At 38.9% G+C, this 117138-nt stretch overlaps 1 protein-coding gene across 2 annotated transcripts; it reads right to left on the bottom strand.

The window, feature by feature from the left end:
- Positions 1-7093: 7093 nt before the first annotated feature.
- kif2c (kinesin family member 2C) lies at positions 7094-82948 on the bottom strand. 2 transcript variants are annotated; one of them, XM_073062885.1, is made up of 21 exons: positions 82800-82948; positions 58299-58393; positions 49069-49152; positions 46769-46823; positions 42812-42919; positions 41698-41795; positions 41294-41392; positions 40873-40927; positions 38764-38926; positions 36517-36607; positions 32877-32940; positions 32708-32799; positions 30519-30661; positions 26636-26840; positions 23259-23369; positions 21978-22045; positions 21060-21180; positions 19639-19701; positions 11579-11674; positions 9752-9887; positions 7094-8313 (listed from the first exon to the last, which is right to left on the bottom strand). In XM_073062885.1, exons 1-21 carry the CDS (start codon positions 82858-82860, stop codon positions 8249-8251), a joined length of 2073 nt encoding a protein of 690 aa, XP_072918986.1. In that variant the 5' UTR covers positions 82861-82948; the 3' UTR covers positions 7094-8248. The 2 variants fall into 2 exon arrangements, with proteins under 2 accessions (XP_072918986.1, XP_072918987.1); XM_073062886.1 differs by lacking the exon at positions 19639-19701.
- Between the last annotated feature and the right edge of the window lie 34190 nt (positions 82949-117138).

The raw sequence follows: 117138 nt of genomic DNA, 5'->3' as shown, positions 1-117138 counted from the left end.
GTAGTCTAGTGTAGTCTTCTCTGTGTTGTTTTTTTTATGTAGTTCAGTCTAGTTTTTGTACTGTGTCATGTAACACCATGGTCCTGAAAAATGTTGTCTCATTTTTACTATGCACTGTACTAGCAGTTATGGTTGAAATGACAATAAAAGTGACTTGAATTGACATACTGTAGGCAGGAGGGATTTCATTTTTTGGGTTTTTAAAATTTACTCTTTAGCTGGTTTGGCACAACATTGTGGGCTGAAGGGCCTGTTCTTGTGCTGCACTGTTCTGTTTATTTGGTCATTTTGTGGAAGTTGTGAGTGAAAATTTTGGATTGCCTTTGGATTTACAGAGTTACAATGCTAATGTAGGCCCTTCATCAGCTGTAAAGCATTTTGGGATGTTCTGAAGTTGTGAATTTAGAAGTTTTACAGGACAAACCAAGCCAGAATGCAAATCAGACCCAGAACTAGATTGTTTGCAAGCCCCATCTGCCAATTACTTCAAAAACACAATTCTATTGCCGGAGTTTAAATTCATTGTTTTCTCCAGTTGCTAGAAGGAAGAAAGGGAGGATTAGACATACTATCCTTCATTTTACATTTTTTAAATGGGATGTTATTAACAAAGGCAGGACTAAAAAACTCTAAAGGTTTGTGGAGGTGGTGTTTGTATTGAAGTAGGGATTGGGCAGAGAACCATGGGCTACTTGGAGGGAATTTCAATGCAAATTTCAAAGTACATTTGAAATCAAACTATGTATACAATATACAACCTTGAGATTCTTCTTCCTGCAGGCAGCCGCAGAACAAAGAAACCCAAAAGAACCCATAAAAAAGACCACCAAACACCCAATATACAGAGACAAATAAAAAAAAACAAATCGTGCAAACAATGAAATTAAGCAAATACCACTGAGAACAAAAGTGAATCCATAGACATGAAGCTCGGAGTTGACAGAGCAGTCTACAGCCTTGGCTTCAGTTCAGCGCAGAGCCAAGTGAACATCATTTAGCTTTCAGACGCGGAGCCTGGAGAAGCTGAACCAGGCCACGGCCTCAACCTCAGTTTAGCGCAGGACTGAGTAAATGGAGAAAAACTACTCTTGAAGTCTGTTGACTGAGAGACAATGCTTGTGGGGCAGTAGATGTTACAAAGCATTGATTGCTAAGTTCAGTGAACTCCTAAACATTTATATCCTCTTTCATCCTCCCAACAGCATCTGCTACTCTAGCTTGACTGATTGACTGAATCTGTCCAAGTCCTAAATTCCCTTCCAAACCAAGGCTGGAAACAAGTTTTTGCACTATTTAGCACATCACAACTGCATCAGATCCTGTTTTAACTTCATGACCTCCTCTAAACTGCATTTTGACGTTTTTTTTCCCTTGCCCTTCTAGCAGTACTTGGCTGCAGATTACATGTGGTTGTTTTGTTAACTGAACTTCATTAAATAATTGTGTCTGATAATAGACTAGAGCTGCAGGATGACTGAAAATGCATGCATGTACGTGTTGTAGAAATGTTCTTGTAGTACCAACATAGTATTTTTGTCTGCAGCAAAATGGAACTTGTATTGTACCAGAACACTTTGCTAAGATTGTTTGTGCAACATTGTGCGGATGGAGCTTGAATATATGACAAACTGCAGAAAGGCAAGCAGATGCATTACGGGAAGATTGCCAAGAACAGTAATTAAGCAGATATATAGAATGTACTTGAATTGGATCTAGCATTTGGGTATGAAGGAGTGATTATGTGGTTTGGTTTTTCAAAGCTATCACCGGCTCTTGTGCAGTAGGAGCCTTCCCTTGCAGCACATAAAATAAATATGCTTATGATTGATCCTCTCTGTGTTATTGTTGTTTGTTATAAGATGTAGCGAAAAGCTGCTTGTCAGAATTTGGAGGTCCCACTGAGATCTCGTGTTCAGGTGTGGGAGCAGATACAGGGATCCTGGTGACTTCCTGCTCCCAGGGATATTCCAGCAGAGGAGTGATCAACAAAAAGTAAATTTGCTTTTTTGTCTTCATGGCCTTTCCGGGTGAACAGCAAACACTGGGTTCTGCCCCGCTCCTGTTCCATACACTGCGATCTATGCTACTATCTATTGAGTGGATCAGTTTCTCTCTCCATGATTCCGAAGCGTTTGGCATGGCAAACAGAAACATATGGGTATCAAGTGATTAGATTCAAACAGTAAGAGCGTCAGGAATACGTATGGCGTCAGAGACGCCCCAAATTTGACCAGTACATGTGACAGGAACATTTATGGCATCAGGGATGCACGAAGTTTGAACATTAAGATTGTTTGGACACCTAAGATCTGGTGTCAGGGATGCACCGGTACGGGTAAAAAGGGTGAGTAAAAGTGGGATTTGTGTAAACTGAGCTCATAAATTTAATCCTTACAGGATGCTTTAGTGAACAAAAGAAAAAGAAAATATGGTAAATAGAATGAGAGACTAGACTTTTCTTGTTTCGTGGGTGTCTGTGAAGAGCAAAAATTTCAGGTTCTATACTGTAAACAGTCTCTGATATTAAATGGAGCCATTGAACCATTGAAATTAGTAATGATGAGACAAGGGCAGACCTTTCCTGTCTCAAATAAGGGGGCACCAGCATGGAATGTTTAATAATTATGGGAAGGGATCAGTGGAAGAATAACAGGTGGGGGATCAAGGGGTATATCAATCTTAGGGGGCAGAATTATGGGCCCTGGTAGAAGAACTTTCTGACCCAGAGAAAGGTTTGGAAAAGCTATTCGGAAGCTTAAAACTATAGGTTGGTTTCATAGTATTATAAATTTGGGAACCTCAATGAGGACATGGTTAGCCCCCAGATTCGAATTTTATGAGGTTAAATTTCAGTGGTTTCAAGACCATTAACAGTGCCAGACCATAACCTGCTGTCACACCAAATTAAGATTTTAATAAAAATATGTACAATGCATTGAATGCTGCCTTTCCTAAAAAGGCTAATTGGTCTAAGATTATGGAGACAACAATGTAGTGGTGTTTGTTGGAAAATATATACAGAAGATAGTACAGAAAATGGAACAATATTCAGGATTACCAAAAGAGCAGCCTATTGGTCCTACATATTACTGAAAATGGTCTGTTGCCCAAATTACATTGTTTCTCAAACAGATGTCAGCTTATTAATGTCCCAAAATCAGACTTGATGGAGATTAGCATAGGAGGCCAGAATTTATATTATACCTTTCTACTTTCTCTGGATATGCCTGTAAACTTATGCAGAAGAGATCTATCGTGTAAAATGTGAACAATTCTTACCTGCACACCCGAGGGACTTAATTTTCTTTAGCAGGAAGCTATTGTAGACTATACTATTTCAGTAGTAGTTAACCTATTTTGTATAAATGGCAGTTACTCACTATCCGCTTATAAAAGAGTTTGGAATATTTTTATGTAAGTGCCTAGAAAGCCTCCAGAGATTTTTCTAGATTCTGCTTAGATCTACAACACTGTAATCTTTATTGAACAGCTTATTTTAACTTGGCTGGAAATCTTTCCCTGGAGACTGAAGAGGGGATTGACAGGTCATATAAATCCAAACTAGCATGCCCCTGATTTATCAAAAGCTGAAAATGAAGTTTGGGAACAATATAGGAGATGTATTTTATAAAATCCAGGGAAACTATTCAAGGTGGAAGGATCTCATGCACTACCCTCTGATGGACCATTTGTGCATTTACAAATGATTTTTAGAGAATTACCTTCACGTGAAGGATATAAATATGTATTGGTCATTATTAATATTTTTCACTATAAGCTGAATCATTTCCTTGTAGAAAGAATGACTGTTATAGTAGCTAACTTCTCCTAGATGTTGGGGTGCAGATATATCTCTACAAAAGGAAGTGTAAGGCACTTCTTCCCTCTGCTAGCCTGCAGGTCACCCTTGGGCAAGATGCAGCACCTGATCGATCGTGTGAAGCCATGAGAACAGGTGGTGGGTGGTCATATGATTAGCTGGTGCATATCACAAATCCTGGTTATGTGACCACAGACGCCAGGTGACATTACGGTGACTGGTGCCCCTCCCGCTTTTCTTTCTTCTAGCCTTCTGTCCTCTCCTATTGGGTTCCCCCTTCTCCAGCCCTTTATCTTTTTCACCAATCGACCACCCAGCTCTTGACTTCCTGGTTTTCCTTGTATTTCTTCCTCCCCTCCCCCAACCGTCTCAACTTTTTTCCCCAGTCCTGATGAAGGGTCTTGGCTCAAAACCTCAACTGTTTACTCTTTTCCATAGATGCTGCTTGGCCTGCTGAGTTCCTCCAGCATTTGTGTGTGTGTTACTTAGATTTCCAGCATCTGCAGATTTTCTTGTGAAGGTGACATGCATTAAGAATCCCCAAAACAGCTGGACAATTCCCCTGTATGTCAAAGAGAAACGGACGATAGCAGTCTTAATTCAAGAACATGGAGACTGAAAGCATCCTGTTGGCTATTACCATGCCAAAGATTTTATTCTATATGACAGAGGGATTCAAATGGTTGTTTCTGGAACCTAAGTGCTGGCATTAGAGTATATGTATGGAACTGACAAATTTCAGTCCTCCCTGTGTGCTGAACAGCAGTCATTGGTTATATTGTTATACATGGGACATGCCTGGCAGCCAGGGATATGAGGGGACGTGGAGAGAGCTGTAGCCCTGGAAGGGCTGCTGGTGTTGTCTTGCTTACGTAGTGCCCCACATGCGACACGTGGCATTACTATCTTACCACCCTCTGGTGACAGTACCAGAGGTCCATAATAGACGTTGAGAGATTCTGGAAGATTGCCTTTCCAGGATGAGATTGTATCAACTTTGGAGAAAATAGCAAATGAAACCACAATAAGAATTTTCTCTATTTTGGCATAAATAACCTAAAATGTGATCAGATCTTCATGTAAGTTCTAAAACTAGATAAAGGGAACCCAATTAAATAACACAAAAACCATTTTACTTGTTCCTATACTTAGAGAAAAATGATCCAATACTACATGTATTTGTTGGAAAAATTATGTGAACCTCTGGGGTAATTGGAGTCAAAGCTATTTGGAAACAAGTGTTCCAACCAATAAGATGAGATTGGAGATGTGGGTTGGAGAGATGCCATGCCGTCCTATAAACAACCCCACAAAAACCAGGTTACTGACAGAGCCTGCTCTTCTCAAGAAAGATCTGTTTATGTGCACCATGCCTCGATCAAAACAACTTTCAGATGACCTTAGAAGAACTGTAGAGATGTGTGAAGCTGGAAAAGGCTACAAAAACATTTTCAAAGACCCAAATGTTCACCAGTCCACAGTATGAGAAATTGTTTACAAATGGAGGAAATTCAGTACTGTTGCTACTCTCCGTAGGAGTGGGCATCCTCCAAAGATCACACCAAGGGCACAACATGCAATGCTGAAAGAGGTGAAAAAGAACCCAAAGATAACAGCAAAAGACCTGCAGAGAACTCCAGAACTTGCTAAAGTCACTGTTCAAATGTCCACTATAAGAAAAATACTAAACAAGAATGGTGTTCATGGAAGGACAACACAGAAGAAACTACTGTTCTCAAAAAAAAATTGCTGCACATCTTAAGTTTGCAAAAGACCATCTAGACGTTCTACAATGCTTCTGGCACAATGTTCTGTGGACAGATGAGCTGACAGTCGAACTTTTTGGCAGAAATGCATGTTGCTGTGTTTGTAGGAAAAAGGACACTGCACACTAACACCAAAACCTCATACCAACCATGCTTGGTTGAAGTTATTGCTGTACAAGGGGGTCACACCAGTGACTGAAAGCAAAAGTTCACATACTTTTTCCAACAAATACATGTATTATTGAATAATTTTTCCTCAATAAATGAACAAATTTAAAAAATGTTATTTATTTAATTGGGTTCTCTTTATCTAGTTTCAGGACTTGCGTGAAGATCTGATCACATTTTAGGTTATTATTATGCAGAAACAGAAAATTCTACAGGGTTCAAAAATTTTCTAACACCACAGTACACCTTTGATCAAACCCAACAAGCATTAACCAAGTTGTTGGCAGAACTGATGGCTGTTCATACAGTAGCATTACAAATCAGAATGGCTTTAAATATCATTCTGTCAGAAAAAGGGGGGTACTTGTGTTGCTGTTATTCTTTTTCGATTTTTGTGTGAAATAACTGCACAAAGGAGAGGATATTAAGGAAAGGAATGGGTACTTGAAATGGACAGATGAAAAGGGAATTTTGGGTTAGTCTTTGAAATTGCACCTTTGCTTTATATATACATACATATTTCAATTACTATTTTTGATGAAACACTGCGTTGTCATGAAATGACACAAAGGAGGGAATATAATGTATTTACTTGTTGTAACAAAATGGAACCTGAATTGTACCAGATTGCTTTGCTAATAGTGTTTGTGCAACATTATGCCAAAACATCGACTGTTTATTCATTTCCACGGATACTGCCTGACCTGCTGAGTTCTTCTAGCATTTTGTGTGTGTTGCTGATATCAGTTGATTAGAATTGGTAGAACATAAAATAACTTTTGACAAATACTTGTTGCCACACTGGCAACACAAGAGTAACTAATTGTAATACAAATCATAGCATCTTACAGATCTTTGTGGTGTTTTATTACTGCCAAGTGACCCAGGGCACCCATTTGCAATCCTGTGTGCTCACACTTGTAAACTGCAGAGCCTGTATACTACTTGCATTAGAACGCTTAACATAGCTTTTCAATATCCCTAGAGTTGGAGTAGGTGATGAAGGGATAATAGGAATAATATTCACAGTAGAGGACTTTATAACTAAATTTATATGTTATGCAGCATTGCTCAGGATCTTATTTTTAAAATCAGAGAATGTGTCTAATTAATGGAAACCAGATAAAGGCAAAATGGTTAAAAGAAAAGGGCTTCACCCTGTTTCCTCCAAAGCAGTTCAAATAATATTTGAACAAACAAATATTAGTGGAAATTTGCAGTAGTATGCTACTTCTAAATCTATATGCAATTTTCCTTTAAACTATTAATCAGTTCACTACATTCAAGTGCAGCATGTGATAGATATTTAAATGGTCCAGTGCTGTACATCAGCTTGTATGGTAATTAATTTCTTTATTAAATATGTCAAAGGACATTACAGTATAATGATTCCTCAATTCAATAAATTCCAATGGACTATGTAATCTGGATTAGACACAAACCAGAGAATAGTTCACATTTGACTTTTCCATCAGTACACCAATCATTTAAGGGTAGACTAAGAAAACCTAAATTCAGTGCTTTGCCAGGCAGTTATTCATAAAAACACATCTGGGTTACTTCAGTATTTGGAAGTCAATTGATTTCTCTTCTCCTATTCCAGTGCAAAAATTAGTATAGAAAATTGTCTTAAGTTATGAATTGGGGTCACTTATGGTTTGCTTTGTCCTCCAGTTGAACAGCTTTAGATAAAATTGATTGCAGTGCTTCACTTTGGCTCTTCTAGACTCCTATTGTATTGATGAGCATCATACAATTTGAGAAGAATCAAAATGTTTTGTAGCTGCTTTATATTTTGTTAACCAAAAAAGTTAAAAAAAAAACCCAAGACCATTTTAGCAATCTAATAGAGTGATATAATTCTGTTCTTGGAAAAACTCTGTAGTGTTTCACTGGTACACAATTGACTTGATTGTAAACATGCTGGAGGATACCAATGTCAGTCACTATTTATTAAATCCAAATACCAAGCATTCGGCAGGTTATTCTACTGGAACTATAAAACTAATGAGTTATGAAATATTTAGCAAGTCAATATGTATTACAGTTTCACAACTCCAGCATATTAAAATATTAGTTTGCCACCATAAAACATTTGTTATATTTTGGGGCAGGGAATGAAAACAAAGACATAGCAATTCCACTCCCTAACAAGTTCACTTTCTAATTTGTAACAATGGAATAGATTAGAGAGATCAATATATTCTGACAAACTTAAGAACCATAACTGCATCACTATGTATGCAAACTTTCGTTTATAATATGCTTGAACTGACTGTGACATGTAAGAGTGAGATATAAATCTGTACATTTTCCAAAGAAAATATCTGAGAGAGACATATAGACAAACGTTTTAGAAATAAGGTTGTAAAGACATAAACAAAGGGGAACATGTTTGAAATTTCACAGCCTCTGGTTGAATGAGAGATGAATAGTGGCCACAAAAGTTACAATCCCAATGCTTGCACAGATGTTCAAACTGCAGGTCGTGGCTTCAACCGAGAAATTTAGCAGCTTGCTCCTCCTTCTGCAAAGCTTGTCGCAAGGCTTTCACGATTTCTGCAGTTAGAAAGACAAGTATTTAATATATTATATTTCAGTTTAAATTTCAGATGAACAAAACAGATCACTCAAACTTTACAATATGAATAAACTATTAATAAAATTTATGAAAATGCTTAAACAATTTTGGGTTTGATTTCTGAACCTACCAATATAGTTTTCCTCATTATATTCATTCATGGATTTGAGTACTTTACTAAATTGATTACTTATCGTTTCAGGACTGGACATCTTTTGCCCTCGTTCTTTGAGTCTTAATGTTTACATGACTACACTTGTTAATGATGAACATGAAAATTAAGTGACTGGGATAAATACAGATTTTTAAACATCAGATACCTTCTCCAACATTTGGCTCATTAAGTTTATGCTGGTTCTCTGAGCAATTCCCTTGCTTATTTCCCTGTAACCTATTCTTTGGTACGCCCATCAACTCCACCTGGCTATCCTGTCATGCACCAACATTAGGTGTAACAATTATCACTTAATCTATAATTGAACTCATCCATGAGATATACTAGGTTAATGTTTTCACCTGTGAATTAGAATTCTGAATAATTCAGAGGGGAGTCCTTAACTAACATTTTCGCAATGATCTGAAAATCATTGCCACTACCCTTCCTCAGAATACATGACAACATTGTCTTATATCATGGGATCAAATTGACACTAGGGCATGTTTCCTCTTTTTTGAAAAACATTTAAATCCATTTGATTGTTCAAAATCAGGCAAAAACTTGCTTCAATTTTTCTTTAGATACACCCAGAGATATGAAGATTTAACGGTACATTTTTTGGGATGTTGTAGAGTGGAATACACACATTGACCAAAAAGTATTCTCACACAGCAACACATACAAAATGCTGGAGGAACTCAGCAGGCCAGGCAGCATCTATGGAAAAGAGTAAATAGTTGACGTTTCAATCCCGATGAAGGGTCTTGGCCCGAAACATCGACTGTTTATTCTTTTCCATAGATGCTGCCTGGTCTGCTGAGTTCCTCCAGCATTTTGTGTGTGTTGTTTTGGATTTTGAGCATCTGCAAATTTTCTCTTGTTTATCTTCTCACATACAAGCTTGCAGGTTAAAGGGCATTGACCTCACACACCAATGGTGAGAAAGGGAAGTGTAGGAATATGCAGTGGTACAAAATAGACAATACAAAATTTATTGCCATTTGTTTTAAATTGGATATCTCACTGATAGGAAATAACTGAAGGTTGCCACTTATTGCCCATAACCAATTTCAAACCTTTCCTTTCATGTATAGTCAAATCTCCAGCTCCTTTAGTAAAGCAAGACAACTTTGATGAGAAGTGAAAAGCAACAGGGCTGCATTATGAATTACAACAAAAATATTCAATTCTCCCCTTGTTTTTACATAGAGATTAACACTCCTTAATTCAATATAAGCGTATAAATCTGAAAACTGTACTGTCAAATTCTTGAAATGTTTCCTTCCTCTCATCGATGTACGACTGTAATATGTTGACATAGTTTTCAACATTATAGTCTGGTAGTTGAGTCATCTTCAAGAGTTTATTATCTGCATCACTCCACTGTAGTAATTTCTGATGAAAAAGATAAATCATTACTTTCCATATGAAAGTATGGAATTAAATGTTCATTGTTCATGTTCATATATTCATTAAATGTCTGCTCCCTCAAGGGAAGGAAAATTATATTTGGCATGGCTCAGATTAGATTAAGTAACTACCCTACTTAGCTGCAGCCAGCTAAATTTGAAATTTTGCTAAATTTCTCCACGAGTTCACTTTGCAGGAGCCTAGTGATAATTTTTTTTTAAAAACCGTCAGCTCGGCAAAACATGCTATCCACATTCTAGCAGGGAAAGAATAAGGTTTCCATTGATTCAAAGGGAACTAGTAGGGCAGAACCTCAGCCAATCATTGAGTACAGAGATTTGCGACCGCTTCACAGAATTCACCAACAAACTAAACATATTATCTACTGCACTCCAATGGAAAAGTGAATTTAGTGGGGACGCGTTCTCCTGGATAAACCACATCTTGTTTAATTGTTTCAAAAGGTAACACTATATACACACATGCTCTCATTTGCCTTGTAAAATCAAAATATTCCGGGAATCGGAAACTTGCATTTAATTTACTTACTTCACTATTGCTCAAATTAACAATGTATAATCAACAATCTAACAGCGGCAGCACAATTCTAATGACATTAAAATAAACTTCCAGGCTCCTTCTTGAACCTCATATGGTGCCAAACAAAATTAAACACAGGAACATCCTGGGGTTTGGAAACTGCATACTTATCGATAGAGTGAAATGGAAAATGTTTCTTGATTCAGGTGTTGTCCTGCAAGGTACTGCTAGCAGACCGTAGCAGGCAGTTGTATCAAAATTTAGTAAATAATTTGTATCCTTATCAACGAGTTTATTTCAAAGATTCAAAGTACATTTATTATCAATCCCACAGGCCACCTCGAAATAAAGAAACACCGTGAAACCTGCTCAAGAAAACATCAATTTATTTTGTGTATTTAAACTATTAAACACCCAAGCATTTGAACTAAATTAAGAACCCCATCAAAATCTTTAATGGAATGGCAGTAAATTATGAACAGAATTTTGTAAGAGAGACCTGACCGAATAAAAATGGCCTACAGCAACAAGATGGGAGAGTGGGAGGAAAGAGAAAGAAGGGCAGATATCCTTCAGGATGCCTCAAAAAACAGTCAGCTCAGCAAAACATTGTTCTCCGCACCACTCTCTGCAGAGTCCAGTGCATCTGTAGATGTGAACTTTCCACTATTCAGGGCATTTACAAAGACAGCTGTGTAAAAAGGGCCCAAAGGATCATTGGAGACAAGAGTCACCCCAAACACAAGCTGTTCCAGCTGCCACCATCCGGGAAATGGTACCACAGCATAAAAGCCAGGACCAACAGACTCTGGGGCAGCTTCTTCCACCAGGCCATCAGACTGATTAATTTATGCTGACACTGCTGTATTTCTATATTATATTGACTGTCCTGTTGTACATATTATAAATTACTATAATTGCACATTTGAACTGAGACATAATGTAAACATTTTTACCTGAGTATTTTAAGGATATTAAGTAATAAAGTCAATTCAATTCCCAATTGTAGCACTGACAGTCATCCTGATCATAATTAGCTGAGACAAACTAGGAATCCTGCTGGTGTAAATGGCCCTTATTCAAAGCCACTAACCAAAATTATGAATTTATTTTGCAAATGGAATTCCTTTTCTTACCTGCTGAATTTCTCGATGTTCATCCACCACCTGTTCTTCCAATTCAAGAATTCGAGAGACATCTACATGCAAGTCACAAATCTGTGATGGTTCCTCCTTAAAATGAAAAATAATATACTTAAGCAAGTTTTATACCTAGTATTTAAGTAGCTTAATTCAGACCAAGGTCAATGGCACTTACTGAAATGTTCAAAAGGTTTTGCAACTTATCTTAGTAAGTGACAAATATCTGCATGAGAGACTGGTCTACAAATGTGGGGAATTAGAAGATTATGCAGCTGAATGTGGTGCCATGGTAGCACAGCAATTAGCATGACACTTTTACAGCTCAGGGTGGAGTTCAGAGTTCAATTCCAGCATCCTCTGTAAGCAAGTTTGAAGTTCAAACCCATGTACACATGGGTTTCCTTCCACAGTCAAAAGACATACCAGTTAGTAGGTTAATTGGTCATTGTAAACTGCCCTGTGATTAGGCAGTGTTAAATAGGTGGGTTGCTGTGTGGCGTGGTTCGTTGGGCCAGAAGGGCCTGTTCTGTGCTGTATCTCGAAATAAAACAAACCACCATGACTCGATCATGTTCAATATTCAGTGTTTGCCCATCATCTAAAAATAGGCTTTTGAAGCAAATCATACTTCCACGTAATGATTGATCCTGCTATCCCTACCTTCTACACTATAGACAATTAAACTTTAAAAATAATTTCATGTTCATAACTAACAAATTAGAAAAGATCTTTGACTAAGACAAATAAAGAACACAGAATTGTTATGTTCTTGATTATATGCAGATGAAAGTTAAAGGTTTCTTAAAATTTGCTAGATTGAAATTAGTTGCAAATAACTGCCAACAAACATTGTCTGTAAATTGAACAAACTTTGTATGGCTGACATTTTGTATTGACTTTGATTTAACATGTGACAACAATCCCAAATGATGATTTGATATAGAGATGCCCAGAAAAGTACTGTGTTACGCCTGTGCCCAACTCTGAGGGGCCGAAGGGAACAGAGTCGCCCCCTCCTTTTTGAGAATCGCAAGATCGCTATTAATTCGGGTCTGGGACCCAGGAAATGAGAGAAAGACGTCCAGAATACACAGGGTTAGGAATGTGTCCTGTCCTCAGCAAGACGGAACCACTGATAACAGCTATTGGAGACGGAATTGTGTATTGAGTACTGTACTATTCATTGAAGCCCTCAGGAGATGACCAGAGTGAGCTGGTTGAGGGATTGCATCATCCCAACCTGATTGACATCTGAGACCCCGTGAGTAAGGATAAAAGAAGGTCTGGGGAACAACCCCTTCAGACGCACCAGGAGAAACGCTAGAAATCCCGTGACAGCATTTAATAGCGACAGCCGGTGGGGGCCCGCGTGTGTCCTTTTCCCTTGCCTAGGAATTGGCGGGCTTACCACGGAAGAACGGCTTAGCTAAAGAAGAGGCCACCCCAACGAAATACCGAAGGATTGAAATCATAAAAAGGAAAGCCGGCAAGTTTTCTAAAAATCTCTCTTGACTCCAACCAAAGGCTGCAGCCCGAATGAACTGAATGACTTTTATATTTCCATCGGACAATACATTATCCCCTAGACAACGATAGAGCTATTTCTTACTGATTATTTTTATACCCACACTTTTAGATTTAGTATTGACGACGTATATTACCTGTATGTTTGCATTGATATTATTTTTGTGTATTTTTACTAATAAATACTGTTAAAAATAGTACCATCAGACTTCAACTGACCTCTCTATCTTTGCTGGTAAGTGACCCAGTTACGGGGTTCGTAACAACTGAAAAATGTAATTAGCGAAATAAAATGTTTCTTTTACACACCATCAAAAACTATAAATGAAAATTTTAGATAAAAAGGGGCAGAAATAAAAAGAAATGAGATCTGAAGATCAGGATTAGCATTCAATCTATTGTGGAATGTAGGAAAGGGGAAAGCTAGTCTTGTAAAATAATCTAAGGGCTACATTTCTGAGAATAGCTTTCAGTTAAACAAAGCTAAGCCAATATAACAAACTTTAAGCAAATACTGAACATCAAAAGTCTACAAGATCTTAAAAATAAAAGCCCCCAACCCTGAATATTCTGAATCCGGATACTTGCAGCATTTTGCTTTTACTTAAATGCATACAATGTTTAAACACAGCTTATTAGAATGGATAAGAAAGATTAGGAAGTTAAGTTGGAGCAGTTTCATTTAGGTAAGATGGGGAGTAGAAAATAAGAGAAGATATGCAAACAGTTGCATCTGAGAATTATATCTTTATTATTTTGATTCAGAGATCTATTTTAATTATTTCCCTGCATTAACAACCTTAATCAGGGCTGTTTCAGATACACATGGAGGTCATTTGAAATTCTTAAATAGGCTCCCCATCTACAAGTCTCAACTAAATAGAATTATCAGCAAATTGTGTTTTGTGCATGCACAGATCTTTACTGATGTCTCGGTAACTCATTCAGCATAGTTCATCATATATTCCAATAGACACTTGATAAGAAAATGTTTGTTTCAAAAGATAGGTTAGCCTTGATCAGACCACTGGAATAACGTGTACCAAAATGCAACAAGCTGAACTTCAAACTACGTATGCATGCTTCAAAAGATAACATATTATTCACAATGAGACAAACATCTACTTCCACTGTTATATTTTAATATCCTGCACTGTGGCCTCCTGAAAACAGTACAAATATAATGTGATTCAAGTGGTGAAAGGAGACAATTTAGCATCTGTTATAATGAAATAATGTTTACAAATTTGGAATTTTTTCAACATATAGAACTGAAAGCACACAGTTTGAACATAATTCTCCAATATACACTCCCATTGTCTCTACTACAACACGAGACTCTTCTAATAGAAAAAAATCCCAAATGTCAGAGTACCAAAATCTACTGCTCCTTCACCAGTCATTGTCAGATTGACTCACAAGCAAATACCTATTACATACTGCTAAGAATTGCTGTTCTCCTGTAATTTTGTTCTAAAAATACAATCTTCCTATAGGGATATGGCTCAGTTGAAAGCACAGAATATAGAAGCATGCTATATTCAGGTAGCTCTATTTCCAGTTTAATATTTTTGAATAGAATGTTAAAACTAGACAATCCATTCAGTGAAGAAACACTGAATGGTAAATTGGTTTTAAAATTTTTTTTTCTTAATTGGTAAATCCTTCCTCTTGAGGCTTTGAACATTCAACATTGACACTCTAGACTGAAGGAACAGCTTGACAATGTTGACAGGTAGATGTTGCTAAACTGTTTTAGGCCATCCTGTGAGCTCACTACCAATTTCAAACTTCAGAGAATAGGTCCAAGAATCCTCACAGGATTTCCACAAACCATTTTTACTGACTGACCATTTGTTTTCTTAATTGTTGCTGCTGTATAGTTATAGTAGGGTGCTACTGGAATGCAAGTCTTCATAAAGTTGAAACTGACATTAGTACAAATGCTTAATGGTCATGCTTTATCAACATAACCAACTTTGAAGAGCAATAAATCACATCAACAACATTATTTGACAATGTTTACTTTTAGGTGTCAGGTTGATAGCTTGATAAACTTACTACCATCCCAATTTTGAACAATTTGTATTATATTCCGGAAAACAGAACCCCGTAAGTCTTTCTGAAACTCAACATAAACCATATTATAAAATACAGTTTCAGACTAACTCTGATCATTGGGTAATTGAATTATGGCACCATTACTTAAGATATTGATGAATATTTCCACTCTTTGCAACTTCAAACAGAGATGACAGATGTCAATATAGACATCTACAAAAAAAAAAACAAATGCAGATGCAGGAAATCTGAAATGAAAACCAAAAGAAATAGCTAAAAATCTTCAAAGAGCATCTATGTAAAGAAAAACAGTTAATATTTCAGATCATAAATGCTTCTTTGGAACCAGAAGTGAGAAAAACATTTACATCCAGATGCATTGTGTCCACTTGCTTGCGAGCATTAGGAATCTCTGACATTAATTTGCTAGCATTTCACAGAGCCTATTTATGACTTTAGCACCTTGGCAAATTAAAACTTGTGAGTACCCAAGTTGATTACTGATGATTAAGAATAGATGAACCGAGTCCAAAGTAGTTGCCTTTGGCATCAAGGCAGCATTTGATCAAATGTGACATTAAGCAGCACTGAAGAAACTGAAGTTAATGAAAAACAATGCTAGGGAGTTGTGCCTAACGAAATGGAAGATTGTTTTTGATTCCACCACCTCCTCTGGCAGCGAGTTCTGGAAATAAAAGTACTACTGCATAGAAACTGGGACTTCTGCCCAACTAGTCTAGACCAAACTGATCTTCTGCCTAGCTGCATCTACTTACAAACCCGACTGCATCCCTCTCATCCATTAACCTGTCCAAATTTCTCTTAAACCATTAAACTTGAACCAGCACCTCCACTTCGAATGGCAGCTTGTTCCACTCACAGCAACCTCTGAATGAAGAAGATTTCACTTCAATATTTCACCTTTCACCCTAAACCTATGAGCTCTAAATCTAGTCTCACCCAACTGAGGGGGAAAAAGCCAGTAAGATTTCACCCTATCGGCAGATGGTTGCAATTATTTGAGGACAAACATCCCTTGTTCCAGGATATCAGAGTTACAGTCAAACCTTCTTTCCCATGGCTTATTACCAGTAAAGGAAGCAATACATGTCTGTAAACAAAAAAATCCAAATAATATACAGGAGCAGCCTGTGTCAAGTCAAATAATACTTATACCATAAAAAACACAACAATTTCTAACGTGGGTCAGTCAAAAAGTCAAAGTCAAATTAATTATCAGAGTGCATACATGCCACCACATACAACACTGAGATTAATGTTCCTGCACACGTACTTGGCAAATCTATAGAATCGTAACTGTAAACAGGATCAATGAATAACAAAGGCATTGGTGCTTCAATACCAGGTTGTAATGCAACCAGTCAATACACTTTCCACCACGCATCTACAGAAGTTTGTCAAGGTTTTTGATGACATATCGAATCTCCGCAGACTCCCAAGGAAGTAAAGGTGCTGTTCTGCTTTCTGTGCTATTACATTTATACACGTCCAGGACAGGTCCTCTGAGATAGTGACACCCAGGAAGTTACTGACCCTCTCCACATCTGATGTGTACTGACTCACAGACCTCTGGTTTCCCTCTCCTGAAATCTCCAATCATTTCCTTAGTCTTGCTGACATTGAGTGAGAGATTGTTATTACACCACTCAGCCAAGTTTTCAATCTCCCTCCTGTATGCTGCTTCATCACCACCTTGGATTCAGGAACAGTTCCTGCTGATTGGAGGGTGGCTAATGTTGTCCCACTTTTCAAGAAAGGAGGGAGAGAGAAAACAGGGAATTATAGACCGGTTAGCCTGACGTCAGTGGTGGGAAAGATGCTGGAGTCAATTATAAAAGAGGAAATTACAACACATTTGGATAGCAGTAGAAGGATCAGTCCAAGTCAGCATGGATTTATGAAGGGAAAATCATGCTTGACTAATCTTCTGGAGTTTTTTTGAGGATGTAACTATGAAAATGGACAAGGGAGAGCCAGTGGATGTAGTGTACCTGGACTTTCAGAAAGCCTTTGATAAAGTCCCACATAGGAGATTAGTGGGCAAAATTAGGGCACATGGTATTGGGGGCAGAGTACTGACATGGATTGAAAAATGGCTGGCTGACAGGAAACAAAGAGTAGCGATTAACGGGTCCCTTTCGGAATGGCAGGCTGTGACCAATGGGGTACTGAAAGGTTCGGTGCTGGGATTGCAGCTGTTTACAATATACATTAATGATTTAGATGAAGGGATTAAAAGTAACATTAGCAAATTTGCCGATGACACAAAGCTGGGTGGCAGTGTGAAATGTCAGGAGGATGTTATGAGAATGCAGGGTGACTTGGATAGGTTGGGTGAGTGGGCAAATGTATGGCAGATGCAGTTTAATGTGGATAAATGTGAGGTGATCCACTTTGGTGGCAAGAACAGGAAGGCAGATTACTATCTAAATGGAGTCAAGTTAGGAAAAGGAGAAGTATAACGAGATCTAAGTGGTTCTTGTCCATCAGTCAATGAAAGCAAGCATGCAGGTACAGCAGGCAGTGAAGAAAGCTAATGGCATGCTGGCCTTTATAACAAGAGGAATTGACTATAGGAGTAAAGAGGTCCTTCTGCAGTTGTACAGGGCCTTGGTGAGACCCCACCTGGAGTATTGTGTGCAGTTTTGGTCATATTTGAGGAAGGACATTCTTGCTATTGAGGGAGTGCAGCGTAGGTTCACAAGGTTAATTCCCGGAATGGCGGGACTGTCATATGCTGAAAGATTGGAGCGACTGGGCTTGTATACACTGGAATTTAGAAGAATGAGAGGGGATCTGATTGAAACATATAAGATTATTAAGGGATTGGACATGCTGGAGGCAGGAAGCATGTTCCCACTGGGGCGAATCCAGAACTAGAGGCCATAGTTTAAGAATAAGGGATAGGCCATTTAGAACAGAGATGCGGAAAAACTTTTTCACCCAGAAAGTGGTGGATATGTGGAATGCTCTGCCCCAGAAGGCAGTGGAGGCCAAATCTCTGGATGCTTTCAAGAGAGAGTTAGATAGAGCTCTTATAGATAGTGGAGTCAAGGGATATGGGGAGAGGGCAGGAACGAGGTACTGATTCTGTATGATCAGCCATGATCACATTGAATGGCGGTGCTGGCTAGAAGGGCCAAATGGCCTACTCCTGCACTTATCGTCTATTGATACAACCCACAACAGTGATGTCATCAGCAAACTTGTATATGGTGCTGGAGCTGTACTTAGCCACACAGTCATAGGTGTAAAGCGAGTATAGAGCAGGGTCTAACACACATCCCTGCAGTGTACCTGTGCTGGTGCTGATTGTGGAGATGCTTTTGCCAATCTGAACTGACCGGGGTCTGCAAGTGAGGAAATCCAGGATCCAATTGCACAAGGGGGTATTGAGGCCGAGGTCTTGGAGTCTGCTGATTAGTTTTGACCCATATCACCAACATCCTGTGGTGGTTTGGAGGGTAGGAGTGTCACTACTGACTTGAAATTCAGCTGAAATAGCCATATTATGTGGCTAAAAGTAAGACAGAAACACAGTATCCTTTGTTAATTGACTTGCTTCCTAACAACTCAACTTCTTCCATCACCCACAAGGGTCAAATCAATAGTACAATGGACAAAAGAGCCCACTAGATTGGCACCTCATCTACCAGCCTGGATTATTCCTGCACCATGGTTGGATTGTGTACAACCTGCAAAATGCCCCATTGTCAGCCACATAGGCATTCCAGTAATATCCATGAACTGTAATGTAGAGGAAAAGATTGCGATTTCTTCACTGGATGCCTGAAGGCACTGTGGGAAGGATAACAGGGGTTCAAAGGCAGCTCGATATTGTTAAGCAATTAGATTGGCAACAAATGCAAGTCAAGTTAGCAACATACCGTACATCCTCAAGCAAAAAAAAACAACAGACCAACAGTGACCAGTCTGGAAAGAAAACTTACAAAAGATCTTAAGCTTTAAAAAAATCAGCAGGGTGTGCTTCCACTGCACTGTTAAGTGCAAAAACCTGGGTAAACTGAATGTTGGAAGACCTACTATTTACAAATGATTTTTGCACGCACAAAAATTCTGTCAAATTTAAAGCATGCCAAATCCATAAGAAATAACTGTGTATATAATTTAATCATAAATCTAGACCATCCCACCAAGTTCATATATTACAAAAATATCTGGATACCAAAATATTATATTGATAAGCCCTGATGAAAAGTCTCAACCTGAAACATCGACTGCTTAGTCCCCTCCATAGATGCTGCCTGACCTTTTGAGTTCCCTCGGCAATTTGTGTGCTATATTGGATGGTTATTTATAAAGAATGCCCGCTCTTAGAAAATTAAGGAATATAAATTTTAATAGTGCAGATTTTAAGTACTGCCCTGAATAAAATCTGAAACAGCCCTGAAATTTGGGAAAGCTCTTAAAAAAACTATTAGCCTAACCTGAGATACGTCCAAACCACCTTGCGCTGTAACCTTCTCACTTAGAACTTCATTTTTGCTGGGCTTAAAGACAACATCAGATGGGAGAGTGAGAAAGACAGTGTGGTCTACAGGAATTACTATAAACAGAGGTTAGACGACATTTGGTAGCAAGGAAAACTAAACATCGGGAGCATTGTTTCCAGTTCTCTTGGGCAATATTAATAGATAATTCCTTTTATAAAATTCAATATTTGAACAAATTTAGTCAAATTATTCCACCAAGCAAGATCTGTAAACAATAAAAACAGCAGATATTGTTTAAATGCATGCATCAACTATGAATGCAATACAGTAGATACTGAGCACCAGATGTTAAAAAAATGCAGTGTTAATTTCTGCAATGAAGATCTTTTCATGTGCTTAAAGTCAAAAGTTGTACACTGATCTGTTTTACACTAAAGCTGCATCAATTTCTTAAGATCACATTATGTTAGCAATTGATGTCATTATAGTCAATATTAATACTTGAGATGCTTTCAATGAATAAATTCAGTAGGCTGAATAAATTATGACTTATTGGGACAGTAGATTATATCCTTTGAATCAAAGAGTTTTGTTATTTCTACCGTCATACATCACAGACACCTTTGGATTTTGCTCCCACAAAACTTAACGTCCTTATCCCCAAAACCCTCTTCTTTCTCTATTGGAACTGGAGCTTGCCCATGTTTTGGCCAGGTAGACAAAAGAAAAAGATTGAATGGACAGTGAAGCTGTTAACCAAACATATACAGAATCCTTATTCTTCAAAGTAAACCCTATAAAAATTTAACATACAGAATATTGTTCCCTTCCTGAATGAAATGAACATCAGACGTGGCAGCTGGAAAAAGATGCAAAAACAATGAATATGTACCCTAAATTCCTGGTACATTGAACCCAGCACTGAACTTAAGAACCAAACATTAAAAGATTCTCATTACTTCAAACTCTTGTTTCAGAATAGAAAGGATGAGAATGTTTGTCAACAAAAATAAAGGAGTCATTCCTGTGTAAACAGTAGTAGTAGGTATTAGTAGAGCTAATAGGACTTGATGTTTCACTTCCAATGCATTATCCATTGGTTGGAATTGGGTTAACCAGGACTGCAACCCACGCCAGCCAAACACCACTCTTCATTTAAACTCACCTGGTTCACTGGAAAAATACCATTGTGTAACATCTAAATAAAAAGGGCAATTTAAAAGTACCCTTTAAATTTATTAATAAGAGTTACACTCAATAGTCTAAAAAAAATCTGCTAGTTCAGAGTTTGCCAGATTATCAGTGTTTTACTGCAGATAGTATTCTGCTTGGGCAACATTATTAGTATCATTTCAAAACATTCACTACTGACTCTCAGAAGTTAGTTCAAAACAGCAGTTCAAAACTATACTTACAATTTTCTCACACAGCAACTGAATATCAGACTCTTCCAAGGATTCATTGAATTTTTTATCTTTAGAGTATGTGGAGCATTCTGGCTCATTGGGAGTTTCTTCAACACCAAGCTCTTTTACCCTTGAACAGATTTGAGTACAATTCAACATTTCTGTAATTACCAAACAGGCAACAAAGTTTAAGAAGCCACACATGCTTTTATGATTCTGCCCTTTCCAGTTTCACCCCATCAAGATCTCTCAGAAGCTTGTTCTTTTCACTTAATTACCTCCAACAGGTACATTATGTTTAATTCACATCATAACTGTTAATGAAATATTACTTCAGATCCTTATATTAAGTGTCAAGGCTAATTTGACCAGGATTCTTCAGCTCTGGAACAAAACTAGAGTGTTCATATTTATGATACCTTTATAATTTAGGTAATACACACAAATGCTAGAGGAACTCAGCTGGCTAGGAAGCATCAATGGAAAAAGAGTAAATGGTCAACATTTTGGACCAAAACCCTTCATCAGTTCTGCTGAAGGACCTTGGCCGAAAAATGTCAACTGTTTACTCTTTTCCATAGATGCTGTCTGGCCTGCTGAGTTCCTCCAGCATTTTGTGTGAATTACTTTGATTTCCAGCATCTGCAGATTTTCTCTTGTTTGTGGACTTTTATGACTTAAAGTTTTGGTTAACTATCTTTTCCTGAAAAGTGATTCCTTTGTAAATTGAGGAATACCTATACTTCTGAATAACTGAGTTAATATAACAACTAAGAAACAAAAACTTTCCCCGTACACTTTTAAGTATTTGAATGAAAGAAATTAATACTTGATGTGAGTAACTTGCAGAGCACCTTGAATCAGTTGAATACAGTTGCTTGCTCATACTACAATCTGGGAATTCAACTGTAAAGCTTGAATTGTTACCTGTCTGCATATCTTAATGTGTTTAGAGTGTGTTCACAGGAACTTAAACCCGGTGAAATCATTGCAATCTAAAAAAGAAAGAAAGCATTACCTGATGATATTGACAAAAGGCTCCCCATGGATCTATACAAGGGTAACATTGGACACCTTTTCCCTCACACAAATCTAAATATACTTTAGAAGTTTGTGCATGTTTCCACACATCCCACAGTGAAGTCATAAATACTCCTGTAAACAGTGTTGAATAATAAATCTTTCACTTTCTTTTGAATAATCTCCTATGCAGAACAAAAGACATGCCCATTGCCCACTACAGGTAGTCATTAAAACAGTGTAAAATTTGTGCCACTTGGCAAAGTCTGCTCACCATTTCCTTGTGGCCTTGAAGCTTGAAATAAAAGTTAGTTGCTATGCTATGCATGCACTTGAGCTGTGGCTAGATACATGTTCGGTTGATAATTTGATATAGAATTCAGTTCATATGCACTGTATGCATCACATACAGTGGTGCATACAGGAAATCAAAAATAGTCAATTACTTCCCAGCAACTGCTGTTGGAAACTAAAATCGGAGAACTTGGATACTGACGTTCTTGCATCAGTAACCACAAGTACATAATATGCAGTATGGCTACTGAAGAGCTGATGTTACCTGTAGAACCATACCCAAACATAAAACAGTTAAGTTGTATTATAAACACACCTCATTGTTAATATTGATGCCCATTTGAAACACTGAAGAACCTTAATCTTGGATATTGAAGTGTCAGATAGAACCATAGAACATTACAGCACAGAAACGTGCCTTTTGGCCCATCTTGGCTGTGCCAAACCATTTTTCTGCCTCGTCCCACTGACCTGCACCTGGACCACATCCCTCCATACACCATCCACGTACCTGTCCAAGTTTTTCTTAAATGTTAAAAGTGAGCCCGCATTTACCACTTCATCTGGCAGCTCATTCCACACTCCCACCACTCTGTGTGAAGAACCCCCCCCAATGTTCTCTTTAAACTTTTCCCCCTTCACCCTTAACCCATGTCCTCTGTTTTTTTTTTCTCCCCTAGCCTCAGTGGAAAAAGTCTGCTTGCATTCACTCTATCTATACCCAACATAATTTTATATACCTCTATCATTAAATTAATGCTTTTGGGGAAAAAAAATTCCACAATACCACATGTCACTCTTAAATTATACAACTGTAAGAGCATTCAATTACTAGCTTCAAAACAAAATCACAAATTGCAAGAAGCAAATCTTCATCAAAGAAGGAAACCATACCATGCAGGTCCTTGAGTTTTCACCAATAAATGAATCTCTTAGCACCAAGGTCAGTTTGCTTGCTCGAAAAGGTGTATAGATACTATTCTGGCCCAATGATCGAATGCACTCCTAAAAGAAAATAAAGAATTACTGCAAAACATATTTATAAACTGCTCAATTGTACCTTTAAAGGCTTCTAAGGTACCATTTCAGTAAAGCTGTACAACAAATTAGACAAATTTCAGTTAACCTTGTGCTGAGTTAGAAGTATCATTTCAGTAGAAAGAAATCTATAAGACCATAAGATATAAGAGCAGAATTAGGCCATTTGGCCTATCAAATCTGCTCCGCCATTCAATCATGACTGATCCTTCCCCCACCCTGAGAAGACAGGGAGTCTTCTCCCTGTAACCCTTGATGCCGTGGCCAATCAAGAACCCTATCAAGTCCTGCCTTAAGTACACCCAACAACCTGGCCTCCACAGCTGCCTGAGGTAATAAATTCCACAAATTCTTTACTCTTGGCAAAAGAAATTTCTCCACGTTTTAAGTGGATGCCCCTCTATACTGCGGCCATGCCTTCTTGCCCTAGACTTCCCCACCATGGGAAACATTCTTTCCACATCTATTCCATATTTCCCTTTCAACATTTGAAAGGTTTCAATGAGATCGCCCCTCATCCTTCTAAATTCCAGAGCTATCAAATGTTCCTTGTATGATAACCCTTTCATTCTTGTGAACTTCCTCTGAACCCTCTTCAATGTCAGCACATCTTTTCTTAGATGAGCCCAAAACTGTTCACAATACTCAAGGTGAGGCCTCACCAGTGCCTCATAAAGCCTCAGTATCACATCCCTGTTTTTGCATTATGTATCATGGCACACAAAGTACAACCTAACTCATCACCTGAAATTCTCCTGCATCCTCTGATAGGATCTTGTCTCATATCTCAATGACCGTTCAGCCAAAAAATCCCATACATTGACAACATCCACACAATGCACAAACTCAATTCCCCATTTTCGTTCCCTCAATCCTTATGCCTTCCTCTAATCCAGCATACTGCTTTGTTAACCAGAGTGCATCTCCACATGGAGATAAAGGATCTCCAAGAAGATATCTTGGAAAACCTCTATAGATGTGTGGTGGGAAGTGCACTGACTGGCTGCATTGTAGCCTGGAATGGAAACACCAATGCCTTTGGGTGGAATATCCTACAAAAGGTAGTGGATTCAGCCCAGTATATCAGGGGTAAAATCCTTCCAGCCATTGAGCACATCTACATGAAACATTGCCGTAAAAAAGGTGCATCTATCATCAAAAATCCTTACCACCCAGGTCATGCTCTTTTTTGGCTGCTGCCATCAAGTAGAAGATACAAGTGCCTCAGGACATGTACCACCAGGTTACTACCCCTCAACCATCAGGCTCTTGAACAAAAGGGTGTTCCCACAACCAATGGTCTCACTTTAAGGACACTTTATCTGGTCATTTCATGCTTGTTACTTATTGCTATTTATTTATATTTGCATTTGCACAGTTTGTTGTCCATTGATCCCGTTTACAGTTACTGCTCTATGGATTTGCTAAGAATGCCCACAGAAAAAGAACCTCAGGGTTGTATGTGGTGACATGTATGTACTTGGATAATAAATTTTACTTTGAACTTTGATAAAGAAAAAAAATTAAGAACATTTCTTTAAAAAATGGTTTAGATGGGCAACAATCAAGATGCTGATGCTCCTCCATTATTCTAGCAATTATCAATTGCTATCAGTGATCCTATATCTGACCTTCCAATTCAATCGTATAATAATTTCAAATAGTGACATCTCAGAATACAGTGGATTCCAGTTAATTCCTGTTAATCAGGGCACCCGCTTATTTGGGACAACTCTTAAAGAACAGAAACAAATAGAGAAAACTGCAGGGATTCTCTTAGTTTAGGGACATTAAACTGCTTAACTGGGACAGGACACCGTTGCCAAGCAGTTCTAATTAGTGTCACATGCTCTTATCTGGCCATTATACACCATGCTTAAGAACAAACAGTCTTTAAATAGAATCATTTGCATGTGTTTGTGTTTAAAAAGCACCAATTTTTGACACTTATAGTTGGTGAGAAATATGCAGTAAGACAATTCAGAACTGTTTTGTTCACTGCAGTTTCAAGCATTCAGGCTTGGAGATGTCAAAAACGGCTGGGAGTAAAACTATTTCTCTACTTTAACAAGTTATGAATGACATGGAATTTGAAGGCATTTACAATCATCTACAATGTTGCAATGAACATGAAGATCTGGAGGATGTAATCATCGACAGCCTTGTATCAAGACAGTTCATCACCTGCACTAGCTGTCTACGCTGATTTTGTTCATTGTGTACACTAGACGAATTCCTCTGTCAGTAACTATTAGAAACTAATTCACAGCTTATAGTACTGTAGAACATTGGTAGTGTTTAAATATACAACTTTCTAATCATTTCAATTAAATTTCAGCTAATTGGGGCAGCCTCTTAATTGGGCCAAAATATACTGGTCCTGATATGTCCTAATTAATTGGAATCCACTATATTAGTTACAGCACATTTGGATTATAAGTAACATACAAAATAATCAAATCATTTATACTATTCAAAAGAGACCCTAATTATGCATAATGATGTCTGATTAAATTGTTTACTTCTAGCATTTTAGAGAACATGTATTATGGAGTGACATGCCAAAGCCACCACTTTCCTGCAAGCTCTGGGTGTTATTCAGAGTATACTAATGATCCTAATTGTCATGCACTTCACCTGCTTGTTGTGATTATTGTATAAATATTTACTTTTGAAATATTAGGAAATATTGTCTCCCATCTACATTTACTTCTTTTGGAAAACCACTTAGATTCTTGAAACTCTGTAGAGCTCATAATAATCCAGCACAACCCTGTTGCAAAATTAAACATAACTATCATCTTCACATGGTGTCACTATTAACAAGTTTTTTTTAAAGTTATGTTTCAATAACTACAACTAAAAGCTGTGTCATTAAACAGAAAAAAGGGGCAAGGTTATTGAAAGGGCAGAAAAAATAAATTCCAATGCTATTTACAGAAAGGATTTGATAGGTACTTCACAGCAAAGCAATCCAAGAAAATGGAAGAGTTTGGTCAATTAGCCAGTAATTGTTTTAAAATAACCAGCACTGACATGATAAGCCAAAGTCATCTTATTATTCTGATACTATTGTTCATGTTAATGCAATAAGCTTTTTTATTGGGTTATTTTCCTTTCTTCTTGGTGGCATCAACTTTTCTGGGATATAATGTTCATTAACAATTATACATTGAACAAAAGCACAAAATTTTTTAATGCATTTATTTATATATTCAGGTGATAAATACTACCTTCAATGCAAGTAGACTCTTATTAATTTCTGCACCTTCCATTCGTGTTTGTCTGTCTGCACTGCTGGTATCAGCACCGCGCTCATTTCCAGCCAGATCAATGAAGGAAAACTGGCCATAAAGCTTATCATTCCTTCGCAGAATAATTTGAAAGATCGCATGAGACCTGGAAGAGTTATTATTTGCAGAAGTCTGCCCCGAGGTCCTATTAAAAAAAGCAACATTATCTTTTAGAAACAATCTTGTAGTCTCAAGCTGGATACAAAAATACAACTAATTTCCCGTAAGGACTTTGAAATGCATGTGTGAATGAACTCTGAAGTGCTTCCATTGATTTTCAAATAACACTGCACAGCAAAGATTTTGGCCTGCTGATCATGAAAATTACCATGAAATTTCCCCATCACACACCATTTAAAAAAATCAGCTATATTTGTCATTTCCATTTATAAATCAATTAAAATGTAGACCACAATGTAATCTGTAAAGTTTTCTATCTTGTCTATTCTATGTATTGTGTTTACGCATTATATCAATTTGTGCAAGCTCTACATGCTTAGCATATTGTGTATACTCATTAAACTAAAGTGTGCCAGCTGGTGGCGTAGTGGCATCAGTGCTGGACTTTGGGGCAACAGGTCTCGAGTTCAAATCTAGCTGGCTCCGTGCTGGATTGAGCATCGAGCTAGCAATTTGATCTCGTTAAAGAAATGCCACATGATAATTAATCACCAAAAAAGATCGGTGCAAAAAGCTCGTCATGATGGCGCCCCAATAACTCCACCAGGAGTTCTTCATTATAATAAAGTATTTGTAAAAGCAAAATATGATATTTTCTGTTATATTTGTGGCTAGTATACGCTTAAATCTCAAAGGTGGTGCATGACTCCTCTTATTAAGAAAGCCTTTGAGCCTAGGCTCTTCACATTTGTTGTGCAACATGTACAGTCGATCTTAGAGCTTGGCTCAGTGGTACCTCGGAAGCGATCCTAATGAAATGGTGAGGACAAATGGACCATGTGACAGACTGCTACTTCTGCCTGACCTGTATTTGGTTTCTCTGCTAAAAGCAAGAAATCTATTGAATACCCTAATCTTCCTTCAGCCATGAGACCTATGCTGCATGACAACAGTCTTCCAGTACCAAAGTCACCAGAGACATGGTCTCTGACATGGAGTCTAGAGGAAGCAGCCAAAGATGCCATGATGTATAAGCCAGGAATGGAAAACAGCACTGATACTGATTTTGAACCCTTTATGGTGAGTGAGCATCATCTAATAGCTCAATCGGAATTAAATGACCTGGTCAGAAACTTGGGTTTGTCAAAGGCAAAAACAAAATTACTGGTTTCAGGACTGCAAGGATGGAATCTGCTGTCACCAAGTACAAACATTTCCATGAAGGATTTCGACATCTGTGACAAATGTTGCCCAGAATAACTAATAGCAAGATTGAGAGGCAATTTTGTTGGTTTACAAATCAAACAAGTTGCCAATGACAGACAATTCAAAGAACTTATAGTGGCACCAAAGAAAGTTGCATGGAAGGCGTTCAAAGTTGTTGAACATTTTCTTGGCAACTACAGAACACCAAACCACATGCAGCTGGCTGACAACATGCTTCAATCATACAAAATGCAACATGTCACTAAAGATTTATTTTTTACATTCCCATTTAGACTTCTTCCCTGCAAATCTTGGTACTGTCAGTGATGAGCAGTTTCACCAGGACATTGCAGTCATGGAGAAACTGTATCATGGCAAGTGGAATTCATCAGTGCTGGTTGTTGTTGGACACTTCAGCAAGAAGTCTCAGACACAGAGTACAAACAAAAATTACAACAAAACATTTTTAGCTTAGTTGAACTATTGCAAAACATCAGCACCATGATGCAATTCAACACATTATTTTCAATAAAAGTTTATTTTTTTATTTTTCCAAATTCCTATGATAAAAGTAGCCTGAAATTATATTTGTGCTCAGCTTCATGCGGTCTATCATAAGCAAAATAAATTTGAGGAAACAAAACTTCCAAAAAAAAAAAAAAAAAAAAAAAAATTGCTGTCCAGTGGATGCGATGAGCCACAGGTACTTTCTGATCATCTTTCCACTAAGCTCCCTTGCCAAGTGCAAGGCTCTGGTGAGAACTTTCTTGCAGAAACTGCAGAGCCTCATTAGCAAGCATTGTTTGGAGGTAAACCCCATCACTGCGTGGAACAAATGCACATCCAAAATGGTGTTGAAAAATCAAATTGACTAGCAGCTCACCCAACCATAACTTATATGAAAAATACAAAATAAAATTTCACTTGCTTCATTAACTTAAGTACTCTTATTTACATAAACATAATTGAGAATTACATTACATTAAATGACCCAGCTCTTCACAGCCTTTCCTCTCCTCTGAAATGAACAGAGCCATTATTTTCAAAGTCCAGGTTTAAGAAATAGACTCCTCAGTTTAAATTATCAGCAACTGCAGGAAATTGTGTTTTACACTGCAGTCCAGCAGAGGTACTTATTAAAATACTCACACAACTTGCCAAAAGCTTATGATCTCCAAGAAGTAGGCAGAAGTTCAAATTTACTGACACTAACAAGGAAATAGTAGGGAAGGAATTGCTAGAATTTGCTTGCAGAATGACTATGACTAATTGCTGCCCTTCCTCCACCCCTGGAAAAGCCTGGCCAATAATAAAAGGAACATATGAATTTGGAGATATCAAATTCTGGTAACGGGCTGCTTCCGAGATTTAAACTATCAAAACTTTAACACTCTATTCAGCTCATCTAAGCCAGGACCAATAGGTTCCAGGACAGCTTTTCCCACCAGGCCATCAGACTGATTAATTCATGCTGCTTTGAGTGTATTTCTGTTATATTGACTGTTCTATTTATTATAAATTACTATGACTGCGCATTGCACATTTAGATGGAGACGTAATGTAAAGATTTTTACTCATGTATGTGAAGGATGTAAGAAATAAAGTCAATTCAATTCAGTTCTAATGTTCATGGGGCAAACCAGTGAATGCAGTTTCACTGCATTTTGCTGATTTCACCAGTGTGCTATAAGTTAGGTGCTGGGATCTCAGTATTTTACATGGAAGGCAGTAAAGGATGTTAAAAATCTGATGATGGTACAAACAGAGACCAAAGTTTCCAAATATTTGTTATATCAGTACAAATTAAATCTTGTTTGAAAGGATTTAGATTGATTTGCATCTACTGAAGAGTTACTGGTCAATCAAGAAGGAAAAGTGTTTACACAACAACTTATTTCATGATTCTCAAAATAAACAATGTCCCACAATTGGAACATAGCTTATTAAGAAACAAAGATAATTCTATTTACTTCTCTGTCATGAATGCCAGATAAACTGTGTCATTACAGTAGAAAAATGTAATGGTTTACTTTGGGAAAGAGGAGGTCAGTGGTGCTGGTGGGGAGGGGAACTTGATATAGTCATCCACAAGTTATGAGAGGCATGAATAGCATAGATAATGGGAATACAGCAGAGGTGTCCTAGACCGTGAGGTTTAAGTTGAGGACAAAAGATTTTACAGAAATCTGAAACACACTGCCTTAGATATTGGATACACATACTCTCAACTTTTAAAAATCTGGATGAGCATTTGAATTACCAAGGCATAGTAGGTTCAAAATGCTGGTAAACGTAGTGTAAATAGATCTTTGAGGATCAGCATGGGCACGGTGAGCTGAAGAGCCCATTTCTGAGCCATATAACTTTTCCACTCCAAGTTTTGTTTTAACCACAGAATTTCTTCTGAGACAAAACAAGGACTGAGGAGAGTAAAGCAAGGTTTTACCATTTGTCCATAAAGAACATAGAAAAATTGGGGGTGAGTGAAGGTAGTTACCTGTAATTATTCCCCATGTCAATATTTAGAATTACATCATCTACACAGAAGACATCCTGCTCCAGCAGCCCAACTATTTGCACCTGTTGCTTATTGTCTTCCATCATACGCAACTTTGTTTTCTTGTTCAGGAGATCAAATACCTTTATAAGAATTTTCAAAATGAGAGCCAGATAAATAGCCAACAACGGAAGCAATATTTACTTTGAAAGTACAATACTAAGTACATGTTCACTTGTTCTGCTTCAAAGATTAAATGTATACAAAATACAACTGAGATTTGCTTGCAAATTGGTTACTATAAAAGATGAACTTTAAAAAAAAATCCAGATCAAGTTTAGTTATCACTCAAACCATACATGGATAAGTCAAATGAGACAACATTCCTGTCTCACACAAAATTATGGTTTTATTGAGGCCAGGAATCACGGTAAACTCTGCTAATTTTATTTTGAACAGCAAATTTGTGATTATTTTCTGAATAAGCCTCCTTAATTGAAAACATTTGGAAAAACCACTTGGAACGATCCTGCGCTTTTCTATTGCTAGTGAGGACTTAGAAAAGCAGTCAGTCTGCACTTCCATTTGACTAATTATAATTAGTCACTTCTTTTCTTCAGCGGTGATACTTAAACAGTTAAACACCAGCTCTGACAGGTTGCAAATTTAAAGATTTAACAAGGAATTATAGTTGAATCAACGCTTTCCTGAAACAGCTTTTGATATACCAAATGGATATGGTAACCTTTACATAGTTCCGCTCTTTCTTCAAAATCTGTTCACCTTGCAGCTTTAGCACTAATTTGATCTGCATTTTCACCTCTATTATCATTCAAAAACCGGGGTAACCAATTTGTGGATATACCATAGCCAGTAAAAGCTAGCAAAGTTAACCGATGAAACTGCAGAATTAATGCATGTAGATGATTCTTACTATAAAATTGACTTCCAGGTTTGACACAGGTTATCAGAAACAATTTACAAACAATCTACAAATGTCTGGTGAGACCTCATTTAGAATATTCTGTTCAGTTCTGGTCACCTCAGATGTGGAAGCTATGGAGAGTGTGCAGAGGAGATTTACCAGGATGTTGCCTGGATTGGAAAACAAGTCTTATGAGGAAAGGTCAGCAGAGCTGGGACTTTTCTCTTTGGAGTGTAGAAGGATGGGAGGGAACTTGATAGAGTTCTACAAGATTATGAGAGGCATAGATAGGGCGAATATCCAGTACCTGTTTCCCAGGGCACAAATAGCAAACACCAGAGGGCATATGTACAAAATTAAGGGAGGGAAGTTTAGGGGAGACATCAGGGGTAAGTTGTTTTTTAAAAAAAAACAGAGTTGTGAGTGCCTGGAATGACTTGCCAGGGAAGGTGGTGGAGGCTAAAACATTAGGGGTATTTAAGAGCCTCTTAGACAGGCACATGGATGAAAGAAAAATAGAGGGTTACGGGGTAGTGTGGGTTTAGTACTTCTTAAGGAATATATGGATCGGCAACGCTTCAAGGGCCGAAGGGCCTGTACTGTGCTGTAGTATTCTAATGTCTAGTGTCTAGAAATAGGAGCAGGAGTAGGCCATCCGGCCCATCAAGCCTGCCCCGCCATTTAATAAGATCATGGCTGATCTGTCTGTAAACTCAGCTCCAACTACCTGCCTTTCCCCCATAACCCATAATTCCCCTACTATGTAAAAACTTATCTGTTTCTTAAATATGTTTAGTGAAAAAGCCTCAACTGCTTCCCTGGGCAGAGAATTTCACAGATTCACCACTCTCTGGGAAAAACAGTTTCTCCTCATCTCCGTCCTAAATCTTCTCCCCTGAATCTTGAGGCAATGTCCCCTAGTTCTATTCTCACCTACCAATGGAAACAACATCCCCACTCATTCGCCCCATGACCGAATTATTCCTACTAAACTGGACTCACTTTCAAGGACTCTTCATTTTATGTTCTCAATTATAAAAAATAAATAAAATTTTATCCCCTCTCCTTTTTTGCATTTGCAGTTTTTTTGGCACATTGCTTCCTTCTCTGCCCTGTTGGGTGTGCTCTTACATTGATTCTATTGTTTTTTTTGTATTTATTGTGATTGTCTGCATGAAAATTAATCTCAGAGTTGTATAAGGTGACATATATGTATTTCAATAAAAAATTTCTTTAAATGTTGATTTACAAAGTGTAAACTCACCTTACCACTATAGATTTCAAAAAAGCTTACAAATACTTTCAGATTAAGATCCTTGTATCGGGGTTGTTCAAGCAGCAAAAATACATCTTGACCTGAAGAAGAAAAGTTGAACTTTATAATTTGACGATTAAACAATTACATTTTACAATAATTTTTGTCTATTTCTTACTTGCAAGAGCATAGATTCCTTTGGAGCAGTCTTGATTTTTTCCAGAGAAGTTACCTCCCATTGTCTACATAAAAAGGATGGAAATGTTGAAACATTTTGTTTTGTTTTCACTGAATAATTGCTAAATTAGCTGAAGAATCAAGGCTTGCTGTTCCAATTCATTACAACACCTACATAAAAGCATACAAGTGACAACCCCTTGTTTTCTCCATCATCACCCTATTTTTATATACAATTGGTTGGGGCTCACCATTTAATAGGATTCCATTCTAATGGAATTTATTATCTAGTTAAATAACAGAATTAGGATCAGAGCAAGGTTTAATATCACTGGCACATATCATGAAAAATTGTTGTTGCAATGCATTAAAAAGCTACAAATTACAACAAGTATATATAAAATGTAAATTAAATAAGAGAAAAATAGTGAGGTAGTGATTGTGAACTCATTTTCCATTCAGAAATCGGATGGTAGAGGGAAAGAAGTTGTTCCAGAGACATTGAGTGTGTGTCTTCAGGCGTCTCTACCCCCTTACTTGATAGCAATGAGAAGAGGGCATATCCTGGGTGATGGGGTTGCTTGATGATGGATGCCCCTTGTTGAGGCATCACCTTTTGAAGGTGTTCTTGATTCTATGGAGGCCAATATCCATTTTAGAGCTGGCTGAATTTACAGTTCTCTGCAGTTTTTCCACCATCATGTGTAGTAGCCCCTCCACACCAGATGGTGATGCAACCAGTTAAAATACTCTCTACAGGACATCTGTAGAAATTTGAGAGAATCTTTGGTGACATACAAACTCTCCTCAGACTCCTAATGAAATATAGCCATTGAATGCCTTCTTTGTAAATGCATCATTGTGTTAAGTCCAGGATAGGCCATCACTGATGTTGACACCAGGAACCTGAAACTGTTTACCTCTTCCACTCGATGAGGACTGATGTGCGTTCCCTCACTTTCCCTTCCTAAAGTCCACAATCGATTCCTTAGTCTCAATGGCATTGATTACAATGGTGTTATGATACCACTCAATCAGTTGATCTAGCTCACTCATGTATGCCTGCTTGTCACCATCTGAAATTATGCCACCAACAGTTGTGCCATTAGCAATTTTATAGATGGCATTTGAGCTGTGCCCAGCCACACAGTCATGCATGCAGAGAGCAGAGCAGTGAGCTACGCATGCATCTTTGAGGTGTACTCGTGTTGATTGTCAGTGAGGATGAGATGTTTTGAGAAGTTTAGGAACTTGTTGATTAGAATTGAGGGTATGATGGTGCTGAATGCTGAGTTGTATTCAATAAACAACAGCCTGATATAGGTATTGCTATTGTCCAGGTGATCAAAGGCCCAGAGGAGAACCAGTGAAATTGCACTTGTTGCCGAGCTATCATGGCAATAGACAAATTGCAGCGGGTCCAGGTCTTAAGAGTTGATTCTGGCCATGACCAACCTGCCAAAGCACTTCATCACAGTAGATGTGAGTGCAAATGCACGATAGTCATAGAGGCAGCTCACCCTGGGCACTGGTATAATTGCTGCCCTTTTGAAACAGGTGGGAAACCTCTGACTGCAGCAGTAAGAGTTTGAAGATATCCTTGAACAGTCCCATCACTTGGTTGGCACAGGTTTTCAGTGTCCTATCAGGTACACCATCAGGGCCTGAAACCTTGGGAGGGTTCACCCTCTTGAGATGTTCTGAGTCAGAGATCCCAGGGTCACCAGATGCTGCAGGGATTTGCACAAATGTACGTTTATTCTCTCTTTCAAAGCATGTACAAAAGGTGTTGAGCTTAACTGGAAGTGAAGCATCACAGCCATCCATGTTACTAGGTTTCACCTTGTAGGACGTAATGGTCTGCAAACCCTGCCTCAGCTGATTCTGTCTCTAACTTCAATCAAAATTGTTTTTTCACTCTTCTGTAGCTCATACTTGGACTTCTTGCTTAGTTTTGGTTCACTGGTTTTGAATACCACATATTTGTTTATTTAATGAGATACAGTGTGGAATAGGCCCTCTGAGCCACACCGCCCAGAAATCTGCCTACTTAATCCTAGCCTAACCATGGGACAATTTACAGTGACCAATTAACATACCAACCAGTATGTCTTTGGACTGTGGGATGAAACTGGAGCACCTGGAGGAAACCCATGTGGTCATGGGCTGAATGTCCAAACTCCTTACAGGCAGTGGTGGGAATTGATCCGGGGTCGCCTGTACTGTAAAGCGCTGTGCTAATTACTACGCTACCATGCCGCCCTCAGCAAACTATGAATCTTTTGGTTCATCCGCAGCTCTTAGTTTGAGTATGTCCAGTATGTTCTAGAAGGTGCACACATTATCACCAGTCTCAGTGACAACTGGTGTATTCATTCAGATTTGAAGAGAAATCCCTGAATATTGTCCAGTCTACTGACTCAAAGCAGTGCTGTAAAGTGGTCCTCTGTCACCCTTGACCCTCTTGGTCCTCACCACTGGTGCTGCATTTTTTAAAGAAATTGAGCTTGAATCACTTTAGGCTATTTTGCAAATATCAGAAGCTTGCATAAATATTTTAATTATTTAGATAATTTTAATAGCTGGCAGTCAGATCATATATGGAATATAAAGGAACTGGCTTTGGCAACTGTCTCTGCCAGCACCTGAGACAACTGTGTAAAGAATGTACCTGACACTCCCCTCCCCCCACATGCTTTCCTCCAATCACCTTAAACTTATGCCCTCTGGTATTATCCATTTTTGCCTGGGGGGGGGGGGGGGGGGTAAAGTATCTGGCTATACACTCAATCTATGCCTTCCGTCATCTTGTACATCACTAACAAGTCACCTCTAATTCTTCATTTAAGCCTTGAAGCAGGTCAGAGAGAAACATCCTTAGGTCAGTTAAGGTCTAACTAGTGCTCCTCTCTCCAGAATCTCTAACACCACTGTTTTGTGGAAGTGCACCTCCTGCTCTGCTGCTGGAAATACATATTCAGAGTAATGATTGCCAGACTTACTGGAAAATCTAAGCAAAAGCAAACAGTTTTCTTTTGCTTCCTTTTTAATATATATTTGAACTGCCTTAAAGTCTCCAATTATTACAAAATGTAAAAAAAAGGCCACAAGGGTGACCAGGGCATTTTTGTTTGGGTGGGTGAGAATCTTGGTATCTGCTGCTCAAGGTTTAATATTTTTGTGAAACACTTAAATGAGATGGCAGTAGCAAAGGAGAGTTTGGGGTGGGGTAGGGTAAGAGTCAAATCTAGCACGATCCAGGCCAGAAGCTGCACAACCTTGTGTTTTCAGGCTCATGCTCCAATTTCCAATCTTCTAAATTACTTCCTTTAAAATGTTTAGTGCTCAGACCCAGCTTTCCAACATCGTTCCAAATGCAGATCAGAAGTAACTGTGCAGTGAAAACAACAGACAATGCTCCAAGGTGGATTTAACCTATTTTCCACAAAAGGGCAAACGAAGCAGCTGCAGAGAAGACTCCCATCTCTAATCATTAACTGGTGGCATTTCTAACTGAGGGGTGGCAACATCCGGAGGCATGTCTACAGTCCAGCAACTCCATGCAAGTCTACAGTAAAATTAAAAAGGCAAATGACGGAAAGGATTCCATGTTAGAGTAGACGACATGCATAGTATCTTACATGAGTTTTGCCACTTCCAGTCTGCCCATATGCAAAGCAGGTAGCCATTCCTCTCTCAAAGATGGTTTGTACTAAAGGCTTTGCTGTGAACCTGTGATTAAAAATAATTAAAATTAAAACAGTGCATTTTATTAGCATACACAACTTAGTCCAAATTCAAGGGGCTATTTGAATAGGATGAAAAACTTGAAGACCTTATTGCAGAATCAAACTACAGTGGATTCTGGTTAATTGGGCCATCAGTTAATCAGAGCAGCTGCTTATTTGGGACAAATATTAAAGAAAAACTAATTGAGAAAATAGCTGTGATTTCCTTTGTTTATTTGGGACTGCTGCTGAACAGTTTCTAACTAGCGTCAGTCACATGTGTTTGTGTGACCATTACGCATTTCACTGTGCTTCGAGTGAACAGTTTTTAATTAGCATCAGTTGCCTGTGTTTGTGTTCAAAAAGCAGTGATTTTTGTCACTAAGTTGGCAGCAAATAAGCAGTAACACAATTATGAATGGTTTTGCTCACTGTGGTTTCAAGCATTTAGTCTTGCAGATGTCAGAAATAGCTGGGAGTGAAAATGAAATGAGTTCACTACTTCATGTCAGAAATTAAGAAGAATGTGAAGGTTTCAACAATCACCTTGAATGTTGCAATGAAAATGAAGTTTGGAGAATGCAATCAACAGCATTGTCTGAAGGCAGTTCATTATATACACAAGGTGTCTGCACTGATTTTGTTCATTTACAGTCAAAAGAAACGACGCAGATGAATTCGTCTGGTTAGTATTAGGAACTAATACAGTGTTATAGTACTGCAGTATTATTGGTAGAGTTTCAATTTGTTCTGTAATTCATTTAAATACATAATTTGTCAGTTTATTATTTTTATACCTTTTTAACCATTTCCATGAAACTTGTTAATTGGGGCCACCACTTAAACGGGTCAAAACCAAAGCCTGTCTACCCACCCCCAAACCCGATAGACCTGATATATTGGGATTCAGACACAGGCAGTTCAGTACTTATATACAGCTTCATATGCAAGCAGACCACTATGGCTACATCATTTCAAGTATAACCCAGATTTTCTTAAAACAACTAATGCTAAAATAAACTTTCCCAAACCTGACAGGTAGATCAAGAACCAAATAGATTGTAGTACCCAAATATTGCATTACAGAACAGCCATTAAACTCTACCAATTTATATGACAACATAAGACCCAAATAACTGCAATACATTTCATAGCAAGCTAATATCAACAACTTCCTATTGGATTCTTTTCTATACATATCACTCTTAAATGTATGTATTCTGATCTTTACCATTCTAAGGAATATCAAGATCCACATCACAACACTTAAATTTGTTAAATTTCAGCTGTACTATATTTTTAAATACCGCCTAATGAACATGACATACAAACAACTAGTTTTAGTTCAAGAATTTAGCCCTACTGCATTCTTTGACTTTATAAATCTGTAGTTCTTGAGTTAATAATTTGTACACATAGATTCCATAGTGCCTCTTAACTCATACTCCACAGATTACACTTTAGCCTACCCTTTTCTTCCTAATGAAAGTGCACAAACTCAATATTCCCCATTTATTTCGGTCCCGAACAAATTTTGTTCCTCTGCTAACAGTATTCATCATTTAAAAACGCTGCAATTGCATTCAATCGGAAACAATTATGTAGTGGTTCTTTCTTTGATTAAATTGCACATTTTGGTTTGTCAGATTACTTTCAATAATGGTTAGAGTAGCAAAAGAACAAAGTAAATAATTTGATAAAAGAGGAAAGTCTCAACGCATTTGAAATAAGCATCTGGAATAAGTGCTCAGTTTATGCAAAATTAAAAGTTTCAGCACCATATGCCATAACGTCAAACCAGCAAATCTTTTAAAAACTTTAAATACTTTTATATCAATCACATTTTAATTTGAAGAATTATGCAAAATTACCATAGTAGAAGGGAAAGTTTAGCAATATAGCTACAAAACCTAGGTTCAAATCACATTTAAAATAGTGATACAAAATTTAAAGAAATTATAATTGAAGGGGGGGCAGATGGGAGGTCATAAGATAAAGACCTTCATGGTTCAAGACTCACTTCTACCACAGTATAGTCAGTATCTTATTCATTTTACACACACCCCATCAGTGAAAATATCTTCAATGATCACCCATTCACTGAAAGGGTGGTATAAGTATTGTTCAAAATGAGCAACTTCAAAACAAAATTTAGACTACCTGTAAACTTCTTCGTTTGTTACTGATTCATCAAAGGCATAGTCAAATCTGAAGGGCTGGTTATCCAAGTACTTGGTGAGATCAACTTTCATCTTTGTCTCATGCACAAGGACAACATTTTTACTTGAAACTGTGATAACATCAATCTCTTTTTTCAATTTTTCTGTGGAAGTAAACAAAAATCAAGTCAAACCTTAAAAAGATAATTAAATAAAGGTTAGTTAAACTCTGCAAGGTCAAGTTATTTTCTCTTGTACAAATGTAAGCATAACCTAATATGATTAACTTGAAATCTCTTCTTGCACAATGTCTTGATCAAATACTTTGCTGTTAAACAAAAACAATATTGTTACTTTTTGAACAGAATTCAATGGAAGAAAAACGATACGGCTTATAAAATTCCATGTAGTTTGAGATAACTGTACCCTAGTTTAAAACATTAGCTTAATAGCATGACTATTTTGACAAAGTGGTACATCTGCCTAAATATCACTTATAGAAAATAACTCCAAACAACAACAACAATGATGTTCACCCTTCACCTGGACCATTAAACTAGACAAGCGTTAAATTAGACAAAGTTTGAATGATAATTAAGATCACAATCACAATCACCTACCATACCCGCCTCACTGGCCAGGAAGTAATATGCTTTATATTAAATGGATACTCAAACTAAGTTTTAATTCCAACTTTCTAATCTACAGCATGTGTGATGTTAAGTTGAATACAGTTTAAAAAAAAATAGTGCCATCTGTCTGAGGCAAGAGGTAATGCAGCAGGAATAAAAGTAAATTCAGAAAATATTCAATGAGGTGCATCTCTATTTTCTCTAAAAAATGCTATGTGCTGAGAATGGCCTTTTGTTCCCCACCACCCCCTAATGAATCATTAATTAATAGCTGTCAGAAACTAGATCCATGGGTGATTAAGAATACAAGACAAAACTAAAGACACAGAAGCAGCAGTGAGTGGACCAGATAACTCTTCAAGTTGCTTCTGCCCATTGACAAGATTTATTATTATATCATTGATTTTCCACTTTGAATTTTTTTGGGAGAAAGGGAATACATTGGCCTTTATTCTCTGAACTAATCAGATTTAAGCACTGATCAAACATAGCTCTGTGGGATAGAAAATGCTGAAGATTCAAAACCCAAATGAAGAAAACTCTCAACCCTAAAGTGTCTTGATACCTTATGCTCAGATCATACAAATGTCTTCTCATCAGTTATAGAAATAATGTTCCTGCATTTGTCCTGTTGCTCATTACCTCTTGTCCTTCCATACCTCAACATCACTTTGATTCTAATGGATGAGAATAAAGATCTGCTCTATCCACACTCAGAATCTACCTAGTCCTGATGAAGGGTCTCAGCCCTATACGCTGACTGTTTATTCATTTTTATAAATGTTGCCTGACCTACTGAGTTCCTCCAGCATTTTGTGTGTGTTGCTCTGGATTTCCAGCATCTGCAGATCTCCTGTGCTGTTGGTCTGCTGCTCTACTCAGTGATAGTTCTTTAGTCTAGGAATCAACCCAAGGAATCTCAGATGCATTGTCACAAGGCAAGGGGACCAGAACTGTATTAAAAATTTCACTTGAAGCAGGACTTCTTTACTCCTGTACTTCAACTGCCTTCTTACAAAAGCCAATTGGTATTTATTTCCATAGCTGCTGTATTTGCACAGTACTTTTCAGATTCAGCTGAAAGGTCATCCACATTTTCTGAATTTCTATTTTCTATTCTTACTACCAAAATAAATAATCACTACATTTGTCCACGTTATACTCTATCTATGCATATGCACTTAATTAGACTAAAGTCATTTATGTCTTTCTCATAGCTTCCTGGAATCCAAATCGCAATAAAGTGCAAGATTAGTATTGGGCAATTTCTGAGAGAAAGTGGATGCAACATACCACAGGGTCATATTTCTGACTTCTATAGATGTCTACAAATTCTTAGATCTATAAAAGTTGTAAATTCCTTCTGTCTCAAGCAAGTAAAAAAAGTGCTAACAAAAAGATTACAAGCACTTCAAAGCCTATAGAGCAACACTGTCTTTTAAAAGGTCTGAAAATTTCCTATTCAGTGCTGAACAAACCTTTATTGCTGAGGGGTCGCTTCCGGACACAGACACAGATTTTGTGTAACTCAACCTGAAAGAATTGAAAAGGCAAACATGAAAAGAGCACTCCAAATCTTGTTTCTTGTGGTTTTCATTACTTTTTTTTTTTGAAATAGGCCCAAATCACAGATCCCAATAACTGTCAGGATCACTAAGTTATGGTCAGCTCGGAAGTAACATCCAAGGTAATGTTTAGTCTTTCCTTTTAGGGAAATTTTGATGCACAGATCAGGATGTATTTCAGCTATTTCACAGCTGCATACTGTAATTTATTGCAATGTAAATCTACAACCAGACTTTTGAGATCAGGTTTCCGAATGGTTAGTGGTAAGCACCATTCCTTCATCAATAGCCATTAAATCTAAATCAATCAATATGATACAAGATCATTACTCACAGGATCTGAAGAAGAAAGGTGAGGATAACTGTCTAGTGTTGCTCTAAATTCTGCAATCATTTTCATGAACTCCCAGTTTGGATTGCTGGTGTCATATTCCTATAATAATTAAAACATTAGATACTTAATTGTTAAAAAGTTTTAAACAAAATCCTGCTTGTAACCAACACAGACGGGAAAAAACATTTTAAAATGTAGTTTGCGCAATTCACACAAAAAATAGAAATCTCAAGTGGTGAAATGAAAGTGCAAGAAGGGAAAACTGAACCAATATTAGGTCAAAATCCTGGAAAGGAATGGCATTTTTCTGGTTAAAGTATCAAACTTTGAAGTTGGTTTTATATTCCAATAAAGTGGTATTTATTCAATTTGCACCATGTTTGCATATCTGAATGGGGTCCTACCTGTATACGCTTTTCTCTTATTTCTTGAAGCTGAGTTAGTCTATTTTCTCGCTGTCTCTTAATCTTTTCAGTTTCTTTTATACAAGTAGGTTTTCTTCCTGCAAAGTATTTTATTAATCTAGGATTTTACCAGTAACATGAACCAGTTAAAAAGTTAGCACAAGGGCAAATCAAAATCTCAAATTACACACTGATAATTTTAAAAAAGTGGCATTTACTTAGTGATCCACAGAACATGTAAATGTAGCACATTGAGCAGTCAAATGGAACTTCGATCAGGTGGTGCAAGTTACATTGAACTGAATTGAATTGACTTTATTATTTACATCCTTCATATACATTAGAAATAAAAGTCTTTACCTTATGTCTGTCTAAATATGCAATGAATAGTAATTTATAATGAATAGCATGTTACATACACATTATAGTGGCTTATATGGACTAACCCAATACGATTCACCCAGCTGGTCAGACTGTTTCTGGTAAAGCATCAGACCTAGCTCGATTGATTGAAAAAGAATAAAACAATTGGCAGTTGGATTTCTACTTTAAAGTGGAGACTGCTGATGTTACATGGGATGATGTTGGTGACTGCTAATAAATTCTGGACAAAAGTCATAAAACTGAAGTGTACAACCAAGTAACCCAGCTCCACAAACTCATCATTTTTGGGACAGCTTGATAAACTTAACCAAGCAACATTTCTTTGTTGTAATGAAAATATTAGGAGTTCTGGTCAAGGCCTTCTCATTAAATATTATTCAGGCTGTGACAAATCTGGGGCTCTGGTATCAATCTGAAAGACTATAAACAGACCTGAGAACAACTAATCAATGTAAATCAATTAATTGAGGACTACAGTATTTGGGCCAGCCGATGGTGCAATGGCATCAGCACCGGACTTCGAGGCAGATGATCTCAAGTTTGAATCCGGTTGGGTGCCAACCTGGGCAGCAGCAGCATTTGTGTGGAAGAAAGGTCTGGCAATCTACTTTCGTATTTTGCCAACTACACTATCCATAGGGTCACCATGAGTCAACAGCGACTCGATGGCATTCAACAACAACAGTATGAGTATGCATTTATAATCTAAACAAACTGGTTGATGTCTTACCTGCAGCGATGTTCTTGCAATTTACAGGGTCTACTTCAGCTGATCTCAAGTTAGGCATAATTTGTGCTTCCAGTGTAGCTTGTGCTCGTGAACGAGTCCGACGTGATACTTGGAAAATATACCATGTTTTAAACAAACAGCAAGTAAGTAATCACATTTACCCCAAGGGACAATACAATATATCAATGATTTTCCATAAAGTTAGTGATCAATCCAAGTTATATCCAACAAAGCATCTGTGAGCCTAGATTCCAACCTAATTGTCATTTTGAAACTACAGCAATCTTACATGTTTTTTTTTAAAAAAAAGGGAAAAAAACAGCTAAAACCAATTTGATTAATGACCCAATTTCCTTTTCATACCTAATGCTGCACCAGAACCCTGGAGACCAAACCTGTACTTTTGTTACCTAAATCCCATTGTAACCCAGCCATCACCTTTGGCAATTACCATTAATATGCCAATAGCACCAACAAACTGCCCCATCATTATGTGGAGTTTTATGTGCTTGATATTCATGCAATCTGATCATTTCACTTCAACAGCAGAAATTCAACCAATACAACAATATTGAATGCAATTTTATACATGGAATAAAATATTGAACTTTAAAGAAAGACTTGGTGATGCCAGTGTCGGTTTTCTAGTGGACTGTTATAGCACACTCTCTCAACTGAAAGCACCACTGGCCAAAACAAAAGGAAGCCTACATCTCGGAAGTAGGAACTGAATAATGAGGAGGAAAATGAATTATAACTCATTAAGCACTAGCTCTCAGGGATAGATCGGTACCCAATACTTAAAATTCAAACAAATAATTAAGTCTGCTGTCAACTAGAAGTGAAATGGTCAGGTCTTCAAACTAGCAGAAATTTGTGTAGTTTAAAATTTTAAAAGGAAGCAATACCTCAAAAATTGCATATGCAGGCAGTCCCCGGGTTACGAACGAGTTCTGTCCCTGAGTCTGTCTTTAAGTCGGATTTGTATGCAAGTCGGAACAGGGACATCCGGTATTATTTGGTGTCAGTTAGTCAAACGTTTGTCTTAGTATATATTTCACCTTTCTATGCATATAAAACACTTAAGAAACGTATGTATTCCAATAATTAAACCACTGTGTTGCTTAGTAATAATTGTAGCTTTCATCAGGGCAGGGCCTTTCACATGTTCCATTATTCTCATTTTATCCTTTAAAATTGTTCTTATCGTCGACCGACTGTAGCCTAACGCTTTTCCAAGGACCAAAGACGTTTCACTCTTTCCAATTGCTTTATTATTTCCACTTTATTTTCAATTGCGTCGTTTTCCGTCAATGGAACAGAAAACTACGGATTTTATGTCAATCACTAAGCAGCAGTGAACTGTCTGATTGGCCTATCAGAGTTCTCTTTAGGAACTAGTTGACTTGATCAGCATTTCTGATCTGGCTATTGTTCACAATCGCACTTAATAAAAAAAAATGCAGCAGCAGCCGCGGGCAGCGGGTCTTGTGCTGCTCAGGGTCCTAAACTCCACCCGCACTGAGAAAGCTTAAATGGGACAAGTGGGGGCAGTGCTGACTGGAAAGGGGGGGGGGGTCAGGGTGAATCTTGCTAAGAAGTATTTAAGCCAATTACAAAGTTACACACTCAACAGTGTTAACGGCAACGACTTAAAATGGCGGACGGCGTTTTGATCCAACTTAAAATGGTGGACGGTGTTCTCCTCCCTCAGTTTGTAAGTACGAGTTGTCCATAAGTCGGACGTTCGTAACTCGGGGACTGCATGTACTGTACTCCCTTAAAGTTAAAGATAAAGACGTGAATTAAGTGCAGTTTAGTAAACAGTAACATTAGTGTTACCTTCATCACCATCAAATACAGGTTCTAGAGTATTCATCACATGAAAAGATAAACAAGGTCTATTAGATTCCACACAAAATTAATTCACCAACTCTCTCACCTCTTCCACTAACTCAATTGGTTACAGACAAATGAGTCAAATGCACTTCAATTTATATTTAAATGTACGAGATCTCATTTCATTGGGGAAACCTGAAATATTTAACATCGCTTCAAACACAACAATGAAATCAATTCAAAGCGTACAAAAGATCCAATAAACTCATTGTTGATTCTCCAAAAGCTACTGCTATTATCAGGCAGGATAGCAAAGATACAAAATTCCAGCAATATGAAGTCTGAATGTTCTTGGAAATGGAGATCTTTCAGGCAAAGTTTGAAATTCAGATGGAAATATTTAATCATACCACTCAAATCTGACATCTTTATTTCCCAATGACAGAAACGTGCTAAATTTAAAGCTGCCAATTGCAGTGATAGCTACCAAAACCAAAGGAGCATTTTCGGAAACACCACTATTATACTTGATACAGAATCTGTCTATTCTAAGGTCAATGCTTTTTTCCCCTCATGCCTTTTCCTGCCTGAGATTGCCAACTTCTGGCAAGAGTACAATTCTTCATCTATCAGTCATTCTCAAACAAAAACACCTCAGTACATAAAACTCGAGACTACAATTATCAGACTATTTGATTACTGGGGAACTAATCAACATTTCAATCAACGTGGAAATGTCATGCTTGAATAATAGCAGTCAAGTCCAGTAAAAGGGATTCGCCAATCAGCCATAAAAATATTGTAACAAATAACAGCCCTGATGAAGGGTGTCGGGCTGAAACATTGACTGTTTACTATTTTCGATAGATACTGCCCGGCCTGGTAAGTTCTCCAGCATTTTGTGTGTGTTGCTTTGGATTCTTGATAAACTTGGATGAAATGTCATTGAGAATAATGAGGAATGCGAAGCTGAGGTTACTATCTATTTTATAAAATGACAGACCAGGATAATATTGCAGAAATTTCCTCCTTTCTCCAATCTTGGCACTTTAAGTTTGTTAAATAGCTTTTTGTAAAAGATAATTAAATGAAAGGAGCAATTAATATTGATTGAAAGCTCACTATTGTCACTACTTTCTGTTAATTTCCTTAACGTCTTGTATACAAAGAGGGTGGAGCTTAGTTATGACAGCACTAAATGGCAACTCCTTTGCTTGCATCTTCGGAAACAGCTCTATATCCATCTTTAATATCTCTATATTTCCCTTTCAGGGTTCTTTTAAAGACCCTGACCTGGAGTTACTGATTTCTTTACGGGAATGGGACCCGCTCTCGGGGTTTCATGACTGGCTGTTATCCGACATGCCAAGGATGCAGCCTAAGAGTTTAGCTCGACTTTGGAGGCCCGGGATCTCGTGGCTCTAGAGACAGGCGGATCAAAGATTGGTGTCCCAGCAGGAGATTGGCATGTCCCGGGAGTCGGAAGATCTCTGGCCACGTGCCCAGAGACCAGAGATCTTTGGCACAGAGCTCAGAACGGACTTTTAAAATCATAAACCAGCAAATTGTTTGTTACGTCCCCCCCTCACTGTGAAACGGAGACATCTCTTTCTCCCTTATTAGTGAGAGCGAGCCTGTGGTATGTCGAATACTGGGTGGTTGAGTAGTCTTTGGGGTAACTGCAAGTCTGTGTCTTTGCTGTATGCTTGAGTGCTCAGTGGTGGGTGCCAATGCTTTATTCTGCTGGAGAGGGGAGCTGGGGGGAGGACTTTGGGGGCACTCCCCTGTTTTCAGGGATGGTTGCAAAGAAAAAGCATTTCAGGATGTATATTGCACACATTTCTCTGACATTAAACGCACCTTTGAAACAATTTCACCGGATTTTAAAAGAGGCAGTTATCAGATAAAGGAATTCTTTTTGATGTAAAAAAATTTCAATGCATTGTAGAACTTTAGGCCACTTCCTTTCATAGATCATGTCAATTTGTTCTGTTATAGGATGTTAGAAAACCATTTGATCATGAGATGAAATATCTTCGAGGTCTCTCTCTAGCTCCTAAATGATAAAGCAAAACATACTGCACATTTGAATTTAAAGTACCATAAATTTCAACTCACTGTCCTTTGCAATCCCATTCCTTGGGATTGGCAGAGCTGATTCACGTCTTGGGACCTAAAAGAGATAATCAGTTGTGGTAACTGGAAGGGCAAGTAAAATCTTATATCTACCTTTTTTAAAAGATACCTTTCAAATAACTATTCTACATTTGCAGCACACATTAATGACACATTCAAGAATCCGTTTCAATTAGAATGAAAAAAAGACTGCTCATGACTATTGTAAATAATTAAACTAACTTAACTTGCAAGAAAAACTACTCTTTTCCAAAACACAAAAAATAATGCAAAGAAATTAAGTGAACTACTTTGAGCGGTCATGATGGGACACTTGGAAAATTTACTGCACTATTTTTTTAATGTACAGTAGCAATCCCCAAATAATCAAATTAAGATATCAGGAAACACTTCTTCATACCTGCTAGATATGCAAAACACATGAAGAGCTGTTGTTTTCAATGAAATATTTTGCCACCCCCGCCCCCCGAAAATGTCCACGAAGTTACCTATTCTTTTTCTTTTTCCTCCCAACAAATATATTGTAGATTTATTCCAATTTTCTTTTGTTACGCCTGTGCCCCAACTCTGAGGGGCCGAAGGGTACAAAGTAGCCCCCTCCTTTTTGAGAATCGCAAGATTGCTATTAATTCAGGTCAGGAGACCCAGGAAATGAGAGAGAGGCACGCAGAATCCACAAGGGGTTTGGAATGTCCTGGCCCCTCAGCGATACAAAGCCACGGGAAACGGCCATCGTCCCTTAGAGACGGAATTGTGTATTGAGTACTGTGCTATTCATCGAAGCCCTCAGGGAATGACCAATAGTGGGCTGGTTGAGGGATGGCCTCATCCCAACCTGATTGACATCTGAGACCCCGTGAGTAAGGATAAAAGAGGGTCTGGGGAACAACCCCTTTAGACGCACCAGGAGAAACGCTAGAAATCCAGTGACAGCGTAATAGCGACAGCCGGTGGAGAGCCCACGTGCGTCCTTTTCCATTTGCCTCGGAATTGGTGGGCCTCACCACGGAAGAACGGCTTTAGCTAAAAGGAGAAACCAGCCCCAACGACATTTCGAAGGATCGACATCACAAAAAGGAAAAACTGGCAAGTTCTAAAAATCCGTCTCTCTCTCTAACCAAAAGCTGCAGCCTGAATGAACTTGAGTGACTTTTATATTTCCATCGGACAATACATTATCCCCTAGACAACGATAGAGCTATTTCTTGTTGATTATTATTATACCCGCGCTTTTAGATTTAGTATTGATGACGTATATTATCTGTATGTTTGCATTGATATTATTTTTGTGTATTTTTATCAATAAATACGATTAAAAATAGTACCATCAGACTTCAATGGACCTCCCTATCTTTGCTGGTAAGTGACCCAGTTACGGGATACGTAACACTTTAAAATCCCAAAATCGATTAGCTAGAATTTATTTTTAATTTCCAAACTGGAATTAGCCCACAAAAGCTAGTTTCGCTGGCATTGTCTTGTACACCAAAAATTGCACCACTAGAAATTTAATGCTGCAGGAATAAATTAAAACAATATCCAAGTCAGCTTGTCTGAAAAAGTTATAGCATAACCCAATTCTGAGTCAAAAGGATAATCTGAAATGGGGATGCAGTTATGTAATGCCAAAGTGTCTATGAGAACAGCCATGCAGCGTGTTACCATACAAAGACGTCAGGCCTGGGTGGGAAAAAATATTCATAATTTTCTCTAAATTACCCACACTTGACCTTAAACCTGTACTCTCTTGTTATGTACACTTCTACTAAGAAAAACAAGGTTTTTTTGTTATCGGTCTCATTTGCACCAACCAATTTTGGATACTCAGCTTTTTTCAGTCGAAAGAAAATCTTTCTGAGCTAGCTGATGCTGTAAATTAAAAAAAATTCAAGTATACTTATAGTAGCTCATAATTCAGATAGATTCTTTTTAAGTATATTACTGAAGATTGATAAATGGATTTAAGGGCATAAAAGTAAAAATGTCAACCTGACATGCTTGATTCTTTGGTGCCAGAGTCAATAGGGAGCACAAGAACTGGGTTTCTAGCGAGTAAATTGGGAACACAGCAAACATTAACTGGTGACGTAGATGTTGATTATCAGTTTTACTGTTTCAATCACAAAATAACTCCAGAATCGATCGACCTACACCTGTTCATAAGCAACACTTTTCTCCACTTACAGTATATCATTATGGAAAAATGAGATACCACTCAAAATAAGGAGATCACAGCAACTAAAATAAACATATTTCCCAAGAGCTAAGAATTTAAAACTTACCCGGGTGTTCCTTCTTGGTACACTTGGAGGTGGCATCTTTTCTACTAAGTTAGGATTTAACAATAGTAAGCTTTCAATGTCAATCTGAAGGTAAAAGAAATATATTCAGAGCTCACTTAAATCAATATAAAACCTTTGTATAAGTACTGACCACATATATAATTTGGCCATTGCTTATGGAGTTGAACAGTACAAATGTCTTTATCCCAAGACTAGAGTTTAAAGTAAATTTATTAACAAAGTATGTACTGCATGTTACCATATACTAACCTAAGATTCATTTTCTTGCATGTATTCACAATAAAAGAAATACAATAGAATCAATGAAAAATTGCACACAAGACTGACCAAGAACCAACGTGTAAAAGACAAACTGGACAAATAAAATAATAAATAGTAACAACACGTAATACTGAGAACACAAGTTATCAGTAAATGCCTTAATGCTTGCCCCTATATCATCAATATTCAAAGCAATCCTAATCCTTTTCCTACCATGCCATAACTCAATGGAAGTGGGTGGGTGGAGAAAGCAAAAAATACCCAAAAGCATTATCAAATTCCAGCTCTTCCTGTTATGTTTTGTAACTCCAAAACATAAAACTAATTGAAAGAAAAACAAGGGATAAGCATGGCTTTGTGTGGAGCAGGTCGTGTCTTACCAACTTGACTTAAGTTTCTTTAAAAACAAGGTGACGAGAGAGATTAATGATGGTTGGACAGTGGATGTTGTCCGCATAAATTTTAGTAAGGCCCTTGCTTGACAAAGTTCTCAAGGGAGGCTAATTCAGAAGATGAAGATACATGAGATCAGTGGCGAATTAGAGGGTAGTGGTTGAAAGAACTTGTTCGAGCTGGAGGGCTGTAATGTGATGGGATCAGGGATCTGTGCTGGAACCTCTGCTGTATGTAATGTACATAAATGACCTGGATGAAAATGTAGATGGGTGGGTTAGTGAATTTGTGGATGATACCAATATTGGTCAAGATGTGGATAGTATAGAAGACTAGCAAAAGAATACAGCACAATATACAGTGATGCTAGAACGTTTTTGAACCCCGTTGAATTTTCTGTTTCTGCATAAATGACCTTAAAATGTGATCAGATCTTCACGCATGCCCTAAAACAAGGTATAGAGAACTCAATTAAATAAATAACACAAAACACTATATTTATTTATTGATCCAATGTAGTTGTTGGAAAAATAATGTGATCCTTTGTTTTCAATGACTGGTGTGAACCCCCAACTCCCGTATAGCAATAACTTCAACCGTAAATATCTGGACTGTTGATCAGTCTTGCATGTTGGCTTGGAGGAATTTTAGGCCATTCCTCCCTACAAAACTGCTTCAACTCTGGAATGTTGGTGGGCTTCCTTGCATGCACTGTTTGCTTCATGTCCTTCCACACCATTCCTATAGGATAAAGGTCAGGACTCACAGCTATTCCAAAACACGAATGTTCTTTTTTAAAAACTATTCTGATGTTGCTTGACTCTAGTCTTTCAGATCATTATCTTGTTGCATTATCCAACTTCTATTAAGCTTCAGGTGACAGACTGCTACCCTGACATTCTCCTGCACAATTCTGAATTAATTGTTGCCTCAGCAATTGCAAACTGCCCAGGCCCTGAGGAAGCAAAGCAGCCGCAAACCATGATGCTCCTTCCACCATGTTTTACAGTTGGGATGAGGTTTTGGTGTTGGTGTGCAGTGCTCTCTTTCCTCCAAACACAGCAATGTGCATTTTTGCTAAAAAAGTTCAACTTTTGTCTCATGAGATTCTAAACTGGAGAAGGGCAATTTTGTGGAAATGAGAAAGGATCTAGGAAGATCAGATTGGGATAAGTTGTTCTTTGGCAAGGATGTGTTCAGTAAGTGGAAGGCCTTCAAAGGCGAAATTTTGAGAGTGCAGAGTTTGCATGTTCCTGCCAGGATTAAAGGCAAAGTTAACAGGCATAAGGAACCTTGGTTTTCAAGGAATATTGGCGATCTGGTTAAGAAAAAGAGAGAGGTGTATAGCAGGTATAGGTAACAAGGAACAAATGAGGTACTTGAAGAGTATAGAAAATGTAAGAAAGTACTAAAGAAGGAAATCAGGAAGGCAAAAAGACATGAGGTTTCTTTGACAGATAATGTGAAGGTAAACCCAAAGGGTTTCTACAAGTATATTAGGAGTAAAAGGATAGTAAGGGACAAAATTGGTCCCCTAGAAGATCAGAGTGGTCTTCTATGTGTGGAGCCTCAAGAGATGGGGGAGATCTTAACAGTTTTTTTGCATCAGTATTTACTCAGGAAACTGGCATTGCATATATGGAAGGAAGGGAAACTAGCAGTAGTGTCATGGAACATATAGAGATTAAAGAGGAGGAAGTTCTTGCTGCCTTACAGAGAATAAAGGTAGATAAATCCCCCGGGCCTGACATGATATTTCCTCGGACCTTGAGAGAGACTAGTGTAGAAATTGCAGGGGCCCTGGCAAAAATATTTAAAATGTCCTTAGCCACGGGTGCGGTGCCAGAGGATTGGAGGGTAGCTCATGTTGTTCCGTTGTTTAAAAAAGGCTCCAAAAGTAAACCAGGTGATTACAGGCTGGTGAGCCTGACATCAGTAGTAGGTCAGTTATTGGAAGGTGTTCTGAGAGATCGGATATACAAGTATTTGGACAGCCAAGGGCTGATTAAGGATAGTCAGCATGGCTTTGTTTAATGAACCTTGTAGAGTTTTTCGAGGAGGTTACCAAGAAAGTAGATGAAGGAAAGGCTGTGGATGTTGTCTACATGGACTTTAGTAAGGCCTTTGACAAGGTCCCACATGGGAAGTTATTTCAGAAGGTTCACACACTAGGTATCCATGGAGAGGTTGTAAACTGGATTTGAAATTGGCTGTGTAGGAGAAGACAGAGTTTTGGTGGATGTACAAAAAAGCTGGATGAACTCAGCAGGTCGGGCAGCATCCGTTGAAAGAAGCAGTCAACGTTTCAGGTCGAGACCCTTCATCAGGACTAAAGAAGGAAGGGGCAGGGGCCCTATAAAGAAGGTGGGGGGAGGGTGGAAAACCAATCAGAGGAAAGATCAAGGGGTGGGAGAGGGGAAGCAGGAAGGGGATAGGCAAGAGAGGTGAAGAAGGAATCTAAGGGGAAAGCACTATGGATAGTAGAAGAAGGCAGAGTCATGAGAGGTGACAGGCAGCTAGAAGAGGAGACAGTGAAGGTGGGATGGGGGAAGGGAGAGGGAGGGAATTACCGGAAGTTGGAGAATTCCCCACCACTAAGGACATCTTTCCCTCTCTACCCCTCTCTGCTTTTCGCAGGGATCGTTCCCTCTGTGACTGCCTGGTCCACACGTCCGTCCCCACAGAGCTCCCACCTGGCACTTATCCCTGCAAGCGTGAGTGCTACACCTGTCCCTACACCTCATCTCTTACCACCATTCAGGGCCCCAAACAGTCCTTCCAGGTGGGGCAACACTTCACTTGTGAGTCTGTTGGGGTAATCTATTGCATCTGGTGCTCCTGGTGCGGCCTCCTCTACATCGATGAAACCCGATGCAGATTGGGGGGCTGCTTCGTCGAGCACCTACACTCCGTCCACCACAACAGACAAGATCTCTCAGTTGCCACTCACTTCAACTCTCCTTCAAATTCCCATTCGGATATGTCCATACATAATGCCAAGAGGAGGCCAAATTTCGGTTGGAGGAACAACATCTCATATACCGCCTGGGTAGTCTCCAGCCCCTTGGTATGAACATCGAATTCTCCAACTTCTGGTAATTCCCTCCCTCTCCCTTTTTGCATCCCACCTTCACTCTGTCTTCTCTTCTAGCTGCCTATCCCCTCCCTGCTTCCCCTCCCCCACCCCTTGATCTTTCCTCTGATTGGTTTTCCACCCTCCCTCCACTTTCTTTATAGGGCCCCTGTCCCCTCCATCTTTAGTCCTGACGAAGGGTCTCGACCCGAAACATTGACTGCTTCTTTCAACAGATGCTGCCCGACCTGCTGAGTTCATCCAGCCTTTTTGTACTTCTTGATTTGACCACAGCATCGGCAGTGTACTTTGAGTTTTAGTGGATGACTGTTTCTCAGACTGGAGGCTTGTGACTAGTGGTGTGCCTCAGGGATCTGTGCTGGAATCATTGTTGTTTGTTGTCTATATCAATGATCTAGATGATAATGTGGTAAATTGGATCAGCAAGTTTGCTGATGACACTAAGATTGGAGGTGTTATGGACAGTGAGGAAGGCTTTCAAAGCTTGCAGAGGGATCTAGACCAACTGGAAAAATGGGCCAGAAAATGGCAGATGGAATTTAATGCCGACAAGTGTGAGGTGTTGCATTTTGGAAGGACAAATCAAGGTAGGACATACACAGTAAATGGTAGGGCACTGAGGACCGTGGAGGAACAAAGTTATCTGGGAGTTCAGATATATAATTCCCTGAAAGTGATGTCACAGGTAGATAGGGTTGTAAAGGTGGCTTTTGGTATCTTGAAATTCATAAATCAAAGTACTGAGTATAGGAGTCGGGATGTTATGGTGAGGTTGTATAAGACATTGGTGAGGCCCAATTTGGAGTATTGTGTGCAGTTCTGGTCACTTAACTATAGAAAGGATAACAGTAAGATTGAAAGAGTGCAGAGAAGATTTACTGGGATGTTGCTGGGTCTTCAGGAGTTGAGTTACAGGGAGTTGAACAGGTTAGGACTTTACTCCTTGGAGCATAGAAGAATGAGGGGAGATTTGATAGAGGTTTACAGAATTATGAGGGGTACAGACAGAGTAAATGCGAGTAGGCTCTTTCCACTTAGATTAGGAGAGATAAATACGAGAGGATATGGCTTTAGGGTGAAAGGGGAAAGGTTTAGGGGGAACTTCTTCACTCAGAGTGGTGGGAGTGTGGAATGAGCTGCCATCAGACATGGTAAATGTGGGCTCACTCTTAAGGTTAAAGGTTTGAAAGCGCCATGGTTTTCAAGGGAAATTAGAAACTTGGTTCAGAAAAAGAGGGATGTCTACAATAGATATAGGCAGCATGGAGTAAAGGAATTGCTCGAGGAATATAAAGAATGTAAAAGGAATCTTAAGAAAGAGATTAGAAAAGCTAAAAGAAGATACGAGTTTGGTTTGGCAAATCAGGTGGAAGTAAATCCGAAAGGTTTCTACAGTTATATTAAAAGCAAGAGGATAGTGAGGGATAAAATTGGTCCCTTAGAGAATCAGGGTGGTCAGCTATGTGTGGAGCCGAGGGAGATGGGAGAGATTTTGAATGATTTCTTCTCTTCGGTATTCACTAAGGAGAAGGATATTGAATTGTGTAAGGTGTGGGAAACAAGTAAGGAAGTTATGGAACCTATGACAATTAAAGAGGTGGAAGTAATGGCGCTTTTAAGAAATTTAAAAGTGGATAAATCTCCGGGTCCTGACAGGATATTCCCCAGGACCTTGAGGGAAGTTTGTGTAGAGATAGCAGGAGCTCTGACGGAGATCTTTCAGATGTCGTTAGAAACGGGGATTGTGCCGGAGGATTGGCGTATTGCTCATGTGGTTCCATTGTTTAAAAAGGGTTCTAGAAGTAAGCCTAGCAATTATAGACCTGTCAGTTTGACATCAGTGGAGGGTAAATTAATGGAAAGTATTCTTAGAGATAGTATTTATAATTATCTAGATAGACAGGATCTGATTAGGAGTGGCCAGCATGGATTTGTGCGTGGAAGGTCATGTTTGACAAACCTTATTGAATTTTTTGAAGAAGTTACGAGGAATGTTGATGAGGGTAAGGCAGTGGATGTAGTCTATATGGACTTCAGCAAGGCCTTTGACAAAGTTCCACATGGAAGGTTAGTTAAGAAGGTTCAGTCGTTAGGTATTAATGCTGGAGTAATAAAATGGATTCAACAGTGGCTAGATGGAAAATGCCAGAGAGTAGTGGTGGATAATTGTTTATCGGGATGGAGGCCGGTGACTAGCAGGGTGCCTCAGGGATCTGTTTTGGGCCCAATGTTGTTTGTAATATACATAAATGATCTGGATGATGGGGTGGTAAATTGGATTAGTAAGTATGCCGATGATACTAAGGTAGGAGGTGTTGTGGATAATGAGGTGGGTTTTCGAAGCTTGCAGGGAGATTTATGCCGGTTAGAAGAATGGGCTGAACGTTGGCAGATGGAGTTTAATGCTGAGAAGTGTGAGGTTCTACATTTTGGCAGGAATAATCCAAATAGAACATACAGGGTAAATGGTAGGGCATTGAGGAATGCAGTGGAACAGAGAGATCTAGGAATAACAGTGCATAGTTCCCTGAAGATGGAGTCTCATGTAGATAGGGTGGTGAAGAAGGCTTTTGGAACGCTGGCCTTTATAAATCAGAGCATTGAGTACAGAAGTTGGGATGTAATGTTAAAATTGTACAAGGCATTGGTAAGGCCAAATTTGGAATATTGTGTACAGTTCTGGTCACCGAATTATAGGAAAGATATCAATAAATTAGAGAGAGTGCAGAAATGATTTACTAGGATGTTACCTGGGTTTCAGCACTTAAGTTACAGAGAAAGGTTGAACAAGTTAGGTCTCTATTCATTGGAGCGTAGAAGGTTGAGGGGGGATTTGATCGAGGTATTTAAAATGTTGAGAGGGATAGATAGAGTTGAAGTGAATAGGCTGTTTCCATTGAGAGTAGGGGAGATTCAAACGAGAGGACATGATTTGAGAGTTAGGGAGCAAAAGTTTAAGGGAAACACGAGGGGGTATTTCTTTACTCAGAGAGTGATAGCTGTGTGGAATGAGCTTCCTGTAGAAGAAGTAGAGGCCAGTTCAGTTGTGTCATTTAAGGTAAAATTGGATAGGTATATGGACAGGAAAGGAGTGGAGGATTACGGGCTGAGTGCGGGTAGGTGGGACTAGGTGAGATTAAGAGTTTGGCACGGACTAGGAGGGCCGAGATGGCCTGTTTCCGTGCTGTGATTGTTATATGGTTATATGGTTAGTTTTAAAAATAAATTGAATAGATACATGGATGGGAGAGGTCTGGAGGGTTATGGACTGGGTGCAGTTCAATGGGACTAGCAGAATCGTTTTGGCACAGACTATAAGGGCCGAATGGCCTGTTTTCTGTGCTGCAGTGTTTTGTGGTTCTATGGTGTCCACAAAACATCGTCTCAAAAGTGTAGTAGAACATCCAGGTGGTCTTTTGCAAACTTGAGATATGCAGAAATGTTTTTCTTTTTGGAGAGATGCAGTTTCCTCTGGTGTCCTTCGATGAACATCATTCTTATATATAGGGACACATGAACAGAGACTTTACCAGATTCTGGAGATTTTTCAGGTCTTTTGCTGTTACATCTGGGTTCTTTTTAACCTCCTTCAACATTGCACATTGTGCTCTTGGTGTGATCTTTGTAGGACGCACACACCTAAGAAGAGTAGCAACAGTACTAATTTTCTTCCATTTACAGACAATTTCTCTTACTGATGAACTCTCAGGTCCTTAAAAATGCTTTTGTAGCCTTTTCCAGCTTGATGCATCTCTACAGTTCTTCTAAGGTTTTCTGAAAGTTGTTTTGATCGAGGTATGGAGGCACATAAGCAGATCTTTCTTGAGAAGAGCAGGCTCTGTCAGTAACCTGACTGTGTATTTTCCATAGGGCAGGGCCCCTCTACAACCCACACCTCCAATCTCATCTCATTGATTGAAACACCTGACTCCAAATAGCTTTTGTAGAAGGCATTACCCCAGAGGTTCACATACTTTTCCCAACAAATACATGCAATATTGGATCATTTTTCATATTATGAACAAGCGTGATGCTTTTTGTGTTGTGTTATTTATTTAATTGCTTTTTCTTTATCTAGCTTTAGGACTTTCGCGAGAATCTAATTGCATTTTAGATCATACTACGCAGAAATAGAGAAAATTCTACAGGGTTCACAAACTTTCAAGCACCACTGTAGATTAGTTGCAGATATAGGCTGAGAAACAGCAGATGGAGTTTAACCCAGGTAAATTTCAGTTGTTGCACCTTGGGAGGGCAAATGCAAGGTAGTACATTTTAAGGGCAAGGTCTTTAACCATGTTGCTAAGCAGAGAGATCCTGTGATCCAAGTTCACAACTCGTTGAAAGTGGCTATACAGGTTGATTTCGTGGTTAAGGCGGCTTATGGAATGCTTGCTTTTGCTAGTTGAGTGAGGCATTGAGTTCAAAGGTCAGATGGTTATCGTGCAACTTTATAAAAACTCTTGTTAGGCCACATCTGGAATATTGTGTAAAGTTCTGGGCACCCCACAAATAGGGAGGATGTTGAGGTTTTGCAGAGGGTGCAGAAAAGGTTCACTAGGATGCTGCTTGGTTAGAGAGCACGTGCTATCACAAGAGGCTGGACAAACTTGGGTTGTTTTCACTGGAGCACCAGAGGCTGACGGAGATCTGACAGGTTTAGATTTGAGAAGCATAGATAGAGTAGACAGTGTGTATCTGTTTCTCAGTGTTGAAATGTCTAATACCAGAGGGCACTCAGAGGGGGTAGGTTCAAGGGAATCTGAAGGGGAAGTTGTGTTTTTTCTTACTCAAGAGTCGTGAATGTCTGGAATGTGTTGCCTGGGTGCAAAGACAAATACATTAGAGGGGTTTGGATAAGCACATGGATGCAAGAAGATGGAGGGATATCGTCATAGTGTAGGTAGGAGGGATTAGTGATTGGAAGTTTTTGATTTGCTTTTTAACTGGTATAGCACAACACTGTGGGCCAAATGGCCTATTCCTGTGCTGTACTCTATGTTCTATAGTTTGGAGATGCTGCTTGTGAAGGTTAGTGTTGAGCATGCTGGGATGAGCAGTACAACTGCTCAGAGATAAGAGGTTCAAGTCTACATCCAGGCTACCAGGAAATTAAGGATAATTGCCAAGAATTAATAGAGGCTGTCCCATATATTAAAAGGCTTGCTGGAATACTGTCTCCCAGTGAATATGAAGGATACTGCCATCTTTCTCAATCTGACTGCACAACTCTCAGAACAAAGTGCAGGCAGAGTCTATAAAATACTTGGTCTACTTATCTGCAAGGACCACGAGCATTATATCAAGTCAACACTCTCAGGAAACTAGGGAAAGCCATACAAGTTAAACCAATAGTCTGCATCAGTCTCCGTGGCCTACATTATATGACATGGAAAAATATCAGAAATGAACAATACTGCTATCTCACTGCAAAAAAAAAAACTTTTGGCAGAAGACTTACATCTTTGGCTTTGCTAATGGAGTCCTCCAGCCATTCGACTCTTACACAAGATTTCTCAGTATTCAGCTCAGTTATACCTGCATCTTGTATCATCCCTATGAAAAAAAGATGCCATATCAAAAATGAATTAATGGAAAAACAAAATACATTTCCTTCATCCAAACCAGAATAACATTGTTAGCTCTTAAATTCAGCATCCATTCAAAAGTAGTTTGACATGCTTAAGGTATTTTCCTTAAAATATAGGCAATAAGTTGATGACAGTCGCTCCCACCTTAGAAAACCTTGCACAATTCTTTAAAATATCAGCAGTGTCTAAATAGGGAGAATTGTCCCACATATAGATACAGCAATGCCATTCACTGAATCAAATTTTGTGAAGCTCCTCCATTTCTAAAACATTAAAATCAGTGAAACACGGAATGCACTCTAATTTGGAGACTAGCTACCACCTTGACTAAGATGACTGAGCCTTGAAACACAAACTGCCAGTTTGCATTTGCAGAAGGTAGCAAGTGAACAGACAAGAATAATTTTGATTTTGTCCTCATCAGTCTGCATGAGACAGATCTGTCCATTTCAACCCTGGTAGAAGAAACCAATGCATAGTCCTTAGTGACAGTCCTTTCTTCATGTTAAAACCATGCCAAATCGGATAAAGCCCAAATCAAACCTTGCAGCTCAAAATAGGGTATTAAAGAGACACCGTGGATCACCAGCAGAAATGTAAACATGGAGCAGTGCATCCTTCATGCTATCAATACTATCAGGACAGGGCATGAACTCATTTGCACCTGGCATATATCAAATAGCAAGTACAACAGGACCAATATTTTCAAAAGACAAAGATCATGTACTGGACAGATCCAAGCAATCTCGCAATCATATTTAAACTGTAGCCGTTCAACATGGTTACGAATTGAGATTGACAATTGTTACGTACCCCGTAACTGGGTGTCTAACCAGCAGAGAAAGAAGAATCCGTTGGAGTCTGGTGGTACTATATTCAAAAGTGTTTATTAGTAAAATAAGCAAATCAATATCAATAATGCAAATATATAGATAATACACGTTAGCAATAATAAACCTAAAAATGTGGGAATAATAATAAGCAATAATAAATAAGCTCTATCGATGTCTAGGGGATAATGAATTGTCATAGAAAAGTATAAAGTTCAGTTCAGTTCATACGTGCTGAGGTAGATATTAGTTGTTGTGTTGTAATCGTTGGAGAGAGAGAGAGAGAGAGCGAGCGAGATGTAACAGCTACAGTCAGGCAAACCTTCCTTTGCGTTCTTGATCCGTCGTGTCCTTGTTGTGGTCATTCAGTTATGACCTCTCTGTCCTTCAGCTAGACCGTTCTTCTGTGGTGGACTCGTCACTCTGGCGTGAGTGGACACACACACAAGTCCCCACCGGCCCTGCTATAACACTGAGTTTAACTGACCAATCTCTTTGTTCGGTCTCCGATGCTCCACACCTTCCCGTGGGTTCCAACACTCAATCAGTGTCCACTAGTGTGTCTCCTGGTGTGTCTGAGGGGTGTCTCTCCAGACCTCACTTTTATCCCTACTCACGGGGTCTCAGTTGTCAATCAATTTTGAATGGCTGTGTCCATTAAACCAGCCCACTCCGGCTGTCCAGTGAGGAATTTTAATGAATAGAATGGTATAAGATAAATAACCCTCTCAGAAGTCACAAGTCTCTCAGATGTCATAATACGGTGAATCAACAAGTCTCTCTCCCCTCCCTTATCTCTCTCTTATCTGTAGCAGATGTTCTTGCATGTTTTCTTTTCCAAAAAAATCTCCATCTTCAGTACTGTAGGTCCCAATATCTAACACACATCAAATGAATGATCTATCTCAGAGCCTTTAATAAAAAATGAAGTTTTCAGACAATTACAGACTCATTCCACATGACATCAAGAAATAGCAAAAGAATGCCAGGAATAGTAAAAGGCTATGGAGCAAAATAACGTCCCAAGAACAGCAGTGATAACCTGTGCTCTTAGTCACTGCACCTCTGACTAAGAATTCACATGTACCCCCAGCTATTCCATTTGGTGTTCCTTATGTGGTCTCTTTACATTGGTGAGACCATGTTGAGACCAGGTGATCACTTTGCAGAACAACTGCACTTTATTCACAAAAACCAGCGATCCTCTTGTTGGATGTCATTTCAGCTCTCTTTCCCATTCCTACACAGACCTGTCTGTTCTCAGCCTACTGTACTTCATTACCAGGGCGAGGCCAAACACAAACTAGGACAACAGCTCATATTCTATTTGGTTAGCCTAAAGTTTAATGAATGAAATGAACACTGAATCTTCCAATTTCAGGTAACCAACAACCCTTGAGCTCCTTTCCAACTCCTGCCAGTCCACCCAGGTTCTCTGACTTTTCCCCTACTATCCCCGTTTTCACCTACCTATCACCCACATATGTAGCCACATACAATGTAGGCTCAATTTTCCCATCTCCCACCCACATCTGGTTTCATCTGCTCACCTCCACTACCTGGTTCCATGACCAGCCTGTTTCTAACCTCTCCTCCCTCACCTGGCTTCAGCTGCCTAGTTTTCCTCTCCTTATCACCTACCAGCCTGTCTCAACATTCCTCTCTCCCCACCTGGCTCCATCTCAATAGCCCTCCCTCATCTAGCTCCATCTATCACCCACTAGCTTCTGTCATCCCCCTTGTCATCTTCTCTCTGTGCTGATGCAAGGTCTCAGCTGAAAAATTTGACCTTCCCTTTGCCTCCACCAGTACTGCTGGACTTTCTAAGTTCTTCCAGCAGGTTGTTTTTTTGTTCTTCTAGCAAGCTGTTTCTGTTCAGTTGCAACATCTATTTGACAATGTTGAAAACTGTCCACCAAAAACAGGACCAATCCAATCTTGTCAATTACCACCCAGTCTTCTTCAAATTGGGATTATTGAGATAATGTCGGCTTCCACCAAAGTCCACTTACTCACCAATGCCCAGTTTGGATCTGCTGGGTCCACTCAGTCACAGGTATCTCATCCTTATCAAACAGAAACCAGTCAACTGAATTTGGGTGAGCATAACAATAAAACAGCCTGATAAAAGTGAAGTATTTCCCTGCTGGTTTCAGTGGCTGGAGTTAAATGTCACAGAAACATGATGGTAGTTATTAGAAATAAAGACATCTACAGGAACAATTTAGGGCAGCGTGCTCAGCCAAACCATCATCAGCAGTTACTTCACAGACCCTCCCTCCAACACCATAAGGTCTGAAGAGGGGAAGCTTGCTAATGATTGCATAATTTTCAATTCTATTTGCAAACCGGCAGCAAACTGATATCCACACATAGCAAGATCTAGACAAGGTTCAGACATAGTTTAAAAACAGTGGGAAATAACATTTGCACCACAGAAGTGCTATATCTGTTTATTTCTATCTTCAACAAGAGATTCTAATTAACATATTCTTGACATTCAATGGCATTACCAAACTTTCCACCATCAAAATCTTGGGGGCTATTATTGACCAGAAACTTAACTGGCCTGCCACAAATGCTGCAGCTACAAGAACAAGCAAGAAACCCCGTATCGTGCAGCATCTTCTGAAAATTAGATTTTCTGCTATCTATGGTATATGGCACAAATAACTAATGTGATGGTATACTCTCACATGCCCTGATGCATATAGCTCCATCAACTCTCAGGAAGCTCAACACAAAGCGGGATAAAGTAACTCCACATACTATCCCCAACACTTATCTTCTCTCCACACGACAGCCACTGTGCTCCACTTACAAAATCAACTGCAGCAACTTCAACCAGGCTGCTCTGACAGCACTTAAGCCCAAAATCACTACCATCAAGAATAAGAAAATAGTATGCTGACTTGGAGATCCATCATTGGTCTTTGATGTCACCAAGTCCAAATCCTGGAACATACTTCCTTCCCAAAACAGAGTATAGCTCACCAGGGCTTCAAGGTTAATAGCATAAGCAATAAATGGTGACTCTGCCAGCATGACAATCCCAGAAAGTGAATAAAGCTTTTCTTCAAAAAGCTTGAACAGCATTTATCCTAGACTACTCATGGGAATAATTCTAAAATGACAAAATTATACATAAATCTCAGTCTAAGGCAGGGGCTGCCAACCTTTTACATACCATGTGTCAATTTTTTCACACACGAGTTCAGATGCACTATACAACTCTTGTAACCCCATTCAATTTTTGTAAAAATATGTTAATACAGACATATTTAACATTTTTACATGATACATTGATTTAATATAAAAAGATAAATATTACTGACCTTGATCAGACTTTCAACAAATATATTTTGTCTTCTTTTGATTTCTTCCTTTTTCTTAATCACATATTCTTTCCGTAACTCAGACCCAAGCACTAGCTTCAATTTTCCTTCTATTTCAGTCTGATGTTGTGCTTTATAGTGTCTATTAAGATCATGTCTTCTATTATGTGAGGAAGTGTCTTCACAATCAATGGGTTTTCCTGATGGACCCGCTATAAATAAGAACTAATTTTCCCACTGTTCATTGAATTCACGCTTGCTATCACTTTCTGCTTTTCTTGTGCACCGTGGTGGGTAACTGAATGTAAAAACAAGGCCCAATTTTCGAAAAAGTACAAAACTACAAATGTTCACAAAGGACAACTCCGTAGCGCATGAGCGTCAATTGTAAACTAACTGGCAAAAACCTGCGACGCACCGACATTCTTGTTATAGATTTTTTCCCCCTACAAATTGGTTTTTGGTTAATACTTTTTGCATGAGTAGGCTTACTTATTTATTATCACTGGGGTGCAATGCGCCACTTTTGGTGCACGCACCATAGGTTGGCCATCCCTCGTCTAAGATATACATTCCCTGTATTTCTTTATATGCTAATTATAGAGTAATTGAACTCAGTCATTTTATTTATTGAAATACAAAAAAGTTTATGTAAAAGATTTAAGTTCTTCAAAAATTCAGTTACTTGCAACTTAAGTTGAATATTGTTTATTTGTAATATACAGTATAAATAATCCGGATGAAAAAGTAGGTTCAAAGGTCAAAACTTCAAAGTAAACTTATTATCAAAGTATGTATATGTTACTATGTACTACCCTGAGATAAATTTTTTGCAGGCATTCACAGTGGAACAAAGAAATACAACAGAGTCAATGAAAAACTACACACAATGACTGACAACCAATATGCAAAAGGTGGCAAACCGCGCAAGCACAAAAAAGTAAATAAATGATACTGAGAACATGAGTTGTAAAGCACTTGAAAACGAGTTCACTGGTTATAGCGCAAACACAAGGAAATCTGCAGATGCTGGAAATTCAACCAACACACACAAAATGCAGGTGGAACACAGCAGGCCAGACAGCGTCTATAAGGAGAAGCACTGTCGATGTTTCGGGCCGAGACCCTTCGTCAGGACTAACTGAAAGGAAAGATAGTAAGAGATTTGAAAGTAGTGGGGGGAGGGGGAAATGCGAAATGATAGGAGAAGACCGGAGGGGGTGGGATGAAGCTAAGAGCTGGAAAGGTGATTGGCGAAAGTGATACAGAGCTGGAGAAGGGAAAAGATCATGGGACGGGAGGCCTCGGGAGAAGGTGGGGGGGGGGGGGGGGAGCACCAGAGGGAGATGGAGAACAGGCAAACAACTAAATATGTCAGGGATGGGGTAAGAAGGGGAGGAGGGGCATTAACGGAAGTTAGAGAAGTCAATGTTCATGCCATCAGGTTGGAGGCTACCCAGCCGGTATATAAGGTGCTGTTCCTCCAACCTGAGTTTGGATTCATTTTGACAGTAGAGGAGGCCGTGGATAGACATAGCAGAATGGGAATGGGACATGGAATTAAAATGTGTGGCCACTGGGAGATCCTGCTTTCTCTGGCTGACCAAGCGTAGGTGTTCAGCGAAACAGTCTCCCAGTCTGCGTCGGGTCTCACCAATATATAAAAGGCCACACCGGGAGCACTGGACGCAGTATACCACACCAGCTGACTCACAGGTGAAGTGTCGCCTCACCTGGAAGGACTGTCTGGGGCCCTGAATGGCGGTGAGGGAGGAAGTGTAAGGGCAGGTATAGCACTTGTTCCGCTTACAAGGATAAGTGCCAGGAGGGAGATCAGTGGGAAGGGATGGGGGGGGGATGAGTGGATAAGGGAGTCGCGTAGGGAGCGATCCCTGCGGAAAGCAGAAAGGTGGGGGAGGGAAAGATGAGCTTGGTAGTGGGATCCCATTGGGGGTGGCGGAAGTTATGGAGAATTATACTGGTGGGGTGGCGGGCGGATGGGATGAGGGCAAGATGTGCGGGAAATGGGAAAGATGCTTTTGAGAGCAGAGTTGATGGTGGAAGAAGGGAAGCCCCTTTGTTTAAAAAAGGAAGACATCTCCTTCGTCCTGGAATGAAAAGCCTCATCCTGAGAGCAGATGCGGCGGAGATGGAGGAATTGTGAGAAGGGGATAGCATTTTTGCAAGAGACAGGGTGGGAAGAGGAATAGTCCAGGTAGCTGTGAGAGTCTGTAGGCTTATAGTAGATATCAGTAGATAAGCCATCTCCAGAGATGAAGACAGAAAGATCAAGAAAGGGGAGGGAGGTGTCAGAAATGGACCAGGTAAATTTGAGGGCAGGGTGAAAGTTGGAGGCAAAGTTAATGAAGTCAATGAGCTCAGCATGCGTGCAAGAGGCAGCGCCAATGCAGTTGTCGATGTAGCGAAGGAAAAGAGGGGGACAGATACCTGTATAGACTTGGAACACGGACTGTTCCACAAAGCCAACGAAAAGGCAGGTATAACTGGGACCCATACGGGTGCCCATGGCTACACCCTTGGTTTGGAGGAAGTGGGAGGAGCCAAAGGAGAAATTATTGAGAGTAAGAACTAATTCCGCTAGACTGAGGAGAGTGGTGGTAGAGGAAAATTGGTTAGGTCTAGAATCCAAAAAGAAGCGAAGAGCTTTGATACCGTTCGGGTTGGGGGTGGAGGTATATAGGGACTGGACGTCCATGGTGAAAATAAGGTGGTGGGGGCCAGGGAACTTAAAATCATTGAAAAAATTCAAAGCGTGAGAAGTGTCACGAACATAGGTGGGAAGAGATTGAACAAGGGGGGGGGGGGATAAAACAGTGTCAAGGTATGCAGAAATGAGTTCGGTGGGGCAGGAGCAAGCTGAGACAATAGGTCTACCTGGACAGGCAGGTTTGTGGATCTTGGGTAGGAGGTAGAAACTGGTTATAGAATCAGTTCAAAGTTGTGGTTATTCATGCTAGTTGAAGAGTAATAACTGTTCCTAAACCTGGTGGTGTGAGATCGAAGACTCCTGTACCTGCTGTCTGATGGCAGCAGCTAGAGAGCATGGCCCGGATAGGGGTGGAGGATCCTTGATGATAGACGCCGCTTTCTTGTGGCAGTGCTCCTTGTAGAAGTGGTCAATGGCAGGGAGGGCTTTGCCTGTGATGGCCTGGACTATATCCACCAATTTTTGTAGGCTTTTCTGTTATATTATACAAACAGTCTGGATACTCTCCAGCATGCACCTATAGAAGTTTGTCAAAGTTTTAGATGACATGCTGAATCTGCACAAACTTCTAACAAAGTAGAGGCACTGTCGTGCTTTCTTTGGAATGGCATTTATATGCTGGTCCCAAGACAGATCCTCTGATATAACACCGAAGAGTTTAAAGTTATTGACCCTCTCCACCTCCAATCCATAATGAGGACTGGCTCATGGATCTCCAGATTTTTCCTCCTGTAGTTAATAATCAGTTCTTAGGTTTTGCTGACATTGAATTGTTGATGTGCCCATTCAAACAGATTTTCAATCTTTCTCTTTCCTGCTGATTCATCACCACCTTTAATTCAGCCAACAATTAATTAGTAAACTTGCAAACATTGGCAGAGCTGTGTATAGAGAACAAAGTGTGAAAGGATTCCGCAGTACAAAGACCAGTTGCTAACTTGGTCAGAAAAATGACAAGTGGAGTTTAATCGAAACAAATGTGAAGTTTTTTTTACTTTGGAGGTCAAACAAATGAAAGTATACAGAAGTGGCATGACTCTAGGAGAGTTAATGTACACAAGGAATCTCAGACTGTAAATCAATGGTTCCCTGCAAGAGGCAAAACTGGTCAACGAGTTGTCTATAAAGGTCAGTCATTTTCTAGTTGTATTAGAGTTTGATCAGGCCACATTTGGAGTACTGTGTGCAGTTCCGATGACCACATAACAAGATGACCATGGCAGAGACTTTGGAGAGGGTGCAGAAAGGTTCACTAGGATGTTGCCTGGATTAGATCCTATTAGTTATAAGGAGAGTTTGGAAAAAAAAAAATGCATTGCTTACTCTAAAGCCTTTGGAGCCCAAGGGGCAACCTGATCAAGTTATATATTATGAGAAGCATAGAGAGGGAGTCTTTTCTCCCAGGGTGTCAGATACTAGATGTACTGTTTTAAGGTGAGAGGAAGATTGAAGGAGATTTATGAGGCAAGCTGTTTTAAAAAAAAAATACTGAGTGGGTGCCAGAAGTAGTGGAAGCAGCTAAAGTAGTAATATTAAAGAGGTAAACAGGCAGGAGATGCTGGGATGTAGACTATTTACAGACAGATGGGATTAGCTTGGACTAGCATCACGGTTGGGACAAAAATTGTGGGTCAAAGGGCCTATTGCTGTTCTGTATTGTGTGTTGCATACAAGGTTTTTGTAAGACTGGGACATCCAACGGGTCTGCTATCAGGTCCATTTCTATTTAAGTAAGATCATCCATGTGGAACTGATGACATTCCACAAGCCCAAACTTCCCATGAAAACAAACCAAAAGCACAAACCATCACACAGAAGTCCTCAGGGGAATTTGTATTATTATTGCCATGAATTAAAACTTAACAGGTATTACACATACATTTGGGTACAGTATTTGAGTTAAATGTCAAGCTGGTTTATTTAGATTCTGTAATCAGAATACCAGACCAGAAGATCATAAGACATAGGAGCAGAATTAGACCATTCAGCCCAGAGTCTGCTCTTCTATTCCACCATGGCCGATTTATTATGCCTTTCGACCCCATTCTCCTGCCTTCCCCCATAACCTTTGACTGTCTGACTAGTCAAGAAGCTATCAACCTCTGCTTTAAATATACCCAATATCTTGGCCTCCAGCAGCCGTCTGTAGCAATGAATTCCAGATTCACTATCCTCTGGCTAAATAAATTCCTCCTCATCTGTTCTAAATGGGCATCCGTCTACTCAGAGGCTGTGCCTCTGGTCCGAGATTCCCTGCACTATAGGAAACATCATCTCCCTATCCACTATCTAGCTCTTTCAATATTGATGGGTGTTTAATGAGATTTCCCCCTTCCATTCTTCCAAACTTCAGTAAGAGCAGGCCCAGTGCCATCAAGCGCTCCTCTTACATTAACACTTGCGTTCCTGCAATCACTCTCTTTGGGACTCTCTCCAAAGTCAGCACATTTTTTCTAAGATAAGGGGCCCAAAACTGCTCACAATACACCAAATGTGGTCAGACTAATGGCTTTTAAAGACTCAGCATTCATCCTTGGTTTTAAATTCTAATCTTCTTGAACTCAATGCTAACATTGCAATTGCCTTCTTTACCACCGACTCAACCTGCAAGATAACCTTTAAAGAACCTGCACGAGGACTCACAAGTCCCCTTACACCTCTGATTTTAAAACTTTCTCTTTTAGAAAATAGTCAATGCCTTTACTTCTACCAAAATGCATGATCATACACTTCCCTAGACTAAATTCCATCTACCACTTTTTTTTTTAAACCTCTCCCCCAATCTGTCCAAGCCCTCCTACAGATTCTCTGTTTCCTCAACACTACCTGCCCCTCCACCAATCTTTGTACTGCCTACAAACTTGGCCACAAAACCATCAATTAAATCATTGACATATAACGTGAAAAGCAGTCCCAACACCGACTTGGGCTTAACCACAAGCTGCTCCAAAAGGCCACCTCATGGGTATGCTATAAATTCTATCTGTTGGGATCCATCACCAACCTGATTTTTCCCAAATTACCTGCAAAATGAAACCCCCCATGACTATTGTAACATTCCTCTTATTACATGCCTTTTCTATCTCCCGTTATAATTTGTATCCCATATCTTGGCTACTGTTTGGAGGCCTGTATATAATTCTCATCAGGGTCTTTTTATCCTTGCATTTTCTTAACTCAACCCACAAGAACTCTTCTACATTTTCCAAACCTATGTCACCTCTTTCTAATAATTTGATTTATTTAAAAAAAAAATATACACAGAAGAGTCACCCCACCCACTCTGCCTGTTCCTTCAATATAATGTATATCCTTGGATATTAAGCTCCCAACTAGGATCTTCTTTCAGCCATGACTCAGTAAGGCCCATAACATAACACCTGCCAATCCCCAACTGCTCTACAAGATCACCTACCTTATTCTGTATACTGTGTACATTCAAATACAACATCCTCAGTTTGTATTCCTCATCCTTCTTGAATTTGCTCCCATGTTACACCTCAACTCATTGCACTGACTGCAATTTTTCCCTACCATCTGCCTTGTCTGTGCTCAGTCTCACTACACCTAGCATCTACTTGTATACCAATGGCCGCATCCTCAGCCATTTCACTCCAGGTTCCATCCTCTTGCCAAATTAGTTTAAATCTTTCTAAAATGCTCCAGCAAACCTGCCTGCAAAGATATTGGTCCCTCTCAGGTTCAGCTGTAACCTGTGCTTTTCGTACAGGTCATACCTTCCCCAGCAGTGATCACAAAGCTCCAGAAATCTGAAACCCTGCCCCCAGACCAATTCCTCAGCTATACATTCATCTACCAAATCATCATATTCTTACCCCTCACTGGTGCATGCCTTGGGCAGCAATCCAGAGATTACTACCCTAGGGATTCTGCTTTTCAGCTTCCTACCCAACTCCTTATATTCCCTCCTCAGGACCTCTTCCCTTTTCCTAACTTTGTCATTGGTACCAATAATTACCTTGAGTTCCAACTGCTCACTCTTCCCCTTTGGAATGCTGTGGACCGGGTCCGAGACATCCCTGACCATGGCACCTGGGAGGGAACATACCATCCGGATGTCTCATGTCCACAAAATCTCCGTCAGCTCCTCTTAACTATGGAATTCCCCATCACTACTGCCCTCCCCTTCTAAGCCACAGGACCCAACTCAGTGCCAGAGGACTGACAGTTGTGGCTTTCTTCTGTTACAGTATTCAAAGCAGTATGTGGTCTGAGGTGAATGGCCACAGAGGTACTCTGCACTGGCTGCCTATTCCTTTTACCCCTCCTGTGAGTTATCCAGTTACTTGTGCCCTGCACCTCGAGTGTAACTACCCCCCCGTCGATGGACAATCCCTCTTCTTCCCAAATAATCCAGGAGCTCATACAGCTTGAGCTCCAATTCGTTAACATTGTCTGAAAGAAGCTGAAGCTGAATGCACTTCTTGCAGGTGTAGTCATCAGGGACACTGGAGGTTCCCCAGCCTTCCCACATCCTACAAGAGGAGTATTCCATTATCCTGCCTGGCATCCCTACTACTCTAACTGTGCAATAAGTAAGAAATAAAGAAAAAATTATAGCCTTTGCTCTTTCTCATTGAAGCCTCTATGAGCCAAAGCCTGAACTCCTCACTCTAACATGGCCCACTCACATAATGAGTTTAAAGCCAATTTCTTTTTATTGGTCCTTGCCAAGTGTCTAATTATATGCAATCTAATGTCTCCTCAGGAACTGTGGCATGCAGAAGTTCAACAATACACAACCAGTTTGCTACTGGCATTTCACATATGTAAATATCATTATGTAAAGAAAGCTTACTATGATGACAGCATTAATAAAAAAATGACAATTGCTTAGTTTAGGAATTGTACAATACTCATGTTTAATACCACAAAATCTATGTACATATGTTTGAGATCAATCATTCCAAGCATCACTTCAAGTGATAATGTACTTGCATTTTATATGTACAAGTATTGTATCTGCAATACTTAAGCACACAGTCTTATCAATTATATGCTAACAAGAGTTACTTTCCGGTCTACAAGCATCCAGGAAAACATGGCTGGTTTGAGACACTCAGTACAACACTTCAATTCACAGAACATGTTAAAGTTATTAACTTCAAAATACCATTGAAGTGAATGCTGGAAGAACACAGTTTATAACCAGATTTTGTGACTTCTCACATTCTGTGCAGCATCTCCATTTCTCACAAAAATCAGTCACATTCAGCTTAATTACAAAATGATGGATGGGAAAGGCAGATTGGTCACACTGCCCACATAACATTTAAACCATCAGCAGGAAGATATTGTGACATCATAAAACAGCTCACCACACGCATTTCAACCTCTAATTGTTTTAGACTGATGATGATGTGAATGTGAGTTCAAAGCTTATCATGAGGGGGTGGGGAGTGGGCACACAAATTTAAATTCATGAAATCACACGGTGTAAAAAACCTATTTGGTTCATTAAAATCCTCTGGAGAAATCAGCTTTCCTTGCCTTATCAGGCCCACAAGAGACTGAACAATAATTTGTATGACCTTTCATCACCCACTGAAATAGTCTATCAAGTAATTACCATTTCTACCCTTGGAAAGTGATTCTGACTATGCCTCTCAGTTTTAAGACACAAGACATAGGAGCAGAATTAGGCCATTCAGCCTATCAAATCTGCTCCCCTTTTCCATCATGGCTAATTTCAAAGTATATTTATTATCCAAGTACATATATGCCACCATATACTGCAAATCCAACAAACAATATAATCCATGAAACACTGCACCAACTGGACGCTCAACCAATATGCAAAAGATAAGAAGCTGTGCAATACAAAAAGAGAACATGGTTGGGATGGTAGGGGTCCTTAATAATCAACTCTGCTTTCCTGCGACGGTGCTCCATGTAGATGTGCTCAACAGTGGGAAGGGCTTTACTCATTATATGAGGGGTGATTGATAAGTTTGTGGCCTAAGGCCGAAGGAGTCAATTTTAGAAAACCTAGCACATTTGTTTTTTAAACATAGTCCCCTCCTACATTTACACACTTAGTCCAGTGATCGTGGAGCATACGGATCCCTTCTTTGTAGAAGTCGGTGTCTTGGACCTCCAGAAGTGGTCTACAGCAGGAGTGATTGATTAAGTTCGTGACCTAAGATAGAGGATGAGTTATACAGCTGTTGTTACATGCAGGTGTAGTTCAACTCTGAACTACGCAGAAAGTTTGAAGAAAGTTTAATAACTCATCTCCCTCTACCTTAGAAAACTTATCAATCACCCCTTCTGTGGGCCACTTCTGGAGGTCCAAGACGCCAACTTTTACAAAGAAGGGATCCGTATGGTCCACGACTGCTGGACTAGTGTCTAAATGTAGGAAACAATAAATGTGCTAGGTTTTCTAAAATTGACTCCTTCTACCATAGGCCATCAACTTATCAATCACCCCTTGTAGACTGGGCTGTATCCACTACTTTTTAAGAACATAATTACATAAGAAATAGAAGCAGAAATACTTATTACAAAAACAAGATTTTTAAAAAAAAAAAAATCGGTATTTACAGATGCGACAATATGTTAATAAGATGCTTAAAAATGTAACCAAGGCAAGTACATGCTTGATAGAGCTATTTAGAAAAGCAAATAGTTCAGATAACGGTAGTAGAATCATTTCAAGCATGTATAAGGGGTTGTCAAATCTTAAAACACATTTGACTTCATACATTAAAACAAAATGGGAGAAGGAAGGAGGGATAATTATATCTGAGGAAGAATGGACAATAATATGGAGGTATCAATGGAAGTGTACCAGTTCACAGAAATGGAGGGAGTCTAAGAGATTTTATTACACCCTCTCAGAAATCCCATTATGATAGTAACCTCCCTGTTTGCTGGAGAAATTGTGGAAATCAAAATCAAAATCATTATCATATTTTTTGGGACTGCCCTGTTATCAAAAACTATTGGAGAGGGACACACAATGCCCTACAAGACATCGTTAAAGGTGTAATACCCTTAGAGAGTAAGACCATATATTTTGGATATATACCTCAAGAATGGTTGAAAGGAGATAAATATTTAATGAATATACTATTGGTGGCTGGTAAAAAGACTCTTACTAGGAAATGGTTATCACAGGAGAGCTCAACTTTAAATGCATGGATGGAAATTACAAAGGACATTTACAAAATGGAGAAGGTAACAGCATCTGTTAATCATAAGCTGGAATAATTTGATTCATACTGGGAAAAATGGTTTAACTACATAATGCCTCATAGGCCTGATTTTATTCTCACAAATCAATGAATATGTTGTAAAAAAAAAACCCACTCCCTACTTGTACATAGTTTTTTCCTTTTGCTTGTTTTTTTTTCTTTCCACTCTTTTCTACAAGTGTATACCTCAGATAAATACTTTGTGGAGATTTGTGACATATATGATTATATGATATATATGTACAATGTCTGAAATACATCTTATAGAAATGTTTGTTTGATGATGAACTTCAATAAAAAAAATTACCAAAAAAAAAAGAAATAGGAGCAGGAGTAGGCTATCTGGCCCATCGAGCCTGCTCCGCCATTCAATAAGATCATGCCTGATCTGGCCATGGGCTCATTTCCACCTACCTGCCTCATAAACCTTAATTCCCCATCAATACAAAATTCTATCCAACCTTGTCTTTAATATATTTACTGAGGTAGCCTCCACTGCTTCATTGGGCAGAGAATTCGACAGATTCACCACTCTCTGGGAAAAGCAGTTCCTCCACATCTCATCCTAAATCTACTCCCCAAATTTTGAGGTTATGTCCCCAAGATCTCATCTCACCTACCTGTGAAAACAACATTCCTGCCTCTATCTTATCTACCCCTTTCATAATTTTATATGTTTCTATAAGATCTCCTCTCATTCTTCTGAATTCCAGCGAATACCATCCCAGGCAACTCAATCTCTCCTCAGAATCTAACCCCTTCATCTCTGGAATCAACCTGGTGAACTTCCTCTGCACCGCCTCCAAAGCCAGTATATTCTTCAAGTAAGGAGACCAGAACTGCACGCAGTACTCCACGTGCGGCCTCACCAGTATGCTGTACAGTTGCAGCATAACCTCCTTGATCTTAAATTTAATCCCTCTAGCAATGAAGGTCAACATTCTATTTGTCTTTTTGATAGCCTGCTGCACCTACAAACCAACCTTTTGTGATTCATGCACAAGTACTTCCAAGTCCCTCTGCACAGCAGCATGCTACAATTTTTTTTAACTATTTAAATAATAATCTGCTCTTCCATTTTTCCTTCCAAAGTAAATGACCTCGCATTTACCAACACTGTGCTCCATTTGCCAGACCCTTGCCCACTCAGTTTATCTATCTATATCCCTCTGCAGACTCTCCATATCTTCTGCACAATTTGCTTTTCCACTCACTTTAGTATCATCAGCAAACTTAAATACACAACAGTCGGTCCCCTCTTCAAGATCACTAATGTGAACAGATATCGTGAACAGTTGTGGGCCCAGCACCGACCCCTGCTGCACACTGCTCACCACAGATTGCCAACCAGAGTAACACCCAGGTATCCCAACTCTATTTCTATTAGTTAGCCAATCCTCTATCCAAGCTAATGCATCACCCCCAACTCTATGCATCCTTATCTTATGGACCCTTGCTAAGAAATATTTATGCCAAATACAAAGCTACACACTCAACACAGTGTTAATGGCAACGACTTAAAATGGCAGACAGCATTCTCCTCCCTCCGTTTGTAAGTATGAGTTGTCCGTAAGTCAGATGTTCGTAACTCAGGGACTGCCTGTACTTGCCAGTCCTCTGGGACCTCACCTATGGCTAGAGATCTTGGTCAAGGCACCAGAAATCTAATTTCCTGAGACTGCATAACGTGGGGAAGATTCCATCAGGCCCCAGGGTTTGATTCACCTTAAAAGTTCTTCTGAGGGATCTAAAATAACTTCCTTATCTTAAAATGCCCTAACATATTAGCGCTCTCCACACTGATTTCACAATCACCCATGTCCTTCTCCTTAATATTGATAACACTCACATCTACATCCTCAGCCTTCAAGTACATGTCCCACAGTGAGTGATCCCACACTGTGCCTAGTAACTCTATTTCTGTTGGTATATGGAATGTCTTAAAATCCTACTTGCCAAGGACCTTTCACGGTCATTCCAGGCTCTAATTCCCTCTTGTAGTTCTTTTCTAGCTTCTCTTTACTGAATTATGTTTTTCTCTTCTTGACTACATTCACCGCCTCTCTTGACAACTAGTTCCCTTTGCTGACTGGCCTTTCCTTCGTACTAGAGATGCCCGTGCAATTCCTCTTTAAATCAGATAAATCTCCCATCAATCAGATTTGCCCAAAAACAAGAGTTTCCAATTACCTCACCCTGGTTCCTGTCTAATGCTCTTGTAATTTGCTTTGATTGATTGTAATGCTCTCCCACAAAGTCCATACGTATCTATAACTACCTTAAAGCTTCTGTCATTGTTCCCTAACTGTGCTTCCACTGAAACATTAGTCATCTGGTTGGACTGTTTATCTGACACCTGGTCTAGTATGGCCCCTCCTCTTGTTGACCTATCTACATACAGATTTAAGAAACTGTATTGGATATATCTAACAAATTCTGCCCCTCCTAAATTTCTTGCACCAAGGAGCTCCCAGTCTATATTAGTGAAGTTAAAATCACCCATGACAATCACATTATTTTACACCTTTCTTAATATTATTCCTCTACACCCATGAGTGTGTAGCTATGCACAGCTCAAATGCCATCTATAAGCTTGCCAATGGCACAACTGTTGTTAGCAGAATTTCAGGTGGTGACAGAGGCATACAGGAGTGAGATCAGTCTTTTCAGTGGTGTCTCAACAAACTTACATTCAACCTTAATAAGATAAGGAAGTGATTGTGAACTTCAGGAAGGGGAAGTGAAGGAACACAAACCCTTGCTCATCAAGGAGTCAGGAGTGGAAAGAGTAAGCAGTTCAAAGTTCCTGGATGTCAACATCTCTGAAAATCTACCCTGGGCCCAACATATTACTGCAATTATGAACAAGACACGTCAACAGCTTTGTTTCATTAGGAGTTTTGGTAGCAAATTTCTAGATGTATTGAGAGCATTCTAACTGGTTGCATCACCGTCTGGTATTGATGCGCCACAGAATAGTGGGCTGCAAACTCAATGTGGCTCTATAGTGACCACTAGCCTCTCCAGCAGAGATCTTCAAAAGGCGGTGCCTCAGGAAGGTGGCATCATTCAGGATCTCCATCTCCCAGGATGAGCTCTCTTCTTATTACCACTACCAGGGGGGTACAGGAATCTGAAGACACACAACATTTTAGGAACAGCTTCTATCCCCCCCGCCCCCAATCAGATTTCTGAATGGACGATGAACCAACCCATGAACACTGCCTCTATTTTTGCACTTCTTATTTTGTTACATTTCTTACTGTAATTTATAGTTTTTTATGTATTGCACTGTAATGCTGTTACAAATTTTGTGACATGTCAGTGATATTAGATTTGAATCTTCCTGCGAATCTGTTCCTTAATGCCCTGTTGGTTATTGTAGTATAACCATTGCTCTACTAGCATTAAAATAAACGCAGGTCAACCTATCTATTACTTTGATCCTGCCTGTTCTTCCTTGTAAACATACTGGTCATAACACCTACCTTCTCTCAATCCCTCCACTTTCTGACATGGTGCTGTGCTTCACATCCACTTGCCAAACCATCACACCTCCGAGTCAGGATATTGGTTCCATTCCAGTCAAGGTATAACCCATCCCTCTTGTACAGGTCACCTGTCCCAGAAGGGGTTCCAATGATCTAAGAGCATATTTACCGGTTCTCTTTCTATTCCTGCGCTGATTAGTTTGTAGTGAGGAATTATATGTAGAATTAAAAAGGCTAAAACCTAACTGACTTATTGGCAGCTTGACAAGTTGTGCTGTGAGAATAGTGTTTGTTGCATGAGAAAGCTTCTCTGACTACTCTTATCAACGTATGTATGTGATAATAAATATATACCAGCAGCTTCAGACAGTATTCGGAGCTCACTTGATTGCAGATTTTCCCAGGCTCTGCGAGCAGGGACTCAGTTCTGTCAACTGAGCAACACAACGCAAACAGTTGGCCCTCCTTATCCGCGGGGGATTGGTTCCAGGAGCCCCCACGGATACCAAAAAATGCGGATGCTCAAGTCCCTTATTTAACCCATCTCAGTGCAGTGGACTTCAGGACCCGGTGGAGCTCGGGACCCACTATCCGCAGTGTTCCTGTTCCGTTGATGGAAAACAATCACGATTGAAAATAAAGTGGAAACAATAAAGCGATCAAAAAGAAGTGAAACGTCATTGGTCATTGGAAAAGCGTTAGGCTACAGTCGGTCAACGATTGGAACAATTTTAAAGGATAAAGTGAGAATGGAAAGGCCCTGCCCCGATGAAAGCTACAATTATTACTAAGCAACGCAGTGGTTTAATTATTGAAATACATACGTTTCTTAAGTGTTTTATATGCATAGAAAGGTAAAATATATACTATACACTAAGCCAAACATTTGACTGACGCTAAATAAAACTGGATGTACCTGTTCTGACTTACCTAATACAAAGTAAATGCTATGAACATAGTTGTTACACTGTATAGTTTAGGGAATAATGACAAGAAAAGAGTCTGTACATGCTCAAACAACAAGCGCTGGAAAGAGAACTTCCGGGTTTTCCCCAATCTGCGGTTGGTTGAACCCGCTCATTCGGAACCTGTGGATAAGGAGGGCCGACTGTATGTACTTTTAAGTAAATTGTGTTTGACAGTTATTTCTGGGTCTGAACCTAAAGTCCTCTGGTAGAGAGGCAGTTCAAGAGTAGCACAATGAGCAATCCAGAAATTGCTACCTTCGAGATCCTGTGTTTCAGTTTCTTTCCTAATACCCTATACTCACTGCACAGGACCTCATCCCTTTTTACCGATGTCATTAGTGCCAATGTGCACCACAACCTCTAGCTGCCCCTGCCCCTCAGCCATCCAAAAATACCCCCAATCCTGGCACCTGGGAGGCAACACACCATCCCGGCACCCCTTTTGTGGCCACACAATCTCCTGTCTGTCCTAACTACCACATGTTACTCTTGCTCTGTGTGAACACACTACTTGCATTGTTTTTTCATGGAGGTATGGACTTGGACCAAAAGTCCTGTACATCAATGCGGTTAAGGATCCTTGCATTAAACTGTATATTTGTAGAATAACAGAAGGATAGGAAATGTCACGAGCCACATCTACATTCAATAATTGAATAAAAAAAGATTACAGAACACAATTCAGCCTCGATTCATTTGAATGGATAACAAACTTAATAGCCTTTCCTGATTCCATTGTAAGCAAAGCACATTACTCTTTCTCATTGCTCCATACTGAATTACCTTTGCACATCCAGAGAAATGCCAGGGTCCAAATCCACACCATTCCAAAAGTGGCTATAGAGGTTGACAGGATGGTGAAGGCGGCAGATGACGTGTTTGCCTTTATTAGTCAAGAAAATAAGTCCAAGAGTCGGGATGTTATGCTGCAGCTTTATAAAAACAGTAGTTAGGCTGCATCTGGAGTATTGCATTTAATTCTGGTCGGTCCATTAGAGGAAGGATGTCTAAACTTTGGAGAGTGCACAATAGGTTTACCAGAATGCTGCCTAGATTAAAGGGTATGTGCTACAGGAAGAAATTGGCCAAAATTTGGTCGTCTTTTTCCGAAATCGGGTTGAAAGGAGATCTGAGAGAGATTTATGATATTATGATGCACAGATAACCTGTATCTTTTTCCCAGGGTTGAGATGTCTAATACTAAGTGATGCATACAAAAGAAAGTGGTTACTGAAAGACAATCATCCCAACCCCTGTATGCCACTGCAAGAGTTCCTCAAGATGTTGTCTTATGCCCAACTATCTACTGCTTCTTGGTCAAAAACTTCTTTCCAAAGATGTTCATAGACACAATGCTCAGTGTCAAAGGAAATTCTACATGCAGAACATCTTGACAACATCCAGGTACCAGCCAAAAAGTGGTGAACAGCAATGTAGTATTCTCATCATATGAGTAGCAGGCAACGATCATCAAGGGAGTCTACCCTACCCACATAACCATCACATTTAGTGGCATTACTAATACAATGGAAAAACCTGACAGTGCCATAGAGGAGTAATGAAGCATGCACGATGCATCCTAAAATCAAGCAGAAATTTAACAGGACCAACTACCAGCATGATGGTTACAACATGAGGTATTCTTTTACACTGTTGACCACCCATCGCTCCACGGACTCTCATCCAGACAAATGAAGAGTCCTTGTAGATGTGCATCTCCATCAACACTCAAAGTCCCATGACCATCCTGGAGAAAGCAGCCCACTCTACTTGCACTACATCCAGCACATCAGCCAGGGCTCAGGCTGTCTTAAGTACATCTACAAAATACAAAAATTATATGCCAAGTTACTCATACATTTCACAAAATCATAATGTCAACCACCATGAAGGTCAAGAGTGCTTAGCACACAGGAACACAAGAATCAGCAGACTCCCTTTGTGTAGTATATCATCCTAATTTGGAAGCACAGTGGATTCCAGTTAATTTGGACACATCAGAAGTACATTTTGCCCCAATTAAGCAGCTACCCCAATTAGATGAAATATCATGGAAATAGTTAAAAAGGTATAAAGAAAGACAAGCTACTGTTTTACTCAATAACAAATTAAGCATTTAAATGATATTCAGAACAAATTAGAACACTACCAATACTACTGGTGGTTGTCTGTCGTATCTGATGATGAAAGGAAACCTGTGCAGGAGAGTTTTTAAAAGTGGAAAAGCCATTGCACTGGGACATTGCACTCCTCAGAGGATCAGAGATGGAGAGGGTCAGTACCTTTAAATTCCTGTGTTATCATTTCAGAAGACCTGTCCCAGGCCCAGCACACAGGTGCAATTACGAAGAAAGTACAGCAGTGTCTCTACTTCCTTAGAAGTTTGTGAAGATTCAGTATGACATCCCATACTTTGGTAAACTTCTAGTTATCATAAAAACATAGAAAACCTACAGCACAATACAGGCCCTTTGGCCCACAAGGTTGTACCGAACATGACCCTACCTTAGAAATTACTCGGCTTACCTATAGCCCTCTATTTTACTAAGCTCCATGTACCTATCCAAAAGTCTCTAAAAAGACCCTATTGTATCCGCCTCCACCATCTTTGCTGGCAGTTCATTCCACACACTCACCATTCTCTGACTAAGAAACATACCCCTGACATCTCCTCTGTACCTACTCCCCAGCACCTTAAACCTGTGTCCTGTTGTGGCAACCATTTCAGCCCTGGGAAAAAGCCTCTGACTATCCACACGACCAATGCTCCTCAACATCTTATACACCTCTATCAGGTCACCTCTCATCCTCTATCGCTCTAAGGAGGAAAGGCCAAGTTCATTCAACCTATCCTCATAAGACATGCTCCCCAAACCAGGCAACATCCTTGTAAATCTCCTCTGCACCCTTTCTATGGCTTCCACATCCTTCCTGTAATAAGGTGACCAGAACTGAGCACAGTACTCCAAGTGGGGTCTGACCAGGGTCCTATATAGCTGCAACATTACTTTTCTGCTCCTAAATTCAATTCCATGATTGATGAAGGCCAATACACCGTACGCCTTCTTAACCACAGAGTCAACCTGCGCAGCTGCTTTGAGTGTCCTATGGACTTGGACCCCAAGATCCCTCTGATCCTCCACACCGTCAAGAGTCTTACCATTAATACTATATTCTGCCATCATATTTGGCCTACCAAAATGAATCACTTCACACTTACCTGGGTTGAACTCCATCTGCCACTTCTCAGCCCAGTTTTGCATCCTATCAATGTCCCATTGTAATCTCTGACAGCCCTCCACACTATCCACAACACCTCCAACCTTAGTGTCATCAGCAAACTTACTAACCCATCTCTCCACTTCCGCATCCAGGTAATTTATAAAACTCACGAAGAGTAAATGTCCCAGAACAGATCCCTGAGGCACACTACTGGTGACTGACCTCCATGCAGAATATGACCCGTCTACAACCACTCTTTGCCTTCTATGGGGAATCCAATTCGCAATCCACAAAGCAATGTCCCCTTACATCTCATGCCTCCTTACTTTCTCAATAAGCCTTGCATGGGGTACCTTATTAAATGCCTTGCTGAAATCCATATACACTACATCTACTGCTCTTCCTTCATCAATATGTTTAGTCACATCCTCAAAAAATTCAATTAGGCTCATAAGGCACGACCTGCCCTTGGCAAAGCCATGCTGACTATTCCTAATCATATTATACCTCTCCAAATGTTCATAAATTCTGCCTTTCAGGATCTTCTCCATCAACTTAACAACCACTGAGGTAAGACTCACTGATCTATAATTTCCTGGTCTATCGCCACTCCCACCTTCCCTGGAACAAAGCCCAATTGTCCAGAAACATGAAGCCCTCCCTCCTGCAGCATCTCCTTAGCCACTTATTTAGCTGCATTATCTTCCCATTTCTAGCCTCACTAGCACGTGGCACGGGTAGCAATCCTGAGATTGCAACCCTGGAGGTCCTGTCCTTCAACTTTGCACTAAACTCTCTTTGCAGGACCTTATCCTTCTTCCTATCTACGTCATTGGTCCCTACATGGACCACGACATCTGGCTGCTCACCCTCCGTCCTGAGAATACCAAGAACTCGATCTGAGATATCGTGGACCCTAGCACCGGGGAGGCAACAGACGATCTGAGATTCTCGATCTCTCCCACAGAACCTCTTATCTGTCCCCCTAACTATCGAATCCCCTATCACTACTGCTCTCCTCTTTTCCCTCCTTCCTTTCTGAGCTGAGGGTCAGTCTTGGTGCCAGAGACGTGACCACTACAACTTGTCGTGGAAATTATATTGACTACTTGCATCACAGCCTAGTATGGAAACACCAATGCCCTTGAACGGAAAATCCTATAAAAAGTATTGGATATGGCCCAGCACATCATGGGTAAAGACCTCCCCACCACTGAGCATATCTGCATCGAGCACTGTAGTAGGAAAGCAGCATACATAATCAGGGAATTCCTCCCTCCAACCACCAAGGTTATGTTCTCACTACTGGCATCAGGAAGGGGGTTCAGGAGCCTCAGGACTCACACTTCAGGTTCAGGAACCCAGTTATTACCCCTCAACCAACAGGGTCTTGAACCAGAGAGGATAACTTCAACTTCACTTGCCCCATCTCTGAACTGTTCCCACAACCTATGGACTCACTTTCAGAGACTTTTCATCTCATGTTCTCAATATACTTCGTTATTATTTTCTCTTTCGTATTTGCACTGTATGCTATCTTTTGCACGTCGTTGTTTGTGCTCCCACTAACACCACAGCTAAGTGATATTGTTTAAAAATTACCACCTTGGTACACAGTTGTTTGGTACTCATCAGTGCCCAAATTATCACCACTTGGTGAAAATGACGGTAAAGAGGGGCAGATATACTGAAATATGCCTTTTATCTCAAAGCTACTTTGAGACTAATTAGATCACCAAACCCCGTTTCGCATTTGACAGATCCCCGATAGAATCCTGTCCAATCAATTGGCTCAAGATTTTCACGACCAGCAGACTTGACAGTCCATTTACAAACTTAACTCATTTACCCAGGCTGAGTACATTTCAACTTAGTACTTAACAATATTAAGATCCAATCTCTCCAGCCTTCAAAAATAATCCGCCAATCTCACAGAAACAATGGCTGGCATTAACCTAGCATGATGAGTTTTAAAACCTAGCAAGACTTAAAAAGACAATTAATAGTTTTCCATGTATTCAGGAACACAACTGTTCCTAAACCAAAATTTTATTCAGGAGAATTGATCTAAGTGATCAATTATGCATTAAAGCATGATGACGCACATCAAACAGTTATTCAAACTAGTATGTGTTTACTTCCAACATTTGCAAATAATAATTACAGTGCCTGGTTTCGTTTCTACATGAAGATTTACTAAGTTTTGTGCAGTGTGGATGGAGGTCTACTAGAACAAACACCGTCGATTCAAACGCAGTGCCCAATGAATACAGTCACAGCGTCCAATAGGGCGCCGGCACTGATGTCACGGCGCACTAGTCATCCAATCACTGATAAGGCGGGACCCACGTGAGTGACGTCCACATGGCGGGTAATTCAAAAAAAAAATTAGGCCTTATTACGCATGTACAATTCTCCAGCCAACAGCGGGCAAGTTCGTTTGCTGTTCTGATTAAAATACGGTCCTCACGAAAAGAGCTACCCGAGACAAGCCTCTTCCCGACAGCCAAACAGAATCAGGGTTGAACAGAATTCAACGTTTGGCAATGTCCCTTCAGTTAGAAAATAAAGACTTACCATTGCTGCGTTGGATTTTCACAATAAGACCCACTTTCAGCCTCGCAAAGTTCTCAGCCATACTTTCACAGAGTCCAATTAAAATCACACACACAGTCTCCGGCTCCTGCCGCCGCCAAACCGAACAAATTTCAAACCAGAGCCCGCCTAGATTCGGCGATTGGGCATGCGCGGCAGTGACGTAACAAAACAAGGCGACGTAACAGAAACCCTTAAAGAGACAGTTAAACATAACGTCAGAATCTGGTGACGTCACGGAGCAGAGAGAGCGTTTAGCCCATGGCAGACCTGGCTAAGGACACAAGGTTTAACTTTGTTACAAACATTTTCTATTCCATGCGGGTAGGGAAAGGACCCCATGGAATGGACCCCTATGGCCATTCCAGGACGTATTAAAGTTCTTTCCTACAAATGAAGTGCAATCATTAAATATCAAAGTTCAAAGTAAAAATTACTATCAGAGTACATACATACATGTCACCACATACAACCGTGAGATTCTTTTTCCTGTGGGCTTACTCAGCAAATCTATAGAACAGTAAATGTAAACAGAATCAATGAAAGAACAAGAGCATAGAAGACAACAAACTGTGCAAATACAAATAAAAATAAATAGCAATACATAACGAGAGCAAGAAATAACAAGATAAAGAGTCCTTAAACTGTGAGCATAGATGAGTGTAGTTATCCTCTTTTGCTCAAGAGCCTGTTGGTTGAGGAGTAGTAACTGTTCTTGAATCTGGTGGTGTGAGTCCTGAGTCATTCGAACCTTCTGCTTGATGGCAGCAGTGAGAAAAGAGTTTGGGCTGTGTGGTGAGGATCTTTGATAATGGATACAAACACAAAATACACTGCAGATGCTGTGGTCAAATCAACACGTATGAACAAGCTGGATGAACTCAGCAGGTCGGGCAGCATACGTTGAAACGAGCAGTCAACGTTTCGGGCCGAGACCCTTGATGATGGCTACTGCTTTTCTATGACAGTGTCTCATGTAGATGTGCTCAATGGTTGGGAGGGCTTTATCTGTGATGTACTGGGCCATATCCAAATCCTTTTGTTGGATTTTCCGTTCAAAGACATTGGTGTTCCCATACTAGCCAATTTGCATACAGTTAGCTACTTTAGTCTCAACGTGTTTTTGGTAATTATGTGGAGGATCAGAAAAATTTATATACTTAGATACAGTATTGTGATTGATATTAAAATTTTTGAATAAAAATAAGTGTATATAAATTCCCAAATAAAAAAAATACAGCAAACAACTTACAAAATAGTTAAATGTTTATAAAGGAAGCAACATTGTCACTTGTAATTATAATGAATTTTCTATTGTGATTATACATTTGGAAGGCAGGAGTACAGTAAAACAAGGGCTGAAGAAACAATGAGTTCAAATGTATAGGCTCTTCAAGAGTCCAGACTGAAATGTTAACTCTGGTTCTCTTTCCTCACGTGCTACCTGACATGCTAAGTGTTTTCAATATTTTCTGATCTCACTTCAGAAAACCCAGCACCTGCAACTTTCTTTTTGCTTTGATATTTACAAGCAAGGTTTTCCAGAGATATATAAAAAAAACAGAAGGATTTCCAGCTGGGCAGCTGGGTTGCTCTCTAAGTGTATATACTGCTTACATTTCAGAGGGGATTCCTGCTGTTGAAAGGAGTGGTCATTATGTAGCTTGAGACAAATGTGAGGAAGCCATAACATTTTAAAAGCAGAACCATAAGACAAATCCAGAAGCATGGGACACTGTTTGAAAACAATCAGAGCACATGAATAACCTTTGAAATCTAGAAGGGGCTAGGATTGGGTTGAAACCACGGCAAACTGCTGATACCTTCAGAAGGTTCTATGAAGCTAACATTGACAGTTGTAAAGAAAAGTAGAAGTGACTCTCAAGTAGAAAGTCCTAACAGAAGGTGATGGAGGAAAAACAGTTTAAGCCAACCAGAGCAATCAGAATCAGGTTTATTATCACCGGCATGTGATGTGAAATTTGTTAACTTAGCAGCAGCAGTTCAATGCAACACATAATATAGAAGAAAAATAAATAATAATAGTAATAATAATAATAATAATAAATAAATAAATAAATAAATAAGTAAATCAATTACAGTATATGTATATTGAATAGATTAAAAATTGTGCAAAAAATAGTAGGCTAGTACCCAAGATAGAGCCTCTGCAGCTTCTTTCAGTCCTGTGCAGTAGCCCCTCCATACCAGACAGTGATGCAGCCTGTCAGAATGCTCTCCTTGGTACATCTATAGAAGTTTTTGAGTGTATTTGCTGACATGCCAAATCTCTTCAAACTCCTAATGAAGTATAGTCACTGTCTTGCCTTCTTCATAACTGCATCGATATGTTGGGATCAGGTTAGATCCTCAGAGATCTTGACATCCAGGAAATTGAAACTGCTCACTCTCTCCACTTCTGATCCCTCTAAGAGGATTGGTATTTGTTCCTTCGTCTTACCCTTCCGGAAGTCCACAATCAGTTCTTTTGTCTCACTGACGTTGAGTGCCAGGTTGTTGCTGCGACACCATTCCACTAGTTGGCATACCTCATTCTGATTGCCCTCTCGTCACCACCTGAGATTCTACCACCAATGCTGTACTATCAGCAAATTTATTGATGGTATTTGAGCTATGCCTAGCCACACAGTCATGTGTATATAGAGAGTAGAGCACACACCCCTGAGGTGTGCCAGTGTTGATTGTCAGCAAGCGGGAGCTGTTATCACCTATCTGCACAGATTGTGGTCTTCTGGTTAGGAAGTCGAGGATCCAATTGCAGTTGGAGGTACAGAGGCCCAGGTTCTGCAACTTGTCAATCAGGATTGTGGGAATGATGGTATTAAATGTTGAGCTATAGTTGAAGAACAGCATCCTGTCCAGGTTGGTCTAAAGCCACTGAGATTGCATCTAATTGTGGCGATAGGCAAATTGCAGTGGGTCCAGGTCTTTGCTGAGGCAGGAGTTCAGTCTAGTCATGACCAACCTCTCAAAGCATTTCATCACTGTAGATGTGAGTGCTACTGGACAATAGTCATAATGCAGCTCACATTATTCTTCTTAACCACTGGTAAAATTGCTGCCTTTTTGAAGCAAGTGAGAACTTCTGCTCATGGCAGTGAGAGGTTGAAAATGTCCTTTAATATTCCTGCCAGTTGGTTGGCACAGGTTTTCAGAGCCTTACCAGGATCTCCATCAGCACCTTCCACCTTGCGAGGGTTCACTCTCTTTAAAGACAGTCTAACATCGGCCTCTGAGATGGAGATCACAGGGTCATCAGGTGCAGCAGAGATCTTCACAGCTGTAGTGGTGTTCTCCCTTTCAAAGTGTGCATAGGAGTGTTGAGTTCATCTGGTAGTGAAGCATCACTACCATTCATGCTATTGGGTTTCGCTTTGTAGGAAATAATGTCTTGTAAACCCTGCCAGAGTTGTCGTACATCTGATGTCGACTCCAACCTCGTTCAAAATTGTCTCTTTGCCCTTGAAATAGCCCTCCGCAAATCATACCTGGTTTTCTGGTACAGGTCTGTGTCGCCAGACTTGAATGCCACAGATCTAGCCTTCAGCAGACGACGTACCTCCTGGTTCATCCACTGCTTTTGGTTTGGGAATGTACGGTAAGTCTTTGTAAGCACACACTCATCCACACAGGTTTTAATGAAGTCGGTAACAAGGTTCAAAGATGAATCCCTGAACTCTGATTCAAAGCAGTCCTGTAGGCGCTCCTGTGCTTCCCTTGTCCATACCTTCTTGGTCCTCAATACTAGTGCTGAAGTCTTCAGTCTCTGCCTATACTCAGGGAGTAGAAGTACAGGCAGGTGATCAGTCTTCCCAAAGTGAGGGCGTGGAATAGCACGGTAGGCGTTCTTGATGGTGCTGTAGAAATGGTCCAGTGTGTTGTTTCCTTTAGTATTACAAGTGATCTGTTGATGGTAATTGCTTAGTGATTTTTTTCAAACTAGCCTGGTTAAAATCTCCCAAAACAATGGTGAAGGTGTTAGGATGTGCTGTTTTGTGCATGTTAATCCCATTGCTCAGATTATCTAAAGCCTGATTCACATTGGCCTGAGATGGAATGTAAACTTCTACCAAAATGACCCTGGAGAACTCCCGCTGTAGGTAAAAAGGACGGCACTTCATTGCTAGATGTTCCAGGTCTGGTGAGCAGAATTGGGACAGCACTGAAATATTTGTGCACCAAGAAATGTTGATCATGAGGCATACTCCTCCACCTCTGCTTTTGAGAGACTCTATAGATCCATCCTGACGGTGTATAGTAACCCGTCAATCTGAATCACTGCATCCGGTACGGAAAGGGTTAACCAGGATTCTGTGAAAATGAAGGACACACACGGTCCTAATGTCCCTCTGATTCGGCGCCCTAGCTCTGAGATCATCGGTTTTATTCACCAGAAACTGCATGTTTGCCAGCAAGATAGTTGTACTGGGAGTTTAAAGCCTTGTTTCCTTAAATGTACTTATATCCCTGATCTGCAACAATGCTTCCTCCGTGGAATCCAATGTTTCCATCACTTTTATAAAGTGATAGTTTGTTTAAATGCATTAAGACATCTTTTTTGACTGTACTGACCTTGGAAGGAGTTGTGCCTTTTAGCTGTATCAGGCTGAAATAAGAATATTTAATCAAATCCATTCAGTACTGCTGCTACCCGAGTCGCCCCTAGGCGCCCCAGAAGTTCACCTCAGACTGTGACAACGATCTTCATTTTAACCCTGACCTTTGGTGGGGACAAATGCTACTTACCTACAATCTCATTAACTCAATCATTTCCCTCCCTTTCCAGTTTCCTCTGCTTGTTGAACGCACAATTTAAATGTCATCACTTTAATCAAGTTTTTATCTCCTTTTGTGCAGAATTCAATTTTGTTCTTAGCAGGATTGTGCTTATAAAAGTTGGTAAGATAGGAGAATTGAGGGTTATGGGGGAAAAGGCAGGTAGGTGGAGATGAGTCTGATTTTTGTGCAGGTTTCTGCACGCTTCACATTGCGTTACATAATCTCCCAGATGTGTGCTCAGACCAGGTCACCACACAGATTGCCCTGCTCTTAGGAGACACTTTTCGATGCCTCAATGTCTTTGGTGGATTTGACTGATGGTTTTAGCATTTATAGAAGCAGGAATGACAAGTCTGGAGTCCTTCACCAGCACACCATTAAGATTGGTGAGTGTGTCTCTTTCAAGCCAGTAAGGTCTGAGTTTGTGAGCTCCCTTTGGAACCACTTACCATCCATGCTCACAGTATTGAATGACCTCACTGCAGATTTGGTCCTTTCCAAGTCAGCTTGAATTTCACCCAGTTTACTCTGTAATGCAGGAAAGCTTTCAGATACCTGAACTAAGTAGATATTAGCATCTTCCATGAGGGTGGAGTCAGCTTCTGTCAACTCACTTCTGCATGGCATCCTCAACAGAGCATCTGGTATTGAGGAAGATTTGTTGGGGGCATGTTCAAAACCAAAACAGTATTGCATAAGCCCCATTCTGAAATTTTGCAGACATGGAAGTAAGTCATCCAAGTTTTTCAAGCTGAGGACGCTGACAAATTCCATGTGGTCTGTTTCAAGTAGGAATTTAGTGCCTAACAAGTAGCAGCTGAAGCATCCTAAGTCGGCATGAGAGCCAGTGTCTCCTTTTCGCTGGGCGTAATGCTGCTCAGTAGGAGTCAGTGCTCCTGATGCATAAGCCACTGGTTTCCATACACCACTGCAGTGTTGCATGAGCGCTTTCTCTAAGCCAAAGGAAGTGACTTCTGATGAGATCTTGGTTGCTTTGTTCAGATCAGATATGACAAGTGATAAGCTCTGCTTTAAGTGATGAGAATGACTTTTCCTGTGGTGCATCCCAGGTCCAAACATTTGTAGAGGAGGTCACTTTGTTTACTTTGCCAAACCAGCTGGTTTACTATGCCAAGGAAACTGTAGATCTTTAATACTTTCGTAGGTTGTTCCATGTTCTGAACTGTAAGACCATAAGATATAAGAGCAGATGGGCTATTCGGCCCATCGAGTCTGCTCCATCATTCAATCATGGGCTGATCCAATTCTTCCAGTCATCCCCACTCCCCTGCCTTCTTCCTATACCCTTTGGTGCCCTGGCTAATCAAGAACATTTTTATGTCAGCCTTAAATGCACCTAATGACTTGGCCTCCAGAGCTGCTCAGGGCAACAAATTCCACAGATTTACCACCCTCTGACTAAAGTAATTTCTCTACATCTCTGTTCTAAATGGATGTCCTTCAATCCTGAAGTCGTGCCCTCTTGTCCTAGACTCCCTTACCACGGGAAATAACTTTGCCGTATCTAATCTGTTCAGGCCTCTTAACATTCAGAATGTTTCTATGAGATCCCCCCCTCATTCTCCTGAACTCCAGGGAATACAGTCCAAGGGGTGCCAGGCTTTCCTCATATGGTAACCCAGGGCCAGATTAAGCTAGTGTGGGGCCTGTAGCATATGTTATAAAGGGGCCCTAAATTTTAAAAAAGCACATAAGTGTTAAAATATAAATTATTTACTTGCATAGTAAAGTAATTCAGTTTTTTCATTTGCTATACAGCCAGTTAATATGACAAATGTCTGACACTTCTGTAATAGTATTACTTACATGTTGGTATCAATTTCAAATGTCAAAAGTAACAAAACTACAATTTAAAAGTCAGATTTTCTAGATTTAGCATGAGCAAATTTGTTGAAGATACTGGAAATGTCTATTTCACGCAGAAGTTCATGTTCTTCTGAATGTGGTGGACTCTGAACGTCTGATCACTGAAGTATTTTACCCAGTAGATGCAGAAGAAATTTGATAATTACGCTTTGTTTGAATTTATTTACCCTCACCGTCTTTTATGAGAAGTAGAAGATTAGAAAATTGGGAGCAGACTTTTAAATTTAATAGCCCGGGATTAACAATGGTACAAGCACGGATTATTTGTTACACAGTAATTGGAATTATCTGTGTCCCGGGTAAGTATCTTTCAGTTACATGTATGGACGCTGTGACATCTCCTCGCTCTCAGCAACTGCTGATGTGATTTTAGTCCGTGTTAATGAAAATGCGTTCACACCACAGTTTTCTATACGGGATGATGTTCCGGTTCCAACTCACATTCCACGTTAGAATCGTTGCGTACGCGGGCCTCTTTCAAATGGGGTTGTTTGCAAATCATCTGATGCCTTGAAACAATTAGCGGAACCAGAGGTGTTTACTGATAACCTGATCTATCAGCACTCCCTTTCAGATTTTCAATTCGTGTTCCTGCAAGTCCCTAGAATGCCATCTCATTCCTCTCAGTCTCATGTCGTGTATGAATACCAATTGTCAATTTTACCTGGGTCATGCAGACTTGTCATTGGAACTATCTGTAGTTTTTTCATTTGTGACGTGAGACATCGAACTGCACAGAAACAACACACACAATCTATGTCTATCAAAAAGTCCTGTCATTAGCGGACCTCATTCATTCTATCTTTCTTTTTCCAATATTTTTATTACATTTCATAAACACAAATACAGAATTCATAAGGATACTTATTATAAATCAAAATAAGATAGCTCAAAATGCACTATATATAAATCACACTGATACAATCACAGTATCCCATATTCATGATCAATCAAATAAAATAAATTGAATGATGAAATACAATAATATGGTTAATTATATTGTAAAAAAAATCTACACCCAGTACCAAGACAGAGCTGGTTGGTAAAAAAAAACAAGAGAAAAAAAGAGTATTTTACCATATACTGTAGTGTCTTATAACAATAGCCCAGATCTATATTTTAATAACAATAACAATTCAAAGATTTTTAAAATAGTTCAGAAAGGGTCCCCATAGCGTTTGAAAATCTTGGTTAGAATCAGAAATCGAACAACGAATCCTCTCTAAATTTAAACATGACATAACATCGCAAAACCATTGAGCATGTGTGTGGGGGGGGGCAACCTCCTTCCATTTAAGCAAGATCACCCTCTTAGCCATAAGAGAAATAAAAGCTAGTACCCACAAATGAGAAGGCTCCAAAATTATAGCTCTTTCTTCAACAATACCAAATAAGGCAGTCAAGGATTGGGCTTAAAACTAACTTTAAAAAGTACAGAAAAAGTTTGAAATACATCTTCCCAATATTTTTCAAGGCTCAAACATGACCAAAACATATGAATTAATGAAGCCTCTCCATTATTACATCTGTCACAATAAGGAGATATATCTGCAAAAAAATGAGGGAGCTTGTCTTTAGACATATGAGCCCTATGTACCACTTTAAGTTGTAGGAGGGAATGACGAGCACATAATGATGAAAAATTAACCATTTTGAAAATAGCCCTCCTGGTCTCATCAGATAATGAAGCCTGTAAATCCTTTTCCCAATCTTTTTTAATTTTGTCTAAAGGAGCCATTGTCAATCCCAACAACAGACCATAAATATAAGATATTGAGCCATTATCAAAAGGTTTCAAATTAAAAATTACATCTATTATGTTCTTATCCGGGCTGGTAGGAAATATATGTAGTTTAGATCTTAAAAAATCTCTAATCTGTAGATATCGAAAAAAATGGGTATTTGATTGGTTATATTTCACTGAGAGCTGCTCAAAAGAAGAACGATTCCCTCCAACAAACAGATCCTGAAATTGTTTAATGCCTAATCTATCCCATTCTCTAAAAAACAGATCGGTTGTAGATGGTTTTAAAAAAATTAGAAAAAATAGGACTAGAAAGGGAAAATCTCAATAAACTGAAATGTTTTCTAAACTGTAGCCAGATCCTCAAAGTGTGTTTAACCTCCAAACTGTCAGTTAATTTATTTAAAGATAAAGGAAGAGAGGATCCAAGAAGAGAAATAATAGAACATTTCGTAACAGAGTTGGCTTCCAAATAGACTCATATTGGACAATCCGCACGATTAATATAATATAACCAGAAAGTAAGGTTTCATATGTTAATTGCCCAATAATATAACCTAAAATTGAGCAGAGGAAGGCCTCCATTATTTTTAATTTTTTGAAGGTGGGCTTTATTTAATTGGGGTTTTCTGTTCTTCCATGTATAGGAAGAAAGAATTGAATCTAAAGAATCAAAAAAGATTTAGGAATAAAAACAGGTACGGCTTGAAAAAGGTATATATTTAGGTAAAATATTCATTTTAATAGAATTGATTTGACCAATCAATGATAAAGAGAGAGGCGACCAATTAGAAGGTGTCTTTTTCACATAATTCATTAAGGTTAGAAAATTTTGAATAGATCTTTATAACTCTTAGTGATTATTGCACCCAAATATGTAAATTGTTTTCTTACAATTTTAAAAGGAAGGTTAATATCGGTTGGCATCAAATTATTTAAAGGAAACAATTCACTCTTATGTAAATTCAATTTATATCCTGAAAACTGACTAAAATTAGTCAGTAAAAGAAGTATAGAGAGTAAAGAAGTTGTAACATTAGATATAAAAAGCAATAGGTCATCAGCATAAAGTAAAACTTTATGAATAGTACCTTTCCTTAAGATACCGGTGATATCTTTAGACTCTCAAAAGGCAATTGCTAAAGGTTCTAATACCAAATCAAAAAGCAAAGGTCTCAACGGACATCCTTGTCTGGTTCCACGTTGGAGTTTAATTGGTTTAGAAATCTGAAAATTAGTAAGGATCCGAGGAGAGGGATTTAATCCAATGAATAAAATTGGGCCCAAAATTAAATTTTTCTAAGGTTTTAAATAGGTAATTCTATTCAACTTGATCAAAAGCTTTCTCCGCATCCCAAGAAATCACACATTCTGATATTGGATGGAGAATGCACAACTTTTTACAGTTGCCGTGTATTAAAATGGGAATATCAACTTTTAATAAATCCTGTCTGATCATCAGATATTATAGGAGGTATAATATTTTCGAGTCTACAGGCCAAAACTTTAGATAGGATCTTAGCATCAGCATTGAGTAAAGAGATTGGTGTATATGAAGAGCATTCAGTGGGATTTTTATTCTTTTTAAGAATAAGCAAAATGGAAGCTTCATAAAAAGACTGTGGCAACCTACCCATCTTGAAGGAATCAATAAGGGTAGAACTTAAATAAGATATAAGCAATGAAGAAAAAGCCTTATCAAATTCTCTAGAGAATCCATCAGGTCTTGGAGATTTCCCAGAATGCAATGAACGTATATCCTCAGTGATTTCCTCCTGAGAAATAGGTTGATCCAACTGCTTTTGATTATCAAACGAAAGTCCAGGAATATTTAATTGGTCTAAAAATTTGTTCATTGCAGTATCATCTTTAACAGAATCAGAACTATACAATTTAGAATAAAATTCTCCAGAAGTGTCATTTATTTCAAAATGGTCAGTTGTCATATCACCATTGGTTTTGCAAATTTCTTTAATTTGCCATTTAGCTATAGAGGTCTTCAATTGATTAGCCAATAGTTAACCAGTTTTTTTCTCCATGTATATAGAATTGGCTTCTATATTTTAAAAGTTGGCAACAATTGGATACATTATAAGCAGATCATATTTAGATTTAATTTCAATACATCTTTTGTATAGTTCAGGGTCTGGTGCTAAAGCATACTTCTGGTCCAATTGTTTTAATTGATTGACTAAATCAGTTCTCTCTTTATTAGCTTTTTTCTTAATATATGCAGTATAGGAGGTCATTCATCCTCTAAAATATGCCTTAAAAGCATCCCAAATGAAAAGATTAGAAGTCTCTTCCAATGCATTTTGTTAAAAAAAAAAGAGTAATTTGATTCCCTAGAAATTTTAGAAAGTCCTTATCAGATAACAAAGTTAAATTAAAACGCCCGGATCTGTTCATATGAGTGAAACCAGGAAGATTTAAAGATAGAAATACAGGAGAATGGTCGGATACAGCTATTTCTTTATATTCAATGGATTGAACTAATGGAATCATTTGACTATCAATAAAAAATAATCAATCCTGGTATAGGAATGATGGACATGAGAGAAGAATGAATACTCCCTTTCTGAAAAATATGCCAGATCTCAATAATATCACACTTCATTAGAAAGAATAATTAAAGCTGATTTATTAGGTGTGGCTGATTTAATAGAAGAACGATCTAATACTGGGTCTAGACAATGATTAAACTCAAATTTGGCAGGAATGAAAAGAAACGCTCAAAAAATCCTGGGCCATCCACATTAGCAAATACAATTAATTTATTATCTAGTTTCCCTGACACTATGACAAATCACCCATTAGGGTTAGAGACAACTCTATTTTGAACAAAAGAAATCATATTATCTATAAAAATCGAGACTCCTCGAGATTTTGCTCTGAATGAGGAATGAAATTGTAGACACCTCCACCAATTAAAATGGCGTGCATTGTCACAACTACGTACATGTGTTTCTTGTACAAAAATAATGGGGGAGGGGACGTCACATGATGATGTAGGATCGAGACGTGGAAATCCAGCTCTCCTGTAAAAAACTAATAAATTAACGTTTAAGTGAAGAAAAGTTCGTAAATATTTTCTAAATACTACATCTAAACTACTCAGGATTTTCCTTAGATATGCCGCCTAAACAGACAAAGAAGAAAACTACTACTTTGAAGACAGTACAAGCTGGGCTGGCCGCCATGAAGAAGCCTCGGACTCAAGTGCATCTCACCTTCGGTGATACAGAACAGGAATCAGCGACTACATCAACAGTCTCCAAGAAGAAACAACAGGAACTGCGCGTGGGCGAAGGAAAGGGCATGCGCAAACATGAGCAATTTGAATTACAAATCCCAGCTACGATTGGAAGCAGAAGTGAAAATGAACCTGAGGTGGATTCGGATTCTCTGGAACATACAGATGAAGAAGAGGAGGTAAAAGAAGAACAACAGGAAGAGGTTGGAGGTGGAAGATATTCTGGAGACATAAGAGAAGCTTTGGCGCAAATAATGCATGAATTAAAAGAATTAAAAACATTAAAAATAATAAAGGAAGTTATTAAAATTATGAAGACTATGTTTGATAAAATGGTGAAAAAACAGGAGAAAATGGACAAGAAAGTTAAAAAGCTGGAAGAAATAACGGGAGACACTATTGATAGAGTGAATAAAATGGAAGATAATATTCTTGCCTGGACATCAGAAAGAAAACGACTGTTGGAAAAGATAGATGTGCTTGAAAATTTTAGTAGACGAAATAATATTAAAATTGTTGGTCTTAAAGAAGGGATAGAGGGAGAGGATCCAATAAAATATTTTCAAAAATGGATCTCGGAAAAGTTGGAAATGGAAGAGGGAACCCAGTTGATTGAAATCGAAAGGGTCCACAGAGCCTTAAGACCAAAACCTCAACCTGATCGAAACCCACGACCAATCTTGATAAAATGCTTAAGATATCATGATAAAGAAAAGATCCTGAAGGCAGCTGCACAATGTGCCAGAAAGAGAAATGAGCCATTTATGATAGAAGGGAAAGCAGTTCTTTTCTATTCTGATATAAGTTATGACCTTTTGAAGAGAAAGAAGGAATTTAATCCAGCGAAAAAAGTTTTATGGGAAAAGGGTTATAAATTTATATTGCGCCACCCGGCAACACTGATAATTTTTTTGGATGACGGAAAAAAGATTTTTTACTGATCATCGGGATACAGAGGAGTTTGCACAAGAACTCCCAAATATTCGCTAGACACAGTAAAGATTTAAAAGTGAAACAGATTAAAGATGAAGACGGGGACAGTAAAGTGAATTGATGGACATTAAGGACAGAATAATATTTAAATATACTTTTAATTACATGATACAGGGGGAGAAAGGTAAAGATTTGAGAAATATTAATCGAGAGTAGTGATATTATTTTTTCTTCTCTTATATATACTTTTTTCATGTTATGGGGGAGCTGGGGGAACTTTGGATCGATCGCTACGGAATTCACGTGTGTAATCATGCCATTTGCCATGACCTGCACAACAGAGGGGGGTAATGTTGTATTTTTTTTATTCACAACACTAGCAGGGTTTTTTTTGGTTTTTTTTTCTTTATAATCTATTTTTCTTTTATCTTTCTTTCTTTGCCTGGATGATCAGAGGGGAGACACATAGCAACATGGAGAATTTTAAAATAATTCCCCAAGTTACTGTGAGAGTTGAAATATTATGTATTATTATAGACTGGAGTAACCCCATTAAAATAATGACTAATTTACTGAATTTTTGAAGTTTTAATGTTAATGGGCTTAATGGACCAGTGAAAAGAAAAAGAATTTTAACACACATTAAGAAAATGAAAATAGATATAGCTTTTATACAAGAAACACATTTAACAGAGATAGAACATCAGAAATTAAAGAGAGATTGGGTCAGAAATGTTATAGCAGCTTCATTTAATTCAAAAGCGAGGGGAGTTGCAATTTTGGTCAACAAAACTTTACCAATTAAAATACAAAATGTATTAATTGATTCTGCGGGAAGATATGTAATTATACATTGTCAAATCTTTTCAGAACTATGGACTCTTATGAATATTTATGCACCAAATGAAAACGATGTAAAATTTATACAAGAGGCTTTTTTGAATTTGGCTGACACACACGGTAAAATATTAACAGGTGGAGACTTTAACTTTTGTCTAGACCCAGTTTTAGATAGTTCAACAAAGGTTGTTACAAAACCAAAAGTAGCAAAGTTAACTTTATCATTGATGAAAGATTTAAATTTGATTGATAATATGGAGAAGAATTTACCCAAGAGAAAGAGATTATTCATTTTATTCAAATAGACATAAAACTTATTCAAGGATAGATTTTTTCCTACTATCAGCGAATATTCAAGACAGAGTGAAAAATATGGAATATAAAGCAAGAATATTGTCAGATTATTCCCCCTTGATAATGACAATGATAATGATGGATAAGGAGGAATCGATTTACAGATGGAGGTTTAATTCAATATTATTAAAACGTCAAGATTTTTGTGATTTTATGAAAAAACAGATTCAGTTTTTTTTAGATACAAATTCACATTCAGTTGATGATAAATTTATATTGTGGGAAGCAATGAAGGCATATTTGAGAGGCCAGATAATAAGTTACACTTCTAAAATTAAGAAGGAATATATGGTAGAAATAGATCAATTGGAAAAAGAGATTACAAAATTAGAAAAAGAATCTCAAAGATATATGACAGAAGAAAAACAAAGACAACTTGTTAATAAGAAGCTACAATATAATACACTTCAGACATACCGAACAGAAAAAGCAATTATGAAAACTAAACAGAGATATTATGAACTAGGTGAAAGATCACACAAGATTCTTGCTTGGCAGTTAAAAACAGACCAGGCTTCCAAAATGATAAATGCAATTAGAACAAGTGTAAATAAAATTACTTATAAACCTTTATAAATCAATGAAACTTTTAAATTTTTTTATTCTGAACTGTATCAATCAGAATCACAAAGTGATATTGTTGAGATAAAAAGGTTTTTTATCACATAACTCTCCCAAAATTGAATTCGGAAGAACAGGAAGGATTAGATGTGCCTTTTACATTAAAAGAGGTTGAAGAAGCTCTAGGATCACTTCAGAGTAATAAATCTCCAAGAGAAGATGGTTTTCCGCCTTTTATGGAGCTAATACACCAAGCGGAAAGAACGCATAAACTTCCAGAATCTTTTTCGACAGCTATTTTAATAATATTGCCAAAAAAAGACAGAGATCTTTTAAAGCCAACATCATATAGACCTATTTCTTTGTTGAACACAAACTATAAAATAATAGCAAAGATTTTATCTAATAGATTATCTAAATACTTACCAAAATTAATACACATGGACCAAACAGGATTTATTAAAAATAGACAATCGGCAGATAATGTAACTCGTTTACTTAGCATAATTCATTTGGCACAAAAGAGGGAAGAAATGAATGTGGCAGTTGCCTTGGATGCAGAAAAAGCATTTGATAGATTGGAATGGGATTTTTTATTTAAGGTATTGGAAAAATATGGATTAGGAGTATCTCTTATAAAATGGATTAAATCCTTAAATACTAACCCCAAAGCTAAAGTGGTGACAAATGGCCAAATTTCAACATCATTTCAGTTAACAAGGTCAACTAGGCAAGGTTGTCCATTATCACTTGCTTTATTTGTGTTGGCGATAGAACCATTAGCTGAATTAATTAGAACTGACTCAGATATTATGGGTTTCAGAGTTAATCAGGAGGAATATAAGATTAACTTATTTGCTGCTGATGTTCTGATTTATCTAACTAACCCATTGCATTCGTTGCGTAAATTATCTTCTAGATTGGAAGAATATGGGAAAATATCAGGGTACAAAATAAATTGGGATAAAAGTGAAATTTTACCCCTTACTAAAGGAGATTATAGTCAATGTCGATTAATAACTCAACTTAGATGACCAATAAATGGTATAAAGTATTTAGGTATAAGAGTTGATAATGATATAAAGAATTTATATAAACTAAATTATTTGCCATTATTGAAACAAATTCAAGAGGATCTTGATAAATGGATGATGTTACCAATAACATTACTAGGTAGAGTCAATACTGTAAAAATGAATATATTCCCTAGATTACAATATTTATTCCAAACACTACCAATACAATTATAGCAGAAGTTTTTTCAAGAGTTAAATAAATGTGTGAGGAAATTCCTTTGGAAAGGTAAGATATCAAGAATATCGTTGGAAAAATTGACATGGAAATTTGACCTAGGAGGGTTACAATTACCAAATTTTAAGAATTATTACAAAGCAAATCAACTTAGATTTATTGCATTTTTTTTGATGAAGATAAACCGGCATGGATTAGAATAGAATTAGATAAAATAGGAGAAAATATACCAGAAGATTTTATATATAAATGGGAATCTAAATGGATATGGGAAAAGAAAGAATCTCCTATACTAAAACATTTTATTGATTTATGGAATAAGATAAATGTTGATGATGAGATAAAGAAATCTTTATTAGCAAAGAGACCTTTAATTCAAAATAAACATCCCTTTTATAATGGATAATCAACTTTTATATAATTGGTTTCACAAAGGGATTAGATATATAGGAGACTGTTTTGAAGGAGGTATACTAATGTCATTTGACCAATTAAAGAATAAATATAAAATATCAAACAACACTCTTTTCTGTTATTTCCAATTAAGGGCTTATTTAAGATATAAACTGGGTCAATCAATGTTATTGCCGAAACCTAATGAAACTTTAATTCATAAAGGAAAAATTAAAAAAATTATTTCTGGTATGTATAATTTGATTCAAAAACAGGCAATTAAACAAGGAATTCATAAGTCAAGACAAAAATGGGAAACTGATTTGAATACTAAAATTGATGAAACAAGTTGGTCAAGATTATGTCTTGACAGTATGACAAATACAATAAATGTTCGACTAAGATTAGTACAATATAACTTTTTACATCAAATATATATTACACCTCAAAAAATAAATAGATTAAACACAAATTTATCTGATCAATGTTTTCGATGTAATCAAGAAATTGGTACTTTTTTACACTCTACTTGGTCTTGTTTTAAAATTCAACATTTTTGGACAAATTTAAGAGTTTTACTGGAACAAATTATTGGAATACAACTTCCACATAATCCAACATTATTTTTACTAGGCGATATTGAAGGGATAAAATCGAAATCCAAATTGAATAAATATCAGAAAGAATTCATAAAAATTGCATTGGCAGTAGCCAAAAAGTCTATTGCAGTTACTTGGAAATCGGATTCATACTTAAGTATAGATCGTTGGAAGAATGAAATTTTTAGCTGCATTCCACTTGAAAAAATTACTTATAATTTAAGAGATAAAGATGAAATATTTCTGAAAATTTGGCGCCCTTATTTACAAAAGATAGGATTAAATATATAGGTGCTCTGAAGATAAAATTATTGGTTATCTGGGGAAAGAATTAAATATACATATTAAAGCTATTATGAATTCCATGGAGCATGTGGGGATCTTCTGATATCCAGGCATTCTTTCTTTCTTTTTTTCTTCTCTTTTTTTTCTATAGGGATATGTTTGGGGGCAGACGTTAAGGGGAGGGGGGAAGGGTTGACAATTTTTCCCCCTTCTGTAACCTATTTGAAACTCAATAAAAAAAATTTAAAAAAATAGAAAAATAATGGGGGCCCTTAACTTTTTAATATAAGCAAAAATCTTATTCCGTTTCATAGGATGATTTAACCCTTTCACAGTAAGAATAAGTAAATTAATATTTCCATCTATTATAAATTCTAATTAACAGAAGAGTTAAAAGATCTGACCATAAATTATTAGGACCAGAGAACAAACCATAAAATAAGTTACTCAAACAGAAGATTTGGATGGTAGCCCAACCCAGCTTCCAGAGAAAAAAGAAAAAAAGAGACCCCACCCCCTCCCCCTCCCAAAGCCAAAAAGCCGCCCAAAGAACAGTCGGCATGCTAAACCCTAAAGGCAACCCTCCCATAGAAATCCTGCTGGCAAAACTCCAATCATCCAAGGTTATTATGTTCCTACCAAGACAAAACAGAAAAAAAACTTAGATCAAAAATCCAAAACATAAGATGATTCATTTTAACAATTTCAAAAAAAATATAGAAAAACCTCAAAATAAGAATAAAGTAGTAAATAATATCAAAGAAAGACTCAAAAACAAGATATATAAATGGTCAAAACATAGGTTTATTAAAACCTTATTCTATCTAACATTAACAGACAGACATACTTTATTGATCCCGAGGGAAAAAAGATAATTGCTCTTGTAAGAGATATAACACATATAATCTTCTGCTTTCAAAAACTTTTGTGCATGTTCAACCGATTCCAGCCATTTCCACACACCATTTTTCAGAACGATTCTAAGACGAGTGGGGAAGCAAAGGGAGGGCTTAAACCTTTTATTATAAAGCAGTGCCACGACCTCTTTGTACTTAGCATGTTCAGCCATAACCTCCGGTATCTTCCACGAATCTTCCCATTGTAATCAATTATTCCTACTCGACGGGTATGACGGATTTAAAGCTCCTTAGTATGAAATTCATGAAAACATAAAATAACTGACCTAGGACACTCTCCCAACTTTGATTTGGGGGCCAGTGATCGGTGGGCGTGGTGCAACTTAGGAACAGATGGCAATAAATCAGCGAATAGCTACTTCAGAAAGCTTGCAAGGAACTCCGTGGGGTGGGTACCTTCAATTGATTCTTCAAGACCCAGAATACATGGATTGCTCCTTCTGCTTCTGCTTTCCAGGTTGGTAAACTTCTTCGTTAATTTTTCATTAGATAATGATAATTTTTTGCAGAGCTTACTCATGTCTTCTAAGTCCACTTCCAGTATCGACAAAGCTTCTTTATTCTCCTTAATTCGCTTTTCATGTTTGATTAGAGTTGGTTGAATAGAGTCCAACTTAACATTAAGATGTTGAAATTCCTCAGAGATTTCTGATCTTTGCTTTTTAAGGAAATCTCCAATTGATTCAAAAGTGGTTGGAGAATAATCTTCTTTTTCTTTTGCAGAGGCTTTAGTCTTTCTCAAAGACATAATAGAGTAATATTATGATTTATAATAAGGTTTCAAAAAACTGGTAGGAAACAAAAAGATAGATAAGGTAGGAGCAAGTTCAAAAAGATGTTACACCATCAGCTGCCAGCAGGGCTCTGCCCTCAACATTATTGTAGTACATAAAAGTCATCATTTTCTTGCCAGAATTCACAGTCATTACACAAAAAACATACAGTAATAGAATTGAAAACCAAGACGAATGAACAACCGATGTACAAGACAACAATTTATGCAAATACAAAAAGAAACAAGCCAAAATAATAATTAAGTAAAAAAGTAATAAATATTAAGTTGTAGATATGGGAGATTTGTACAAATATGTGCATGATCACCACGACCAACAGGTGGGTTGTCCCTATACAACTGTTTAAAATGGAGCTGGGTCTTGATTGGATGGTTGTAGAAAAAATATTTCCTCTTATGGTTGATCCTAAAGAACGAAGGGTCATTGTTTCAATATAGAGCAGGGGTTCCCAACCTGGGATGCATAGACCCCTTGCTTAATGGCCCATGGCATAAAAAAAGTTGGGGTCCCTTGATGTAGAAGGTCATCCATTTAAGAAAGAGGTGAGACAAAATCTTTTCTCTCAGATGCTTGTGAGTCTTTGGAACTCTTCCTCAAAGGACAGTGGATGCAGAATCTGTTATAGACAATGTTTAAATCAGTAGAGACCTTTTTTGTGACAGAGCTTTGCTAAAGTAGACATAAATGCCCTCAGTTCTTCCTATTGTTTCAAATATTTAACAGATTTTCCCTTCAACGATACAACTATTTCCTGCTTCTTTCATTCCATGGCATTAAATGGATTAAAGTTATCACCTCTCTGATGATCTGGAAGATAATAAAAAATTGGAAAGCAGTATCTTACTTCACATATTTTCTCTATCCATCACCGTTTGATGAGCTCAGGATTTGCATTAGCATTTGATGGCCATAAGAGGGCATAAGGCACCTGCTCTAAATATATAAACACAAGAGCATGTACAGATGCTGGAAATCCAAGCAACACACACAAAATACTGGAGGAACTCAGCACGTCAGGCAGCACCAAAAGAAACTAATCAACATTTGATATTTCGGGCTGAGACACTTACGATCTGGTTTTAATACCAGTCTGTGAGGTACCTTGTCAACATACGCTCCACTGACATCTTTTGAAGTTTGTCAAAGTTTTAAATGATGTGCCAAATCTTCGCAGACTTCTAAGAAAGTAGAGGCATAATAGCACTACGTGCTGGATTGAGAACGGGTCCTCAGAAATGATAAAACCAAGGAATTTAAAATTATTGACACTCTCCACATTTGATCCCCTGATTAGGAATGGTTCATGGACCTCCAGTGGAATGGGCAGTTCAGCCATATATACAAGGCAGATATTTTGGCTTTTTACATAGTTGAAAAGACCGAGTGAAAAGTTGCTTAGGTAATTCCATTTATGTTCCAATGTTTTAGGTAACTATTAAGAAACATTATCAGACAAAGTACCAGTATTCACATCCGAGATGGTTGCTATCATTTTAACCTTGTACCAGGATGAATAAATACGCTCTGATTATGACTTCTGAGCTTTGATTTGTTCTTGGTTTTGACATCTATTAAGATAGGTACTTCAAATTGTAGGCCAAACATACTTATTGAGATTGGACAACAATCGTTGAGGCTTCAGCATCCAGGCTTGTGCATCTAGTTCTTATGGGTGCCTTCCTGTATTGGGATTGAAGGAAATAAAGTGGCAGGCAATCACTTAAAATTAAGGATGTAGATGTTGTGGTGTCTTTGCATAAAGAGGAGGTGAAAGCCAAAACTAAAAAGTCTATTTGATCACTGAGGCAACAAAGCTGGGATAAGGAAAAGAAAGGATGACATTATTACAAAATTCAGAGATGGGAGCTCAGCTGGGCGATAGGTATGACAGGAGGGAAGAAGTTATACTTACAGGTTTACATATTGGGCATAAAACCATAAGACAAAGGAACAGAAGTCAGCCATTCGGCCCACCGAGTCTGCTCCGCCATTTTATCATGAGCTGATCCATTCTCCCATTTAGTCCCACTCCCCCGCCTTCTCACCATAACCTTTGATGCCCTGGCTACTCAGATACTTATCAATCTCTGCCTTAAATACACTCAATGACTTGGCCTCCACTGCCGCCCGTGGCAACAAATTCCACAGATTCACCACCCTCTGGCTAAAAAAAATTTTTTGCATCTCCATTCTGAATGGGCGCCCTTCAATCCTTAAGTCACGTCCTCTCGTACTAGACTCCCCCACCATGGGAAACAACTTTGCCACATCCACTCTGTCCATGCCTTTCACCATTTAAAATGTTTCTATGAGGTCCCCCCTCATTCTTCTAAACTCCAAGGAGTACAGACCAACAGCGGTCAAATGTTCCTCATACATTAACCCTCTCATTCCCGGAATCATTCTAGTGAATCTTCTCTGAACCCTCTCCAACGTCAGCACATCCTTTCTTAAATAAGGAGCCCAAAACTGCACACAGTACTCCAAGTGAGGTCTTACCAGTGCCTTATAGAGCCTCAACAACACATCCCTGCTCCTATACTCTATTCCTCTAGAAATGAATGCCAACATTGCATTCGCCTTCTTCACCACTGACTCAACCTGGAGGTTAACCTTAAGGGTATCCTGCACGAGGACTCCCAAGTCCCGTTGCATCTCAGAACTTTGAATTCTCTCCCCATTTAAATAATAGTCTGCTGGTTTATTTCTTCTACCAAAGTGCAAGACCATACACTTTCCAACATTGTAATTCATTTGGCACTTCTTTGCCCATTCTGCCAATCTATCCAAGTCTGTCTGCAGACTCTCTGTTTCCTCAGCACTAAGGGCCCCTCCACCTATCTTTGTATCATTAGCAAACTTAGCCACAAAGTCATCTATTCCATAATCCAAATTATTGATATACAACGTAAAAAGAAACGGCCCCAACATGGACCCCTGTGGAACACCACTGGTAACCGGCAGCCAACAAGAATGGGATCCCTTTATTCCCACTCTCTGTTTCCTGTCAATCAGCCAATGCTCTATCCACGTATGTAACTTTCCCGTAATTCCATGGGCTCTTATCTTGTTTAGCAGCCTCATGTGCAGCACCTTGTCAAAAGCCTTCTGAAAATCCAAATACACAACATCCACTGCAACTCCCTTGTCTAGCCTACTTGTAATTTCCTCAAAAAATTGCAATAGGTTTGTCAGGCAGGATTTTCCGTTAAGGAAACCATGCTGAGTTCTGCCTATCTTGTCATGTGCCTCCAGGTACTCCGTAACCTCATCCTTGACAATCGACTCCAACAACTTCCCAACCACCGATGTCAAGCTAACAGGTCTATAATTTCCTTTTTGCTTCCTTGCCCCCTTCTTAAATAGCGGAGTGACATTTGCAATCTTCCAGTCCTCCAGAACCATGCCAGAATCTATTGACATACTAATTCCTTGTTCAGAATTAATATGCATGATATGGGCATTTGTAGGGAGTGAACTTATCAAGAAATGGTGCAACATATATTGTTTCAATACAACTTCTATGAGGTGTAAAGGAAACATCTAATTGCTAAATTGATATCTTTGGGATAGACACAGTTTAACATGGAAAGTTTGTTAGGATATCACTGACATCATAACGTGTGTGAGTGTGTATTTCACTTTCTGAAAAGCATTAGACTTTTTGATGTTAGTTGAGTTTTTTGAGTGGACGTACTTCCTGTCTCTTTGTAATACACCTAATGTTGGTTTGCCAACTGCCATTAAACTTTACAAGAAGAATAAAAAGAAGGTGAAGTCCTCAGCAATGATTTAAAGGGCATCAGGTTAGGTGATTCCTTGTATGCTGATGGTGGCATTCAGTACCTTCAGTGCCTGCTTAACATTGGCTTTTGGAGGTATGTAAACTGCAGTCAGGATCATGAAAGAGAACTCTCTTAGTATGTATAATGGTTGGCACTTAATCATTAGATGTTCTGGCTGGGATTCAAGAGTGTATCAAGGCTGCTACATCCGAATACCACGAAGAGTTTTTGTTTTCTTCTATATTATGTATTGCATTGAACTGCTGCTGCTAAGTTAACAAATTTCACAACACATGCCGGTGATAATAAACCTGATTCTGATTCTGATTCTGAAACACCTTTTGCCTTTGCTGAATCAGGTGTCCAGTCCATCCAGTGTGTCAAGAAGACCTCAGGTCTTACCAATGTATCCAGCATGTCTGGAGTGAGCCATGTCTCTGTGAAACATAGAACACAGCAGTTCCTCATTTCCCTCTGATACAGCAATTTTGCGCTTAGGTTGACAATCTTGTTCTTTAGCAACTGTATATTTGCTAACAAGATACTAGGGTAGAGGAAGCTTCATATCCCAATGTTTTATGTGGCTTGAAGTCCACCCCTCCTCTCTCTCTTTGAGCCATGGCAAAAGATCTTCATCTGCTTAAAGGTGCCTGAGTTAATTTTACCCAGTCCTTGCTTAGAGGATCGTGAAAATGCTATTTCATTAAAACAGTTCAAAATTATGTAACGTAAAAGGATGTCACAAGCTACAGATTGCAGTTGCAGTAGTTCAGAAGGAGTATATTTAGAAGTTTAGTAAGCTTCCCGCAACACTTCATCTTTCAAAAGTACACCTTGCTCCATTTCCGTGTAAAACATGCAAAAATATTTGAACAAAATTCCACCAAGAGCAACATAACAGTAATCAAATAACCCTTTTCCACAGTGTCAATGGAGCAATAAACAATATTGATACAACAGGATTAAAACCCTTGTTCTTTAAAAATAGTTCAATGAGATCTTGAATATCTTTTGGAGAATTTGCACAGACACTTCAGTTCAAAGTTGCATTTGAATGTCTTAAATCCCATGGAACTTTAATATAATTATCCAAGACAATTAGATTCTATTTGTGCAACACCACTTTTAAAAAGTTTGAAAAGATCTTAAGGTTAGCTGCATCTCATTCAACAATGTGTAACATTTTGAAAGCACTTTTCCAATCAGAGAATTTGGCTGATGATTGAAGTTTTTGTTTATTTTTACACCAGGAAAGGATGCTGCCATGTGGAGGAAAATGAAATCATGAACTACAACTTACAAATTTCTTCATTTAATTTTACAAGTGTAAACTTTTCTGGTGGTGGATGTGCTGATCTTACAATTACTCTCATTACAATTTCTGTGCCATTAAAACCCCAGAACCATAATCATCTCTAAAGTATCTTGCCAGCTAAGCATTCAGGATTGGAATCAAGTGGAAATTGTTGTTATTAATCATACTTAGCAATAGTTTTTAAAAATTATCAGCTAATTGGTATATTGTTAGAATTCTTTTCCTTCCAAACTATGTGGAGAGTTTCAGCGTTGTTAGGGAAACCATGTTGACTTAGGCCTCTAGTAAATTAAATACTCATCCTTAATAATGGACTCCAATATATTACCAACCACTAGACAGGCTAACTGACCTATAATTTCCTGTCTTTTGTCATAAATGATCATAATTATCATATTGTAGTGTTCTCGCACAGGTGTAAAAGAACTCTGAGCTAAACACCAAGTTTAAACCAATCAATGAGGCGGTCCCAGTAAGATTAACCGTTTACTGTTCATTCTTCCACATTAATGTGTGGTGAAAACTGTTGATAAAACAATACAAAATATATACAGTATTTGTTTCCTTCTTGATATCACATTTACATCATAAATACTTGCAAAAGTAAAACTACAACAACTATATTACATTAAAGTGCAACATACAGTCAGAATCTACCTACGCCATCGACTGCTTTAAATACACTTCAACATAAACTATCCGCAACTCTTTAAATAACAAAAACATAAACCTTATCAACCATCATTACTTTTAACAGAATCAGCGTTAACATTTTTAATTCAACATATCGATTATCTCATGAACTTACGGCGTTGCTTCACTGATGTTTCTAGTGCGTAGAAAGAAAACTTTTCTTGCACTGATCCTGCACATGTGAGCCCCCTCCTTCTCGTTTCTCCAAACCGGTATTTTCCTACAAGATGCGGCGAAACTGAGTGTGACGTCATCGCTTGCCGCGATATATCACAGACAACGAATTTACTTTAAACAATCTTAACTTTAACTAGAAAATGATAACAAACGAATTACTAAAGCGAAAATATAATAAACTAAACAAATGCCATAAAGGCAACACACATATAATAAATTAATAATTTGTAATTTTATAAGGTTTTTCTCAGCCTGTGTGTCGCTCATTGTTTTGTCTCTCAGTATCAATCTTATGAAATAAATTTTCCTCATAAAAACTGGTAACATATCAATTTTTAATTATTTTTCATTAGTGATTACTAGGTTAAATTTTGATACCTTCTTGTATGGAGTCAATGATTTAACATATGGAATCACCTCTGTTCCCTTTTACCACTCTTCACATACGGTTTACTATGCTGAGACCCAATTTCCTGAACTGTAACAACTTTCTGGTATCATATTTATCTTGTCAATTTTTTATGAGTTTGGGCAATAAATGTCATTAGGTCAGACTGATAGCAGTGACATGTCTGATCCTATCTTCAGCCACAAATAAGCAAATTTGTTCGCCCATCATTTTAGCTTAGGTGCTCAGTTATCAAACTTAATCTTTACTTTATCTAAAAAAACATCAATCAAATTTCCTTGAGGTTTCTTCAGAAATAGGACATTAAGATAATGTAACACACACAAAATGCTGGAAGAACTTAGCAGGGCAAGCAGCACCTATGGAAAAAAGAGTGCAGTTGACGTTTTGGGCCAAAACCCTTTGGCAGGACTGAAGGGTTTCGGCCTGAAAATTTGACTGTACTCTTTTCCATAGATGCTGCCTGGCTTGTTGAGTTCCTCCAGCATTTTGTGTGTGTTGCTCAGATTTCCAGCATCTGCAGACTTTCACTTGTTTGTGATTAAGATAATGTATATTTCTCCAAAAAATATTTTAATTTTTACATTCATTTATGAAATACGGATGTTATTGGTAAGGCCAGTAGTTAGGGCACATCCCCACTTGGCCCTGAGATGTGATATTGCTGTTCTTATGATATAGAGAGTTTTGTACAAAATAAAGATCTCTATGTTTGGTCATTAACATGAATGCCTGCTAGATGAAGCATAAGAATCTCTTGTTTTCAATGGTTTCCTTGAAACATCCTGCGCATTATCTCTCCTTCACTGCATCATACCAGGATTTTTTTTTTGGTATCTCACATTTATTTTCACTAATACTGAGAAAAGCAGTATATGACTGGGTGACAATTGTTAAATGCTCAAATGCCAAGTTGTGTGGAATTGACCTTTGGCCTGTAATAAGATATTAAAATGTTAGAGGTATTGTTCATTATTACATTAATGGTGGTCACTGACAGGGTGAAGAATTCTGAGAATGAAATTTTCTTTACTATCTAGATTGGTTTATGTCAGGCAGTGCACAATGTTCCTACTTTTGACCGTTACTCTATGGCATATTGCATATGTTTTTAAATATCAGCGATCTATCTACCTTCTCCCTTCTCCTATGTTACTGGACAATTTTGCATTTCATTGGTACTGTGATTGAAATAAAGTATTTCAGATGACTAAAGTAAAATGCTTACTCTTCATCAGTGTTATCCTATAAGGATCAATGTTGGAATATTGACATTTGGTTGGCATCTGTCTGTCTCGAAGGACAATGGGTGATGATCATCATCACAAGCATGGGCAGAAGGTATGGAGATCCTGAGATGCCCAGTCATCAAGATCCCCCTCTTGGCCTCACCAGTGTAGTCCAAAGGAAAGCTTATGAAGTAATACATTTGGCACCAGCTTGGCTGCAGGAGCTGCCGGAAGGATGTTCAATTACGTCCAGTCACCTTAGGGGCTCCACTCTGGATTTGGTGTCTGGGTTTATTCCCATAGCTTCATCTTTCCCTAGGCTGCCCACAGGGCAGTGGGGCTATTTACCCATAGCTGGGGATCTAGTTCACGAGCATCAGGGTGTGTCCACATGCCGGTGGGCTCATGTGCTGCATGTGCAGGGGCCAGACCTCCTTCACGTCCTCTGTAGTTCAAGCTTGAGTCCAAAAGGAGTTCAGTTTCTGTGTGTCACTAGCAAGGAGGCACTAAATGAGGCTTGCTGTTGGAGAGGCTGTGTACTGGCAGGGCCAGTCACTGCTTACACATTCAGCTCCCCTCTTGGCAGGACTGGTCGCCAGCAGTGGAAGCTGAAAGAGAGAGCGACAGGCACTACTGACTACGCTACCACACTAGGCACATCCCAACAACCATTTTGACATTTACTTTCTTCATTAATGTCAAAACGCCAGGGATGATGAAATGTCTGCATGAAAATGAGCCAGCATTTAATTCATCATCCCTATTTGCTCATGCAGCGATGGTGAGCTGCCTGCTTGAACAGCTGCAGTACTTGAGGTGTGGGTATACTCATCATGCTATAATGGAAAGAGTTCCAGGATTCTGGCCCAGCAACAGTGAAGTAAAAGCAATATATTTCCACGTCAGAATGGCATATGGCTTCTTGGGCATAGGTATTGATGTCCCCTTGTTTTTTACTTCCCTTTATCCATCTAGCTGGTAGAGGTCATGGATTTGAAGGCTCTCTCTGTGAGTTGCCTGCAGTGCACCTTGTAGATGGTACAGATTGATGCAACTGTGCAATGTTGGTGGAGTGAGTGAGTGGATGTGATGGGATGCCTATTAAACAGGCTGCTTCATCCTGTTTGCTGTCAAGCTTCTTCAGGGTTGCTGAAGCTGCGCTCATCCAGGAAAATAGAGAGTTGGGCTTTAGGGATAATGGAAGTGAGTCATTTGCCACAGGATTCTTAGCTTCCCTTGCAGCCATATTGTGTGTATAGCTATTCCAGTACAGTTTCTGGTCAATATTAACACCCAGAATATTGTAAAGATGAAAGAGATTAGCTTATTTGTCCCATGTACATTGAAACATCAAAACATAGAGTGAACTGCATCATTGGCATCAAATCAAATCAGTGATGGGCCCGAAATGTTGACTGTACTCTTTCTCAAAGGTGCTGCCTGGCTCGCTGAGTTCCTCCGGCATTTTGTGTGTGTTGCTTGGATTTCCAGCACCTGCAGAGTTTCTCTTGTTCGTGTTCAGTGAGGATTATGCTTGGGGCAGCAGCAAGTGCCTCCATGCTTCTGGTGCCAACATAGCATGCCCACGACTTACTAATCTTAACCCTAACTCTAACCCTAACCATACATCTTTGGAATGTGGGAGGAAAGCAGAGCACCTGGAGGAAATCCACATGGTCACAAGGAGAATGTACAAACTCCTTACAGACCATGGTGGGGTTTGAGCCCTAATCAGTGATTGCTGGCGCTATAAAGCCATTGTGTGATATGCTACCATGCCAACCTAATGTGTTTGTAAGATCATTGAGTGTCAGTGGGGGAGGGGGTTGGGTGTTGGGTGAAAGTTAGATATAGAAAAATATTTAAGTATGTATAGGATATACAAATGGATCTCAATTTGTTCAGAGAATCTAAACTTGGCAAAAAGTGTTTAACTTTGGAAAAATGTATTGTTATGATAGATGGTATCTCCAGCTTAGTCTGGGACACAGGGGAGGTGATGAGGGACTGGATATTGGGTGTGGGGGAAACTATACTACAAGATTTGATATATTACTCACAAAGGAAACCTAATAATAAATATATATAAATATATCTTGAACACTAAATGTTAAGAAGGGAAAAGAAGCCAGGTGCTTCCTGTTTCTTTTCTTCTGACATTCACAACTTAATCACTTCCCAAGGCAAAAGGAGGATTACTTTTAAACTGAATTTAATATGGAGGTTAAATTTTCCTAAACATATACAATTAGTCTTGGGTAAGTATATAATTATAGCATCTGTCCAGAAAGAGAAGATAGGCAGGAAGAAAAACAGATTTTGATTGAGGTCCCTATTTATTGCACTGGGCTGCTTTGTTGTTTCATCCGACACAGAAAAATCACTCAGGAGAAACTTATGACATCAAGATCATTTGCCTACATTTCTGTTGAGTTAAGCAGAGATAAAATTGAAGGAATGATTAAATATGTCTATTCAGGATGTCTCATACATTAAGTGCAGGAATATAGCAATGTTTTCCTATGGTCTTCATATATCACAAGTTTCATCCCAGTAGCTGCCAAAAGTCTTTTATTTACTATGGAATGGAATGGACAGAGGATGAGGATGAAACCAAGTAGAGGTATGCAGAAAGGCAAAGGGATCAGCAAGGAGATTTTTTAAATGGATGGTTGCAGGAGAGCCACTCTGCACTAGGGTAGGATCAAAGAACCTGTTTTAGACTGAGTTTCTTTACTTGCTTTGGAGTTATTCAATATATTGGAGCATTGGAGCAATATTTACAAATGAAAATTGACACAATTTTCAACCACTTACCAACTATTCTGATTGGAAAAACATCTTGAAGATGTTGCTTTACTTTTGTGCTTCAGATTAGATGGTTTAAAGCTTACTAGTCCAGTGATTTGCTTAAAACACTTTATTCTAGCCAACAGCAAAAATATTTACTGTCTCTGGTTTGGATTTGGATGGCTATTGGCAGGCCTCTAGTAAAAGAAGTAGGTTTCAAGTGGGAGATATTTAAAGCCAGGCGCCTGAACAGGACAGAATATTCTCACTACCTGAGATAAACCAATATAATTTATTACTCATAACATCTTCTGTTGGAATGAAAGTTTTATCAAAATATATAAAATAATTTCAAAATGTGGACGAAACAGATCTGTTTCATGTTGAGGTGGAAATTAAGCTCTGTGAAGCGATGGCCCTGCTTTGACATTCCATGGAACCAACCCTTAGGCTGATACAGAAGCAAACCTCCAAGAAGTGGGTTCAGGTTAGAGATAGTTTCTCACCAGCAATATCAAATATAATTATAGGCCAGTTAGCTTGACTTCATTGATGATGGATTCCATAATTAAGAATGGGGTTTCAGGATACTTGGAGGCACATGATAAAATAGGCTGAAGTCAACATGGTTTCCTTAAGGAGAAACCTTGCCTGACAAATCTGTTGGAATTCTTTGAGGAAGTAACAGGCAGGATAGAAAAAAGTAGAGTCAGTGGACGCTACTTACTTGGATTTTTCAGAAGGTCTTTAGCAAGGTGCCGCACAAGAGGCTGCTGAACAAGATAAGAGCCTGTGGTATTACAGGAAAGATAATAGCACGGATAGAAGATTAGCTGACTGGCAGGAGGCAAAGAGTGGGAATAAAGGGCCTTTTCTGGTTGGCTGTCGGTGACTAGTGGTGTTCTGCAGGGATTGGTGTTGAGACCAATTCTTTTCATGTTATATGTGAATGATTTGGATGACAGGATTGATGGCTTTTTGGCTAAGTTTGTGGATGATACAAAGACAGGTGGAGGGCAAGCAGAGTTGATGAAGAAGGAAATCTGCTGTAGGACTTTGCACCTCTGAGTTTGTAATTTTCTCCCCTGTTTAAAAGATAGTCTATGCCTTTATGCCTACTGTCTAGCTGGCAGGTTGAGTTGGTGGTGAGGAAGGCAAATGGAATGTTAGCATTCATTTCGAGAGGACTAGAATATAAAAGCAGGTATGTAATGCTGAGATTTTATATGGCATTGGTCAGACCATACTTGGAGAATTGTGAGCGAGTTTTGGCCTCTTATCTAGGAGAGGATGAAGAGGATCTCATTGAAACCTATTGAATATTGAAAGGCCTAGATAGAGTGGACTTGGAGAGAATGTTTCTTATAGTGATGGAGTCTAGGGCCAAAGGGAATAGTCTCAGAACAGAAGGACATCTCTATAGAACAGAGATGAGGAATTTCTCTAGTCAGAGGGTGGTAAATCTATGGAATTCATTGCCACAGAAGGCTGGTGGAGGCCGAATCATTGGGTATTTTTAAAGAGGTGGATGATAGATTCTTCATTAGTCAAGGAATCAAACATTACGGGGAGATGGCAAGAGAATGGGGCTGAAAGGGACAATGAAGCAGCTATGATGGAATTGTGAACCGGACTTGTTGGGATGAATGGCATAATTCTGCTCCTACATCTAAGGTCTTATGATGCAGACTGGTATTTCTTGCTGCAGATGTTGATTTATGTGAAACATTTGAAGACAATATAATAATTTATTCATGTTTATAATGAATAAGTGGCTTTATATAAAGCCAAGAAATGGTTGTTAAAGTGGTCTGTGCTATATGACTCTATGATCCTATGACATGGTGTCCTCAAGTAAAGGACTGAATTACAAAATAGACACCAGAAGGATTTTTCCTCGTTGGAGAAGCGAGAACACCGGACTCTTGTTTCTTTTCTTTACCTGATCTGTAGATACATCTCAGAGCATTGATTAATTCTAGATATCGCTCTCAGGGTGGAGTTGGTGTTTGTCCTACATTAACAAACATGATTTCCACATTATCTCAGTTTTTGAAGCCATTAAGCTCAAGTTTGGTAGAGAATCCTCTTTGACACTGAGCTTTGGGTCTACGGGACCAGGCAAATGGACTTATTAGCAAGAATTAGTGGAATTTCAGAAATTCTGATGCAGAAAATTGTCTTGCTGGATGGTTTGCTATTGGTCAGTATGAACCATGACTTTTGATTAGGAGCAGCCTATTCCCATCCATGTCATGTCAATGATGCTGAGATACATTGTTGTTTTCCAGAAGCCTTTTATTCCTTTTGCAGCTATCATAAGACAATAAGATCATAAAACATAGGAGCTGAATTAGGCCATTTGGCCCATCGAGTTTGCTCTGTCATTCAATCATGGCTGATCCTTTTTTCCCCTCCTCAGCCCCACTCTCCAGCCTTCTCCCTGTAATCTTTGATACCATGCCCAATCAAGAACCTATCAAGCTCTGCCTTAATTACAATGACCTACCCTTCACAGCTGCCCGTGGTAACAAATTCCATAAATTCACCACACTCTGGTGAAAGAAATTTCTCGGCATCCTTGTTTTAAATGGACTTCCCTCTATCCTGAGGCTGTGCCCTCTTGTCCTAGACTCCCCACCATGAGAAACATCCTTTCCACATCTGCTCTGTCTAGCTCTTTCAACAGTCAAAAGGTTTCAATGGGATCACCTCTCGTCCTTCTAAATTGGATTTTCTCCACGTTTAGAAAATAGATTACACATTTATTTCTACTACCAAAATACATGACCATGCATTTTCTAACATTGTATTTCATTTGACAATTTTTTGCCCATTTTCCTAATCTGTCTTATTCCTTCTGCATCCTACCTGTTTCCTCAACACTAACAGCCCCTCTACTAATCTTTGTATCATCTGCAAACTTGGCAACAAAGCCATCTATTCCTTTATCGAAACCATTGATAAACAGCATAAAAAGAAGTGGTCGCAACACCGACCCCTGCGGAACAACACTTGTCACTGGCAGCCAACCAGAAAAGGATCCTTTCATTCCAACTCACTGCCTCTTACCAATCAGCCAATGTTCTAACCATGCCAGTAACTTCCTGTAATACCATGGACTCTTAACTTGGTAAGCAGCTTCATGTGTGGCACCTTGTCAAAGGCCTTCTGAAAGTCCAAATATACAAGATACACTGCATCTCTTTAACTGCAGTCCTTGTAATATCCTCAAAGAATTCCAACAGGTTTATCAAGCAAGATTTTCCTTTTGTCTGTCTTGTCCTGTGTCGTCAAGTATTCAATAACCTCTATCCTTAATAATTAAATCCAATATCTTCCCAACCACTGACGTCAGGCTAACTGGTCTATAATTTCCTTTCTGCTGCCTTCCTCTTTTCTTAAAGAATGGAGTGACATTTTCTGTTTTCCAGTCCTCTGACACCTTGCCAAAGTTCAATGATATTTAAAAAGATCATTACTAATGCCTCCACAATCTCTACCGGTACTTCTTTCATACCCTAGGGTGCATTTCATCTGGTCTGGCTGACTTATGTACCCTTGGGACTTCCAGCATTTTGAGCACCTTCTCCCTTGTAGTAGTAATTGCACTCACTTCTCCTCCCTTGCACCCTTTGACACCTGGCACACTGCTAGTGTCTTCCACAGTGAAGACTGATGCAAATTGTACATTTAGCTCTTCTGCTATCTCCTTGGCCCCCATTATTATTTCTCCAGCTTCATTTTCTAGCAGTCTTATATCTACTCTCATCTCTCTTTTATTTTTTTACATACTTGAAAAACTTTTACTATCCACTTTGATATTGTTTGCTAGCTTACTTTCATATTTCATCTTTTCCCTTCTAATGAATGATTCTTCTAGTTGCTCTTCGTAGGGTTTTAAAAGCTTCCCAATCCTCCGTCTTCCAACTAATTTTTGTTTAGTTGCATACCCTCTCTTGTTTTTACATTAGCTTTGACTCCCCTTGTCAGCCACAGCTTTACTATTTTGCCACTTGAGTATTTCTTCATTTTTGGAATCCATCTATCCTGCACCTTCCTTATTTTTCCAAGAAACTCACACCGTTGCTCCTCTGCTGTTAACTCTGACAGCATCTCCTTCCAATTTATTTTGGCTAACTCTCCCATACCTCTGTAATTTTCTTTACTCCACTGAAATACTGCTACGTCAGACTTTACTTTCTCCCTATCAAATTTAAAGCTGAATTCAATCATATTGTGATCACTGTCTCCTAAGGGTTCTTCTACCTTAGGTTCCCTACTCGCCTCTTCTTCATTACATAACACCCAATCCAGAATAGCTGATCCCCCAGTAGGGTTAACAGCAAATTACTCTAAGAGGCTATCTCATAGGCATTCAACAAACTCAGCCTCTTGAGATCCATTTCCAATCTGATTTTCCCAATCAGCCTGCATGTTGAAATCTCCCATGACTATCAAAACATTGCCCTTTTGACACACTTTTTCTATTTCCTGTTGTAATCTGTGGTCCACATCCTATTGACTATTGGGAGGCCTGTATATTATTGCCATTAGGGCAGTAATCCTTTTACCCTTGTAGTTTCTTAACTCATCCCACAAGAATTCAACGTCTTCCAATCCTGTGTCACATCTTTTCACTGATTTGATGCCACTCCTTACCAGCAGAGCCACACCACTCTTCCTAACCCTCCAATACAATGTGCAACCTCAGACACTCAGCTTCAACTACAACCACCCTTCAGCCATGATTCAGTGATGGCCACAACATCATACCTGAGAATTTGCAAATGTGCAACAAGATCATCCACCTTATTTCTTATACTCTGGGCATTGAGATATAACACTTCGAGTACTGTATTTACTACCCTTTTTGATTCTACATCCCTAGTGCACTGGTGTTCACCCTTCCGGCTGTAATTTTGTCCTATCATCTGCCTGCCCTTCCTGACAGTCTGACTACATGTTATCTTTGCTTTTCCACCCTCCATCCTATTCTGAGTCCCATCACTTTGATTCCCACCCTGCCTGTCAAATTATTTTAAACCCTCCCCAACAGCTCTAGCATACCTGCCTACGAGAATATTGGTTCCCCTCAGGTTCAGGAGCAAAACGTCACTTTTGAAGAGGTCATATCTCTTCTGACCAAGAACCTGAAGCCCTACCCCTTGCACCAGCTTCTCAGCCACACATTAGTCTGCCAAATCATCCTGTTTCTATCCTCACTGAAGCATGGCATGGGCAGCAATCTAGAAATTACTACCCAGAAGGTCCTGCTTCTCAGCGTTCTGCCTAGTTTCTTAAGTTCTCTT

This window comes from Hemitrygon akajei, chromosome 12, assembly GCF_048418815.1.
Source record: "Hemitrygon akajei chromosome 12, sHemAka1.3, whole genome shotgun sequence".
In the NCBI taxonomy this organism is placed as follows: domain Eukaryota; kingdom Metazoa; phylum Chordata; class Chondrichthyes; order Myliobatiformes; family Dasyatidae; genus Hemitrygon; species Hemitrygon akajei.
Note: the sequence above shows the minus strand (reverse complement) of the source record. Positions and strands in the feature narration are given on the sequence as shown.

Coding starts and splice junctions, on each gene's coding strand:
- kif2c (XM_073062885.1), bottom strand. CDS start 82,860: ATGGCTGAGAACTTTGCGAGGCTGAAAGTGGGTCTTATTGTGAAAATC. Junction 40,928..41,293: donor ACCTTTCTTCTTCAGATCCT/GTGAGTAATGAT, acceptor CAATTCTTTCAG/GTTGAGTTACACAAAATCTG. Junction 11,675..19,638: donor GTGGTTTGGACGTATCTCAG/GTTAGGCTAATA, acceptor TTTCATTTTAAG/GAGGAACCATCACAGATTTG.